This window comes from Paramacrobiotus metropolitanus, unplaced genomic scaffold, assembly GCF_019649055.1.
Source record: "Paramacrobiotus metropolitanus isolate TYO unplaced genomic scaffold, Prichtersi_v1.0 Parri_scaffold0000077, whole genome shotgun sequence".
Taxonomy (NCBI): Eukaryota; Metazoa; Tardigrada; class Eutardigrada; order Parachela; family Macrobiotidae; genus Paramacrobiotus; species Paramacrobiotus metropolitanus.
In genome coordinates, this window is record NW_026570297.1 from 407,611 (window position 1) to 528,218 (window position 120,608).

The 120,608-nt window shown below is 41.8% G+C and overlaps 16 protein-coding genes across 28 annotated transcripts; 8 read left to right on the forward strand and 8 right to left on the reverse strand.

The window, feature by feature from the left end:
* Positions 1-2,832: 2,832 nt before the first annotated feature.
* LOC129595391 (uncharacterized) lies at positions 2,833-3,946 on the reverse strand. Its single transcript, XM_055492386.1, has 3 exons — positions 3,410-3,946; positions 3,022-3,189; positions 2,833-2,943 (listed from the first exon to the last, which is right to left on the reverse strand). The coding sequence occupies exons 1-3, from the start codon at positions 3,944-3,946 to the stop codon at positions 2,833-2,835; spliced, it is 816 nt and encodes a 271-aa protein (XP_055348361.1).
* Positions 3,947-7,497: 3,551 nt separating this feature from the next.
* LOC129595392 (uncharacterized) lies at positions 7,498-11,565 on the reverse strand. Its single transcript, XM_055492387.1, has 2 exons — positions 10,963-11,565; positions 7,498-9,105 (listed from the first exon to the last, which is right to left on the reverse strand). The coding sequence occupies exons 1-2, from the start codon at positions 11,563-11,565 to the stop codon at positions 7,753-7,755; spliced, it is 1,956 nt and encodes a 651-aa protein (XP_055348362.1). The 3' UTR covers positions 7,498-7,752.
* A 51-nt stretch (positions 11,566-11,616) lies between these two features.
* On the reverse strand, positions 11,617-13,459 carry LOC129595410 (uncharacterized). Its single transcript, XM_055492412.1, has 3 exons — positions 12,232-13,459; positions 11,948-12,121; positions 11,617-11,744 (listed from the first exon to the last, which is right to left on the reverse strand). Exons 1-3 carry the CDS (start codon positions 13,348-13,350, stop codon positions 11,685-11,687), a joined length of 1,353 nt encoding a protein of 450 aa, XP_055348387.1. The 5' UTR covers positions 13,351-13,459; the 3' UTR covers positions 11,617-11,684.
* Positions 13,460-16,139: 2,680 nt separating this feature from the next.
* On the forward strand, positions 16,140-17,951 carry LOC129595393 (fibroblast growth factor receptor 4-like; the record flags this gene model as incomplete). The annotated part of the gene is made up of 4 exons (XM_055492388.1): positions 16,140-16,215; positions 16,434-16,819; positions 16,890-17,116; positions 17,753-17,951. Coding segments are annotated over 4 exons (888 nt in total), but the record flags the coding sequence as incomplete, so codon positions are not given.
* Positions 17,952-18,950: 999 nt separating this feature from the next.
* Positions 18,951-24,678, forward strand: LOC129595369 (low-density lipoprotein receptor-related protein-like). The gene is made up of 11 exons (XM_055492357.1): positions 18,951-19,160; positions 19,655-19,936; positions 20,195-20,396; positions 20,615-20,923; positions 21,268-21,853; positions 22,357-22,512; positions 22,945-23,180; positions 23,264-23,561; positions 23,644-23,833; positions 23,953-24,165; positions 24,556-24,678. The coding sequence occupies exons 1-10, from the start codon at positions 19,100-19,102 to the stop codon at positions 24,114-24,116; spliced, it is 2,484 nt and encodes an 827-aa protein (XP_055348332.1). The 5' UTR covers positions 18,951-19,099; the 3' UTR covers positions 24,117-24,165; positions 24,556-24,678.
* A 1,197-nt stretch (positions 24,679-25,875) lies between these two features.
* Positions 25,876-30,124, reverse strand: LOC129595394 (uncharacterized). The gene is made up of 6 exons (XM_055492390.1): positions 29,809-30,124; positions 28,057-29,745; positions 27,856-27,969; positions 27,657-27,764; positions 27,019-27,423; positions 25,876-26,252 (listed from the first exon to the last, which is right to left on the reverse strand). Exons 2-6 carry the CDS (start codon positions 28,142-28,144, stop codon positions 25,876-25,878), a joined length of 1,092 nt encoding a protein of 363 aa, XP_055348365.1. The 5' UTR covers positions 28,145-29,745; positions 29,809-30,124.
* Positions 28,678-29,730, reverse strand: LOC129595395 (uncharacterized). The gene has a single exon (XM_055492391.1). It carries the CDS (start codon positions 29,728-29,730, stop codon positions 28,678-28,680), a length of 1,053 nt encoding a protein of 350 aa, XP_055348366.1.
* Positions 30,125-31,957: 1,833 nt separating the features above from the next.
* On the reverse strand, positions 31,958-38,449 carry LOC129595326 (uncharacterized). Of its 3 annotated transcripts, XM_055492295.1 has the most exons (3): positions 35,062-35,530; positions 34,417-34,574; positions 31,958-33,623 (listed from the first exon to the last, which is right to left on the reverse strand). In XM_055492295.1, exons 2-3 carry the CDS (start codon positions 34,417-34,419, stop codon positions 32,196-32,198), a joined length of 1,431 nt encoding a protein of 476 aa, XP_055348270.1. In that variant the 5' UTR covers positions 34,420-34,574; positions 35,062-35,530; the 3' UTR covers positions 31,958-32,195. The 3 variants fall into 3 exon arrangements, with proteins under 3 accessions (XP_055348270.1, XP_055348272.1, XP_055348271.1); XM_055492297.1 differs by lacking the exons at positions 34,417-34,574; positions 35,062-35,530 and adding an exon at positions 38,226-38,449 and having other exon boundaries at positions 31,958-33,495; XM_055492296.1 differs by lacking the exons at positions 34,417-34,574; positions 35,062-35,530 and adding an exon at positions 33,713-33,871.
* LOC129595327 (peroxisomal biogenesis factor 19-like) lies at positions 35,614-37,336 on the forward strand. The gene is given in 2 exon segments (XM_055492298.1): positions 35,614-36,375; positions 36,377-37,336. Coding segments are annotated over 2 exon segments (870 nt in total). The 5' UTR covers positions 35,614-36,208; the 3' UTR covers positions 37,080-37,336.
* Positions 38,450-50,144: 11,695 nt separating the features above from the next.
* Positions 50,145-61,791, forward strand: LOC129595330 (phosphatase and actin regulator 1-like). The gene is made up of 13 exons (XM_055492301.1): positions 50,145-50,661; positions 51,014-51,382; positions 56,160-56,251; positions 57,109-57,346; positions 57,422-57,525; positions 57,990-58,164; positions 58,256-58,375; positions 59,268-59,430; positions 60,179-60,234; positions 60,457-60,512; positions 60,581-60,718; positions 61,114-61,190; positions 61,257-61,791. Exons 1-13 carry the CDS (start codon positions 50,592-50,594, stop codon positions 61,270-61,272), a joined length of 1,674 nt encoding a protein of 557 aa, XP_055348276.1. The 5' UTR covers positions 50,145-50,591; the 3' UTR covers positions 61,273-61,791.
* A 423-nt stretch (positions 61,792-62,214) lies between these two features.
* On the reverse strand, positions 62,215-69,315 carry LOC129595360 (nucleolar MIF4G domain-containing protein 1-like). Its single transcript, XM_055492347.1, has 10 exons — positions 68,846-69,315; positions 68,625-68,759; positions 68,398-68,536; positions 67,178-67,852; positions 66,471-66,599; positions 65,067-65,294; positions 64,877-64,970; positions 63,953-64,346; positions 63,298-63,462; positions 62,215-62,725 (listed from the first exon to the last, which is right to left on the reverse strand). Exons 1-10 carry the CDS (start codon positions 69,053-69,055, stop codon positions 62,306-62,308), a joined length of 2,589 nt encoding a protein of 862 aa, XP_055348322.1. The 5' UTR covers positions 69,056-69,315; the 3' UTR covers positions 62,215-62,305.
* A 305-nt stretch (positions 69,316-69,620) lies between these two features.
* Positions 69,621-72,506, forward strand: LOC129595381 (GTP-binding protein 10-like). Its single transcript, XM_055492375.1, is given in 8 exon segments — positions 69,621-70,007; positions 70,079-70,287; positions 70,712-70,842; positions 70,845-71,024; positions 71,204-71,256; positions 71,499-71,684; positions 71,914-72,037; positions 72,098-72,506. Coding segments are annotated over 8 exon segments (1,149 nt in total). The 5' UTR covers positions 69,621-69,968; the 3' UTR covers positions 72,325-72,506.
* A 605-nt stretch (positions 72,507-73,111) lies between these two features.
* Positions 73,112-85,882, forward strand: LOC129595325 (dnaJ homolog subfamily B member 6-like). 7 transcript variants are annotated; one of them, XM_055492287.1, is made up of 8 exons: positions 73,112-73,295; positions 73,862-73,933; positions 79,463-79,628; positions 82,418-82,527; positions 83,482-83,721; positions 84,284-84,539; positions 84,648-84,746; positions 85,074-85,882. In XM_055492287.1, exons 3-8 carry the CDS (start codon positions 79,564-79,566, stop codon positions 85,405-85,407), a joined length of 1,104 nt encoding a protein of 367 aa, XP_055348262.1. In that variant the 5' UTR covers positions 73,112-73,295; positions 73,862-73,933; positions 79,463-79,563; the 3' UTR covers positions 85,408-85,882. The 7 variants fall into 7 exon arrangements, with proteins under 7 accessions (XP_055348262.1, XP_055348263.1, XP_055348264.1 ...); XM_055492288.1 differs by lacking the exon at positions 73,112-73,295 and adding an exon at positions 73,544-73,678; XM_055492289.1 differs by lacking the exon at positions 73,112-73,295 and adding an exon at positions 73,549-73,629.
* Positions 85,883-86,650: 768 nt separating this feature from the next.
* Positions 86,651-90,825, forward strand: LOC129595323 (KH domain-containing, RNA-binding, signal transduction-associated protein 1-like). Its single transcript, XM_055492286.1, has 8 exons — positions 86,651-87,156; positions 87,946-88,061; positions 88,124-88,240; positions 88,569-88,724; positions 88,848-89,120; positions 89,334-89,535; positions 89,945-90,105; positions 90,322-90,825. Exons 1-7 carry the CDS (start codon positions 86,976-86,978, stop codon positions 90,061-90,063), a joined length of 1,164 nt encoding a protein of 387 aa, XP_055348261.1. The 5' UTR covers positions 86,651-86,975; the 3' UTR covers positions 90,064-90,105; positions 90,322-90,825.
* Positions 90,826-92,942: 2,117 nt separating this feature from the next.
* On the reverse strand, positions 92,943-99,687 carry LOC129595361 (N-alpha-acetyltransferase 35, NatC auxiliary subunit-like). Its single transcript, XM_055492348.1, has 9 exons — positions 99,181-99,687; positions 98,274-98,555; positions 97,017-97,570; positions 95,867-96,239; positions 95,201-95,443; positions 94,426-94,655; positions 94,032-94,251; positions 93,364-93,438; positions 92,943-93,302 (listed from the first exon to the last, which is right to left on the reverse strand). Exons 1-9 carry the CDS (start codon positions 99,472-99,474, stop codon positions 93,246-93,248), a joined length of 2,328 nt encoding a protein of 775 aa, XP_055348323.1. The 5' UTR covers positions 99,475-99,687; the 3' UTR covers positions 92,943-93,245.
* A 134-nt stretch (positions 99,688-99,821) lies between these two features.
* LOC129595370 (RNA polymerase II subunit A C-terminal domain phosphatase-like) lies at positions 99,822-104,670 on the forward strand. Of its 5 annotated transcripts, none has more exons than XM_055492361.1 (8): positions 99,822-99,935; positions 100,008-100,127; positions 100,318-100,577; positions 100,801-100,948; positions 101,553-101,714; positions 101,782-102,032; positions 102,728-103,339; positions 103,766-104,670. In XM_055492361.1, the coding sequence occupies exons 3-8, from the start codon at positions 100,327-100,329 to the stop codon at positions 104,403-104,405; spliced, it is 2,064 nt and encodes a 687-aa protein (XP_055348336.1). In that variant the 5' UTR covers positions 99,822-99,935; positions 100,008-100,127; positions 100,318-100,326; the 3' UTR covers positions 104,406-104,670. The 5 variants fall into 5 exon arrangements, with proteins under 5 accessions (XP_055348336.1, XP_055348334.1, XP_055348335.1 ...); XM_055492359.1 differs by having other exon boundaries at positions 99,826-100,127; positions 103,766-104,420; positions 104,536-104,645; XM_055492360.1 differs by having other exon boundaries at positions 99,826-100,135.
* The last annotated feature ends 15,938 nt before the right edge of the window (positions 104,671-120,608 follow it).

A 120,608-nucleotide genomic window follows, 5' to 3' on the forward strand; every position in this document is an offset into this window, starting at 1 on the left:
GTTAGCGTTTGTCCATTTCCCATAGAAGTGTTATGTATGTCAACATAACGCCAATAACCTGTACACAAATGCGACTGGGTACCGCGTTTATTATTCTAGAAAAAAATAGGAGTGTTTAATATGATTAATATTATAGAAAACATTGTCTCTGCAAGTATACCACGCTTCGTATCATGCAAGAAATGGATATTGAATTCAGTTCATCGTAAGTGAAGGTTAAAAAAATGCGCTGTAATATCCCGTAGGTGGCTTACCGTTGAAACAAAACCTTTGTCCAAATAGCACAGCTGGTAAAGGGTAAACGATCCTTTCATCCTCTCCAGGCGATGGCTGACTGTTTGCAGATAGCCGTTGTAAATGCCACCACAGCGATCGGCAATTTTATGACGCTCCATAAGGATCGCAAAAGCTTTGCCGAAAGCTGCGCTCTGATAAAGGAAATTCTTGTAATTTGTAACACAATGCAACAACATCAGTCATTGCAAAATATAGACTATAGATGTACTTCTACACCTAAGTCCAGAAGGCACAAAAAATAACAGCTCTCAGTGGTGACCCAGTTTACCGTTTTATTGGTAACGACATTCAGGTGATAAGCAACGATCATGATCACGGCATACCTTAAAGTGCTTCGCCTCAAATTCATGTTTTCTCAAAAACTAAATTGATTTTTGAAGCAGTTTTCCACACAAACATACCGAGCGCAAAAACACGAAGCTGTTCTTCAGCCTTATATCCTCATTATATAGAACAGTTTTTCCCGATAAACAAACAACTGAAAGAAGGTACATGTACTTTTTATTGTACAATTGCTCCAAGCTGGTAACCCATTAACCGGTTAGAATGATACAGTAGTATAACTTCACACTGAGAATTTGAACCTGGCCTGATTTTGCTTGGTTTTTGGACTTTACAACTTTCACAAGTTAAATTACTTACCATATCCTGAACTCGAATAGCGGAGCACATCCGCATAACCAGCAGTATTAAACCCAGACAGATACTCCCGACAAATTTATCCGGGGTGTATTCCTGGGAAAACAAAACGGCAGAATCCACTGCGGATCCTTTGATGATGCCCAGTCCCGTTACGATTACGTACACATCGGACACAAACAGCCACAACAACACTGGACCGAAAATGCTATCCAATTCGCCGATGCGCACGGTCAGTTCCAGGTGGTGCGCTGAAAGGTCACCCAGTTTGGTGAAGAAGGCGCTATCGTACGACTTGCCTGGATCTTGAAAAAGGCGTTCCAGCTGTTGTTTGAGAGAGGACAAGCCGCTGTGTAATGGGATTGTGATCAGCATGAAGAGAATCTGCACTCCCAGTAAAGCCATGGCACACAAAGGACCGGTGAAGGTACCAATATTTCCTCCAACAATCAGCAGATTAATTAAAAGGAGAGTATTTTCGTGACCTTCCGCTGTGCGATTGTATATGTTCTGACCGTATGTTACATAATCATCCTCTGTAGCATGTTCAGGCAGAGAAATATTCTGGCTTATTGAGCGTATAACAATGAGAATTCCTGCCGCTCTTACTTTGTATTCGATTGGGGGAACAATCATAATAATCCAGATGATCGATATACCAGCCGCTAATAGTGTTCCAACAATGACGGCTGTATGAAAAAATGTGTCAGCACTATTTCGAAAAACTGTAGAGCAGTCTGTCGATGCCAAATGCCGAATCTCGTTTAAATTTTTTTGGAGCCGATCCACGACCTTTAGCAACCTGGAACTCTTCGCTCCAAAAAACAGACTAATCAGTAATGCAATGATTGTCCACTGAGAAAGGAATGCTTTCAGCAAGATCTCACTCATTTTGTCAGTATTTTCGAACGAGTGCCAAAATATGTCTACTATAATGAAGATATACAGGAGTAACGACAGCAGGATCCCAGCTGACCATATATACAAAAGTAAAGAACATAATCGAAAGAAGTGGTAGCAGAACTTCCCAGACTGTTTACTGGAATTCTTTATCATAATGACATGTCGAATAAAATGTGGGTACAAACCAACAGACGCCAGCAAAAGGAGAAAAAGGGGTAAGAGCCGAAACGTCGATTCCATGATAACAAAAATATTAATTTTAATAGGTCACTTGTAATTTACGTTCCACTTAAGCTGATTATCGTTTTACATTAATAATTTAAAATGCACATCGGTTTGCCGAAGCAGCATTAAACTGATGCTATTTTGAAATTACTGATGGATTGACTGCGGTAGACATGGGCTGATCGGTATCCCTCACCGAATATCTTCTCCTTCTTTTATTTGTTCAGGCGGAGTGACTAGCAGAATTCAGTATAATAAAAATTACACTTGCTGATGCAGCTTTAACACATCAGCTGCTCAGCTGTCAGTAATTAGCTTCACAGCTATGCACAACTAAAAGGCGTGCGAATCTCATCTCAGTAGCTACAAGTACAATGTATTTCTATAGATACCGCTATGCTACGCATGCAGATCAAGCAGATGCAATACGAATTCTTCGGACTGGCTTCCCATTTTGTACGGATAGTTTCCTTGTAAAGGTACAACTTTTGCGTAACTCACAACCAAATCTGCTTGTTTGGCAGCAACAACTGAATAAATCGGCACAAAACTTACAAAAGGAACGCCCTACGCCAGTGTTGTTGACCTACTGTGAAGGTATGACGCTGTAAAACCAAATAAAAATAATACTTTTTCCAAAAGGAACGCCCAATTCAGGCGCATCAACTGAGAAACATCCTAAAATTAATGCCTGTTGCCAGCTGTCGCATGCTTGGTTGGTAATAGTAAACATTCATTCTTTCTAAGAAGTACACTACGAGAAAAATGTCATCCGGAAGTCGTGAAATTGCGAATGTAATCCAGTATGTCTCCAATTTCCGTTTGGGATTGACGATTCTGATACAAAATAACACAGTATGTCGCCAAAATTCCAGTGACCTACGAACCCAAAACCCTGCCATACATATATATATGCAGTATAAACTGTTATCAGCCGGAACCTTGGCAAAAATTTACCATTGTAATATACTGCTTCGTAAAGTCAAGATAACCAAACGCTGTAAATACTGGTATTTTGTGGTCGATTAATGCCCGTAGTGATTCAAGAAACTGTTCCAGTTCCTCTTTCGCGCTGTCCGCAATTTTTGGGCGAATGTACAGCAGCGTTGTCTTAACCGAGAGAGCCTGCGTTAATCGGAACAAATTCAAAAAACATTATAGTAGTGTTTACTGGCAAAATCGCTCGCAAATGCGTGAGTTGACAGCTATTTTTTAGATCATTTTTTTGCCAATCCAAAGACGTCTTATCATAATTTTTTCGACGGTTTATTAAGCCTTGTTTTCATTTACGAAAGCTTATATATAAATGTGCTGCAAAATAATCAATAAAATGAATGGTTCTTACTTGTTCATGGCAGAAAATGCAGGAAGTTAACCGGATCGTGAAAGTAAACACTGCCACGATCGCCATGGACAGCAGTGCAGTGGATAGCGCTGCCCATTGGACTTTCTCTGCCTCAGTGCGTCGGCAGTCCCAACGGGCGTCGCTTCGAAACGGTACCAACAAGGCTGCACCATAAGCTAACCATACGAGGATCTCCAGTAACGAAACCGCCAAATTGATCACCGAAAACACACCGTCTATACTAGCAACTGCACACCGCAACCGCCGGAACAACGCGTGACCTTTTTGTAGTTCGACGCAAAGCATATCGTTGTCTGGTTTGTTGGCCAGATACTCCAACCGATTACGAATATCGCTGAATGCAAATCCAAGTGGCATCGCCAAACTGACAAATAGTCCCAAAAGCATGAAACGGATGGTCGGCTTTAAAATTCGAGGCAAGACGTAATACGGTATTCCTAACCATAGCGGCGCCTTGTAATACCCGAAAAGAATGGATAGTGGTTGGGCAAATCCTTGACTAACACCTTTAACCATTCCAAAAATGTAATATAACGCCACTGTGATTCCGGTTAGGGAGCTCAGGAAAACAGTAAAACTGATAAAATTCAGTTTCCGCTTTTCTGTCACTATCAAGCTTTCAGTTAGCGACTGGACGTGAGTGCAGAGAGGGTATAATTGATTCTTTTTAAACAAGATAGCGAACATAACCACAAATGTTTGCAGGTTGTGCATGACCTGGGATGCAAAAAATAAAGTAGAAAATATTTCGAATTTCCATAAACCTGTCTGTTGTGAAAAGTAGTTGTTGTACATATCTTCCGTCGCCGTTGTCAAAATGACCAAAAACACCAGGCAAGACCATAATACGGAAAGGTGAGTAAAGTTTAAAGAGCGATTACGGAGAACAACAGCCTTTCGTAAATTTGGCGCTAAACCGAGAACTTGCAAGATAATAAGATACAAGTTTGGATCGAATCTTAATATCTGAGCTTTTAAGGGCATCTCTCGACAACGGTATTAATTTTACAATTTACGGGATTCTGCAGTTATTCACCGAAAAACGATTGGCATAATTAACCCAATTTGGAGATAACATACCCTGCAGTACATATTCAGTCATACTGAAAACTGAAATACTTCAGAAATATAAAAGAATTGATTTCGCCCGATCTGGATCGATGTCACACGCGGAAAGAAATCATCCAGCTGAAAATAGTATCGTATTCGGGTAAACATGTCAACGTCATCAAAGTCCAAAGCGGAGCGGGGCAGACCGGCTGCATTTACAGGAAATCTCCAGCGTTAAACTTCACAGCACAGAGCAGATCATAATCGTCACATCGCGTCCCGATACTAGTACATGTAATTGATCAGACGACAAAGGAATACGTACCTGGTGCTAGCAGCAATAAGTATAACATTGCTTTGCCTGTGCATCACTGTGCATCACTACAGTTTAATAGAATGAAGATCCATGTAATAATTACCAAACTATACAAGCGACCACATGCATAAACCACAAAATTCTTTTGCAATGACCTTTAGCAACGCATGCAGACTGTTTATTTGGTAATCCATTTGCAAGAAACTTTTCACAACAGCAGGAATCCATAGACCAGAAAGTACAAGCACTAGTTGAAGTGTATCCTCCAGGGTCTAAATACAGTACATACTCTGCTCGGTATACACAATCGTGTTACGAAAGGAAGTAAAGTCAACAGGAATGACAAATAAATTTGCTAATTGCCCTTATGACTAAACCCGGAAGCCTCAGAATATTGCTTTCACAGTAAGTATTGAACGGCTGCACTTTAGCAATTTTTTATGCAACGCATGATCTGATTATATGTGGATTCATCCGGCTCACAATAACCATAAGAAATTTCGCTATTCTCTTTTTTCTTCCGAATTACTTTGTTGCTAAAATGACAAAGACGACGAGCAGCTACAACTTGTTATCGGCACTGAAACCTCTTTTGAGTTTACTGGCTTTTGGCGGAATTTTTCCACATTGCACCAGCTTCTCCAGTCTCGATGTTTTAAACAACATAAGGAAACATTCCCCAATCAAGCGCTTCCTCTTAAAGTGTTTGTCTATGGCGGTCTGTGCATGGTCGGCATTGCAGTTTTTGTGTCTAGCGTTTGTTACCGGCATTTTAGCTTATCTTTTTATCCGCACTTTCAAAATCAACGACAAAATGAGCGAGCTGTTACTCAGGTGTTTTGTGGACCAATGGGCCATCGCTGCATTGCTGATTGGTTTATGTTTCGCTAAGAAAAGCCGTACATTGCCTCAGGTGTTATCCCACCTGGAAGCCAGCCTTCAAAATATTCAGCTGAATATATGGCTATTTAGGAACGGTGGAGGTGGGTACAAATTTGTTGCTTTCAGTGGGGCGGTGTTATTGGTGGGCGTGTCCGTTGTTTGGATAATGCTTGTCACGAACCCTATGGTAATGCGGTTGTTCTACGACAGTCTCCCGTTTCTCCTCCAGGCTGCGAGTAATTACAACGTTTCCTCGATTATCACTGGAGACACAGAAATCAACAATCTGACCTTTAGTACCGAACAGACACATCCCGAAAACGCAGATCTTATGATGACATTGTTGATTGTCACATTATTTTGTGCACCGGCTGTTATGGCGCTTTTATCAATGGCGCTGTTTGGTGTGCAGACACTCTTTATGCTGATAACATTACCAGTTCACGCAGCTCTGGTCACGGTCAATAAGAGACTGCTACAGCTTTTTGAGGAGTCGGGAAAAAACACGTTTGACCAGAGTGCTTTTTTAAGGTTACGACAGCTCTGCGCGCAGCACCTAGAACTGACCAAACGGATTCGAGAACTGGACGAAGTATTTGGACCGGTTTTGCTGTTGTTGTTTATATCGGATATCTATGTCATTGTAACCGGTGTAGCCATAATGAAAGGGAACACTGGAAACGAGGGACCGTTTGCACAGGAGTTCACAGCGGAAAAGTTTGTGCGGAGTGTCTGTCTGGGATTCCTGCTTTTGGCGCTACGCATGTACTGTGCTGTTCAGGTGCATGAAGAGGTAGGTACGAGTGGCGCCGAGTGACCCTTTGCATATAGGTAGGTATGAGCATCATTGTGTTCGCCCACCCTTTCTTCTTGCACTATTCGTCTACCGTAGAGAAGTTTGTTTAATGGCATTTGCATATGTACACCATGTGTATCTCTTAAGAACGGCTTACCCATTAAACAGGCCAACAAATTTAATACCCACGCAACGGCTCTGATGGAGGAGCACAATATTGCCGATTACTGCCAACCGGCTGATCTGCACCATCTGCAAATAGTCATCAGTCGATTGGGAACGATGAAGGGAACCTTTAGTCTCTATCAAATGTGCCAGCTCAACAGAGAGTTTGTCGCCACGGTAAGTTATCAAGGGAGCAAAATTTGAGCTGTATTCTCAATGCTCGCGGTTACGATTCGAAACCGTATTTTGGATTGTTTACTCTTGCAGGTCATTGGTGTGCTGCTGACGTATATTACGCTTTTGTGGGAAATGGATAAAAAATAAGGTACTTAATTAAAAGCGGATTCGAAAAGCACATTGCAGTATGATTGCAGTCCTTGCACCGTTCTGATTTGACCTGTTTTTGGTTGAAACGAATGCTGTTAGAATAGCATTACGCAGTTATGAATTTTGGGAAACCTGCGTGACGGTCATCTTCCTAAGTAATGAATGTGTAATTACCAATGTATTTTATTTGTCTCTTTTGCGCAATACAAGAGTTTTGCTGCCATGTTTAAACCATTTGCAAGAATCAGTTACCATTTATTTGTACGTTGAAAAAATCCATAAGTAAAGGTCGTTGGCGTATTTTAAGGTGTTAAATAGATTCTGTAGATGGCAACCCTCAAACCATCAGCATCAGAAATACAAAATAACAAGGTGTTCGAAGCGGGGCCGTACGTGTGCTACGATATTGCCGCAAAACAAAAATGTTGTCAGAGGTGGGAATCTATTTCTTATCCGTGCCTATTGAATGCCTATTTCTTATCCATCTCCCATAGCAAGGTAATGTATGTCAGGTTTAGGTTTAGGTTTAGGTTTTAATCGCTTAGTGTCTACAGATACAAGGAATCACTCCTTATCGAGATCTATAGACAGGTCAACATAATCTATTACAAAAAAAAACAAATAAAACTTATATAAGAAAACAGTAAAACATTTCATCAATTTCATCGATTTAACAAAAGTCAAGGTTATTCGACGGCAGATGGTCGTTAGCAGATGCGATCTCCTTCCAAGAGACGTCTTCCAATGCTCTTTGGAATGATTGCAGTGAGCAGTACGATGACGGATCTAAATTGAGGTCGTTCCAAAGTTTAGCAGTCCTCCATGAGAAAGAATTTTCGCTGGCTGGCACTTCCGTTCCACAAAACTTGTTCTGGCAGCTTGAATCGGGAATGGGTGGCGCGACATCCGATCGGCATTCCGAGTGTTACCTGCAACAGTATCGACGGCAGTAACTGACTCATAACAAATAAAAAAATGGCTGCCAAAAGGTATCATGCCGAATACGAGTTTATATGCAACACACAAAGACGTTTTAATGCGACGCAGTTCAACACAATCCCAATTTATCTCGCGAAGCCTGCCACTGTAATCTGTACGCGCATTGCCCATTCGCAATCTTTTCAGGAACTTTAAAGCACATTTATCTAAATCGTCTCTATGGGTTTTGAGAAATGGTTTTACCACGGGACTGCAATAATCAAAAAGTGGAAAAATTAACGCTTTATACAAACAAATAAGTGCCGCGGAGTCATAATGGTTAAACAGCGATAAGATGTAGCCTATACGTTTCCTAATCTTGATACACAAATTACTCGTATGCTCACCCCACCGCAGTTTTCGATCGACCACTAACCCCAAATATTTAACGACAGGGCGACTTTCAATCTCGACGTTGTTCAAAAAATATTTATTTACGTCACTTAAACTTCGTTTATTGGAAAAGCGCATGTGCACTGATTTTTTCGGGTTAAAGGTCAATCGTTTTTCAACCGCTGATTTAAATACGGCATCGATATCTTCTTGAAATTTCGTGCAGTCGTCGCTCGTTCTTATTGGCCTGCATAAGAACACATCGTCTGCGAAAATAAAAATCCTGCTACCATTTAGCAGAACAAACACTATCCCATTAATTTCGCAGATAAACAATATTGGACCTAATACTGAACCTTGTGGTACTCCGCTGGTTGTAACCCCGCTTTTTGAAAATACGCCATTCACGACCACAATCTGTTCTCTACCAGTTAAGTAGTCATCCAGCAAACTAATAACGTCGGGGTCAACACCAAGCAAGCCCAGTGTTGTCAACAAGGACTGGTGGTCTACACGATCAAAGGCTTTGGAGCAGTCTAACATCACCGCATCAACTTCAACTCCGTTTTCAATAAAGTCTTTAACAAATTTCGAGAAAACCAAACACTGCAGTTCCGTGTTACGCTTAGCACGGAATCCGAACTGGCTGTCACTTAACAAGCAATTGCTTTCCAAAAAACATCGTAAATAGTTGGCAATGCACTTTTCAAAGATTTTCGAAACTGGATGCAGAATTGCAATAGGGCGGTAATTGGTAATTAATGTTTGATCTACAGACGTTTTGGAAGAGGAGTCACGTATGACGTCTTCCAGTGCGACGGGAATGTACTGAATTTGACGCAAATATTAAATAAAGTTACAAGCGGTGCAACAATTGAGATTCCGCAAGCTTTTAACAGAGAATTTGAGACTTTGAACTGACCGGACGAAGCAGAAAATTTCATTTCGTTTAGAGCGGTTTGAACGTCGCTATCGCTTATTTTAAACGCAATTTCCCTGTCTTCAGGTTTGGGAGACACAACTACGCAATGGGAAGGGCAGCTGTTTTGAGACTCGAGAAAAGTTTCGTTAAATCTATTTGCCTTGTCGTGATCAGAAAAAAGGGTGGTACCTTCTTGCGTTTTGATGGGCGGCAGTGTCTTCTTATCAACACTTTGTTTGATAAACTGCCAAAACTTTTTCGGATTATTTCGGGTTGCTGTTGCGACGTCTAAAATCGCGTTTCTGCGATGCGCTTTGAGAACAGCGTCGACTTTCCGAGATTCGGCCTTCCACGATTCTTTCAAGCTGTCTTTATTCGCTATACTGTTTTCTTGCAGCATTTTGCGGAAAAGTCTATTTCTACGATTTATCGCTTTGCGAATACTTAAGGGATACTTTTTCAATTTTTTTTGCTGTACGTTCGCCGTAGGCAAAAATGTTGGGCTACGTTTAAAATCTCATTTTCAAACTGCATCGCCATAACGGATGGGTCACTACTTGTTAAAATAAATTGCCAGTCTGTCGCCATTAATGAATTTCGAAAAGGTTCGATTTTATCAGGAAGAATATTCCAGTGCTTACCGCTCGACTGAAATTCTGCTTTGCGACGTTTACAATAAAGACGGAACTGAAAGGCATAATGGTCATTTGACGCGGATGGAGGTGACACACATTCAACGTCAGTGACAAAACGGTTCGTAGAAATTAAACAAAGATCAAGGATGTTGTTTTCTCTAGTGGGGAAATGTATTAACTGGCGAAAGTTAAATTCTTTTAAAGAATCAAGCAACAATTGCGAAGCAGTGGTAGGGGCTTTCATACTAGTCCAACAGATATCCGGTAGATTAAAATCACCCATCAAAATAAGCTTGTTACGTAATTCGACAGACAGATTTTCTTGTAAATGTTCAACAAGTAGAGGTATTAGCAAGGCTTTTTTTGATGGTCTTATGTAGATAACACCGAATAAGCAGTCCAAAACAGGCGATTCCACGAACAAAATCTCGAGATCATCTCTATCGAGATCTGTGCGCCTAAAACCTTTTAATTTTTTCGATAAAATTAAAGCGACTCCACCGTGGCTGTCCGACGATTTACGCCATCGGCGAAAAACGTTAAATTTGCGAAGGTCGGCAAAAAAACTGTCGGAATAAATTTCTTGGTCCCACGTTTCCGTGAACGCACTAACATCAGATTCAGAACAAAACTGCCTAACTTCTTCTTTTTTTGAAAAAATACTGTTAATATTGCAACATCTAATTTTTATATTTTGAAAATTTTTCGGATTAACATTCATAATACGCATACGCATATTACCGCTTTTTATTCCTGCAAGTTTTTTGAACCGGCTATTTCGGGTTCTCTTACAACCGTGCGTTGATTCGGCATTTTACAGAATTTCGCCACATGTCCAGTTTCGCTACAGTTAAAACAACGCACTACGTAACGTTCGACTGGGCACACACAAAAATCAAACTTTATGTTACCAGTCCTTTCAAGGAATTGACAGCCTTCGTAGGATGTTTCAATTACCATAGCACATGTTTTAACCGCTTCTGTTTTACTAACAAGTTTTTTCGCTACTCTGATTTCACGTATAGGTGACATCTTTTCCGACACAATTCTTTCAAAATCTTCAGCCGATAAATCTTTCGGCACGCGTTTTACTATCATTCTTGTTACTCGTTTTTTTGTTTCACTCACCGTAAATCCGAGGGTATCTTTGTGCTTTTCCAATTCGGCTTTCGCGGCGTCGCGGTCCCTCTCTTCCCGGAAACGGATGACGATGTTGTCGTTCTGAGTGCGCCGTACTTGCTCCATATTAAATCTCGCGCTGGCGTCAGGTATACATTGTGGTAACTTCTTTTCGATCTCATCGACAGCAATATGGTGACTACCATTTCCGTCTGACTTCTCTTTGTCGGCTGATACAATCAGGGCATACGTCTTTGGAATCTGCTTGGGCGTCACATTTTGGGGGTTGCTGTGGGGAACATGGCGCTTCTGTAATCCATGTGGCTGAGAAGCGAGATTGACTGTGGCGGGCACGGTGCCCGGCCCTGCGGTGGCATTGACAGGTGCCTTCAATTTCTTCAGCTGATATATTTCCCGTTCAAGGTCCAGAATTCGGTTATGCTGCTCGATGTTGTGATCAACAAGGCGGCTAAGAAAAGGGACAAGTTCGTCGACGATTCCTTTGAGTTGGGCCGAGGTTGGCCGGGCGTGCTTGTTCACTTCATCCTTGAAACTTTCCAGTAACTGGGGAATGGTACGAGACGGTGCTTTGGTTGCTGATTTGTGTCCCATGATAGGTGGATACGTGGGAGAAGCTCCAAGAGATGGAGCCCTTAAAGGTCACCGCGTGACCTACACTAATTACTGTGCAAAAACACAACCCGGATGCGGAATATCGTAGTCAAAAATATTCAGAAAAATAGATCCGCATTCGAGCTGAGCGAACCGTTTGTGAGCATGGCTCCAATAACCTGTAGAGCAAGAACGTCGTCAAATTAAATGTCATGCAAAAAGAATACTGTGTACTGGTGGTTGCATGTTAATTCCCGCAAAATACGTAATAAATCTGTATATCTGCAGCAGATTTATTGTTATTGCTTTTCCGTGTGGAAATACACAATTATATGAAAAGAATGTGCTTGAGAGGAAACGTACTATTGCAGTAGATACATACCGTTGCAGCAAATTCTTTGTTCAGCTGGCATAACTGAAACAGGGTGAAAGTGCCCTTAACTGCGGCCAAACGATTGTGGACTGTTTGGAAGCATGCCGCATCGGTGTGACTGCATCGATCGAAAATTCTATGCCGCTCCATAAGAACTGCTGATTTCACCCCAAAAGCATCGGCCTGTAAACAAATGTAAATTGTTAACCTTACTCGCTATTGACCCTTGCTAGGCAGAACAGAAAAGAGTAAAATGCCTTTAAAGAGAGATTTAGATAAAATTACGACTTTACCTGTTCTCTAACGCGAATAGCACAAAACATCCGCAAAAACAATAAAGCGATCCCCAAGCATATACTACGACCGAACTTTTCCGCTGTGAATTCATCAGAAAACATGCCACTGGCATATTGATTGTTCCCCTTCAAAAGGCCGAGTCCCGTCACAATAACGTACATGTCCGAAACGAACAACCACAGCAGTGCCGGTCCGAATATATCGTCCAGTTCACAGATACGTAGCGTCAAATTAAGGTGTCGTGAAAACACGCTCTCCAAGCTTGAGAACATTTTTCCGTCATACACTTTTGTGTCATCGAAAATATTCTCTAACTGCTTATTCACAGCTTTTAAGCCGGCATGTAGTGGTAAAGTAATCAGCATGAAAAGTATTTGTACTCCCAATAAAGCCGCTGTGGTTGAGGGCTTGGTGATGTTGCCCAGAATATCTCCGTCTACCAGAACATTTTGCAGTGTTACAGTGTATGAAGTGTCCCCGATACTCTGATTGGCCAATTTTCTAACGTATTCGTCATAATCATTCGCTGTTGGGTTATTCGGAAGGGTAAGGTTAGTTGGTATGGATATTATAATAACGCGTATCCCTTCTAGTATTGTGTGTACTTCCATAGGTGACGCAATCAAACATACCCAGACGCCTGACAGTGCAACGAACAGAACCGTCGCTACAATTACCAGGATTGTATAATAATTTTCTCGCTTGAAGAAAACGAAATTCCTCATTTCCGATCGCACGCTGGTGAGATTGAGTTCCAGGTCTCCTATGACCTTTGGTAGTTTTCGGCTTTTAACAGCAAAGCTCACTGCAGTTAACCACGCAATGGCGGTCCATTGACCCATGAAGCCTTTTAGGAGGATTTCACTCATCTTGTCGTCGGCTTCGTATGATTTGGAAAAGAAGTATGTTAAAATGGAACTGTACACAAGCAGACAGCTGATCAGCGCTGCTGACCAAATGTACAGCAAAACAGAAAGTATACGGTACAGCCGCTGGCGGCCATGAGCTTCGAACTTTGCAGGCTGATCGATTGCCACACGAAAAAAATGCGGAAATATGCCGACAGCGGCAAACAAGATGTAGAAGATTTCGATACACTTGTACTGAGATCCCATACTGTACTTTTGCTGTTACCAGAAGCGGAATCTAGTGATCGGTATATTTGCCGTACTCGGCATCTGAATTGACGGACTCGAAGAAGAATTAATGGGTATAACATGGGCAGCTGGGTAAACGCGCAGCCGAGCACTTACATCCGGAGACTGAATGAGTGTACTCTGTAATTCTACATCATGTTTTTGACGGAATCTAGAACGAACACTATCGGCATACACCGTGCATTTGGTGCACTAGGTAAATAGTGAGTGCCTGAGTGTGAAAACAATGGAGAACCAGGACAATTATGCTGATGCGGACGTTTTGGATGACGCCAAGTCGCCAGCCATAGTGTTTGTGTCAGCTTGAACTTTAATGTAAAATCGATGCTTTTATTGATGGAAACAGTGTAATCGCAAGCACACGCTTTCACGCATGTTTTTCTTGCATTTTGTCATAATTTTATTACTTATCAGACAAGCTCGCTCACACGCCTTATGAGTTATGGCATTGACACTAGACAGGAAAAGGACTAACGCCCCCAACCGTATCATACTGGAGATTTTACAAATGTACATGCACTCTACAACAATGCTTGTTACGAGTATAATGAGCAGTCACCATAACGTCACAGTAGTGTATTTCAGCAAGAATGCAAGTACACGTACAAGCTGAGGCAACGGAACAATTACCACAGAATATGGTTGACATTCATTGAAGATGAAACTATACTTAATTTCCCTCCGGGATTATTTGATAATTACTATTGAGTGCTTGGTTTTTTCACAACGTTAGACAAAAATGCAATTACAGCATTACACGTAATAATATGCCACTGTATAGTCTTATTACAACATCAATGCCACAAAAAGCATTTGCTTAAACGCATATGCGTACTGCCCCGTAGCAGCGGCTTTTAATACCGGTATTCGATGCACTGTTCAAGACTAACACTTTAGATTTTATATTTTAGTATAAAAATAGATTTTCCAAATATGAATAACAGGTTTTTGTCGTTAAGCGCGTTAGCGCATGTTAGCCGTTGGCTAACTGCCGTCCTGATCTATGTTAGCGCCAACATAACGGAAGTTTTTCGTGATGACTTTAACGTCGGTAGTCTGGACGTTTCGAAGTGGACAGTTGATCAGCAGAAATATCCACCTGTCTTTGCAAACGAATCCATCCGGACGACCACCGACAATATCCGCGTCGATACCAACGCATTGCGCATTAGAACATCAAACAAACTTGAGCACTCCCGATTCGATTTCACATCCGGTAAAGTCTACACCCAGAATCGCTTTGATTTCCAACTTGGCGGGGAACTAAGTGTCCGGATGAAGTTCTCTCGTGCGGTGTATGAAGTAGCGCAGATCGCGCTCGCCGATTTATATTGTCGACAAACAAAATTGCTAAAGTGCAGTGGTGAAGACTCGCAATTCGGCATCGTGTTGTCGATTGTCCGAACCTATCCGAATCATTTATACTGCCGTTTGCGCTACACAAACAGTTCGGGCGGTAATTACAGCCTGACGCGCGTGTATTACAGGTAATCTGCAAGACAATGGATCGGATGTCAGTCAACTTTAAGTATTTGTACCATTAGCACTAACGACTTTAAAACTGAAAAGCTTGCATTGATGATGTAATCAAACTATCGTGCTTAATAGTGATACGGATTTGTCGCTTGACTTCCACATTCTCAGACTGGTTTGGACAGCCCGAAAGCTGGGTTGGCTGTTGGATGGGAAATTAGTGCTGGATATGACCGTGCCGGGATTAGAAAGGTTACTCGGTGTGCAGATTGTTCTTGCACTGATGCCGAACGCCATAGCGTACAATATCGTCCCAAATCGAAGCTATGTTGACGATATCCGAGCTCTACCGACAGATGAATTTTGGATTGATTATCTTGTACTAAGCCAATCGCCTTTGCCCACAAATATATCATCCGTTCTCTTTAAAATTACTGCTGTCGCACCAGAGAATTCAAACAATGCACTACCGATTTCGCTCGGAGTGGTTACGCCAGCTGCTTTTATTGTTATTGCCACCGTTGTATTTTGGCTAATATTCCAGCACAGAAAGAGAAGGCTCGGAGAAGCCAGCATGCGTCGAGTGACCCGCCAACACCGGCGTCAAAGCCCTTTTATGTCCTGGATACAAATGTCGGACACCCTGTCACCGTTCCACCCGGGTCACATTGCCCTGGACGCTGCGTTGTTGGAGTACTTCAAAATGCTGGAAATACCTTTGATTAAACTCCGTATCTGTGAGTGTTTGCATTTGCGCGCGTAAGGTCAAAGATGGTGTACTTCGCTGCTTCTCGCATTCCGTTCAATAAAGACCGGAAATTCCGCCCATCGATTCACATGAAAATGTTTTCAAAAATTGATTAAATCAGACTTATGGGCATTCTATTCCTTTACACTACAAAACACAGACGTGATTTCATAAAGAAATTGTCAGTAGTTAGTTGGAACGTCTCTTACTGCAGCAGGGTGGCCGGTAAAGAAAAAAGTATGTGCAAGTGCCCGAAATGCAAAAAAACATAATTATTGAATTGTGCTCCGGAATGCAGTTCACCGTATCGTTGTGTTTCGACTTTCAAATAGCGTATTCTTTAAAGCCATAGGTCACGATTGAAAGGTGCTCTGTGTGTCTTGCAGCAAACATTGTTTTGGGAAGAGGAGCAACAGGCCTGGTACGGAAAGCCGTCGCCGAAGAACTTTGTGGGCATATCGGTCCAGTAGACGTCGCCGTGAAGGGTGCCAAAAACAAACATGATGGCCATCAAATTCGCCAGCTGTCACAGGAGCTTACTATCATGGCAAAAGCTGGTCGGCATCTAAATATCATCAATTTACTCGGAGTCATCTTGAAAGGTCCTTAATTTTATTATCCGCATCGAAGGTCTGGTTGTAAGGACAAATCTGAAAGCTGGGGATCAATATATGAATGACCTGACGAATCGGTCGAAACGAAATTTTAGCATATGTACCTCTTTCCATTATGTTCTACGCAGTACTACTGTAGCAAAAAAAAAACAATATTGACCAATACAAAAACTATTCAGTGTGTAAAGATTTGCAACTTTTTTTAGGGGATTTGTTGTTACTGCTGGAATATGCGAGATTCGGGTCGTTGCTTAAAAATTTGAAATCACACCGTGGGCAGCGATTTTATAACCATACCCTGAATGGTGATATTCAGCCGTACGATGAAAATGAAGCCGAACGAATTCAGCGCGAAGCCGACCAAGTACATCCGCAGACGGCAGATGATTCGGATATGCATATTCTTTCCACACGAACGCTGCTGAGTTTTGCGTACCAAATCAGTCGCGGTATGGAATACCTCGCCACACGGTCTATAATCCATAGAGATCTGGCTGCCCGGAATGTTTTGATTTGCGATGAACGAGTGGCGAAAATTTCCGATTTCGGGATGGCCCGGCAAGAGGGACACGTTGTGGCACCTGATCCGAAGGTAGGAGCACTAATTTATTCTGAAGGCTGATTGGACTTACAAACAATGGCATATCATCCGGTAATTTCAGGAAGCTTTGCCCATACGTTGGATGGCACCTGAAGCAACCGCATACAAAAATTTCTCTCAGCCATCCGATGTCTGGTCTTTTGGTGTGGTGTTGTGGGAAATCTTCAGTCTAGGCGAAGTTCCGTACAGCGACAACAACTTAGTGCGAGGCGATACTGTTTTTGAATTTGTCGAAACTTTGAGAAATGGATTACGGTTGGAGCAAACGGAAACTTGTCCCAGTGTTATGTGAGTTTCTCTAATTTAGGGCCTCTACACGTACATGATCGACACGAGGTGAAGCGAAAGTCCTCTATGTTCAAGAAACGCGCCTTTTTTGCCGGTCACGTTGCTCACGCATCTGCAGTTTTTAGGATCTGGAAATAATAGTTACAAATATAAACATGTATTAACAATAAAACAGGATGATAAGTAAAAGCTAGAGTGGGGAAAATTTTTTAAAAAGAAATATACTAAATGCAGACGAAATAATATAATAAATAAGACTGTTTTAATACCGTAAAACCCGATATTAATAACAGTAATTATACTTGTATAATTTACTTTTTATTCCCATTCGGCAGCAGACATTAGGATAAGACCGATAAGTGTTATGTTTTCGAAAGCATATCTGTCGTGTTGGGTCAACGTTTGTATTTTGTAAACTCAGTAAACACTAACAGTTCCTGCAACTCAGGTTCCTGCTTCGCTTCGGTCTTTTAGTGTATGGATAATGGCACTATGGCTGTCAGCCAACAGCACTGCACTTCCTTAGTACATACTCTGTAACTATTAATATTATATCGATTACACCAGTAATGTATAGCATCTACATGCACGCTATAACGTGTACTCATACAAAACTTAAACGAAATTTCTTTTTAGTTACTGCCTAATGTGCGACTGTTGGAAGCTGTCGCCGGATGATCGGCCAACTTTCCCCCGTCTCACCCAACGACTACGGACAATTGTAGATCCTGAAGCAGAGGTCTCCTATCTCAGTCTGGATTACACGTACACGCAATTTAACGAAGAGCACCACGATCTCCTGGAGAGAGTTGGCGAAGCCCAAACACCAACTTGAGGTTTCTGCCGGATACCATAATTTTATTAATCTTTTTTAATTGTGCATAGGCATACGATACACACTACACAGTTAAAATCGGAGGGTAACGATATCCTTGCGCAGCCAGTTTGATTCCCGGCACACTGGCATAGAACAGTTTTGTGAAACAAAACTAGCAGGTGGTTTTTAACCACATACAGCACCACTAAAATAACAGGATCAAGAGAACTGGAAAAGTGACCCGCTCCGCTCTTGACTTCATAAGAAAATGTCCCTCTCGACAACCACTCGCACTTTGCGCATGGAGAAAATCAAGCATAAAGAACTTTTTACTTGTAATGTTTTTGTACTTTCAGAAATTTTAAATACGTGTATGTTCAGGGATTCAGGGTATACGGTATTGGTATACGGTATCGGTATATGTCTGTCGCATCGGTTGTTGAGAAATGTTGAAGTGTGCTAGATGGGAGCAGTCAATTATTGTACTTACTACAAGTAACTATTGCAGTATGCTCTCCAGCGTGGGACACTGTTTATAAAATATTAGAAATATACATGATATCTATTTGTTGAGTAATATAATGGATTTCAGTAAAAGAGTCTGTTTTTAAGCACGATGAAGTAGAGCAAAACTAACTACGGACTACAATAAGAGCTGACTACTGACGTACTGACACACAGACAATGATGGTGACAGGTGCAATAATTAATGGATCACGAATTAGCAACAACAACAATACAGTAATTCATGGTAGTTAATGTAGTAATTATCTGTCGAAACCGGGGAGCTTATTCAATGAAGACAAAAACCAGTTAGCGCATTTTACATCACGCTGCCACTGTAATGGAAACAAAAACAGATATTACTGAAAAGTTGATTAATCGAAGAAAAGTAGATTTGGGCATGCTGTCAATCTCGGCTTTGAGTATACGATACAGATAACGGCGTGCTTGACGGAATTCTCCATAGAAGTGTACATAAAGCTACCAGTACTTCCTTCATCGTTTGCAAAAAAAATTTTTACAGCTTGTGGTGCAGCTCGTAATACTGGATATTAACTCAGTTTTCCGCATCGCCTTACAGACCTTTCTGTTCCGTATCATCTATATCAGAGATCTCGATGCGTTCCTCCCGTTAGGAATTCGGGTGACTAATTTGCACCAATATGAAGCTTATTACGACAGCTGTGTTTGCAGTACTTACAGGCGTGCAGTGGACTGTTTCGGGTATGTACAGTGACAGTGACCACAGACTAAATGCGAGTATCGATAAGGGTAAACGCGAAGCATTTAAAATAAATGGGAGAAGTAGTGCGCGTTGCATAAATGGTAGAAGTAATGCACAACCGGTTCTTTGGTGCATGTATCGTTTACGCTTTTTGAACCTTTTAACAAAATGGGCCCTTACGCCCTATGCCTTAAAAGAAACTACATTCTCCTAATAACCTGTACAGATACATTTTAGCGGCACGTGGAAAAAATGAAACCGTGAGCCGTCTGTAGCCCATACCGTTTTAGGTACAACGTCAAAGGTCTTACTGAACGACTCATTAATTTTATTTCGCAAAGCTTACGGTCATAGTTACAGTGTACCTGGCGGACCATGCACAATTTAATTTGCATGGCATGTGTTTTAATAGTGTGAATTATAAAATCTGAGAGACTTCGACTTAATCTTGTGGATTGTGTATTTGTGAGAAAACTAGAAATGTGGTTTGCAGTAAATGTGGCTATCAATTGTTCCGCCAACGAATTCCAGTGTAACCTTCAACAAGAACTGAATTCATGTATCAACCGCAAGTGGGTGTGCGATGGGAATCCAGACTGCGTGGATGGGCAAGATGAAAAACAACCAGGATGTCCACCAATAGCCCCGTGTGGCCCTGGTCAGTATCAATGTGCAAACGGGCTATGCATTTCATCTCTTCAGGAATGTGACCACGAAAACGACTGTGGCGATCGGTCCGATGAGCACAAAGGGTGCATCTACAGTCCGTGTGAAGGTACTTAATTAAAAATTAATCGTCACTAAACCCCAAATGCTGCTAGAGGACTGGTGAGTTTGTACTGCGTAGAAGTACATACATAATATTTCGACAAAAATGCAGCTGATGGCCTGTTTTCTCTAAGTTTAGATAATAATTAAGTTACATACAGACTGTACAGTAGCACACAGCAGAAACCAAAGGTCATCCTAGCAAGAGCAGGCTGAACCTGTTGTACCGGAGACTGATCATAAAGTTTGCTTGATTTGTTTTCAGTAAATGAAGGCAGGTGTTCTTCTGGAAGCTGTATACCGTCCCGATGGTTGTGTGACGGTGATAACGACTGCCGCGATGGAAGTGACGAGAGAAATTGTACCACTTCGAAATGCAACGACAGTAGTTCGTTTCAGTGCAGTACTGGCGAATGTATGCCATTATCTGCTGTATGCAACAAGTTGAAAGACTGCAAAGATGCCAGGTACTGTATGTATCCCGATGATTGCTTAATTTTCCATTATACGCCAAGTAATCCATTTTTCGACTAACTGAGAATAAATCACAAAGTCAAAACAGCAGTTTGAAGTTTTTTAGCTTTCTTCTTTGTCCATATTTAGGTTGTCATTGCTATTAGTGGAAAAATAAACTCACCGTTTAAAAACTGGAAAAATGAAAAGTAAACAGTTTGTAACTTTGCAGTGACGAGATTGCATGTGAGAACCAATGTCTGAATTCAACGAATCATCAATGCAGCCATATTTGTGTTAACATGCCCGCCAGGGTTTTAGCAGCATATAGATGCGCTTGCAATTCAGGTTATGCGCTCTTGCCTGACGGCAAAGGATGCCGGGATATAAACGAGTGTTTTGAACTTCCGGGTGCCTGTGATCAGTATTGCTATAACACACCAGGGTCCTACAAATGCTCATGTAACACCACCTTCTATACACAAACCGGGCCGACGTCTTGCAAACGTTTGGGCAACGAGGAAACGTGGCTGTTGTTCAGGTATCCTAAAATGACAGTAACATATTTATATGCGTTTTTAGTTTCCGAAACTATGAGTAGTGCGATGTCAGTAATCACTTAGTAGTCTCAGTTCATCAGTGGGGTTGGCCGACGTAGCAAAAGATCATAATTATAGGAGATATCTAAATTTTGTGGCAAGCGTAGAAGCTCCCCGCGGAATGCAACTTCTGTTTTGGGAGCTGTGGGTTATTCTAAAAGCTAGAAGAGTTATTTTTCCTGCTCTACTTATTGGCTATTTGATTTCCAAACTTTCAAAGTAATTGGCAATTTGGCATTGCCTGTACAAGTTAACACATCGATCACACCTAGGAACTTTGTTGCAGTGATGACATGTTCCTGAGTAAAATCAGCACCAATGAGAATCGGTCGCTTTTAACTATCAAAAATAATATTATACGGGAGCCAAGCGGATTCGATGTAGCCATTGCAAAGGGCACGGTGTACTTTATGGTCAGAAAGGAAGGACGGATTTCAAAGGTGAATATTACAAAACTTGATGGAGTTGACAGACGAGAGGATATCCTGTTCCACAAACCGAACAGCGTGGATTATGTGGCTGTTGACTGGGTCACGGAAAAGATTTACTGGACGAATAACAACGAGAAAACCCTGGAAGTAGCACAGACGGACGGGACCTTAAGAAACATTTTGCTGCGGTATGGGTTGGATAAACCTCGAGCGATTGCCGTGCATCCGGGTATTGGGTATGTTTATCTGACGGACTGGGGGAACATCCCGTTTATTGCAAGAATCGGCATGGATGGCACAATGTTCGAGCGCATCATCGCCTCAAAGCTGGTTTGGCCAAATGCTTTAACTATTGACTACATTGGAGAAAGGATCATATGGGGCGACTCACAACTGCATGCCATCGAAATGGCTCAGCTCGATGGAAAAAATCGAATCAAGGTAAGGGTCACCGGACTGGAGCCGGTGGCACAATGTTGTTGAACTAATAAAGGGCGGCAGCGCGTGGCATTAGTTTATGAAAGTTATGCTGCAATTTCTGCATCATGACACGGACGCCTGTTTTTTGGTATGGAAAAAGATTTGCACATAATATAATACGAGTAGAATGACGGATTCAAAGTACCAGTTTAGTATCGTATAAAAACTTGATTATAAATTCATTAAAAATGATTTTAAATATGTTAGCGTACTGCAGTGTTCCGTTTATTCTTCCCTGGCAGTTCAGCATAATCATCATAATTGGAAATGTGGCATAAGTTTCCACCGACCTAAGGAGAACAAAACCGGGCTGCACACAAATAAAGTCATTTTGAATGCCTTCGTAGCATAAAAGCATTGTTAAAGTACTATTACTACAGTTTTAGTGAATTTTATTCGCAATATGGTACAAAAAGAGAGCTTCGCTCAGCAAATTCAATCAATATTACGCTTTTGTTGTGCAGATATTACCTGTATCGGATGTCGTATCACTGGCGGTTTTTGAAGGATGGGTGTACTGGAGCGATCGAGATTTAAAAGCTATAATGAAAGCTCAAATGTTTGTGGACACCAAAGGGACAATGATCCAGCAAAGTGCCCGTTTTAAACCAGAAATAAAGGTACGAGACGAAAGAGAGTTGCTGCGACAGCCGGCATATCTCAAGGCCAATCTATGTACAATAATCATGTATAAAGTACTGATCGCCTTGCCCGTTTTCAACTTCGCATTGAGTGGTCAGTAGTCACTAGTCACAGTATTCAGTCATGACCACCAGGGATCGGTTCTTGCGAAGCGTAACACGCGTCACGCGGATATCAGATTCAAAATGTACCATACCGTAATATTGTCGCGTTGCTCCGCATGTACTGTGAACACAAAAACTTCAGGAAAATTATCCCCCTTACAGTTAGACACTGTACGAATACATATACCTGGTATTGCGTGGTATGGTGTCTACTGAGTAGCACATTTAAACCCGTTGACCCTCCGGATTTATGATGCGTAATATGGCAATTTATGAACATACAGTAATTATGTACTGTACCTACAGATCTGGAACACAATCCATCAACCAAATTATACCAACCCCTGTGTGAAAAACGGTGGATGTTCGCACCTTTGCCTGATATCCCCCAAATTCACCGCTTACGCCCCACCCACTTATAGATGCTTATGCCCAAAAGGCTTCAAGTTGCAGCCTGACAATCATACATGCACCGCCAATTGTTACGCCAATCAGTTCCAGTGCGGCAAGCCAGATGAAAAATGCATCGATAAGCTTTGGGAGTCAGTTGTGTCTTTTCTAAGTCGTTCGGTGTTAGTGATGGCTTCAAGAAACATTTCGCAGCCTATTAATGAACCTTTTATAGATGTGATGGAGAAAAAGACTGTAAAGACGGCTCTGATGAGGGTGCGCGCTGTCCAGCACGGTTTTGTGAAGCTGGAAGATTGCAGTGCAATCAGCGTTTTTGTGTCAATGCGTCGGACATCTGTGATGGTACAGACGATTGTGGAGATGGCTCGGACGAGATGCTATGCGATTTACCGTGTGAGGAAGGACAATTTAAGTGCAAAACTGGGAACTGCATTTCCGACAGAGTAGTATGTAACGGTAAAAACAACTGTGGAGACAACAGTGACGAAATCCTAAGCCTATGCAAAGCAAAAGTATGGTACTGTAACATTTGCATCACTTGGATCATAAAACAGCAACCATACATGAAGTTTGCCTGCATTAAGTACTTAGTAGATTTGCGATGCCGTGACGGAGTTTAAGTGCCGAGCGAATGGTCGCTGTATTCCGGCGACATGGTACTGTGATGGAGATTATGATTGTTCCGATGGATCGGACGAACCACGCATCGTCTGTGGTCAACGAGGCTGCTCGCCGGGCTGGAGCCGTTGTCTTGGAACGCCCTCAAGTTACAAATGCGTGTCGAGTAAGAACTGTGCACGTTATACACCTGAGCGTGTAACTTTATTACACTGCGTTACAACTCAGACCTCAGTCAAAGAGCTTATTGTGAAACGTACACCCGGTTGTGTCAACATGTTTCAGAAAGTGTCTTCTGCGACGGAAGAAGAGATTGCCCGAGTGGTTGGGATGAACTACCTGAACGGTGTCCGGATTGCACGGAATCAGTAATCAATGTCTCGATGTCTGTGCGATTTCGGTGTGCCAATAAAAGTGTATCGTTCGACGTTTCGTCTGCAACTCAATAAATGATTGTGGCGACGGCTCTGACGAAACTCCAGAGTTATGCAATAAACGGTAGGTAAGTGGTAATTAACCGTAATTTATGTGCTGAGGCAAAAATTCGAGCGCGCAAACCGTCCTCAAAAATCACAATATGCTACTGGGCTTTAATACTCGTAATTTAGAAACTCCGTACCGTTACTCCAACCGGGTGACGGCAGCCAGCCTCCCTCGTATAAGTATGTACTTATTAAACTTATCAGTCTTACTGTATCTAAAGTTTAAACACAGTTTAGTTACTTACAGAGTACTTATGAGGCGTTTCTAGGTCACAAGTTTGGCGGAGCATCTGTTGGGTTACATTTAGCATTTGTACTAACGGTCCCGAACTGGTTGCACTCGTACTACCTGCCCTCACTTTAGTACGAGTACTTGCATATTTTAAACGGCCGTCTTGTATTTTAGCGTCATCGGACAAGCCAATTCCACCGTTTTGCGTTGTGGCAACACCAATCAATTCAGATGCAATAGTACTAAAGCTTGTGTTCCAATGGAATCCATTTGCGACGGTGTTACTGATTGTCTGGATGCTTCTGATGAGATGAACTGCGCCCTTTCTCCATGTAGCAACGCAACAGATTTCAAGTGCAACAACACCGCCTGCATACCGGAGGCGTTAGTGTGCGATGGAGATCCGGACTGTACGGACGGTTCGGACGAAAACGGTTGCACACCCACCGATTTACTTAAAAACTGGAATATTACGAGTGCCAGCGCTGCCATGGACGACCAAAATGATGGATATATTTGCTTTTGCGCAATTTGTTTTTATTTCATAATGAACGGTAAATTTCATCGTTGACCTCATAGTTTCTCTCTTAGAATGGCCAAAACGCTTCGAAGCCGAGATTATCCTCAGAACCGCTAGTGTAAACGTTCATTTGGGCAAAGGGAGAAATTTTACGAGTGTCTTAGTTATAACGAACGGACTGGAAAGTTTGTAACATCTCCAATAAACCTCGGCAAATCACTTAAATACAGTAAGTACTCTGTACTTGGCCATTGCCATTCTAATGGCAGTTGGTCAGTTGGCCATGTGCTTGGCCATTTGCTCAGTTTTTACCAATCTTGCACTTTCACGCACCCATCGTTTTTTTGCATTAAAATTCTAAATTAAAAAAAATAAACCTACGTAAAAGGAACTTAAGGATAAAGATCCCACTAATCGGTAGATACCAGTCACATAAAATTTATTGGTCCAGAACAACGATCCGAGGCAGCCGATGCCAATTAGCAAAAAACAACGTTACCTTTTGCAACACTGAAATATTGTCGTATGTCGCGAAGACGTTACACAAGGCCGGTGCCGCATTTCAGTGATGCCTTAGAAATTTAACTAAAGGTAAACCTGCGGCTATCTACTGGTGTGCGAGTATTGTATTTTTTCTCATTTTGCTGTTGCGATAACAGGCGTCTGTGAAAAAGAAGCGAAGTGTTATAGTGGCATCATTCGTAACTGTGGTAACAGTTTGCTTCAGCGCATGAGCATGAGAAACAGTTCACTCAATCTGTAACCACGAATAAGGAATAAGTGCAGGTAGCTTGGACGCGGAAATGCACCGCGAAGTTCCTGAGACGCTCTGTCTCCATAGATCATTGAACAGGTGTACTCGTACAGATATTACGCATTTTATTAAATGCGTTTGAAATTTGCAGTAAATACGTAAATCGGAGAGCAACCTAATAAAATTCAGCTCAATTAATCATATCATTCTGCGTTAGCGTTCAGCACTGTCGTGCGTTCTTTGGGTTACATGCATCAATAAATCCACTGGACTGCCAGTAGCATCCCCTTTGATCACAAAGATACAAAAAACCGTTATCGTACAACCGCAACTCGGGGTCGACGTGATTCCCACTGGTAATCGACCACCACACGGGGCTGCCATTGCTATCATACGCCACTAAGTTGCCGTTCGCATACAGATGTAGGCTACTGATTCTTTTAAGTGAAGCTGTTCTGAAACCTTGTCGACAATCACACTTCCGCACTACCGTTAGGTAATTGTTACTGGCCACGTCATACATGATAAATGAATAATCTCCATTCTTAGAGTAATAAGTCGAGCCCAGGTCCATCTCCTCCTCTGCCTTAAGAATAACTGAAAGTAAGCGAAGAAACAATAACAAGATTGGAACAATAACGTCTACAGAAGACCTACGATTCGCAGTTTTTGACATTCTGACAGGACTAGTACAGATATTAGAAGCACTTCTGTTATAAACCATTTGTACCTACATTGTCCAACTGCGTGGACGGTATCCTAATGGAAGTTATGGTTAACTATCCTCTGCGTGTACATATTTATTTGTATCAGATGTAAGTGTGTCCGTACTGTATATAGGGGAAGAAGTAGACGTGTTCCACCGTTCCCCTGTACTGCTGCCGTCACCCAGCTGGAGCGTGACATTACGGCAATACATATGGCTAAATCTGGCGCGGTACATAAGCGCCATGTTCAGCCATAAGGTCCATATTTAAACGTCACATTCCAAGCGGGTGACGGCAGCAGTACAGGGGAACGGTGGAACACGTCTACTTCTTCCCCTATAAACAGTACGGACATACGTACATCTGTTACAAATAAATAAGTACACGCAGAGGATAGTTAACCATAACTTCCATTAGGATACCGTCCACGCAGTTGGACAATGTAGGTACAAATGGTTTATAACAGAAGTGCTTCTAATATCTGTAATTAGTATAGAATTTTTGTAAAATTATGTAAACTTTCCAGTAGATTTTCCAGTAGCCTGTTGAAGTCTCCGTTAGTGGAATTTGGCTACCACAGGTGCCATAGTAATAATAATAATAGCAATAACAATGAGTGCAAACGCTTCAGGATTTAATTACATATGTAAAATTACCCCCATAATGGTAAAACGTAGCCGGTGCATAGTTTGATATTCCATTGCAACCTTGATTACGTTGACCCGCGGAGCGCCAGTAGCATGACTCTGAATTGCATAGATAGAAGAATCCGAGATCGGATACAAGTAAGCGTGATTCTCCATAGCCCCATGTCGCCGTATCCCAGTACAGAGTTTCCATCCTGTCATTTATATTATAAGTTCCCAGCATAAAGTTCCCATCATTAGAGAGGAAGGCTTTAGCCGGTGGTAAGGCCTCGGTTCTACTTGCGAAGACAGGAGCACTATCGCACTCTCGGTAAAGTACCAAATTCTGGTCCGTTTGCAAAGTCAGTCGGAAGGTTTTTGAGGGAGAATAGTAGTTCTTGCCGGGGACCATAAACTCTGAGGCCTTTAGTGCCACTGGAATCGAAAATAATGTCAGTCGCACTCGGACAGTCTAAGGCCGGGCTGTACTGCGGGAGTCTGCGGCATCTTGTTCCACTGTAACCGACCTCAAACGTTTGGACAATAAAAATTACCTGCCATTCACCGCATCCGAACGTTCTGGTCGGTTACAGACGGGCCAGCCAGCAATACGTACTACTACATAGGGCGAGGGCGGTTACAAAAAGAACGTGGTAATGTATACTTACCGCTACCGTTTGCAAACTGTTCTGCCGACGTGAGGTTTAGCGTACTGGTTGACGGCGACGGGGATCGTTCCGGGTTCCTGCACTTTTCCGTTGAATGCTGGATAGAAACTGCAGAATCATTCTGTCACTATTGCTCCAACTTCCAAGCGCTAAGTACATACAATAAATGTAGTTACGATCTGCAATCAGCAGTACCTACACGGACTGAAACAAGGCATGTAGATGTGTTTGTCCAGCAGATCAGGGTCATAGCGAAGAAGCTGTTCTTCCGTATTTTTTATCACCATTTCCGAAACAGTACAGTTTTGCTTATCTGTACGACAATATGAGGTGCAACTCATACAGCCAGCTGCAATTTCATTGATGTTAAGAAATAGTAGCACAGATAGCGGTCACTTACTTGCTGTCATGGCACTTGTCCTCAAGAAAGAGTATACGACAATGTTCATGCACGCGTACAAATATTTGCGCAACAAGCAAGGAAACATGATAATTATTAGGAAATATCGAGACAGCCCTTCGACAAAGGAGTTTCTGCGATTCTGCACTTCAGACAATTCTGCAATTTTTTTCTCGATATTTGCGGACAACCTTTTATGCCCTTGGACAGCAGATGCAGATAAAATGGGCGAACCAGATATATGATCGAGTGAGTAGAAAACCCAGGAATTTAAAAGATATGACAGTAATGGTTCACCAGAAATTGACGGGTATTAGCTGCTTTTGTTGCTCCGCCAACAACTTGACATCAGTTGTGCAGCAACTAAAAAAGTCTGTCAGACATTTCTATTCACCGGCAAGACATTAAGTACATTACATCACCGTTTTAGCGAAATCGCTTCGATCTTGACAGTTAATGGCACCCTGATTGATAGCAGAAATTAAATTTGGGCATGTTAATGATCAACATTGTTTTACCTCGCAATTGCAGCTAAAGCATTCTTAAGTCAGAATATGACATGTTGACGTCGAAAACACAGATATGATTATAGTAAAAAATAAGCAGCTTGGTGCTTAATGTCTACCACGTGCTTTTGCAGCAGTGGACGAGGTAACTACAGTAATACGACCGAGAACGTAGATATGGGGCCGGCGCTAAACGGCAAACACCCGGCAGAATGGGCTGCTGATGCTGGCGGATGGAGAAAATAAACGGCTTTTTCAACGCCTGCAAAGCCTTAGCAATCTCCACGATACGGCTCTCGTTGGGAACGACCACAGAGCCAAACGACACATACACCACGGAATTATCAGCTTGACGGTCCAACCAACGTGTGACCTTTTGTCCGAGTTCGGCGTGGCTGGGATTTTTATCGTCCTTCTCTTCCGGCATAAACGGTCCAACGCAGTAATAGTCCATGTTGCTCATACGCAAATCCTGTTTGATTTCGTCGATAAAATGCTGTTCAATTTCCCGGAACGAATTGGTAAGCATCCCGTTACCGGTGGACAAGAACGGGTTAATGCCTAAACACATCCCCTTCATAATCTGACCGATGGCTGGTTGTGGGCGTTCCGACTCGGGACGGATAAAATCAAAACTTTCCAAGTCGTTCTTTTCGATTACCGGTGTGCGCTCGGTGATATACAGAATAGTGCGGAACGGTCCAATGGATGAGCAGTTTAGAAAATAGTAGGGCAGTTTACGTTTCAGACACCCGACTACACTGGCAGCAATAAAAATATCCGCTACCAACGCATTAACTGGCACGGTAATACCGTAGCGTTCTACACCATCTGCGGGCGGCTGTCCAGCGACAGGAAGACCTTTAATCAGTTTTTGCATTGCCGGGACGCCGTGGTCTTTGAACCCTACAAAAGACATGTAGCAGACGATATCCTCTGATTCATTTTCCGCGATGCCGTCTTCCAGTCCGACAACGTGGATGGATTTTTCATCTTCCGGTGTAATCTCTTGTTTCTTGCGAATGTGCTCCACGGCAGCTTTGCAGATGACGAAGGTGACTTTGTGTTGGCGAGATGCCAGCTTCCTCGCCAATCCTACCATGGGGATGGTGTGTCCGTAACCCGGGACAGAGACAAGGAGAAAATGTTTTATCTCCTTTTGGGCCATTGTAAATTGGTGATACTACTAAAAACAAGTTATTGCTCTGGCTTCGTTGAGAATTCTTAAGTTTAATAAATTTATAACCGTCAGCAGGAATCAAACCGGCAAAGCGTGGATAAATAAATGTACCATCGAAAGAAAACGTAAACGTGATCAGCAATCAACCAGAGAAGTCGCTACAAATCCCACGATAAAGGCGCCTGTGTAATGATAAAACACGGTATCCAGTTCGTAACTGATGGTGTGTCCAAAGATATGTAAAACTACATAGAGTACTCTAGGTATCCAACACGCAAAATCCACATCAAAATGTAATACAATCCACTGCAAATACGCGAGCCACGACGAGCGTGTACTCATACTTTGTACCGCGCGAATACTGGAACAAGATTTGAATTCGTTTCACAAAAGCGGCCAAACCAGGTAACATTTTGGTTTCTTGTTTGCTTTACATATATACGAGGACGATGGGATTAATTTGCAATACCCAGCAGTTTGAAAAAAATGCATTCAACGCATTGCTGTCAACTATTCTACAGAACAGGTTTTAAACCACTGCTCGTAGCAATAGTTCAGTTGTCAGGTCACAAAACGGCATAGACAGCATGGCACTTATCAGACTGATCGTGAGTTGTCAGAATTAGCGTAGAAATGTAGAAACATTTCGCTCAGATTAAAATATAACGTACCATGACAGTTAATATTATTACCTTGCATTATAGTGTACAGATGGACACAATAAAAAGAATGATATTACAGTAATGTTTATAATTATGTAATTGTTATTTGGCTACCGCCAAAATTACGGATTCATTTGACACGAGTTAGAGCCATACATTATAATTTCTGACGCAACCAGGTCCGAAAAGGTGTACGAATAAACTGTTGATTGCTTAATACATGAAGCCAGAAGCCGTAATAAAATAGTTATCGATTGCGAAAATTGTGAAATTTTGCAATACTGGTGAAATATAATAAAATTACAATTAAATAAAGTATAGTTTTTGTTAAAGGCCTTTGTCTGGACACTGGTTTCTTAGACAAACCAGATACTGGATACTGGATACTGGATACTGGTGTGCCAAAATCAGCTTTTGTGGCGCCCAGTGCAAAAATAATCCCGGTGCTGCGGGGTCATCGAGATGGGTGTCAATACCGACGCGCACATCACCCGGCAGAATAGATTGTTAATTCTGCCGGATGGAGAAAATGAACGGCTTTTTCAGCGTTTGCAGCGCCTTGGCCACCTCGATGATGCGATTTTCGTTAGGGACGACCACAGAACCAAACGACACATACACTACCGATTTATCGGCTTGACGATCCAACCAGCGTGTGACCTTCTGACCCAGTTCCGCGTGGCTGGGGTTTGTGTCGGCTTTCTCTTCCGGTACAAACGGCCCAACGCAGTATAAATCCAAATTCTTCATTCGCGGATCCCGCTTAACCTCATCAATAAACTTCTGCTCAATCCCTCGGAAAGAATTAACCAGCATTCCGTTAGCAGTGGCGAGAAATTGGTTGATGGACAAACAGAGACCTTTCATGATGTGACTGATCGCCGGTTGCGGGCCTTCCGATTCCGGTCGTACAACATCAAAGCTCTGCATGTCGACTTCTTCGGACTGCTTCACCGGTGTCCGCTTGGTAATATTGAGCATCGTGCGGAAAGGTGCAATATAGGTGAGCAGTTTAGGGCCAAAGGTCACGGAATTTGAAGGGCATCGTGCGGAAAGGTCCAATAGCTATTAATAGCTGAGCAATTTAGGGCCAGGCCAGCTCACGCTCACAGACTGTATACGAGGTTTGCGGTTTGGATGACTTCAAAGACAATCTGGGCTTGACTGTTGAAACTGTTCAGCTGCTTAACTCCGTCGGATATACAACTATCGCAAAGCTTCTGAGACATACTTTCATACGAACTAATTAAAGAAATCTAACTAGACCTTTTCGCACGATGCTCAGTATTGCCGAGCGGACACCGGTGAAGGAGCTCGAAGAAGCCGACATGGAGAGCTTCATAATATGTTCTCTGTTTAAGGTGTGCTGTTCTGTGTATATTCTGTGTTGCTTCTTGAATTATGTATAATACAGACATTTTACTATCGGTACCGTAAAGTTTGTAGAACCGTACAAATTGCATAAACGTTAAAGCCCACTGAGCAAACGTATACGGCAATGACATGCGATGACTATTAATATTAGTACTCCTATATAAACTAAAGTAGTTTGAAAATTTTTTTTAAATTAATCGAACCTAATGCATTTCACGCAACGTACTTTTGTATCAACTATGTAGTGACAGCTCGATAACATCGAGAATAAAGCAACAGAGAAGCTACGCAAAACATAGAATTAAAGGAGGAAACGTTACAAATGCACTTATTAATTGTCAGCAAAATAGCCAATATAAGCCACAACCCACAATGTCATATCGCTTCGATAATTTAGCCCGAGTTGACACAGACTTATTACACCACGGCATCAATAAAGTCTTGCAGTTCACGGTTAGAACTTCCACCCGGTGCGACGGCCTCTCGAATCTTGTCCTTCCATTTCAGCGCCGACTTCCGTGCCACATCACTCTCATATCCAACGCGCCGGACAGCTGCGGCAATTTTTTCGCTGGTGATGTTCTTTTTCTCTTCATCATTATCAGCGTGCTCGCGACGAAGCAATGACTCTCCCAAACCCATCTCTTCAATCCACAAGGAATTCTCCAGTTGATCCCCAAAAATCGGCCAACCCACAATCGGCTTGCCGTTGAACAAACTCTCAATAGTACTATTCCATCCGCAATGGCTGACAAAAACCGCTGTGGCTCGGTGGGCCAGAATCAGTTTCTGAGGCGCCCAGTGCAGAAACAGTCCTGGCGCTTCCGGATTATCCAAGTGTGTATCGATGCCGACGCGTACATCACCCGGCAGAATGGATTGCTGATGCTGGCGGATCGAGCAGATGAATGGTTTTTTCAGCGCCTGCAGAGCCTTAGCAATCTCCACGATACGGCTCTCGTTGGGAACGACCACAGAGCCAAACGACACATACACCACGGAATTATCAGCTTGACGGTCCAACCAACGTGTGACCTTTTGTCCGAGTTCGGCGTGGCTGGGATTTTTATCGTCCTTCTCTTCCGGCATAAACGGTCCAACGCAGTAATAGTCCATGTTGCTCATACGGGAATCCTGCTTGATCTCGTCGATAAAACGCTGTTCAATTTCCCGGAAAGAATTGATGAGGATTCCGTTGCCGGTAGACAAGAATTGGTTCATGGCTAAACACATCCCCTTCATCATTTGACCAATGGCCGGTTGCGGGCCTTCCGACTCAGGGCGGATAGTCTCGAAACTTTCCAAGTCGTTCTTCTCGGTTACCGGTGTGCGCTCGGTGACGTACAGCATACTGCGGAACGGTCCGATGGCCGAACAGTTTAGAAAATAGTAGGGCAGTTTGCGCTCCACACATCCGACTAAACTGGCTGCAATGAAAATATCCGCTATCAATGCATTAACCGGCACTTTGATACCATAGCGTTCTTCAGCATCCGTGGGGGGCTGTCCAGCGACAGGGAGGCCTTTGATGAGTTTTTGCATTGCCGGGACGCCGTGGTCTTTAAACCCTAAAAAGGATGTGTAGCAGACGATATCCTCCGATTCATTCTCCGCGATGCCGTCTTCCAGTCCGACAACGTGGATGGATTTCTCATCTTCCGGTGTAATCTCTTGTTTCTTGCGAATGTGCTCCACGGCAGCTTTGCAGATGACGAAGGTGACTTTGTGTTGGCGAGTTGCCAGCTTCCTCGCCAATCCTACCATGGGGATGGTGTGTCCGTAACCCGGGACAGAGACGAGGAGAAAATGTTTTTGCTCCTTTTGTGCCATGGTGAATTGGTAACACTAGTAAGGAACAAGAAAACAGTGGAAGCTTGCTCGGTAATGTATTCGCTGACGTTCTTACGAATTCTTCAACGTAATAAATTTTTTACCGTCTGGAGGAATCAAACCGGCAAAACGTGGAAGAATAAATATACCGTCGAAAGAACACTTAAACGTGCTCACCAATAATCAGAGAAACTGTTACAAACTGTGAGATAAAGCGCCTGTGTAATGATAAGATACCTACCCTAGTGCAACTGCAATATGCACTCTAGATCTCCAAATACCGTAATTATCGAATTTGTGGCCCTGGGGTACAAATAGTTCGAAGGCTATGGCGGAGGGGGGCGTATTTCGGGGAGGGGGCGCAATTTCGGGGGGTGGCACTATTTTTCGAACGGTATTTTTTGGGAGGGGGCATCATATTTCAAACAACTTCGCATCCAGTTCTAGTGGACCTGAACGCAGTAGTTACCTGTATACGCAACAGCGCAACCTTCCCTGCAACATTTTCGAGCGTATACTGAGATCCCTGTACACCTTTTTTTGCCAACGAATACCGCATTATATTGATGTGCGTTTAATGTTTGCTCATAAGCACAACAATTTTTAAAAAGCATTTGCGGTACACCAATAATTTTGCAGCGCTTGACATTTAATAACGGCCCCCTGGGGCGTAATTTCGGGGGGTGGCCTTATTTTTCAGAGAGGGTCGGGGAGGGGGCTTATTACAGGGGGGCTCTTATTGCGGGGGGAGCCACAAATTCGATAATTACGGTATATCGTACGTATTTGACACTGGTTTAGCGCTTACCATTAATTAACTGCGTGCAGATTGTGGCATGCCGCATGACGGTTATCTTTCCGTGTTTCTTGGAATGATTAAATTAGCGAAGTCATGATTGTCTGATACTTTTACCGAATTACAGATATCAGAGAATTCCACGTAACTGGATCCAAAGATATGTAGAGCTATAATATAGATACCCAACATGCAAAATCCACATCATGATGCAATGCGATGCACGGTGTACTCGTACTTTGTACCGTGCAAATACTGGAACAGGTTTTGAATCGCTACTACAAAAGCGGCTAAGCCAAACTGCATTTTAGTTTTTTGTTCTCTTTATAGGAGGACGATGGGAAACTGCAATTCGGAGCAGCTGCTCCGAATTGCAGTTTCCGAATTCCGAATTCAGTTTCCGAATTCCGAATTCCGAATTTTAGTTTTTTTCAGACTGCAGTCTGAAAAAAACAAATATTAATTCACATTCAACAGAATTCTAACAACTATGCAGAACAGGTTGTAAACTTTACCGGCTTGCAGCTGCTGCAGTCATAAAACAACTGCATGGAATCGGACTATTTAGTGTAAAAATGTTCAGATTCAAATATAGATATCTTACTAGCTATACACCGTATAATTATACATGTTCAGATTCCAATATAGATATCTTACTAGCTATACACCGTAGATACGCCACTGTGACAGGCAAGCACAGAGAGCTCACAGATGACTTTATTGTACAAATAAAGTGGAGCAAATGCCGCGTGAATGCGGGGAAAAACACAACAAAGGCCAGTGTCTGGCAGAAATCAGCAAGTCAAGTTGCTGCGAGCTAGTTCTAGAGCGTAATGAAATGTAGAGAAAGAAATGTGCTGGCGGCAACGGCGTCACGCTGTCCAGACACATGGAATGTGAGTGCGCAGACTGGACTCGTATCCAACGCGAGCGAATATACGCTGAGTCATACAGCGAGAGAGAGGAGCGAGAGAGCAAGTATGCTCAGTGAGTGCGCCCGCGGTGTATCCGCATAGGCGGAGAGTGCAGTGCAGCCACTCACGTACGTACAAGAGAGGGCGAATCAGCATGTGTGCAGTGATACGCATACGCAAAGTGGCGTATCTATCACGCAGGCTGTCGTGCCTCTAACACCACACTATATGTACACCAGATATCCGTTATTAAGTGTACATATTATGCTGACAAGTGACGATAATATTTCTTAAAAGAACACCATTGACTTTTGTATGATAATGATTAGTTTGGTTACCGGCGTACCGCCATAATTTTATTACGTACGGCCGGGTTGATTTATTAATACAAATCCAGACCATTATGGCGTATTGTACGCTGGTTGGAAGAAATGTGTGAGTAAACTGTCGCTTGTTTACATGAAGCCGCAATAATTAGTACAGTAAAATAATTATCGGTTGACGATTTTGAAAATTGTGAAATTTGCATTACTGGAAAGGAGACGCTTTTCAAGACACTGGACAGTGGACGGCACTGATGAATACACAGCCAGCCACTTATGAGTAAATTGTATGAGTGCTTATGAGTAAATTGTTAAAGCAGACATGCCACCACCGGGCAGCATCTACAACGACCGTTTAACTACTCCAGGGTTGTTCTCACCCATATCGCACGTTTGGATTAATATCGATAGCGATAACGGATTAAAAATTTTAATATGACAATTTTATTCGCTAATAACTACCGAGTAGTTAGTGTGTTACTGACTTACTGTAGTTTCTTCCTTGAAAGCTAAATTTTGCCCAAAAACACCATCAGCGCACCATAAATTTTCCCATTGTTTGAAAGTATGGCAAGTGCAGATCAGACTGCACCACCTCTTGATCTGGACGATCTGCTGCAGCAGACCTTGGCTGACTTCGACAAACCCGATCTCCTTCCCAGTGAAAAATCTCTCCACAATCCGTCCGCTCCTGGTGCCTCCCATCCCACGCCATCTGCAAAATCTCCCCACCCCCCCTACTGCGCATCCACCCCCACTAGCCGATGACGAGGAGAAGTTTTTCCGTGAAACCTCCCAGGAGATCAACGAGATCCTCACCTCCATCGACCAGGAAGATCCCGCGCTAGCTCAACAACTCCGCACCCTCACCGAGTTCGCCAACAGCGTCCACAAGCCCGACGAGCAGACCGCCATGCACAATTTTACCCAGTTCGCCTCGCTCTTTAAGGAAACCCTGCAGACCATCAGCACCCACACGGGACTGCAGTCGGACGAACTGGTGGATGATGATCTGACGGATATCATGGAGAATTTGGATAAATTAGCCATGGGTAAGGAGAGCGGGGCGGGTGCGACCGAGGGGATTCCCGATGTGGTGCAGTCGATGCTATCGAAATCTGTGATGCTCAGTTCGTTGAAAAAGTGCCATGAGGAGTATGCGCCGTGGATTGCGGACAAGCGCGGGACACTGGCGCCGAAGGAGCTGGAACGGTGTGAAGCGCAGTTAACGCAAGTGGGCGCCTTGATTGCCGAGTATGAAAAAGCCGAGGAGCCGTGTTATGCGCGCATTGTGGAGATGATGGCGCGGTTGCAGGAGTTGGGGGAATTTCCGGAGGAACTGATGGCGAAAGTTAATACTAAAGCGTTTGTCGGGGGAACGGAGGGGAAACGGGATGAGCGGCCGGAACTGGATGTTCCGGACTGCAGGACCTCGTAATCTGTTTTTTTTTATCTTTTTGGTCGTTCATATTGCCAGTTCATAATTACAATTCCAGTTCATTTTTTTGAATTTTTTGTAGTGGTTGCTTTCGCCGTATTACGCTTTGGCATTGTGGTGCACGTTGGCTGCTTTATTGTATATCTGCTAGTCAGAATCTCTACGAGTATTGTTGTGTGTATTAACATTATTTACAGTTTACAAGTGCTCGCTGCATTTACAGTAACTTACATGAGTTACAGACTTACAGTCATAAAATAAACGAATAATATATGTTTTAGCTATTGTATTAAAGGTTTTCCATATTACAGTATAACTGTTGTCCATACTTCTATTACATATTAGTGATATGACTGATATTACAATTTGTGGATTATTCCGGATAAACAGTTTCAGCAGAAATCTCTTCGCGCTGACGATGAGAGTTCAGCAGTAACGAGTTTTTTCAAAAGAGATCTTTTGTCGTTCAGCGAGACATCAGTTACCCGGTCACGCGATGTATATACAGTATATACGTCGAGCATGATTGCAATCGTCTGGACTTGGCTCAATTCCACTGTTTACACAATTTATCTGTAGGTACTGACCGTACTGTACATGAAGTGTGATGCAATGCAATAACTTCCCATTTGCTTTTTGTGTTTGCTTTTCCAGGTATGTACATTATACATATACCTAACTTTTAATACAAGTCTATTGTCGTGTAGGTATTCCTATACAAATCATTACTGGTTTTTACGCTACAGACAGATAGAGACTTTGAGCGCCAAAAATGAATACGATCATTATGCGGGTAAGACAGAAGTACCGGTTTGCTGCCGGGGACGGGTGCTTAGTCTGCTGACAGTGCGGTATTGTCCCATGTCGTGTCGTGAATTTGCGTTGCTTGCAAAATCATTGGAGCTTTGCTTTTATAATCGCCTAGCGTTCGCACATAAGTGCCCGTAAGCGGCATCGTGCACGTGCCAATCAATGTATCGTTCCTTCATAGATGCACGCTTTTTTTTAAATTCACTCATATAATTCATATTTCATTTATTAACCATAGCTTAGTACTGTCCGATAAGATCGATTGATTTTTCATCTTCCGGTGTGATTTCACTCTTTTTTCGAATATGTTCCACAGCAGCTTTGCAGATGACAAAGGTGACTTTGTGATTACGCGCTGCCAGTTTTCGGGCCAATCCCACCATCGGGATGGTGTGCCCGAATCCCGGGATGGAAATCAACAGAAAATGTTTTGTGGTGTTTTGGGCCATGGTATATTTGCACTCTAGCGCTTATATGAAATTCAGAAAATGATACCTAGCGCTTATATGAAGTTCGGAAAATAGTACCGGTGCTGCTAGCGGTCTGACTGCTAACTCTTGAGAAATCACACTGGCAAGATCTGGAGCAACGTTACTGCTGATATACAAATATAAAGGAGAATTAAAGTCAGAGTTCGGCATCGCCGACACGTGCACTGATAAGATAAGCACTGTAATTGTTTGGAAATGCTAATTAATCAAAATAATACGATCGCATGCTGTAATAGATATGGATTACTAACTGGTCGGCGTTAAAACCGCTGCCATATCTTTCTCGCATTCATTATACTCGCAGTTACAGTAGATCGAATCATGAGCCAATAATCTGTCTAGTGCATTTCTCGATTAGAATTGTTTGAAGTAGGCCCTGGTTCTGCAGAGTGGGTATCAAATTAATTAATTGGAAAGGGTTTCTACTAATCTGCTATGTGTACAAGCACAGTACGAGTACTGTAGCCGGGCAATTATTTTAATAGTTTTGTACACAGGAAAGTATTATACTCGTACGTGTAACACGTATTCTGTATCAGGTGTTTCTGTTCTGTATTCTGTTGTTCCAGAATCGTTTACAGTAGAAAGTATAGTTACACAATTCATAAAAGTTGAAGTTCAGTCTTACGTATACGACATTGATGATGGGCGATGAATGTTAATTAGCAATCCTCTGTAAAGTAGTTTCACAACCTTTTTTTAACTAATCGTACTTCATGAACTTCGCGCAACGTACGGTTATATTAATTATGTACTGACAGATCGTTAACATCGAGAATTAAGTAACAGCAACGCGATGCAAACATAGAAAGAAGGAAAATTAGTATTGTAAATGCACTTGTCGGCATAACTAGCCCCTATAAGCCACAACACAAAACTAACATCGCCGAAATTAAGTTCAGCAAGAGTTGACACAGACTTATTACACCACGGCATCAATAAAGTCTTGCAGTTCACGGTTAGAACTTCCACCCGGTGCGACGGCCTCTCGAATCTTGTCCTTCCATTTCAGCGCCGACTTCCGTGCCGCATCACTCTCATATCCAACGCGCCGGACAGCTGCGGCAATTTTATCGCTGGTGATGTTCTTTTTCTCTTCATCATTAATTATCAGCGTGCTCGCGGCGAAGCAATGACTCTCCCAAACCTATCTCTTCAATCCACAATGCATTCTCCAGTTGATCCCCGAAAATCGGCCAAGCGACAATAGGCTTGCCGTAGAACATGCTCTCAATAACGCCGTTCCATCCGCAGTGGCTGACGAAAACCGCTGTCGCTCGATGGGCCAAAATTAGCTTTTGCGGGGCCCAATGCAAAAACAGTCCTGGTGCTTCCGGATTATCCAAGTGTGTATCAATGCCGACGCGTACATAGCACTGTGCAGTACATTGTATGTAGTAGACTACAAGACGATCCGCAGTTAACGTATCGTTTACTATCTTTAATTCAAATTTTCAAACTAGCGTTAATGGAAACATCTTAACGTAATCCGTTTGTGAACATAAAACTGAGATGACTCCCGGCAGAATTTCAGTTTACATTCTTAATTTTTGTCCATTTCCCAGATGAGCGTGATGTACGTCAAAGTGACCCCACATACCTGAATAACACCCAGCCTTGTCAACTTGCTGTCTTGACTGTATGCTCACATCAAGTAACGGAAAAACAAGAAACTTCAATAGTGCTACATTTTAAATTAATGACACTCACCGTGGCGACAAATTCTTTGTTTAATGGACAGAGCCCATAAAGTGTAAATGTGCCCTTTACCGTGATCAAGCGACTGTTGACTGCCTGTAAATAGCCAAGGTAGATGTTGCAACAACGGTCAGAGGATTTCCTAGTGTACAGCTCCGTTAAAATCGTTGTTTGAGCGCTCAGTACATCGGCCTAAAACAATATAAATTATAAATTAAATACCAACACATAGCATTTTTAACTTAAGTGAAGCCTACAGGTTTGTGGATCGGCCAAGCAAAAGGTCTTCAAATACTTGCTACGAAACTGGGAATTATGGCAAAATTTAAACCTGGCAAAATTTAGCATCGTTATGTACAAATATTGTGTCCACTGTATACAGCAACTACATTTAAAGAATTCGGCTGTTCGCAAGACGAATACGTGGCACGTTGATAAATTACTATCGTGCGACTAGATTATATAACTTTGACGTTTTTTGCATTCCGGCCGTTTTTGCAGATATGGAGTAGGCTGAGTAGCATACCGGACAGAGATACGGAATTCTCCTCGTTGTTCCACATGGTAAAACCTTTTCAAACAGTGATTGCCTGATGATATTTACTTTTATGCATTTTTGTACATGGATCATTAATATTATCAAGTATTCTGATGTGGAACAACGTATCGAATACCGTATGTATCTCTGGCGTCCGCTACGCTAATCCATATTGCGAAAAAGTCTGGAATGCGAAACACGTCGAAGTATTGGTGTTTTAGGAAGGTCATCATTTGACAGTGTTTTCGGGACTCGGCGAACAATAACCCTAAAATGTCAAGGGTTATTGTTCGCCGAGTCCCGAAAACACTGTCAAATGATGACCTTCTAAATGAAATAAAGGCCAAAAACATCCTTCCACCCAACTCAGAAATTAAAATTGTCATCCGTTTAACCAGTCGGCGCGAAGAAGTTTCCACATGTGCAGTTGTTTTGGAAGTCAGTCAGGCTGTTCGCAATATGTTGACTGACCACCGCTTTTTAATGATTCAGTGGTCACGTTGTCCCGTAGAGGATCATGTATACATCCCACAGTGTTCCACGTGTTGCGTTTATGGCCACACTTCGACGAAGTGTGACAAATCACCCCGCTGTGCTTACTGCGCTAAAGGCCATTTGTCTACAGACTGTACGGAAAATGATGATTTTGTATTTGTGTGCCCGCTTTGCAGTGACAGCAATGTTTACATGCCGGCCAACTACCATTCAGCATACGATCGCCCATACTGTACTGTTTTCAAAAATTCGCGGTATTTTTACAACCAAAACGTTCCAAAAAACCGGTAGACGACGTTGAAATTTTGGAAACTAACTTAACTGAGAAAACCGCTGTTTTTAATAATAAGATTTTGTCAGATCCGGTTAACCAACAGACTGTGTCTCTTCGACAGCCGAAACATCCGGCTCCTGTTGAAAATATCCGTGTGCGATGCTGTAATGTTAGAAGCGTAAAAAGCAAACGCGAAGAAGTTAAATTGTTCTCTTCAGTCAGTGATGTGACCGTTCTTACGGAGACATACGACAGGCCTTTCATGACAGATTCCGATTTCGCTGACCTAGATAATTTCAACGTATTTCGAAAAGCCAGGTCTGATGGTCGTGGCGGTGTGGCTATTGTCATTCGTAACACATTACGCGCGATTTCCAGGCCTGAGCTGGAAACTCCCTTACTTGAGATTCTTTGTGTACAGTCTCTGTCTCTTGATCGAATTTTTATTGCATTTTACGCACCACCCGATAAAAGTATTCATGCAATCCCTACGCTAATTGAACATCTGCGTTCTCGTTTCTCCCCTCATTTGTTAACAAAATGCATAATCATGGGAGATTTCAATCGGCCTGACATAAACTGGTCAGATAAAACTGCAATTAAGCCAGCAAGCCGTGAGTTGCTACACGCCGTTGAAGAATTTGGGTTAAGACAGATAATTGATTTTCCTACGAGAGAAATGAACTGCCTCGATCTGTGTTTGTTAAGCGCAAATTCACTTTTTGAACCGGCAGTTCCAATCTGTCCGCCTTCTACTAAAAATGATCACATCGTTTTGAATTTTCTTTAAAATTAAAGAAATATCGCAGAAAATTTCGGATAAAAAAGCGGTGGAAAATTGAAAAAAGTAAAGTTGACCAGTTCCTAGCTGCGCTGAACGCTGTAGATTGGGTTAATCTGCTTGGCTGCCTAAACGCTAACAAACGTGCGGATAAATTTGAAGATGTTTTTCTCGAAACAGCGAAAACTTTTTTCGTTTATGAAAATGTTAAATTGCGTAAAGGATCGGTACAATATCCCAAAAATATCAAGAAGATAATCAATTCTCGAGATCGTGCTTTCCGTTTGTACCGGCAATTTAGATCAAGTTATTTTAAATTTAAATGGAAAAATATTTCAAAAAAATGTGACACCCTTGTGCGGAAGTTTGGAAAACAAAAGCTTTCAAATATATCCACAGCTTTTCGAAATAATCCATCGAAGTTCTGGCGGTATATGAAATCAACCAATGATCGAATCGGCATGCCACCCTTCAAGGTGGCCGATGGCACATCCGTAACTACCGATCGTGAGAAAGCAGCCGTACTTAACACAGTGTATCGTAACTCTCAGTCTATGTGTAATGGCCACTGTGCTGGCAGCAGCCTTGATCTGACCTGTGACAACAATGATAATTGGGAAATTTCTGAATTATTAATTTTTGAACAGCTTGCAAAAATATCCGTTACAACATCGAGCGGTAAATTTGAAATAACTAATAAACTTTTAAAAATTGCTGCTTTGTCTATCACTAAGCCGCTTAAATTAATTTTTAATGCCGCTATCAATGAAGGGGTATTTCCATCGAGATGGAAGCATTCTTTTATAACTCCGATACCAAAAATCTCAGCAGATCACAGATTGCCCGACAGTTATCGACCAGTTTCAATGCTAAATCCTGTATCCAAAATTTTTGAACGTTGTCTTGATCAGTTGATTCGTGAACACTTGAGCAGAAACCATATGCTTTTCGATCACCAATTCGCTTACCGGCACAAAAGGTCAACCGAACTACAGCTTTTTCTTTTCGTAAAATTTGTGAATGATTTTATCAGTAACGGCACTGCTGTAGACGCCGTGTTTTTGGACTGCTCAAAGGCTTTTGTTAAGCTGTCTCATGAATCCATTATCGATGCGTTAATTCAGATGTATCTTCCCAGTCAAATCGTGCATTTGATTTCTGATTATTTAAAAAATCGAACGCAACGTGTGACAGTCGAAAATGAAATTTCGGATCCGCTACCGGTAAACAGTGGTGTACCTCAAGGTTCTGTACTGGGCCCTTTGTTGTTTATTTGCGTATTGAATTTCATCCTTTTTGCACTAAAAAACGGAAGCGCCGCTTTCGTTTTTGCTGATGATATTGTTGTGTTTCGTCCGGTTACAACCACAGCGGACACCCAGTTACTGCAGGAAGACCTAGCGCATCTTGGTGAATGGCTTATTAACAAACAGCTCATCCTTAACGCGGCAAAGTCCGTCCACGTTCGTTTCTCAAAAAAGAAATCTCCTGATTCTTCATGTCAGTACAGTATTAACAATGTTCCTGTACCAAAGTCTGATTACGTAAAGCACTTGGGAATATTTGTTGATCGAAAACTGAACTTCAAAATCAACAGCGAAAATGTAGCAAAAAAATGCAACAAAAGAGTCAACTACATTAACCACGTTTTTCGCTACACTGACTACGGTGCCCGCATACGGCTCTTTGAAGCACTTGTCCTTTCAGTTATCGATTACTGCTGCGTCATCATGAAGCCGTCACTAAAACAGTCGAAAAATGCCATCGAAAGTTGTCAGAGAAGGTTTTCTAAAACTTTGCGACTCGGAAACGATGTCTTGAATTACGAAAAACGTCTAAAAGAACTTGAATGGGACGATCTGATTACGCGCAGTCTGAAAAAAGCACTGCTGTTTATGTACAAATTAGTGTTTCGGGTTGTTCCGATGGGTGATCTAATTGTATCTCCCTGAAATTCTGTGCTGCTGTGCTTGAGTCTGTTGCAGGAAATACCAGAATATCAGAACGCCTCCTGAATCACCCGTGCCCGATTGAGCCGTCCCCAACAACCGTTTGTGGAATAACAGTGACCACTGCCCATGACTCGTACCTCAACAGCCTTGTGTCCGTCTGGAATGAACTTCCCCTGATGCCCAACGCCTACGTCACGTTGAATACCTTTTCCGAAGCTTTAAAGACAGTAAACTGGAACGATTTACCATCAGCTAAAGCTTTCAGAACAAGTGACTAGCATAATTACGTCTATTCTTTGGTGTTCAATGATAAAGAAGTAAATTTTAATTAGTGAAGTATCACGGTTGCGACTCAGTTGAAACTGTACAAAAGGCGATTACGTGCGTAAGAGTCCTTGCTTTCCCTTTTTCCCACGATTTCTTTTTGAAAACATTTTGAAAATTCGTAATTGTCAATGTGGGTTTTGGTTTTATGCATCGACCCCAGCGCGATCGTCTCCCTTCCTTTTTCCACGATAACACCAACTGATCGCAACCTTTGAGACTCTCTGTACTGCCTTTTCAAGTGTTTTGCTGTTTATTATAAAACAGTGTGTGTTGTTGTCATCGTAATCACTTCATGTTTTCGTGTTTCACTTCATGATGCTGTTGTAATGTTTGGTGTGTTTTTCCTTCCGCTGTCTCGCTGTCTGAAGCTTAGAGGGGGCACTCGCTCCGTGCAAGGACAATAAACTTCCATTATTATTTATTGATGTACCTGTTCTCGAACCCGAATAGCGCAGAACAAACGCATGACCAACAGTACCGAGCCTAAGCAGACGCTGCGAATAAATTTATCCGGAGTAAACTCTTCAGAAAATAATCCCTGATTGGTGGCTCCTTTAATAATTCCAACACCCGTAATAACAACATACATGTCCGACACAAACAACCACAACAGCATCGGCCCAAAGATATCGTCCAAATCGTGTATACGCAGGGTGAGATTTAGATGATGAGAAAACATGCAAACCAGTTGCTCACGAACACTGCGATCGAGCGAGCCTGTAAACCTCTCCACCACGTGATGCATATGCTGGTTAATAATGCGGAAGCCAACACAGATGGGGATTGTCATCAGCAAGAAAAGTATCTGAATGCCGAACAAGGTCAGGGCCGTCGGTGCAGACGATAAATCATCCAAGCATCCCGAAAAATACATAACGTTATATAATGTCACAGCATGAGTGTACCGATCGTCCATAGGTCCATAGGCGATGTCCTCCGCCCATTCTCCAATGTCATCCAGGGTCACATTCTTTGGTAGTGTGATATTAAGAGACACGGACTGTACAGCGGCGAGTATGGCGGCCGAGGTGACCTTAACCGCCATAGGCGAAGCGATTAAGGCGATCCAACTTCCGGACATAAACAAAACGACGAGAAATGACGTAACGGTTAGTATTTTATAGAAAACATCCCCGCGCTGAATTAGCCATCCAGTTTCTAAAGGTGACGGCATCAAGTCCGATATTATGCCGTTCACGTCACCTTCGAGGTCGAGCATGACCTTTGGTAATTTATAACTTTTAGCGAGAAAAAAGATGGCAATTAAGAGTGCTATACCGTTCCACTGTAGCATAAAAGCTTTTAGCAGTAACTCAGTCATTTTGTCATTACGATCGTACGACTGGTAAAACAAATAAGCAAAAAGGCCTGCATTCCCAATAAGGCACAGCATAATCCCTGTTGACCATACGCGCAGCAATATTGATACCCCGCGACGAACGTAATAAAAAGTCCTTGCATTGCGTTTGTCAGTTGGGGATCGATTAAGTAGAAGTTTAACATAACTAGGGAATATGCCCATTAGAGCAAAGACAAACAAAAACACCTTTAACAACGACAAAGTGATTGTAGGTGTAGTCTTGGCATGCATGGTGAAATGGTGCGAGACTGCGAGTAGTCATCGCATTTCTGCCTAAAGGTCTCTGCTGAGCCGGTGAAAGTATACGGCTGCGAATCGATTCACGAATTTTTACACTGAGCGCATGTTCTCGTTTTCTATATGAGCGCAAGCTAATCCACAAGGTATGCTATTTAAGACACATCTTAATATATCAACTTCGTCGTATCCATGCAGCAAATAGTATTCGGTTATCTGGAGACCACGAAAATGTAAACAAAATTTCTGACATCAAACTAAGGATACGAGTGCAATAAAAGCAACAATAAAAGGCTACGGCTACGAGTACCAACAATTTACGGAAAGCACATGTGTACGGTCATTGCATCGATTTGCGAAGTTTTACAGTGCATCATAGATCTGGGAATTCAGGCAAACGGATTCATGGAATATCCTTCGGGAATAGTGGTTCTCGATAGTCACATAGTGGTATCGTAAGGTTGGGTACTATTTGTTATCCATTTCCCAGACCAGTGTTACGTAAGTCAGCATGATGCCGATGACCTACGGCAAAGCAATAAATTTGTAATGTAGGCGGTGAACGGTATGTTCGATCGATGGACTTGGTAGAATACTATCGTTATATTGGGTATATAGACTATATAATAGTATTATGTACCTCCATCGGCACAGTACTTACAACGTTCTTCCCATTAATGGTAAACAGAGTAACAGCCAGCGCGAACACTAATAAGTATTATGGGCATCCCTTACGGCTTACCGTTACGACGAATTCTTTGTTCAATGCACACAGCTGATAAAGCGTGAACGTTCCTTTGACCGCTCCCAAGCGATGGATTACTGTTTGTTGATAATTTGTGTAAGTATCACCGCAACGGTTAGGCAGGTCATGCCATTCCGTAAGGATCGCCAACTGTACGCCAAACTCTGCTGCCTACATATAAAGGAAAGGGTTGACAAAAGTGTGAAATAGAAATATATGCTCTCGCCTCTCGGTACTTCAGTACCCAAAGCAAAAACAAAACCCAAAACAAGCAAAGGCATGAACTTCTACCGCACAAAGCTACATAATAGTCATCAAAGTAACGGCCTACCAGTAATCTCTTGTTTCAGAATGTTTTGTTCGAAGCTACGCTTTTTGGTTAATGTAAAACTTGCGTTGAAAAAACTCTGTAGCTGCACTCGCGATTCCGCGTAAAGCAGTGAACACTAATATAAATACCTCTTCCTGAACACGAATCGCACAGAAAATTCGCAACGCCAGCAAAATCGTCTCCAAACAGATACTGCGCACGAACTTATCGGAAGTAAATTCTTCGGCAAACGGACCCGTGGAGATAGTTTCACCTTTGACAATACCGATACTGGTGACAATAACGTACACATCTGAAATAAACAGGAACAGCAGAGTAGGTCCAAATACGTCGTCGAGGTCACGTAAGCGCAGTGTCAGGTTGAGGTGGTTGAAAACGATACCTCGCAGTCGTTGAATAAAATCCTCATCCACACATTTGGAGTTCTCGAATAGCTGTTTTAGTTGCCGGGTTAAAACCCGAAAAGCGGCATGCATCGGAATCGTGATCAACATAAAGAGAACCTGGATGCCTAGTAATGCAGCGACGCGCGGTGCACGGGAAAGATAACTGCATAACTGACCAAATAGTAAAATATAACCGAGCGGAGTTAGGCCATTATCATCGGATGTCTGTGTCTGATTCAGTAACGACATCTTCAGTTTCCACTCTTCGACATCTTCGTATGTGGCATGGATTGGAAGAGAGATATTGCCACCGGCCGATTTCACTAGAATTAATGTGGTCGTTGACAGAACTTTGTACTCCATCGGTTGGACAATAACCATGACCCAAATGATGGAGATCACGCAAAGAGTAACAAAGGCCACCGCTGTCATCACCTTGTACCATTTTCCGTCGCGTCTAAATGGCCAGTGGTCACTAGTTACGTAATTCGCCGACACCATGCTGTTGATATTGTTCTCCAGTTCCAGTATGACCTTTGGAAGTTTTCCGCTCTTGATTACGAAAAAGAAGGCGTTAAGGAGACCAGAGCCCATCCACTGCAGCAAGAAACCTTTCATGAGTAATTCCGTCATTTTGTCGTCTTTTTCGTAGGACTGCGAGAAAATATAAGCGAGAATGCAAACATAACAGAACAGCCAGAGCATCGACCCCGCCGACCAAATGTATGACAACACCGAAACGATGGTGAGCAGAAATTTCGAAATCCTGCGCTTTGGTGAATGTTTTGGAGGGCTGAATGACCGGATATAATGCGGAAAAATGCCTACGATGGCGAATATTAAGAAGAAAAACTTGAGTATCGGTAAAGCTCGAAAAACCATGGTGCTTTGAGTCATCCTTATCCCGTTGTGTAATCAAGCCGGAATCCACGAGTAACAGCTGTAGTAAAAGTGATGCGCTTACAAACTACTGAAACTGGTGATTACCGAAATGGTATAACTCTCCGTTTCTGATACTTAAAACATTTTCGGCATGAATAGTAGCCATTCTGATTTGCACGGAACGGTATGTCGATTCGGTGACATCCCGCTGAGTTTCCACACCGGGTATATGCTATAGAAGTATAGATGAACCTCCAGAAAACCATGCACCAAAGAGAACGGTACAGAAACTGATCACATTTGCGTATTTGGACACTGCGCTGATGCGGCATTCATTTTGTGCTTCTCTGTGTACCCGCCTTCGAAACTGCGAACAAACAGGTCTCTAAAAGGTGTAATGGTAGAATAAATTATTAATTTCATGTACAGAAATAACGAAGTAATCTACTGCATACGACTACTGGTAACGCCCAGTCACATTATGTTACATTCTGTTGCAGCAAAAATTTCGTTATAACGGAAATACTAGATTTCTGGGAGAATTCTTAAAACGGCTACCTAGACCATACTTACGTTTATCAGTATTCTTTTTATACAATAGTATATAATCATCGCCATACATTAAGGAAGATTCTATTGCAAAAGCATTCTGTCGGCGTTTTAACCACACAAAAATTAGGGAGGCGTTTTGACATTAATGTCCAAACGCCCGCCGAATTTGTTTTTTGTAACAGAATCTTTTTTTATGTTTGGTAAGGATTTAAGTACTCGTAGTACTGTAATATATAGAGGGTGAAGGTACTGCTTTCTATAGAACTATACTTGAAGTACGTAAATACGCGTACGTTTTCCCCCAGAAATCGAATAATTTCCTACAAGAAACTGGTTAACTGGTTACAATTAAAAAACTTGGCTTAAATCTGATTAATATTCAAATACACTATTCGTTTTTATGATAATTAGATTTAGGTGCAGGAACTTCTTGCATACTGTGTGTACCGTATAATCTTTAACAAAGGCGATGCCCTATTGTGTACACCATACAAATTAATTATTCGTAGTTCCGTACAATTTAATTCAGTATAAACCTAATTATGTTAAAATAGCGTGTATCTATTTTCATCGTTTACATTTTAGCTTTATAGTTTATGAAGAGAGTGTCTTGTCTGTAGTTTATTTAAGTACGAGTACTTATTATAAGTAATACGAAGTAATGCCACCGCGCTTGCACTTTGTTACCAACATTATGCCGACAGTTGCCTATTTAAGTACTGTACATATATTTCTGTTTAAAAATGTCCATGCCAGTTGCATAAAACGAAAGGTGACCACTGACCAGTTGTGGGTAAATATTGTAGAGAATTCTATAATGTAATATACCTAGGTACATAAGGCTACAATCAAGCTTAATTATCATATTGGTTGCCGGTTGGTACTTGGTACTACAACAGATCTTCGATTCACAGTTGTTCAAAACAAAATTAATAAAATATTTCAGTTTCGCAGTTTTTTAAACCGCTTTGGAGAAGCAGCTCCGTGTAAATTTTGCGGTCGCGGCTAGTTTAGACTTCAGCCGTTAGGACCGGTTGGGAGAGTGACTTCGACTCGAGTCACAAGGATATCACAGTGAGCGCGAAGCCGATGGGAACTGGCTGCATGACTCGAAATCGATTCCAGTCACAGCGCGTCGGCTGGTGTTGGCGCCGATTAGCTGACGCAGTCCCTTGGCAGAGTCAGCGCCTTGATCGGTTCATTCAGACTTTTTTCTTCCCAGCCTGCAGTGTGTTTCCGTTGTGAGTGTGTACAGCCGAGCAACAGCTCAATTGCCGATCAAGAGAAGAAGGCCTGTGTGTTTTTTTATACTTCCCTTTAACTTATGCGGTGCGGTTGGATTGAGCGCCACAGTTGATTTGCCAGTTTTCCAGCCACTGCCGAAAAAAAACCGCCACGCCACGACATAATTGCGTTGCTTTTTTAATTTTTGCCCACTGCAGACCGCCCCGATCTTGGGCTGCACAAGCGTCGGTATAATGCTGCTAATCATGTTTCAGCGCCGTGTCTTTCCATCCCAGTTATTTTTTGCCTCATACTGTGCTGGCATATGACACACACCAGCAGCAACATTCGGTTGGCTTTCTGGGCTGAATTATACGACGAGAACGCTGCTGGCGGACCTATTGCTAACTCTCTCCCCCGCGTGTATGCATGTTGATGTGGATCGACGACATGACCAAACGGCTTAAGCTCTCCGTCAATGGAGCACCCACTTCCAAAGGCAAGATAACTGAACGGCGCGCAGTCGTTTTTACTTTTCCCCAGCGTACCCTACTGTCCTCAAATTTTTTTCCTAAATACACATTTTTCTCCACATTTCTAACAGTTTTGCTTTTCCAGTCCATACAGTATCTGATGAAGTTTGGATTTTTAAAAAAAAACATCAGAATATCATAGTCATATTTGGGACTCTCGATTCGTTCTACGGAGTGATTTTTAAAAATTTAATTTTTTTATTTATGGTGCATAATATGGTGAAATCATTGGAAATTTTATCGATTATAATCGGACAGTGATTTTTCGTCCTGGGAAAGTGGAGAATATCGGGTGTTATTGATTGCATGGATGTGTAGGCTCGCGTACGCTGCCGATAAGTTTCGGTCGCAAACTGGAACCCCTGGAGACGGGCAGCGGCACGACCAGTGTGCAGATCCGCTCGGCGGAGGTGGTGGTGGTCAGTAACAGTGCCGCCTCCCCCTCGGACCCGCAGTCGCCCCCGGCCGTCTCCTCCCCCCAGTCGGACAGTGCGGTGCCCACGGCCAAGACCTCCTCGTCCCGCCTGACGGGCTTCCGTCGCTGGCTGCGCCCCTGGAAATGGCTCAAGTCTAGACGGGATGGCCATCAGCGGAAGAGCGCCGAAATGGAGGATGTCGATGTGGTGCACTCCCTGCAGAGTCCCCGCGAGATGCCCAACCCGGGTGCTGCGGGCGATGGCGTGATAGGTAAGAAAAGGACAGAATTTACGAAGGTTCTTTATGGTTTATTTATTGTGCTGGCACTGGCGAAATCTGGGTTGATTTTCGAATTTAATTGGAATATTTGCTGTTATTATTGGCGACGCGTTGGCTGCCTTGTAAGTTGTTTACTCGAAATATTTTTGGTAGATAGTAGAAATTCCAAACGCCACCGTTTTAGGGTTTGAATTTATCACTATTTTTATGGGGATTTTTGTCAGGAATATTGTAATGCGAAACGTTATGCGTTGCATTACCGCTGCCGGATTTTTTTGTGATCAATTCTAATGGCGATATTTTCGAAATTGTTTTGCTCGAAATGTTTTCGGTAAACTCGTGAACCGTAAACGTTTCCAGGATCCTTAATTGAGCGCAAGTTTTGCATGAATTTTTGTCTGGAATATTTTATGCGAAAAGCTCTGTGCTCCGCATTATCGTGACGGATTTGTGTGTGATTAAAAAAGCCGTTTTTAATGACGGCGCTTCCAAATTTTTGGAACGTGGAATATTTGTGTTCTATCTTATCGCGGATTTTTATTGTGGCTTTCGCGTGACTTCATCTCGTATAGTTGTTGTTTGCACTGGAATCACTTGGGTCAACGTGGATGTAATTTTGTCAGGCCCTCTGTGAATTCAGTTATCGCTAAATAGATAAATTAATTTATACGGAATTTTTACAAAATTTCTTAGTTTCCGTAGATTTTATGAACGCATTTTGTTTTAGCTTTGTCGTGTGAATTAGATCCTTGAATGGAAAATGTTTTGTGACGCAGAAAAAAAGTAATTAATCTCAACTTGCATTGATCCGGCGTGTGTAATTGATTTGCGTTTGTGTGTCTTGTTTGTTGAAGAGCTCTGTCTGTTGTGTGCACGCGTCGTTATCGGCTGCTGTCGGTGGGGGCTTGTTTAATTTAACATTGACTCGCCAATCGTGCCGCTCAAACTGTATTTCTATACGCTCTGCTTCTTGTCCGGTTTTTCCTCGTCGAGCCGATCCCAGTGATTCCATCGATCTTGCCTCATTCTCTCCTCTCCCGCCATTTCCGCTGCTGATTCTAAGGGTAAACGGAAATGACAGTTCATACCAAATATGACATGTCTCTTCATGTATTTACTCACTTTTCATCAGTCCCTACCATCTTCCACTTGATTGTCCTTTTTTCCTACTTATTTCTCCTTCTTCATTGTGCATCATTACCCTGGCTGCAAAAGTTTCGCATTCGAAGAATCTTTGTTGCTTTTTAAAATAATTTCAAAAAATGTTTTAGTGATAATTTATTTGTATATTTTATTCGTCTGGCTTGTTGGAAAGTTATTCGACGCAGAGAATTTTCAGAATTTTCGGCACTCACTAATTAATAAGGGTCTGAAATTGTTTTGATAATATTCGTCACAAAAAGTTAATGGAGATCCGAAAATTACATCGATAATTTTCGTAACGGTTCGCAACATTGTTGTCGTTTTCGTGGTGGTCTTTTTGCGTAAATTGACATTTGTCTGCATTATGCCGTGGGCATTTTGCATTTCTGTGAAGTTTTGGTGTCACCGCATTTGTAACGAAGTGTACTACGATTTTTGCTGCTGCATGTCTTGTTTACGTAAGCCAGTGAATAGCGGGGTTATTAATAAACTGTTTCATATCTTCCATGCGCATCATTTACAAGGCGCAAACTATCACGCACGCGACGGTTGTCGACCTTTTAACGAGTATATTTATTTGTATAATGCTTATTACGGACAAATCAGAGCTAACACAAAAACCTAACGATGACATTATTGATCGTACAGGCGCAAGTGCGTGACCGTAAAGAAAACAATGGAATATTTTGTAAAGTTTGGATTAGAAACCCTGTGGTAAAAATATTTTCTTTTTACGCATGAAATAAAAACGAAAATAGCAGCTAATATGGGAATTAGACATTGATGCGGCTTTTTGTCGTGATAATAAAATGGAGATTAAACCCGAGATCCGGGAAACCGTAGCAAAAATTTAATCCCAATGTTATTCGATTTTTGTGGAAAACAACAGTTTTCCTCGGGTTGTGTGGAGCCGTGAAATGGAGTTTGACACTGTGTAGATCAAAACGCCGGCACTGAACGGCAACACGAAGAGTCGATCCGATGCGGACGTTTGCCGAGGGAAAAATGGGACAATTGATTGGCCATGAAGCGCGCGAGCCGGTCGCGGAGTGCATTTGAATAGCGTCTCGCGGCCTGGCATAAATGAACGTGCTGGTATGCGGGATTCACGGCCATGAAGAGCCAATCAGCCAGAATGTGCACTGGCAGGTCCCAGCGGACAGAGCGCGCTGCATGGCAGTTATCGGGGCACATTTTTAAAGAGGTTTCACTTTTAATGTGTATTTCGCGGGAAGGCACTCTAGGCAAAAGAGCTAATCGAGATGTGGCGTCTGTATCGCCGTACTAAAGATTTTAATTGGAGTGTAATCGCAAAAACTATCGGTGAAAAATGATTAACATTGAAAAAAATGTTTAAAATGGTTTTGTTGAACTGCTGTATTAATGCGAGATATTAACAACATGTTGTTGATATATTGATTAAAATTTCTAACACGTATTTTAATTTTTTTTATGAAGTTCGGTTATAGAGTTTAAATAAATTAGCTTTGCACTACGACCGGTGCCCATAAATTTGAAAAAGGGTCGAAAATAGCGCGGGAAATGCAAAGGTTTTTGGAATTAAGGCTAGTTAAAAACAGATTGCTTATTGCTGGAGCTTGCATTTCACTGATTTCAATTAATTAATTTATTTTGCATTTAAATTCCTCCTTTTTGCATTGCTTGTAAAATCACGTGCCGATAAATTATATGTGGAGTTTGCCAGTTTAGCATTGTTCTGCTATTTTCTTTGAAGGCCCTTTGAAATGTACTTACTGTCACGTTTGTAATGCACCGTTTAAAATAGTGAAATTGTTTCTTTGAATAAACTCAGTCTAGCGTTGATTTCTGAAAATGAATGTAGTATGACTAATTGGTAATTATTGTGGTAATGTCGCAGTAAAGTATTGTCAGGAATTGTGCAAGGTTTTTGCCTTTTATGGCATGTCTTAATGGAAACGGGAAGGATGCCGGTTTGATCCGAGCAGCAGTGGCCGTTTATTTCATCATCCCAACTAGCACTTCCGCTGGGGTGTATGGCCACTGGGATGGTAGATTTACAAGGCAATTAAAGTGCGCAGTGCAGGCGCGGATGCCAACAAGGAGTGCCTGTGTATCTTGTGGCGCTTCTTCCGTCGCCTGACGAATCTCCATCGCTGCTCGCGTGACCGATAATGTCCTCCGTATTGCATTTCGCGCGGCTTTTCAGTTCATCTGCCGGGTCTTGCAGTTTGATGTCCTTGAAGGTCTCACCATGCATATGTATTTATTTTAAGAAACGTACAGGAATTAGAAATTATAAACGATTTTTTTTGCAAAAGTTGCAAAAGGAAAAGATGTTAGTTTGAGAGTTTTGGTGAAAATATCAGCTATTTACCAAAGCGTAGTTTTGGTAATCACATACTGGAAAAGTTGAAGCAGCTGGAACAGGAGTGAAGTTATGTTTTGTTTTTCATATTTAAAAAATCCGTGCGAATAGTGCAATGATAATATGAAATTATCTGATGTGGTTTGCGGCATAAATGGCAAACGTAATTAAGTCATTTCTTGGTAGTGCGAAAAAATCAGTGGTAAACGTTGTTGATAAGTACGAACTGACAAATTTTTATCCTGATATTACTGATTGATTTAAGAGCCGGATATAAATTATTGTTAAGACAACTGCTAACAAATTTTCCTGCGAAAGTGCTAAGTTTTTTCTGTTTTGGCTGGATAAATGACGGACCGGCTTTTCGGTAATATTATTTGTGGCGCTTCCGGTTTTATTTGAGGGAAAAAGCTTTCACGATGCGTTGTCCGTTGTTTTTATGCGTCAGAACGAAGTAAATTACCCTGCTGGAAAGTTTTTATGATGTCTTGTCAAAATTGATTCGTGTCGCGAACGCGCCGGGAGCACTGCAGCATGTGTAGTCAGCGTAGATATTTCGACTTGACATTCAGCATGGTCCCAGTGTCAATGGGACCATAATGTCCTTTTATACTTCCGACTTCTTTATAATTCAATTTATATTTTGTAATAATTGTTTGTTTATGGCTCTGTGTATCGAAAAGTTAAACTTGACGACAAGCGGCAAATGAATTGGTGTATACTTGTATAGTTAATGGAAGTATTTGTTGCAATGTATTGTACAATGATTATTTCAGTTTGTTACTGTATCGTAAAGCCAAATTTGAAAAATTTTTTTTATTAGCGGCGTTATCTTGATGCGAAGTGTTTAAATTATTTGCCGCATTGATACGCTTGCGTACACGTACGAATTAAAATGGTTGATTTATTTGGTATGAAGTTTTTAACACGGCTTCTTTATCGATTTGCGCAAAATTTATGTTTACTTTGCGGCTTGTTATAGAGTTTTCTTTAAACGCAGTCACGTGATGAGAAGTAGCCAAATCTGAATAAATGAAAAATACCTGACGAGCTGTTTTTGGCGAGAAGCGAAATTCTCTGAGACTGCCGTAGCGTATCGAATAACCCTCTAGTCACATGATATGAAATTGCTTTTAAAGGCGGTGCGTGTTAAATGTAAACGCCAGTGCCAGTACGATGTACGGTGAAATGTAGAGTAGCACATCAACAACGTAATTGAATTGTTAACGGCGTGTTTTTGTTGTCCTTTGTTGTTGCCTTGGCCATTCCCGGGAACAGAAGGTGTGCCTGATAATAGTCATGCGCTTCCCAATGCTCAAAATTCCTCTTCAACGAGACTGACCTCCCCTGATTCTCTCCTCCGCTCACAGGTACAGTAGAATACCAGAATATGAAACTCCTTTACGGCCGTTCACCACGCCGTTCAAATGGCTCTCTTTTGTATTGTCTGGCCCGGAAATATGGCGTGGTTTTTGCTCCAACAGGAAATACATTTTAGCACATATCCGGCCGGGTTTATCAATGGAATTTTGACGGGAATTTAATAACGTCTCCTTGAGACGAGTACACTGACGTCAAATAAAACTGAGACACGTCCGTCCGTGCCTTGCAGAATTCGAATGATCCCTGAAAGCTGCTCTAAATATTGGAGAGTTTTGTTCTTTCTTTTTTATTCATTTATTACGTGGTTTATTTTTATTTTTCCTTTTATTCTGCAATAGCCAGTTGGCATTCTTATAAGCCAGCGCAGGTAGACACTAAATAAAATAATAGACACCACATTGATGGTAATTTTTTTGTATTTGTTTTTATTCTACGTAAATGAAACAGAAAAATCAAGGAAAAACGGAAAATACATCTGTTTGAAAAATTAAAATTTTATCAGTGCAATTAGAAACTGTTCGAGTTTAAAAGAAATACAAGAACATAGTTATAATTTTGAGAAGATCGAAGGGATTGGAAAAAGCGTAGATAAAAAGAAAAAAAGAAAAAGCGTAGATTTGTTTCTTTAGGACTTTCTAATTTTATGCATATGGTGATCGGAACCTTAATGCCACTGCTGATAAAAAGTCGTAGTACATACAGAAGTACATACTCTGTATATAACACTTCCAGAGAAAGTAGATAAATTAGATAGTGAATAAAACGAAAGGGCCTAGGAAATCTTATAATAAGGATGCACAATCTTGTTGAATTTTTTATATGATTGTGGTTGTTTTTTCTGCAGCCCCTATCGATTCCCCGTTCCGGCCTGACTGGCACCGGCGCCAGCACGACCTCCTGTCCCTCTCCCTCCACATCCGCTTCCGCCACGGCTTCCGGTCATCTTGTACAGATTCATCCCGACGAGTCGCCCAAGGGCACGACGTTGAAGAGCAAGACGGTGACGCTGGTGCAGCAGAGTATCACCAGCCATATCCCGGACCGCAACGGATCGCCCAGTATTGGATCTCTTAAGCAGCCCGGTGCGTTCTCTTCCTCGCTCTCTGCGTTGTGTGATGTAATGTTTGATGTGTGTTGTTATTGTTGTTGGGGATTAGGCCATGCCCTCTTCACCAATACCACGCATGTCGTTACGACAGTCGCCGCCAGTCCGCCTGTGATCCATGAGCAGCAACTTGTACATGCACAACCAACTGCACAAGTCAGTAACGTTTGTGGAATGCTCCAATATTTATTCAGTAAACTATGGAGTAGAAAACTGTTAATCAGATCTCTTGAAGTGAAAAAAGTTTAGTCTTCATCTTGAGCATTTGAATTAGTTTTTGTTTCGTTTCTTTAGCTCATAACCGTTTTTAACCATTTCGCACGCATAAGGATATGCATTCAATTTTTCATTGGTTGGATAACCTGCTACAGCAGCGGTCGCATAAATTACAGTACATGCACATTTTTTCCAATTTTAGTTCTAGAATATTTTGGCGTTACGAAACTTTTATTGCTGATTATTTCCTGATTTAAATGGTTGTGAAACCATGAAACTTTTAAAATTTAAATTTTAAATCATTGCGGCTATTTCTAATTAAAGATTTTTTTCAGCGCTGACTCGTGTAAAGTCGTAAACATCTAGGACATAATTTATTCATGTTGACTGGTTCGGAATTCTAGGAGACGCACGGTGACAGCCCGGCCTCCAAGCCCACCGCCACGCGGCGCCGCGTAGGCGTCAGCGGTGAGGCGCCGGTGAACACATCCCCGCTGACCTTCACTCCGCCACGCTCCCTTCCGCTGTCGACTGCCGGTGGGAGCGAGGGAACCGGCAGTGGCCGGAACAATTCGTCCGGTACGCAGAGCAATCAGATTGGCATTGACTGCTCCTCCCGGGGGGCTTTCGATGACTGTTTCTTGACTGCGTGTGTGTGTCTGCGTTGTAGAACACTTCCTCCATCACACCACGGTCCCGCTGGTGGTGGAGACGCCGGCCGGCGATGAGGAAATGGAGAGTGATGAGTCGCATGACAGTTTTGATGAATCGGATAGTGAGTCGGAGACCGGTGAGTGCGTGGGGATGTGTAGTCTGTAGAGCACTGAAAGGGGGTTTATTATTGCTGCGCTCTGGGGAGTGCACTCTGCGTGTCGGGAATAGTTCGCCTTTTTTACAGCGAGATAATTGTGGCATTTATAATAAATGCCGCAGTTACGCACAGGTTTTTGCTGTTGAATTTCCTAAATTTCAAGATTTGTATTTAGCATCCCGGGTGTGTAACTGTCTTTGTAGTGGTGTGGCTGCGTACTGGCGAACGTTTTCGAGCAATTTGGGAGGCAGCATCAGTAAAGTCTCGATAATGATTAATAAAGAAAAGCGATCATAATATTTTTTTGCCTTTTTTATTAACCATATTCGTTAAGTTGTTGTACACCAAAGCAGAGCTCTCATAATATTTTTTGCATTTTAGATGAACAGTATTTTCATATTTTGAAAATTAAATTCTTCGTTGCTCCGGTTGTACACTTGGCTTGTCAGGAATATTTTGTCCTCGTTGCAGAGAGATTAAGAACTGAGATTGTTACGCACAGGTTTTTACTGTTGATTTTCAAAGTCAAAAATTTCCCGGTTTAAATGCTTGTACTTCATTCATGCTAGTACATTCGTGGTGTTGTGGCTGTTTGCGGTTTAATTTCGTGTACATCTTTCACGGCGCCCTAAATGTGATTTTGAATTGGATTAAGCTACGTTTTTTAATTGATACTGCTGTCATTATTTTGTTACATATTTTTTTAGCTGAAATCTTCTTTTTAAATGTGGATATTTGGGCTGGGATAAAATCTTGCAGTATGCTGCGGGCAGGGCTCAGTTGCGTGATGGAAAGTCAGTATTTAGTGACGCTTATGGGTGGACGGGGATAATCCCGGGATTGGCTGTATACCGTTGTGTGTGTGTTTTAGGCAGCGGATTAAGTCGGCGTGTGATACGGAAGGATTCCCTGGCCATCCATCTGGAAGCCAAACGCACCGGTCGCCGACTCAGCGAAGTCCGAGTGGGCCGGGAAGTGGTGCCGGATGAGGATCGCAAACACGAGATTAGCGAAATTGGCAATCGATTGCAACGGTAATTTAGCTGCGCATTGATTTCTGCTTCGCGCACAGCTGTGTATCCCTCCTTTTCCGGTCTCATTTGCAACGCGCTTTAGTAACGGGATTAGAAATATTGGATAAACGCTTAAAACGAATATATCGTTGAGGTCAATGATAAGGTCATCGATTTCTACCTCGTCTATAGTGATAGAAAAATAAAGGGCTTCTCCAAATCATAGCTTTTCGAGTTGGAAAATTCTCATGCTGAGTTATGAAACATTTCGTGTTAATTATTATGGGAACGCTTTGGTGCTTTAGTGACCTTTGTTTTGCCTTATTTATCTACTCCGTTAGTTGTCTGACTTTTTGTAAATTAAATAAAATTGTTGTTTTTAAAAACCAAACTAAAAAATCTCAGAATTAAAAAATAAGTGACTCTGAAAATTATCGTTGTTGAAATACGAAAAATTGCTGAAAATAATTACTGAAATTGCTGAAAATTCTGTGTCAAATTATCAAATAATGACGATGTTTTTTTTGTAATTGTAATTATGGACGTTTATGGTCTTCTTATTGGGTGTTTTGTTATTGGTTGTCTGTTTTTTGAAAATTTAAAAGCATTTTTGTTAAAAAACTGAAGGAAGGTTTTGTTTGTTAGTGAAGATCACTTCGCTTGGACTTTTAATGATCGTATTGCTGTGAAGCGTTTTTTATTAGGCACTGACAATCAGACTAAATCGCAATGTGATCGTTAAACGCAATGTATTATGTCATCTTTGTAGCCGGCTGAGTCTCCGACCGACCCTGGAAGAGCTAACACAGCGCAACATTATCAAAGGTTCGTTACATTTATCATCATTAACGCGAGCCACTGCACGCCAGATTCGCTTGTAACTCATTCAAAAACGATAAATCAACAACATTTTGTACTGTGATTTTTTAAGTGTTCCTGTAAACGGTTGAAAATGTCCGCTTTTAGGAATTTTGTGGTAGAATGTGGATTTCTTTTTTCGGCGAAAATGCAAATAAATTTAAGGGTGCGTTGGTGTGTGTATTGCAGATGAAGCCGAGCAGCCGATAGATATGAAGGAGCGCCAGAACCAGTTGATGCGTAAAGTGCGTGGCTGTGTAGTGGGGCCAAAGGGGAGCTGTGTGTGTGATATTGTTTTATTGATTGTTGGCAGTTGAGCTTCCGTCCGACGATTGAGGAACTCAAGGAGCTCAAGATCATTCGTTTTAATGACTACGTGGAAGTCAATCAGGTCGATGAGTGGGATCGGCGCGCTGATAAGCCCTGGACCCGATTGACGCCCAAAGATAAGGTATCCACATGATCCGGCATTTTCCTGCAACGTTAATTCATGTCAACGTGTCAGCGATTTGTTGGTCTTTTTTCGAAATGTTTTTTTCAGCGATTTCGGCTACAGCTTCTTCCAGCAATTTTGTATGACTAATTTATTATTGTCGAAGTTCCAACAATTTTAGGGTCTGTTTTCTAGCATTGTTTCTAACGATTTGTGATCGATTCGGCATTTTTATTCGTTATCGTCGAAATTTCGACAATTACCTTTCCATCATTTTCTTCGGTAAACAAGGAATTCTAATTTTATATGGGCAATAGCCGCCAAGATAACGGAATTCTAATGGTTGCGTCTTTTTTTAAAATTTACATCATAGAAATTTTTGTTACAGTATTTTTTATTATGGTATTTTTTAGGCTGCCATTCGGAAAGAGCTAAACGATTACAAGAAAGCCGAAATGGAAGTCCACGAATCAAGCCGGCAGTATACGAGGTAACACGCGCAAACGAAGACTTCGGTAATGTTGAATTTAATAAAACGAATTTAATCCTTTTATAGATTTCATCGTCCGTAATATTGTCGGCACTGAACGGACCGATGTGTCCATCCGTTCGGAGCATCCAACGACCGACTGTGTGAATCGAGCCGAACAGCGACACGTTTTTTCGCTGTATTTTTTGTTTTTCTTCAGTTTTTTTGAAGAGTGTCAATGCAGAGTTTTTTTTTTATTATTCCAGAGTTTTTATCTTTCGGTCTCTGTGTCCTGTAGTTTCGACGAATTAGACACTTGGCCTTCTTTTCAAAGACGCGCCATTGCCCCGACAACGATGCACTGTGAGGAACGTTGTGGTTTTTTTCTGAAGCTTGGCAAATGCTGTTTTCGATTCTTCGGAGTATTTTTTGGCCATACTGCGATGGGGAAGGTATAATGTGTGTTGACAGTGGGACAGAGCGGTTTTTACGCTGTATTTTTAGTGAGTTTTAAGTTATTCTCTGTCTCATGGCTTTGTGCTTGGGCTCGGCGCTTTATAAGCGGCGCTGTGGTTAGTTTTCCGGGTTGGTGTGCAAACTGAAATAAAAAGATTATACAGTTTCCGGAGTGTTTTTCCCTTTCTGAACTGAGAAGTTCTCCCTAAGTTCGTAATTTAATTTCTGCTTGAATACAATTCATGTAGTCACGGTCGTTCTCTGAAAATGCCACTCGTCTACGATGTTTCTCATTACTGACGGTTTGGAAAGCAACAATAAGTTGACAACACACATGAGTATGTGGTTGACTGTTCTAGTAAGTATTCATTCTTAAAAAAAACCGAATACTGGAACAGATATATTCCCTGCATAAGAATAAACCGTGTGCATATACTACAAAAGTCACGAATTTACGCACTTCTGCTGGGGTCGGTTTTTACGTTTTTTATAAAGTTGAAACGGTTTAGGATTTTCTGTTATGACGCATAATACTCGTAAGTACTCGTGCCGACAATTTGGTCGACGGCGAAAACGCGATAAATTTACACGGTGTCGCAAAGTAATTAACAAGCTCTCCAATTTTATCCAGATAAATTCCGAACTAGCCAGTACATTTTTCACAACACAAACAACAATTATCACAACTTATTGGTACCCAGTAAAGCTTTCTCAGCCAAATCAATCCGCTTCATCAAGTCCTCTTTGGAAAACTTGGCCAGCTTATCGACCAAGATTTTCCTCGCGTTTCTAACCATAAAATGCCGCATAAACAAGCGCAAGCTTTCCCGCATCACTTTGTACTTTTTCTCTGCCAATGTGGAGAAAATGTCCGTCATATCTTTTTCGGATGGCGATAAAAGCAGCGTCGCCAAGACAGTACGCAATAACTCCACCAGGGCGGCATTCATATCGGCAAAATTGGTCTTCTTCAGCACCGTGATGGGCAGTGTCCGTTGGGTCAGTCCGTGCGCCAAAAGTTGGGCCAAATTTTTCTGTTGGGATGGGTTCAGTGTAGCCAGATCACGGATTTTGTCCCACAGAGCAAATAACAGCTGACGCTGAAAAATAAACGTCGTCAGTGGGGCCAAATTCCAGCTCTTTTTTTCGTTTATTTTAAAATTTAAAAAATAAAATGAAATAAATCACTTCATATTTATTTAAACTTTCATCCATCGTCTGTTAATGTAGATTAAATTTAAGCTTATAAAAAAACACAAGTATTGCTACAAAAGTTTTCTGAGACCGCGTTGTACAGTTTTCCATTCTCATGATAATTATGAGATCACCCAATTGTAACTTTAACAATTCAAATGCCATTCATCTACGAAACACATCACAGCCGCTGAGATGGTTCAAACCCTTGCAAACAGCAAGGCAATAGTCTATAAATGCGAGTGTTTGGTTCGACTTCGCGCACGTAAGTGCCGTAAACATTTTTTAAAACAAAATATGATTAGACACAAATTCGCAAAACGTTGTAAATTAAATCTTCAGCTCCCTCAATTCACGATTAAGCAGCCTTTTAACACATTTACGTGCGCTTGTTTTCGAAATTTTTGTTTAACTAACAGCAGTAAAAAGACAACCGTCCAGTCAGAATAATAAAGACACTTTTGCCGACGACACTCACCTGGAAGGTACGATGTGATCCACAGAATTTGTCCATCACAAAGGCATAGTACGGATTAAAGTGTTTTTCATTGAGAATGCAGTGGATTAAAACGTGAATAACTTCGGCTTCCTGGGCGCTTTTTAAATTCAGTTTCACGATGCGCTCAAATGCGTCGCTAAAGTCCTGCAGAGAAATGAAATTTTACCAGTGTTTCTGCTACGCAACACAAATGAATATCAAAAACTATGAACAAAAATATAGACAGAATAACACAAATTATTAAAAATTTTCTACAATCCCACAATGTTTTACGGAATTACTGCACTAATCCTGACACCTTTACTTTAATACTGATGATAACAGCCGGAAACTGAAGTGCCACTCAACTACGACACAATATAAACACCCGGTTTGGTCGACTGCTGTTATTAAAAAAGTACACTGTATCAGAAATGAATATATTCATTCTCAGAAATAAAATGGAGACACTCATGCATTCAAAATCATAAATTATTAAGAAAAATGTTTTAAATAAAAATGCCAGCAGGGAAAACAGAACCTCAACCAACTAATAGCGATTTCTTAACAAAACAGATCATGAAATAAAACGCGTTCCCCTGTCGTTCCGGTTTGATAAATAACCTGTGCAGAAAACCGTTTTTCAAAAGCTCACCTCAGCACCCATGATCGCGCAGAATATCGCCTTCCGCACATCCGTATTCATGCGCTGCTTGCTGGCCAATTCCAGCAGCCGCGCACTGGCCGTTCCCACGGCCAGCGACACCGGATCACTGCCCACGGTCCGCTTCTCCATGGGCGCCAGCTCCGGCTGCTGCCAGGCCGCCCCCACCACCCACCATTTGCCGCGATCCTTGGCGGAACGCAGATCATTCAAGGAGATCTTCAGTTCGGCTTCCACCGCTTGTCCTTTCCGCAGTAATGCCCGGTACACCTTGGACAGGTGCTCCAGTTCCGAGGGGTCGTAATTGGGGATTTTGCGCATGTTGTTGTTGCGGATGGCCGTCAGGATGTCCAACATGAACGTCAAACGGGAACCGGCAGTTCGTCTGCAAGGCACCACGAATGCGTGAATCACCGATTTCAGCACTTATTCTGAAAATTACGTATGGAAGGGTTTAGTATTAACGGATAGTTTAAAACTGCAATTCATACGAAAGTCAAACATGAGCTTCGGAAATGTACATTGACCTTTACGGCCGAAACTCCAAGAAGTGAATCGCTAAATAAATCGTTAAAGTAACGAAACAGGAAATGTTGTGCCACTTAAATCAACCTTCCTGCATGACGGAAATGAGAATAATAAGAAAAACCAAGCCTACAGCTATTTGAAACAATGAATATATCTGTAAATTAGCCAAAAAAAATTTATCCACTTAATATCCGTGGAAGACGGAATTGATTAAGTGCAGCTTGCATAATCACCGTGATGCGTATACCCAAAGCCACTATACTACAATATATTGATGTTTAAACTCTGTACGTAGCTTCTGCTCTGCAGTGTTATATCGGTACGTAAATGTTGACTGCCGTAAAATTCTGTTATTAAAAGTCGCCATTATTCTAAAACTTTCCTCACTTTTGGTTTAACATTTCGTTGGCTTTTAATTGAATTGTAGCCAAAGAATCCTTCAACGCAGCCGGATCCGCTTTCCGCAGAGAAAATCCAACTTCTGCAGAAGAATCCAGAACAAGAAATCATAGTCAAATATTCGTATCAATTCATTCCCAACGGCATTGTTCACGAAAGAGAAACGAAAAAAACTTACCACGCAGTATAATCAGAATCATGTCGATATCTTTCTCCTCGAAACGAGCGGTGAACTCCTCCAGTAAATCGAATATCATAGCTGAATGGACAATTTTGAAATTGAACAAATGGCACCATAACACAACCACATTGTCCAGTCGCTTATCAAATTCATCCACCGACTGATGTGCGTTGGCAGCCACGAGTTCGTCGTAAGCGCACAACAACTGCTCAACGAAGAAAGCACCTAAGGAAAGAATATCCCGTCGTAATGGAAATTTCCGATTTAAATTTCACATCGTATAATTATTAAAATTTACTGCTCATGTGCGCCCCACAAAGTTTCGAATCCCATGGTGTTTATTATAAGGAAACCGTTATAGGCACCCCCTAAAACCCCCGTTTATTATAGGCACCCCTTTTCGCACCCCGTTTATTGTAGGCACCCATTTTTGATTAATATCGTGCATAGTGCAGACTACTAGATGTTAAAGCTCTGGAGCCAACCCTTAAGTTTAAAAAAGTTTTACAAAGTTGCGTGCACTATAGAGAAAACGAAAATAACGGCTCTGGGGCTCGTATGGTACACTTTATAATCCGACGAAACCAATGCCCAGCTCGCATCAAGCTTGCAGCCAGCATTTGCGGCCACGTCCGATGAAAATAATGTAGAACGAGAAATGGAAATGGAAGAAGTGAATCGTGGTGAAGGTCCGTTTGAGGGAATCGTTAATCACCTTTTAAACGAATATACATGTGAAAGTTCCCAGCGCTTTCGTGATTGTGGTGCTGTCTAACACCGGAAGACTGAAGTGCTCCGGTGTCGCCGCATGTCCAACTGCACCTATCCATGCTATACGGTGGCGAACACAAGCGGGTCGCTGTAGTATTTCCAATTGTCGAGTTTCTGTTGCCGGGGTCCAATCAGTGCGGCCTGATTGTTTTTTCCTACATTGCTGAAATGATCTGTGTTCGGTGTAGTATCGCCCGCGAACATCGTATTCACAAAAGTCGCGGCTCAATAGTATTACAAGCTGAGAAAATCACAAGGTGATAACGGCTTGGAAGGAAGCCAATAAATGATCTGACCAACGAGAAAGATGACCTTATGGTCACCAAAAAGGGGCAATACAAATTCGCTCTAGGCCAGCTGATTTGCCGAATCATCCTATTATCGACTGGAAAGCCTGATGTACATACTTAACTCGTGCTAGAGAAGTTACGTATTGCAAAAAATTACTGGAAAAAATTAATTTATTATCTGAATAAAGCTGCATTATTACCTAACAACACTGAATCTATTATATATCGTTTTAGCTAAAAAGGGTGCCTACAATAAACGGGGTGCGAAAAGGGGTGCCTATAATATACGGGGGTTTTAGGGGGTGCCTATAAGGGTACCCTTATTATAAAATTAACTTACCGGTTTCTTGGCCTACATTCTGATACAGCAATCCGAGAAACATCCCGTACTCCAGTCCCAACCGCTTTGGCATCAGGCTGGACTGCACGCAACTGCTGAGAACGAGTTTGACCAATGTGGAATTCATTTCTGTAACATAAAATTTAAAACAGATCTCTCAAACCCAGAAATCGCACTGATGTTATAATATCGCAAGAAGACAGCGCCATTTTAAAACCTAAATTTCTTAGAAAAAAATTAATTCTTTCTAATAGTGGCGCACAAAATTCTCTGGCACAAACTTGAGAATCTAATGCGCGCAACTCTGCATAGGCACCTATACCAATAGGACGAGATTGCTAAGTTGCCGTTCTTCTACGTTTCTTCACGATGCATAAACCCTTAATGCAACAAATTCTCCCCATGCAATACAGGTCAGTGAAAAAAAATCGAATTTAAATCGGTTGTGAAGCACTCGTGTGAAATATTATTTCTCGGGAAGGGTCTATTTTTGACCGGAACGCAAAAAGCACCATTCATCTTAAACTTTAGAAAACTGGTGAAAATATAAACGACGATTAAACCAAACAAAATCTAGAAGCAATATCGACTGTTTCTCAAATTCTATCTGAGAAAAATTTCGGGCGTTTAAGCAATCGAAAGCATTACGCAGAAGTGAAACAGCTGAACCTTTCCACAAAAAGCGTCAACAACGCAAGATTTCTTACCATGCCGGCTGTACGTCGTGAAGAGCGTTTCCACCTGCGCCACTATATTAGCCATATTCGCTTCGGTTAAACGGTTGAGCAGGCCCTTCAACTGTTTGGTCAGCCGCTCCATCTTCCCGTCATCACCGCTAGCCGCCGCTTTCAATCCCGGCGGGATGTACTTCCCCACGGCCTTCTCCGTTATAACATTGCCTTGTTTATCCCGAAAGCGCCCGTAAATATCCTCCCATGTTCCATCTCCATCCTTTTCATCGCTATTTTCCACTGCACCTTCCGCAGTTTTGTCGTTGTCACTGGAATATTCCCCACCATCCTCATCAAATTCTTCGTCTGCACCGTCAAGATCACCGTCGCCGTCGTCATCGAATTCTTCGTCTTCATCATCATCGTGCTTGTCACCTTCGTCGGCATTGCTGAATATGTCAGCAGAATCACTGTCTTCAAAATTTTCCAAGATAGTCTCCGCGACGGGATGGAGAGATTTCGGTTTTTTCAAGATTCCTTTGGGATTCTGGGTGGAGGCCTTGTTCGAAGGGATTTCTAATGGAGCCTCATCCTCATCATCGTCGTCGTTGCCCAACAGCTGGTCATGTGGAAATTCTGCCTCGGAGTCATCGCCTTCCGGTGCTTCCAGTTCCATCTCGCTTTTCGGATTCTCCAACACTTCCAGCAAGTCTACAAAACGCGTAAAATTATCAATTACTTATAGCGAATAATAGCAAACCAATCAAACCACCTACTGGGTACTCTAGAATTGCGGCCTCAAAATTAAAATGGGGAAAAAATTTAATATGATTGCGGCAGGGATGATTTGACATATGTTAATATCGCATTTTTAGGATACTACCAAAACGCCATCGTACTACAACATCACCATATTCCGACTTATCAGTTTCCTTCACACATGAATGGCAAAATGGCACAGTAAAAATTCAAAAAGCAACCACTATTTAATGGTGCACCAGCGTTTATATTGAAAATTTATACTATTTAAATTTCAGAAATTTATTTTTACAGAAATTTGATTTCTCAGAAATATAAATTAACCTAATGTTAAGAATTTAATTAAATAATGAAATTTGCCTATTAATTTTTTAAACATTTTAATTTAATTTATTAATTACATTTAAAAATTTTTAAATTATATCCTGGAAGTATATCTTAAAATAATACATGTTAAAAACAGCTGCAAAATTGTTCTATTTTACAGTTTGGCTTACAATCAAGTCCCTCATCAGCGAACGAAGTCGGCAACGCTTTCGACTTGCGTTTTTTCAAGCCCAGCTTCTTCTCCAACTGCTTCAGCAGTTTATCCTCCTTCTCGTTGTCTTCTTTCAGCTTCTCCACCATCTGTTCATGCTAAATTTAGAAACATATTGTGAATAACACACAACCAAAAAAATATCACACTAATCCGAGAAAAAAATCAGATTGTTGTTTTCCGCACCTTTCGTTGTTTGGCTTGCGCTTTTCGTTTCTCCACAACGTCATCAGCATCATCGGGAGCTTTACGCTTGACGGCCTTCCGTTCCGGTTGTTTATCGGGGTTTCGCTGCTGTTTCTTTGGTACGGGCTCATCCGCCTGTCGAAAACAAAAACAATTTTTCGATGCAGGAACGCAATGTAAGGAACCCAGTCGTCCATCAACAGCGATTTTCAAAATTTTACCGTTTGGTGCGTATACCACGCATTCTTCTTGGCCTTCTTCATTTTACGATCGACTTTACGCTGCTGTTTCCTGGACATTTGTCGAGGCGCTGCGATGCGTGGGGCATCCTGTTCGGTCTCGCGATCGCTATCGTCCGCAGTGTGCATCGCATCTTCGACATGGGATATCTTCGGATTACGGCCCGCGAAACGGCGGAGATTTTTCGGCATGGCGAAGGAAACGGAATTTTAAGAAATGCTTCTCATTCAGAACGCATCGCAATTCGCACACAGCTAAACAACTGGCAATTAGACGGATTGTCTGTTCCGATCCACGGTAATTCACGATAAACAGTTTTTTTACAGTTTTTAGTTCTACGGTTTAAGAAATTTACCATGGTTAGTTCAAAATCAAAATCAGAAGTAGCCGTGCTGTAAAGTTTGATCACCTGGATGTGTGATCACTGTGATGTCGCAAGAGAAGAACGAAGGCGGGGCGTGTCGAAGATTTACCGGTCGTGAAATACAAAACATTATATATTTGCTGCCCACAATTCTAAAATTGTTGTAAATGTAATAATTGGGTTAAAAAACCCAGGCTTATTAAATATTAATTTTAATTATTAGATTCGTGAATAAAGTTTATTCGTACAAAAAATCAAAGGCTAGACCAAAGGAAATGACGAACGCAATAGGTCTGGCTTATATTTCTTACCTTGCGCAGTAACCTCTGCTCGCTACGCATTCTTTTTGACATGAAAAGTGCGAACGGTACTTACTTACTAGCAGACTTCTTGAGATATTTTCGAAGCTGTTAAAATAGTGTTAAATCTGAATGTTAAACGATGTTACAAATTACAGTGTATCATTTTATTGAGATTTCACACTACAGTTTCTATCCAAATTGTAGTCTGGTTGGCGGCTTAAGTTTCATCGAGTTTCCTGCGTGGCAGTGTAACTGAAGTGTCGACCATCGTTTTGTAACTTTTGTTTCATGCTTTCATTCGTTTCCTTGGTGGAATATCATAACGCATTTGAGTCTTGACACTAGCAACGACAATATCTACAATCCACTGTTATCCTGGAGTAATCTGCTATCGATCCTGGATGATTGTTGATCGTCTGCCTTGATGCTGCCAACAGAATGCGGACGACAAGAGTTCTGTTTGATCAGCGTACCACTGTGAGTTCTCCGTATATTTTCCTCGTTCAACACCATGCAGGTGCAAAGTGTCCGTCTGTTTGTCGCTGTAGTTCCGCGGCAAGAAGTTCATCGATTCCTTGCGCGTCTTCTGTAAGGGCGGTACGGGGGGTGTGGGGATGGCGCGGTACGGAGGCGTCGGCGGCAAAGGAGGCGATGTGGTGGCCGAAGCGGAGAAGGTCCGAGTATCGCAGAGTCTCAAGCAGCTGTATAAAGCCAATCCCAGTCAGCGCTGGGAAGGACAGCCCGGTGGACCCAGTGCGTGAGTTCCGTCAGATGTGGTGTTTCATAATTATAACTTCTTCTGCGGTTGGGCATTTCTGCTGAAAATTTGGGAAACTTTTGTACCCTTTTGCAGATTTGGAAGTTTCACTAAAAAATAAATAAATATGAGAGAATTATTTACGTGTATTCATCGTTTACGGAGTTTAAGGTTTCGTTAAAAAACTAAATCCGGGAGAATATTTTATTCGTTTTGAAGTTTCACTACAAAATAAATTTTGGATAGTTTTGTTTTGGATGATTTTCTTTGCAGATTTTGCATACGATACGAGTACGAGTATGTGTTAAATTGTACGAGTGCGACTTTTAAAATTTTATTAAGTGAGAAATACTTTCCTGTTGTTCGGGTTTTTCTAACAAATTCTGGGTTATTTTCTGGTAGAACACGTTGAAACATTTTGCAGCAAACTGGCGATCCAGGGAAAAACCGGTGCGGATGTAACGCTCCAAGTTCCGCTGGGCGTGACGATAGTGGATGATGCAACAAAAGAAGTTTTGGGAGAAATCAATACGGTTAACGATAGGGTTGTGCTGGCCAGGGGGGCGCGGGAGGCAACCCGGAGAATCAGTTTCTACCGCAGAAAGGCCAGGCACGCTTTATACGGATGGATCTGAAGATTCTGGCCGATATCGGCCTGGTGGGATTCCCCAACGCCGGCAAATCCACACTGCTGGCCTCCATATCCAGAGCCAAACCGCGAATAGCCGCCTTCCCCTGTAAGTTCCATGATTCTTCAGTTTCGGATAACTTAAAACAGTTTCAACGGCAGATTAAATAATAATTATGGGGTTTACGCATACATATTTAGCTTTTGCTCGTGCTTATACGAATCTAATATCTGTATGCTGCATCTCATGTTGTTAAAGTTTTTGATGAATTTGCCTTTACTTTCTAGTTACGACAATTCGTCCCGAACTGGGAATATTAGAATATGACGATCGGAGACAGGTATGGTGCACACTTTAATTTATAATCCTTTAATGCACTTGTTTTCGGCAATTACTTTATCGTTACTTACTTTTAACTACTGTTAATGACTTTATTGTTACTTACTTTTATTGTCAGCTCGGATTTAACTGATTGTCGACAGCTTGCGTGATAGCTGAAATTGAGAGGATTTTTTAATGTGCAGAATCTGCCATCTCCGCGTTTGCAGTGCGTCAGAACTCTGAAGCATTTGCTGTTTTCAGATCACGATGGCCGATCTACCTGGGCTCATAGAAGGCGCTCACAAGAATGTCGGTCTGGGTTTCCGGTTTCTGCGGCACGTGGAGCGCACGAGGTTGTTGTTGTTTGTGATCGATGTGGAAGGCTTCCAGCTGGGGCCAGAATATCCTTATCGCACGGCATTTGAAACTTTGGTCCTTTTAAACAAAGTAAGTACAAAAATTACAGTGCTGTTTGGAAATGTTAATCATCTCGAAAAAAATTCTGTGGAAGTTGGAGTGTGGAACATCATGTAATTGTTGCGACATTATTGTTAATAAGTACGACGAAAAACCCAAGTGCGGATATTTTTTTCGAAAAATTAAATTGTTTTGGAAAGATATTTTAAAAGATATTTTGAAAGATATCTACATTTAAGCAAGTGTTTTGAACTTGAAGGAGTTGGAATTGTATAAAGAATCGTTAACGGATAAACCAGCTTTACTAGCCATCAACAAAATGGACAAGGAAGGAGCTCAGAAAAAGTGTGATGAATTTACTGATATGGTCAAGAACTATGCAGGTAAGATACCGTTTTACAGACATTCGATCGAATCTGTTATGCTGTTGCTTTCTTGGGCAGAGATCTGCTCCGGTATGCCGGAATCAATTCGGCCCAGCCATCTGATCACTTTCGAAGATGTCATTCCCATGTCCGGACTGAAGCACACCAATGTGGATGTGGTGAAGGAGAGGGTGCGGGACTTAATTGATTATCATGCGGATTTGGAGTTGGATGCTAAGCAGAGCTACAAAGATTTGATGCGGGATATTAGACCGCAGCTGGAACGCGAGACGGCACTGGCATAACGATTTCTGCGCTTGTCAGCCGGTTTTTGTTCTGGTTTTGTTTGTTGATGCCGGTTTTTCAAACAATTGGAGTTTTTAATGTTTTGTCATTGATAGATAAGACTCCATTGAATTTCTGAGTGTTTCAGGCAGTTTTCATGCAAATCATAACCAGACGAATTTCTCGGGAAAATGAAGTGATCAAAAGGATCAAAAGTCTGTTATGGGAATTTAATCAGTAACGCCGACACGAATCCACGATCAGTTTACAACCGTCTGCGAAAATTGATGTAGAAGCTTTTATGTTTATTAGTAGCCGTTTTAAGGTAATTTTATTAGTCAAGTGTGCAATAGAAACATCTTCAGCACTTTGTATTGTTTTATACCGTTCATTTGTTTGCGTTTACGTTTGCGACGTTTACGTTTCCAATATGCAGAAAAACTACAAGCCAGCGAAATTCTTATGATCAGACTGATTCGGTACTTCTTGTCGTACAAAATACTGGTTTCTTTCGGTTTTTCTAGCAAATTTTTAAGTACAAGTTCTTGAAATCACAGCACAACTGGTCCTGCCTGATCTTCGGCGATTCCGATGCATGTGCAGCAAACCGGAAATGATTTGTTGCTACTGAAAAAGCAATGATTACCGGACACTTCCGATTCCAATCCCATTAAAGTGGTGGAGGAAATTTCCATAAGGTTAGTCAGTACGGGGCGTTACTGCTGCGGTCAGCCGCACTCACCTTTGCACACACATTGGCTAAACCGAGCTGGCCCGCATACTCGTACTACAGATTGCTGGCCGAATGAGCGTAGTATGACAGGCCTGCACAGTTGCAATTTTGCCTTTTGGATTTTTCTGTTTCCGAAACACCGCAGTTTCAGATTTGGAGCTTTCGCTCACGCCGCCAACGATGGCATTGCCCTTCCTGTAAATACCGGGAAATTTTGGAGCTGCATTCTTTCAGTGTTTCATAATCCATATTTCCAAGGTACGTGCAATATTTGGTACAGTAAACTAAAGGCTGGAAGAGCAACCTGTACTCATGACGAACGTGCGTACAGTGCAGTAAATATAGCGTTGCGAGGCTATCACGATAGCACTTTTGTTGTTTTTGACTACATTGAGTTAATGGAGGGCGACAGCCTTCGCTGCGCTACGCCACATGCGCGGGTTCGACGGCACTTTGCCCCGAGAATTTTGTGTAAATATCCGATAAACCAAACAAATAATTTCTTGATTTGACTCAGATTATTAGCTGCCAAACTGGGTGATAAAAGATGAAGGGAAGGTTGTGTAGATTTATTATTACTCATGTGTAAACGGTATGTATGGCCAGATGACAACTGTTTTCTCTACGGTCTGATGAAGCAGGTGAAGTGCTAATCACGGAAACTTACAGCTGCTCGATAAAAAGACCTTGTTGTGCTTTTCGGCGATTGTTCAGTGTGCAGAAATAGCCGAATCAGGTCGCAAATCAGTGATCACTATCATCTGCTTATTGTACAGGGCTAATTTATCCGTATGAACGAGTTGCATTGGTTTTTATTATGACAGGGTGAAAATTGCGGATCTCTCTCTTTGTCGACTGTCTTCAACGTCGCCATCGTTGCGGAAAGCAGAATCACGGTAAGTGAAACTCTGTGAAGCGTACTCAATGTATTTGTGACTATATGTTTGTCCTTTTTTTCAAAGTAATTTTAAAATATTTTTTAAATTTTTTAGAATAATTTAAATGCTGTAAGATTTTTTATGGATTAAGATTTCGTGATTTTTGGTACGAAGTACTCGAAAAATGATTGCGTGAAGGCTGCGGCAATTTTCTGGAGTGTTTCGGTTTTGGACGTTTTCCAAAACGCTCATTCAAGTGGATGGTTCGATACGTGAGGCAGTTTTTACAGAAGTGCTGAAACTGTGCTTTTTCGCTAATTTTTCGCAGAAATTGTGAGCAGTTGTCGGGCACGTATCACATTTTTTGCGTCATAATGAATAATGGTGACCAGTGAAAATTCATACATTTTTTTATTTTATGCAGCCAATTATAATTATGGCTGTGGTCCGTGGGCCCGGTGTCTTTGATAAAATATATAAGAAAAGTATACGAGTTATTTTTTAATTTTCAAACACAATTTGTTTAACAGATTTTTCCATGTTAATGCATTTTCCATTTCTCATAATATTATAATTAGTCTGATTAGATAGCAGATTCTTTTATTCTGTAGGGATCTGTCGGTAAGAAATTGTAGCCAATCCCATAACGATTAGAGAATAAAACTCCCCTGACATTCGATCGCTCAGTGTTCCTTTCTTGTGAAATGGGATTAGCCATTTCTCCATAATTATTTTGTTGATTTTCCATTCAGCGCAGCAGTCAGCATACACTGCTGGCATTGCGTAGCAGGTGACATTTACCGCACTTTTCTCCCGTTGTGCTATTTTCAGTCGGTGGGGGTTGGGGATGATGAGAAAACATTGATTTCCCCTCGTCCTCCGCTGATCGATTGTCCACGTCGTGGTCGGCCGGCAGTAAACGACTTGCCGGCGCAATCAAGCCGAAACATATATGTATATTCCTGCGCTGTAATTTGTTTTCTGGGGGAACACTGCGCGGGACAATCTGGGTGCGGTGGTCATGTCGCGTGGGCTAAATGGATTTTTTATAGCGCTTATCCATTAGATTGTCGCTTTTATGGACGCTGACAAGGATCGGCTGTGATTTCGTGAGAGATGGGTTCTCTCTTCAGAACCGGAACCAGCCGGAAGACATTATGCCAAGGAATTAAAACGTAATTAGGGTTACGATTTTACCAGCTTCTTGTTATACATTTTTTTCTTAAATTCATTTTAATACAAAGTAAATTTTTTTTGGGAAACAATTTTGATTGGACTGAAATTGCTTGTCTAAAAAATCCTAAATAAAATATTCGTAAATCGTACATAATTCACACCGGCATCGGTTATTTTTATTTCCACTTCGCAGTTGCAGATTAAATATTTTCGTTCCGCAAGCCTAACTAAAAAGTCGGACTTTGTCAGCGAATTCTTTTGAAAATAGTTTTAAAAATGTAACTGGTTGAAAACAAAATATTAGATAAAGGAAATAATTCGCAGTGAATTAATGAACCGTTTTGGGGTGTTTCTGTTTGCTTGAGTAGTTCCCGATTTCGTTGAAATTGTAATTACAGAATATTTGATGAGGTTCGCGTATGGTTTGCGTGTGTGACGAATCAGTAGCCGTTTTGCTTGTCTGTTCTTCCGCAAGAGTGCCTTCACCAGGTAGACATGGAGGAAAAGTCAGAAAACACTAGCCGAAGTTGCAAGACGTGGGCATTTTTACTGCCAATGCAGCAGGTTGACGACTTGAGACACAGAGATGATCGGTGAGGAAAAAATGCCATTTCCGCCGAGTGGTGCAGCGCCTGAGCGCATGTTGTAGCAAGGTGGTCGAAAAAACGTCAGCTGCGGGTTTTTCGATCAGCCTCGTAAAAGTCATGAGGATGAATGTTGAGAAATTGTTCGTTCAATTATGAGAGAGAGGAAATGTTTGTGATGCGAAAGGACAGACGGCGAAGCTGGCGGTTAAGACGCGCATTGGCCTAAAAAACTGTTTACTTATCGGACAGGTTGAGAGCGATACAAATGTGTCCATTATGGTTCGATGTTGGGCTTGATAACCGACGTCTCCGCACGTGAAAGAATTTGCATTTTAAATTCCGCCGGCAGCCGGAAAATTACAGACATGCATAAAAAATTACAGGCCGCTGCTGGAAAAAATTAGCATCGATTTTGGCTGGTTTTTGTCAGTTTTCAAGTGTTGCTCCATTGCGAATTTTGATATTTTCGTTGGTATTGTTAATTTATCTGTTGATGAAGCTTTTTTGGAGTGCTTCAGTTATTTTCCCAAATTTTTGTAGTTTTGTTTGTATTTTTATTTACGCGATTTTTTTACGACGATGGAGGAATAAATAATATGAGTCACTAAAGATATTCTGGCATCTTATCAAAACACTGTTCAAGCCTGCTACAGAATACAGCTCTTTGTAAAATTCTCAATTGATTTCCCCTGAATTACATAAGTGCTGCAGTAGACATGATAATCTGTTTTGCCTCTTGGATAAAGATATCTTCGAACCGGTTACCATGTTAATCTGTTGTGGAAATGGTAAATTAAATGAGATGAAATTTGATGATTCAGAGCTAAAATCCACATATATTGATCGCAGAAAACAGTGATTACAAGTGCTGGCGGACGTCAGGCAGCAAGGTTAAGCTGTAGGCTGGTGTAGTGTACGGGCAAACCGGAATTCTGCACTTGAATTGATTATTACAAAATGCAAAAAGAAAAATGGCTCAGAGTAATTAGAATTATTATAAAATTTCGTACGAGTACAGAGTACGCTTTCTTTCTTTACTATGTCATGGTGTGTTTTACGTATGGTTAACCGTTGGTTTGGGCGCTTATTTTGTATTTCGTTGAATATATATTTTGTTGTTGTTTTATCTTTTCTCCTCTCGTTCTGGTAGATAATTTTGTGGTAAATTAATTATAGCCATAATAATTTCAGGATTTATGTTGAACCTTTCTTAAAAATATTTCAGAACCGGAAATTATAGTTTGTTTACAATTTTATTTTGTTTCTTTTGCGGTAACTGGTCTTTCGCGATGTTGTATAAGCTCTGTCGGCACATGTTTGCCTTACTACGCAATGTGTAAGTATGCATTGATTACAATAGGAAACGAGTGTGTCGAGAGCTTTTGTGCATTAATTTGTATGTTTTTTCTTCTGTGGAGCCCTGTCTGGTTGTCTGGTCTTGGGTTGATTATGAGAAGCTGACGGATGATGATAGTGGCCGGCTTTGAGCAGCAGCAGCAACATTTATTCATGCATAAGACGTCAAATAAGTGCTGCTACTTAGCGTTCACGCACAGCCGGGAATGGGTGGTTTGCATGGTGTTGCGTCAGGGAAAACTGTGATGGCGTTCTCGTGACTCGGGCGGTGTTGTGTGTTGGCTGCGGCGCTATTTGTTTGAAGAGTTTTTATCGTTGTCTCCACGGACAGCGTCCCATCGATCAATAATCCTGTCTAAGATTATCCCTTGCGTGCTGAAGGAGTGTCGGGCGGGTGGTTGTGTGTTGGGAGAGCGGCTTTTCTCTCCCGTTTTTACTGGTTGTGTGCGGGATGGTAGCCGCGTGTGAAGAGAATACGGGGGATTTTTTCTCAACTTTTTTCCGGGTTTAATCCGCCGTGGGCGATAATCTGAAGAATATCTTTCTGGGAGGTTGTTTCGGGGTGGTGTGTTTGGTTGAGAATTAATCGGATTGGATGGTCCCCTTGGTGTTCCCTCGCGGGAGGAATTATTTCCGATATTTCGGTGAGTGCCGGGTTGTATGGCGAATTTCCATGCCGGTGCTACGTATGTTGAAGCGCGTTGCGACCACGTTATAGATCTGTAGCAATGTGGCGATGGTGAAAACTTACGGCGAAATGTTGTGGTCTGATTGTTTTCAGAACATAAACTTGATAATTGCGCGTGTTTGACGATGTGTCATATCATGTTCAATAATAGATACTGTCACAATATTTTGTTTTGTAATACAGTATCTTCGCTCCGAATTTTGATACTCATTTCTGAATTGTGTTTAACGGTTTTTCTTTCATTGAGGTTTAGGTTTTCTTATTTCTTTTCCTTATGCAAGTCTGATTAAAATAAATTTTAGACGTTTAAAATGCTGCCTTAGTGTTCGTTTTCGTTATTAACAATGATCAGCTGATTAGATTCAGAATTAATATAAATTAAGTGGTATCACCAGCAAAATAAGTGTTGCATTAATCAGATTATGGCCAACTAAATGATAACGTTATGTGCTAAGTAAAAGTTGCAGGCTTCCAGCTTTTCGAAGTAAAATTTGTGAATAATTTTATTTGGCTGCCACGGTAACACTGTTACGGCTTAGAAGAGGTTTTTTGTACTAGTTACTACATATTTTCCGTGTTTGATATCCTCGGACATCATCGTTGTGGCTGCTGGTTAAGTGCGTACTACTCTATTTACGTTTTTGCTGGGAACTAATTTTAGGGATTTCCTGAACGTATTTCTCTGTGCGCGGGTGGGTTGTTTTATTAACGAAGTCTGTTTGATTGCGCCGGAGTTCCGTTAATATTAATTTCCAGTGAATGCCGCCGTCTGCGCGTACGAAGACAGCACGTGCTGCTGGATTATTTATTAATTGGACTGCAAATTGGTGCGGCTTATCAAGGTTGCAGTGCGAATGATAGCGTCATTTAGCACGGAGATATATCATAGTTGTATGACGGGTTGCCCCCGACGAATCGCAGCTGGGTAAATAATCGTTAAGAATTATTAACATTGCTATTCGGTATTCCATAACATCAGCAAACGCGCGGTGATGGAACGTTTGGTAAAATTTTGACTGCGTTAATTGTACACCTGTGCAATGCGCACTCGAATAATCGAATTGCACATGGCTTTTCCATTTTGTTATAACAGGTTTTTTTATGTTTTAGTCAGTTAGATCATTTTTAATCTCAGCCATCATTATTTTACCGTTATGAATAAAATTAAAATCCTTATTATTTTTGTAAATTTAAAGTGGGGCATTTAAACTGTACTTAGGTAGCTAAAAATTGCAAATTTTGCGTGATGTGTTTAATGTGAATCGTTTAGCAGTGCGCCATATTTTTCGTGCATTTATTATTTTTTGTATAAAAAATGTTTTAAGAAAATTTGTTTTGATTTAGTTTGCTTGGTGTTCTTTAAAATTTTGGCGTATCTTTTTTCTTTTTGTTCTGCGAAGATAGAAAACCTCGCGAATTGGCCACCTGCCCATAGTCTACGATTTTGTAGTCAGGTTTACTTATTACGCCAAATTTGTATCTGTACGATACACGAGCTGGATTAGTACTGATGCCAATGTGAATCAGGTTTGCCGCAGCCGAACCGGTTGAGTCTGTAAATAGCTTTCTTTTCTCTCTGGGCTGTTGTGTTGTATGCACGTATGTCTCCCCATTGACTGCAGTAATATTTATCTGTCGGTCGTGTTGGCCAGTTATAGGCATGCAGTGTGTATGAGTGATTTTGACGAGAGGCTAATGCAGCAGCATCGCGCTTTACTCTCTCTTTCTCCTCTTGTGTAGACTGACGGGGAATAAATAAAGGGGACCCACTGTTTGGTGCGTTTGTTTCTCTCCACGGATTTCTTAACTGGACTGTCCTGACCTGTTGGGTACAAACTACAATGCACGATTTCTACGAGATTCTGGAGATTACACGGACGGCGTCGGATTCGGAGATCAAAAAAGCGTAAGTGATGTCTCATTCACTATGTTGTATGGTATTCGTTTCCTAAGAACTTGCTTCTGGTGTAAAGAAAATAATATTTAGAATATTTTCAAAAAAATTTTCTGGACCTTTTTGATTAAAATTAGTTTTTCCAGTGTGCTGTAAATTTTTTGAATTGCGTTACGGCGCGGTTGTGAAATAAGGTTGGCATGGAGTGAGAGTTATTAATCGGAATTTATGGCTTGTGATCGCCTCGTGCTGTTATGGGTTAATGTATCCATTCGCCATCGGAGTCGCGCAATTTTATCGGGAAATATACAGCAGATGGCTGACATGTTTTCAGTTTTCACTGGACGAAATGGATGCTGTTTGGCGGGTTTTATAGGTTGTTTTGCTCGATAATTATCGTTTGAAAACTGCGGATTGTCGTTGCTTCCCAAGTCTATGATTTTCTAGCTTCACTTTCTATTTTGGACTACTTTTTTAAAAAATTGATTTTCTATTCGAGACTTTTTGACTTTGCTAAATTAGTATTATTGCCGAAATTTCTGTTCAAAAATAAGTTCACATTTCAGTGTTTTTACTCTGGAAATAAGAAACTTGTCATCATGCGAGACTTTGGAGTAGCTGACGATGTTTTGCTGCGCGATGTTTGTAGTGCTGGTTTCGTAATTGTCGCTTATGCAATTGTTTCTTGCATTGTTTTACCGCATATTTTTTGCCACTAGCTCATGGAATTTTTAATTTCCCACACATTCGATACAGGTGACACCAAGCGGTATCGAATCAGCGGCCTTCAAATAGGAAGTTCAATATTGTCGGGCAAATATTTGCCACTGATAAAGGCATTCTTTGCTCTGATTATTTGCCAGAGCACCGTATTGCATGTATTAGTATTGTATGGGGCAGCGTGAAAGATGATGCGCACAGCAGCGGACATTCTTTGTTGCATAGCCTTCGTATGAGTGGCCCGGAGATGACCGGCCTAGGTCGGAGCGGAAAAATGAAAAATGCACGGCGGCAGTGCGCAGTGCAGGTTGTGATTCAGACGCTCTAGTAACCTACAATCGTCCAGGTCAAGGAGAAGCTCTTGGTGTGCGGGTCCCCGGGACGAGAGTGAATCAGTCGGGCCCCTTTGTTTACCGTCCAGGGATCCAGGGCACACGGGGGTGCGCCGTGTTGTTAGGCTGCAAGGTGAATCAGTGGGATCATTGTTGTGGAATTAGCGTGAATCAGCGGGCGACTGTATTGCTCAGTTGACTTGTGAAGACGTTGATTTCTTTAAATTTTGATTAGCGATCGATTTTTAATCGTACTTAAAGCGCATGGTTCGCTATTACAGAAGAAATTTCGTTGTTCTACCGGCTCGCGTAACGCTCTGCAAGCGTCCTCGTTTTTCCGGTGTTAATTTGTAATTTTCATGGAATTAGTTTTACTCTCATCGGTTTTTATTTATTATTCGTTCTGGTTTCGGACGCTCTGATTAGGCGACTACGCAATTTGTCCCGGAACGCCGTAGTTGTTATTGAAGACGTAGTGTAGTGGATGCTGATTCCATGTCCAAATAATTAATTCTGTTGGTATTACATAGTTATTGATATTCGTACTTTTTTAACGGGAATTCATTTTTTTATTGCATCCAAATTAATGAAAAAATGTTTCATATTATTTAAGAGTTTTTCTTTGTTTGTACGACGGGCTTGGTTGAAAGCGTGTGATTTTCCTTGGAAGATATTCTGCACGCTCCTAACGTTTTACTGATAATGATTTTACATTTTTACGAGTATTTTCGGATCAACAAATTAATCGATAGATCATCGAGGTGAAGCATTTTCGTGGCAGAAAATAGCTGTTTGTGCGTTGTGTGAGCTTATTGATTATCCGCGAGATCGTCGAGGCAGAGTTTCTCTCTCGTTGAGCCCTATAATTTGGTCAGTCGAAAAGGCGCAGGTTGGGTGGTGTGTTTTGTATGCACGGAATATTATTGATCTTTATGTATTCCGGTTACGTAAAAGACAAAACTCGCTGATGAATAGAGCGAAAACCCGCCGGCTAACCGCATGCTTACACTCTATGTTCGCGTCCGATGCTAAGCATAGCAGTTTTCCTGGCGAAAGGAGACGCGCCGTCGTCGTCGGTTTTGTGTCGATGGCATGTAATGCGTAGCTCATATGTTGTGTGTGTGTGTGTTGTAAATGTTGACGTTGCGCTCGGGTTGCGTCACGTCCTGTAAAGAATGGAAATCAGTGGGAAATGTGGTTGCTGCATTTTTAACAGCGGAAATTCTAAATAAATAATACGTAATTTTCTTTGTTTTTGGAAATTACAGTTTAAAATTAAACGTACAGAAAATTCACCGACCAAAAATACCGAATTGTCACTTTCGGTTAACTTTATAGAATTGTATTTCGGGAAACTAGATTGTTAATTTGTATTTTTAGATAATATTTTGACTAGACATGATGCAGAAAAGGGGTAAAAGAATTCAGGTGACGGTAAATTGGTTTGACAAAAATAGACACATTATGTGCGAAATGGCCGTAATCATAAAGTCGTAATGAGAAAGTGTTAAATTCGCTCTCTCATCTCTCTTTCATCTTGCGGCGGTTATGATTGAATTTCTTTCTGGGTGTCGTCCTGGTTGTGCCCACACAGCAATGACCGTGTGTACTACATAGTTTGGGGTGGGCATCAGCCAGCGTATTTATAAATTTAGCCGCGATGGCTTATAATTATCCTAGCGTCAGAGTTATTTTCTGTATCGTGCTGTGTCAAGCGGTGACTTGATGTGTGTATGTTGTGTGTTGCAGATACCGGCGTTTAGCGCTGCGCTGGCATCCCGACAAGAATCCCGAGCAGAAGGATGAGGCCGAACGCAAGTTCAAGCAGATCTCACAGGCCTATGAAGTGCTGTCAGATGGTGAGTCTTGTTCGCTGACGATGTGATGCCGTGTGATGTCAACAGTACGTGATTTCTCGGCGAAATGTTGTCGTTACTGTTTTTTTTCCTGCATGTGATGGAATGAGTTTCCGGGGTGATTCTTTTCGACTTTGTCATATGCCAGCGTCTAGTGAAGAAAAAAATTTACTTGCCCGATTTTTTAAACAAAGTTTGTTGGTCTAAGCTTATCTCACTCTGATAATCGGATAAATGTTTTTACATCATCGTAATTTCTCATGATAATAATTTCTTATACTAGAGATATTTCTCTTGTAGTTTTGATTTTCGGTTTGTAAAGGTTACGTCTTTTTGAAAATTACTTTTTCGTTTTCGAAGATTCTGTAGAATGTGACATAAACTTTTTCCTTGGGTATTTCAAAATATTTTCCTACTTTTTGGCGTGGGTTGGATGTTAACGCCACGTTGAAATTAGAGTGCTCTTTGTATTAGAGGATACTAGAGCGGTTATATTCGTAGCGGCCACTTGATATGTCAAGTTTTCAATTAGGCGTAAAGTAGGCCAGTGGAAGATTGGGATCACTTGGGCTGGGTACGTGGTGCCCTCAGCCGGGATCATGATCCCACAGATCAGACCTTCCTGGGATTATCGATTTCTAATGGGCTTGTTTTTAACCCGAATTGTAAAAACCGAAAACCGCTGTCATGCAGCTGCTGCATCGTAAAAACTAGTTAGTGGAGATACTGTTTTGTGAACATGCGAATTTTTTTGCGAATTATAGTTATATCAGGTTCACAGCTGAAAGAGGTTTGACATTAACTGTCGTTGTTGCCATTGTACTACGATTCTTCACTGATTGGATTAAAGTTTACTGTGTTTGCTGCTACTCATGTACAGTACTGTTATGGGAACTTACTGCACAGTGCAGACCGTACAAAAATAGTGATAATTTATGGGAATTTGTGTGTTTGTAGCGAAAAAGCGCGGAATTTACGATACACATGGCCACGAGGGTCTAGCCGGGCATGCTGCGGGACAGTCGCGTCGTGGCGGCTCCACCCGACATCGCCATCACCGGCCGACCGATCCCTTCGGGTTCGGATTTACCGCCTTCGACGATGATAAGTTCGATGATCCCTTCGCTTCCTTTGGCTTCACTTTCCGGGATCCGTTTGATCTGTTCCGCGAGTTCTTTGGTGGCGACCCATTTTCAGGTAATAATGACGTTACACGGCCGAGGCCAACGCACGGCAAATCGGGATTGTGTCCTATAACGAGCCTATTGTGCAGCCGTATTGAGCTCGTTATTATTGAGTGCCCGGGTGTTTATGGCGCTCTCTTCTGTCATCTGGAAAAGGTTTTATGGAGATTGTCATAATTTGTTTGAGTGCATCTTGTCTACAAAGTGTTGGGTAGATTTATTGTTACAACCGTTTTTATTGTTTATTTTTGTTTCATAGTTGTGTTTGCTTTGATTTCTTTCGTAACCTTGCTTTCAAGTTTTGCGGTTTAATAATTTCGATATTTACGTTCACACTTTGGTACTTAGTCAATAGTCTTTGATCGCAACAAAAGGTTTTTCTGTAATTATACCGTTTTTGCCCTTTAGTTTTTGGAAATATTTCCTTTTATCAGTTTTATCTTATGTATTTTTTACCGTTTTTAACGTTGATTTGATTTTCAAGATTCGCGAATTTCTTTTTGTTCTCATTGAGTTGAATGTTTATCTTTGACTATTATTGTCGAATGAAAATGAGGAGGCTGTATATTTGGCAGATCTGCGTCAGGATCGCTATCGTAACGCATTTTTCGGCTTCCCACCACCGGTGTTCTCCTTCGGCTTCGGCATCAGTCCCATGCTGCGCCATGCATTCAGTACCGATCATATGCTAGACCATCATCATAATCACGGCTTCTCAGCCTTTACGGCCTCCACCACCAACTTCGAGACGTTCGCCCATGATACACCGGCCATCCGTCGCATCACCACCACCACCAAGGTGGTCAACGGCAAGAAAATCTCCACGAAAAAGTACGTTGCATACGGTGGACGGATGTTATTGTGAATGCGGCCAGAAGAAATTCCTTATGCAGATTTTGTAGTACTTTGAGTGTGTAAGACATATGTGCGTTTTCTTAGGGTTTTGGAGAATGGAGTAGAGACGGTGCACGTGTATGAAGATGGGAATTTGAAGTCCAAATCGGTTAACGGTATCCAGCAAGCGCTGCCACATCAGCCGTAAGTTTAACATCAGCTTAGGAAATTTTTATTGAAATACAGCAGCATAAAGTAGAAAGTTTATTATAAAATTACTCGAGTTTTATGATAACGTATTGGTTAACGTTTCCAATCAATCAATCCGAAATAACAACGCCGTGATCTGAAATCATTTTTGAAATACCTCCGAGCACAGGATAAAAAATCTATGGAAAGTTAATTGAGTACAGCATGATGTTCGTTGTTGTGAAAGCATTGAATTGGATTGAGGCGCATCGAGCAGAAGCCGGTGTTCTACAGTTTTCTCTGTAGAAGTGTATACGATACGGTTTTGTGTTGTTCGACTAGGACGGCATCGGTAGCCACTGCGCCGCCCGTGGCCCACACGAAAGATTCATCATCCTCGTCCAACCGGCACGTCAGCCGCACGGCATCCTCAGCCGGCGCGTCATCCCACAGCAACGGCGCCGCTCACACCGACCCCCACCGCCCGGCCACCACCAGCAGCAATCCCTACCACCACGGCCACCATCATCACCACCACCACCACACCGCCGTACATATCCCCGCCGCCCACCGCACCCCGGCCACCAGCGGGGTGTCCAGTACGAAGAAGATGCGCGGAGATGATCATACCAAGCGCAACTGGTATGCCGGACAGACCACGACCCAGCACGCCTGATCTACTGGCGAACGGGTCTGGCATCCACACTCACTCTTTGGATAATTGTGGTGTTGTACTTCAGTTTGGGGGGCGCATAGTGAACCATTTGGGGAGCTCGTTGGTTTTTTTTTCTTTTCTGTGGTTTCTTTTTTTACACTGATAACCGTTGTGGTGGGACGCGCGGCGGCGTGGCGAGTAGTAATATAAATTTGGCGCTTGTTTTTCTTCCTCTCGCTTTATAATTAATGCCTAATGTTGCTAATAATGTGTTGTTTACAAACGGTATCAAATGTTTTTTTCGGGGGTTTGCAAGTTTTTTCTCTCGGATGCTGGAGATGCGGGATAATGATGGTCGATATTTGTTTTTGCGGAGAGAACGATGGGTTTTGAATTCTGTTGCACAGGAAAATGAGGACTGATGTTACTGAATGGACTGTGGCTATTTTGGCTTGTACGTTGTAACATGCGATTATGAATAAAATTTGGAGGCCGATACGTTTCGCTTCCGTTATAGAATTTGCTCGAAAACGTTTTATAAAATCATCTAAAAAATTTCTGTAGTTGGTAGATACATGTGAATCCAAGAAACTTTCAAAACGTAAGAGTAGGTGTTCCAAACAAAGAAAATTGATTGATTAACATTATTTAACGACTGACACAATGACACAGCTCACTTTTCTGGAAGTGGACCATTGTAAGAATATTTTTGTGTTATGAGATCCATTCGAATAGCTTCCCTGTTCGGTTGATTTTAGTATTTCTTATTGACATTGATGTGGAGTGTGGACAAATATTAATTTAGAAACCCTTATTTACCATTGAGAATAATTTTTTAAAATTATGAACCCTTTATTTCGGTTTTATTTTGCTTTTTTTGTGTTATTGAAACCGCAGTACCAATCAACAGGCAATAACCAACATATCACTAAAAAATCATCCAGCACAAAACAAAATAAACCGTCTAAATTAAAAAATTTAAAACATGCTGTAGTTTTATTCGGCCGCACTGCTGTTCCCGGAAATAATTCTTGCAAGTTCAGAAGAGGTTAGCAATTCGGCAAGAATAGGATAAATAGGTCAACCGGCCAACAGATTTACATCCTCGCCATGCCGCTTGTGATTTGCCTGAGATAAAAAAATGCACGAATAGAAGTGCCTCGAATACCCTTGCTTAATTGCTATTGGCCAATGGGCTGTGACTCGTTCGATTCACTCCAGCCCAAGGCGAATCATGACCGCCATGGTTGCTGGCTTGTGCACGGTGACTTCTTTGATTTTTCATTTTCCAAGTTCGGCATTTTCTGGCTTGTTAGTTAGCAGTTATTTTTTATCGTAGGTCCATGACTGAAAAACCCTTTGGAGTTCTAAAAATCTTATAACACATGAAATTCTAAACTACTAAAGCCAGGCTATTTATCAGCAGTGTGACAGTTAGACGCGGAAATAGCGATTATCAGCCAGCACTTTTCTGGGCATCGTTCGATTGTTGACGGTCTCGGTTGATCCTTGTTGTGAGTGGATGGTGTTCGGTCTCCCGTTTTCCCGTTGATGCTTGACTGTTAGTTAGTAATCACCCCTTAACCCAAATGGAGATGGAGATCAAGCAGGAGGACGCGATGAACGGAGCGGGTGACGGTGGGTCGCCCGTCAAATACACGGCCGCTGTGGCGCTGCCACCCGAAACCGAGGACTATCTGCGTCAGGTGGAGCAGGAAATCAAGGGCCTCGGCGACGGCTTCCATTTGGTGCGGGCGCTGGCCGATCGAGGTATGCAAAATGCGACTATTAACCGTAGTTCACCATCTAGAACTTCATTTTTGGCCTTGACAAATCGCGAGTAGAGCCGATTTTGTAAGTTGGTGAATTTTGAACAGAGAAATGGCCGGAAACGCCGTATTACAATCGATCGGCTGTCCTTTTGCTGTCGTTAGTTTTTTGATACGGAGTACTGCTGCATTTGATAATTTTGGAATAATTAGCATAGTTCGGTCTTATTGTTTAGACTTATAAGTCTTATTTATGGTCGGCATAGTGTGGTAGAATTATTTTACCCAACATCCGGAAGTGAGTGCGCGCAGCTTTATGCTGCATGTTAGAAAAATATGGCGTTAAAATTGTTAAATTGCGGCATATCAACCCGCTAAAATTTGATCAAAATCGTAAAAAAAATGCTATAACAGTTTAAAAATGTGGTGTAATGTAGCATAAAACAATACAAAAAATTCTGAGTTAAAACATACTTGTCTAATTAGCTTCTGCCACTTGGCAAATTGTCTCCGAATGGCTGTGGTGGACAAATATGATATCGAGGAAAAAAACTTCGAAAAGCGGCATCAGTCTGCCGACTCGGCACTTTGCATAAACAGTTATATTTTTGGATGAAAAACAAAAGATTTTACAGTGATGATGTTGTACACAGTTTTTGTATTTGTACTTTGAAGCCATTTGTTTACTTGGGTTAGCTGGTTTTTAAGGTTTCCGCATTTGTCACTAAACGTTCTTTGGTTCAGTTCTATAGAAATAATACAACAGTTAACCATTTTCATGATGTTGTAGAATTGGCTCGTGTGAGGGCTGGAGAAATCACGGAGCAGGGCTACATCATCGTGCACCGTGATGTGCCGGTGAAGATTGTCAAGAAAGTGCTGATCCCCCTCAAAGAACATCCTAAGGTACCGTGGTCTCTCAATGATATCCGGCCATCTTCTCGTGACTGAATTTTTCACTTGTGTAGATCAACTTTGTTGGCCGCCTTCTGGGACCGAAGGGCGCCACTCTGAAAGCCCTGCAGGCCAACACGCGCACCCGCATCATGATCTTCGGACGCGGATCCATGTGGGACAAAGCCAAGGTAAGAAGCTGTTGCTGGCTGTTCAGTAACCATCGGATTTTGCCAGTACAGCTACTTACTGTATCAAAACAATTTACGGATTTCTTCTCTTAATTCGGTCTATGGAAATTACTGCTGTAACATGTTGACAACGATGATATCTAAGTTGTTAATAAGTAAATATGTCGCATGTTGTGCGTATTCAGGAAAGCAGAAAATAAAACAGTACGAGTTGTTAAATTTGAGACATGAATTTGCTGGTCAGAAAGTTGCAACATGGGTTTAAAGTCGACCGTTTTTGTGAATGTGACTGTTCAGCTGATGGGTGCGTTTGTCTGGTAATTGATAGGAGGAAGAAATGCGCAACAGCGGCGATCCGAAGTATGCGCATCTCAACGAGGATCTGCACATCTTCATCGAGATCCACGCTTATCCCGTGGAAGCCCAAGCGCGTTTCGCCCACGTTCTCAATGAACTGAAGAAGTTCTTGGATCCCAACCATCCGGTAAGTCACCGTCGCCCGTACTGCCACGATCACCACTGCTTTTGCTTAAAACTCAATAAATATTATTTAGAAATAATTCTGTTTATATACACAGCGCTACAGCAGAGCTTTTCTTCTGTTCAGGGTTATATCCCATCGGAGTACGAAGGCGTGCCCGGCGCCGCGCCGCCCGGAGTGCGTCCCGGCATGCGACCACCCCCTCCCGGAGTGCGGCCACCACCTCCGCCCCACATGCGTCCTCGCGCACCACCTCCCGGCGGACCACGTCCCTACGGAGCACCCGCGATGCCACGCCCGGCACCGCCCGCTCCGGTGGCGCCTCCCGCCCCACAGGCGGAATCCAGCTATTACTACGGACAGTCTGCAGCTGCGTCTTCCCCCGGATCGTCGTACCCGGTAATTACGCAGCGTGATGTTGTGGTGCGATTAATGATGATAACCGGTCGGTTGCTGAGTCGGGATGAGTGCCCTGCCTAGAAATAGGGGACCACGGGGCCGCTCGCCTAGTACTCTGATATTCAGTGACCATTATCTGAAATACCGTTATGATGTGCTCGGTGAAGGAGGCAATTGGGATAGATTGTTGACGGTTTGTGTTTGGTTTGGTAGGGATCCAGTGACTATGGAGAGTCCAACGTGTATGCTAGTTATCCCGCGCAGGCCAATGATTACGGACAGTCGACCGGGTATGAGACCCACGCCACGGACAGCAGCTCGCAGGCCGCTGCTTACGGACAAGCGGCGGCCCAGTGGGCGGGAGCGCGGCAGGCTGGATATGGGGCTCCGCAACAGGCTAGCACGGCTTATCCAGGTACGCTTTTGATGTTCGACATTCTTTAACGATTTTATAAGAACTTGTCTGTTGTTTTGGTCTACTCAGTTGATGTTTATTTGAAAATATTAATAAAATTTTAACTTATATAATTATCGTTCTGAAACAAAGCTCCGGGGAAGAAATAAAAAGAGCTATTCAGAGGACAGTAATGAATAATATTCGGAAAAAATTTTTGACCAGTCCAATCAGATTTAAATTTTGGTCCGGAAGTTTTACTTACTTTGGTTAAAATTTTGCTTGTTCGCGGCTGCTCTATTCTGGGTGATTCTGTGCTCGGGATCATCCTTGGGGCGGCCGGAGAGTATTCCTGCAATTCTCATAGTTCTGAGAACGGAATGTAGTTTTCAGTCTCCTGAAATCAGACAAACGTTGGTGCCTTTTGTAGGGTACGACAACAGTTGGGGCGATATGAGTAACGGAGGCGGCAAAGCGCCCCCGGCCACTCGATTTGCAGCGCCTAAGCAGCCGCGCCCCTCTCCCTATGCACAACAGGGAGGATACTGAGTTATACGGGAAGTTCAGCGGAAAATATTATTTTGCCAGAAGGTAATAAATACTTCTTTTTTTCTATGTTTGTATCTATGTGTATTTATTTTATGACTGTTTAAACGCGAATGTTAAGTATATGTTGCCAGTTGTTAACGATGAATACTTTTATTGATTATTTGTTCGCTTGAATATTAATTTTGTAGAAAAACGTTGTAGGATGCAGGAATAATAATATTTGAAAAATGGTTAATATTTGTTTACTGGTTTGTGAAGGTTCGTATGCAATCGCTCGTTCCGACACGGGATACTACTGTTACTCTTGGGCAAAAATAAGCGCTGGAAAATTAATCTGCAAAAATCGCTTTGTCATATTTCTTTCTGATTTAGTTGGGATATCATGAGTGTTCTTCTGTCAAATTTTTGCGTTGGTAGCTTGAAATTGTTTTTACAATAATATCATCATGACTTTGGATATGGTACTGTGTAACCGCTCATACTAATAATTCTTCAGTTTTCCCTGGACACTGTAAAATTTTGTCTGATGATCGACCGAGCTAATTCTTTTGAATTTACTGCTGCGAGTTAGTGTCGTAAAGCTGATGAAGCTGGCTTTTATCTTTGAAATTGGAAATGTAATCTTTGTGCTGAAGACGCCGGACATTTGCTGAACCATAATACTTGACTTGTTTTGTCTTCGACTGCTTGAATATCTCTCTATTTGCTGCTATCGCTGATCTTTCTGCTAAGGAAAATAAACCAAAAATTTCCATAACCACTGACATTGTGTTGAAATAAAGAAAGCTAAACAACTAACAAATCGCAAGAATAAAGTCAAATTTATAAAGACGTAATAAAAATCTTCTGCTGATATATGAACACATAAACAAAAATGTTTTTACAAAAAAAATTAAACTACGGCGCAAAGTTGGGAAAAGAGAAAGCAACAAAATTCTGTCGCGCGTAAAAGTAGAATTTAGTTACAGGATTTACACAAAAGTAGATGTAAATACAGTATTTATACCAAATTGCGGATGATACTGATACAGAACGTTCACAGAATTGGAAATTACAGTAATAAAATAATTATATTTACATTGCTGTTGACGTTGTTATGTGTATCAACGGAATTACAAAATTCGATTTAATTCACGGCTACCATCGCCCCGTTATCAACTACTTGTACTTCCGGAAAAGGTGTGCCGTCAACGTATGGTCAAGTAATTGCTCAAAAAGATAATTTACATTAATGCAGTTTAATAATTTAAGTGTATTTAGTGTGGATAATCACATTCAGAAGCGCCTGATAATTTATTTCTATTTTTGTTGTAGATAATTATGTGAACAATTTGGAGGAGCTGATACTACAAAATAAAATACTGACAGTACCAATTTGTCATTTTTTAAATTCACAGTTAACTCCAATATGTTTTCGTTTATCGTTCTGATAAGGTGCTTTTAACTGGAAACTATTTTTAAACTGACCGGTGGACGAAATCATGAAACCATTTTTCACTGGTTTTGTAAACAAGCGAAATTTACATGCAGACTTTTTTGTAACTGTCTTGATGACCGATCGGTATCAGCAAGCACGGCTGCGACATAGTCTGATTGTAGGTTCTCGTAATATAAACACGCAATTAAGTGATGCAAATATATTAGAAACAAAGTTAAAAAATTTCTGGTGTACGTGTGGTGCGTCACATGGACATATTTTTCAAGATATCAACTTTTCATTAATGTGTACTCTGTCAAATGTCGACATGACTTGCCTTCCAGGCCACTGTACTACGCTCCTGCTGCATGTTGTGTTAATACAGTGCGTATATTTATATATGGTACGCAGAGTTCCTTCCTTCCTCCTTTCACCCCCGCCTTTGCTAGATTTTTACATCCGTTTACAGAGAATCCGGCGTTTGAATAAGCACTAAAGAAATTGTGGTGTGTATCACTCGGTATGATGGTGAGGATTCTATTTTGCACGCATATTTTCTGGTGTAGGCTGTGCAGCGTGTCGAAAAGCGACTGGAAGTGGACTGGACGCCATGCCGGCGACCGACCCTACGGAGTGCAGTCGCATCGGTTGTGAGTGATGGCGGTTTATTTGTTTATTTGGAGGCCCGGTAAATCATTGTGTCCTCGGACCTGGGTAAATCTGCGTATGATTTGCGATCCCAATTGGGCGATCTACGTTATCCCAGTATGAAGCTGAATGGTCGTTTCCTTCCCTCTTCCCGGCTGAACATTTGACCATAGGACCGTATTCGAAATTTTGCGATGGCCTTGCTTTTACTGCTCAACTGATCCACCTTGTGAATATCGTCTTGAGAAAAAGTATGGCGTTTTCTCAGGACGTTACTTATTAGGTGGTTTCAGTGGGGATTGGATCAGCACGGAAGTTCGCCGGGTTTTTATGTCGGCTTGTGCTTGACTTACTAACGGTGTGACAGTTGACTGCATTGCTGCACAGCAGGGAAAGTGACCCGAGTTTCGGTGTATTACCACTGTTTTCCTTTTGACAATGTTAATAATATGTGATACGGACTATTTCTACCGTATCCACGACCGGTCCACGTTGTATATTTAGATCATCTGGAGATTGTGGAGCTATGATCTCTTTTATTGCGCTGTTGCCGCGATTCGTATCTGCGCCGACAATGCGACGAATGAGATTTGGCCCTCATCAAAACAGGATGAATAATTTCCGTCAAGGTTTTATAGGATTTTTTTGCAGTGGTTTGTAAGGCGATTTTCCTTTTTTTTCCGATGTATCCGCGCATTCTGAGTGAATTTTAATTCCAGTAGATGAATTCAACGGAAATTCGAACCGAACGAGAAAGTAATAACGGAAGTACAGATATACTCCTTATATCCTGATATGTTACGGTAGTCCAGGTTTTATTATTTTTTTTGCAGAGGTTAGGAAATATTCTCTCGGATTCAGACTGAATTTTTTATGTAAATTCCAGTAGATGAACTAAACAGACAGGAAATTCAAACTGAACGAGAAAGAATAACCGAAGTACACTGGAAGGAAGAGACGAAGTTGAAAAAAGGGGAAAGCCCTGCATTGTCCACGCACAGACCACAACCGGGAAGCAAACCAATCAGCACCACCCCTCCGTTTTGACAAGCCACCCCATCAACAACGGAAAATACTCGCAAAAATTGCATACAATCTATCCACTGTGTTCACTGCGTCACACCAGTTTCAGACTAGGAAACCACGGATGCTCATCGTGCACCAGCTCCACGCTCTACAAACAGAAACAAACAGTTAATACAGAATCCATAGAGCGAAAGCGAGCAAAGAAATACCTTGCAATTTCGTCCAGTGGCAAGAATTTTCAAAATCACATCATTCCGTCGACAAACTTTTGTCAAACGCACTTTCTGCAAACGAAATTCATCCATTAGAATTGCTTCGAATAAATCGTTCAAATCATGAGAATCTGATTATCATGGTGGTCGTAACAACGTCCAATAATGCGATATAAAATAAATGAACTTCAATAAAAATAAACCTTTTTCTTAATAATCTATAAAAGAACCATTAGCTCCACTTGGAGTTCGAATTTGAACAAATCTCTGTGTTTACTGAGGAGCAACGATTCCACTGTTCTACGATAACTTTCTGAAATCACGAAGTAATGTCACCGCGCTTGCTGTTTTGTTATTTTAATGGCCACTGTCTGGTTAACTAATTTTCCGTGAACCATACATGTTAGCTCAGTTTCAGAGCAAATTTTGGTTTGATTATGATCTGCACTGTCATTTACGGCACATGTAAGTTTAAACAATATTTAAATTTAATTTACTTATATATATTTAGAATATAAACTGATATATACCGTAAACTGTAATTTGTGGTGCAAATCATAATCAAACCAAGCTGTAACTCTGAAAATTGTTGCCCGGTTAGAGCATCATCCTAATCACAGATGTAAAATTTTTTCGTTGTGTTTTTAACCGCTGATACCCCTTACTTGGTCCTCATCAGCCCAGTAGGGAAACAACTTCTCAGCATTCTGAATATTCTGCGATGCCCTCCGGAAAATATCCATCACAACCGCATTGCTCTCATTGTTCTTATCGAAGTCCAGCCGACCAGGGAAGAGCTGATGCTCACACAGAACGGAGCGCACTGCGCAGTAGTGCTCATAATCGACAAAGGCCGGTGCGTTGCGCTCCATAAACGGCATCAACCTACAACGTACAATTTATACAAATTAAAAAGCCTAATCTTCACACAATGTACAGATATATTTATGCTACAAAGGCAGTGCAGTAGCAAGATACCGTACAGCCTACAGAGTTACAGTAAAAATACGTACGGTTCCTGTCTGACGGGCAATATATCTGTCATTTCTTTTATTTTACCGATTATAATAGCGGAATTCTTCGTTGTCCAGAGAGTCATCACTGGGACGGATTTTACCCTGCATCTGCAGACCGAGCACGGTCAGCTGGTAGGCGCCACACAGGTAATGGAGGGATTGCGCCCGCGCCAGCACCCCGCGGTGCGGTCGGGAGTTCAGACTGGAATCGGAGGTTTTGCTCTTCAGCGGCGGCTTCTTCTTGCCGTTCTTGCGAACCATGCGTGCTTCATTCTACAAGTACAAATTAATGAAACGTACAAATTATCATACAATTTCCGTAAACAGTCATCACGGAGGAAAATGTAATTTGTGCTTCAGGTAGGCACTAAACATTCACTCGTAAGTCATAACAGCAGGCACAACGAAGTTCTAGCCCACAAAATGTCAAACGGAATGCTGTAAAAGATTGGAAATACCGCAAGATACAGTAAAACTGTACACGCACGTTACGCGAAAAATTCAAAAAATCGTTACACTACAACGTGTTAGGAGTTTGAACTTCATTTTAAATAATATAATCAAACGGATCGCAAACGACGTAGGTGCAGCATTATTTCACAGTGTACAATCCATTGTTCTACGATAAGTTACCGAACTGGTTTCCACTCTAACCGTCCATTCGTAAATTTATCCAGGATCACAAGCATAAATTTCTAAGCACCTCTTTTTCGAAAAAAATTTATTCTACCCACGCGATCAATTCAGGAATCCTTTTAACCACACCCAATCTGTACGGCACAAGCCCTCACATTCAAGTAACGAGCAATTTTTAATACCTCCAAGAACGCTCCCAACGCGGTTTCATTCTCCCGCACCGCATTATCGGCGCGCGCCACCGTCTGGATTTCGCAGTGGTACAGCACATCGTACAGATACCAGTACACAAAGTGCAGCTCCGTCGGCGCGTACAAATCCAGCTCGAATCCCGATAACAGGTACTCGCTCATGCAGTGCAGCATCGTCATCAGTGTCCACGATGCCAGGCAAAAGTGGTGTGTAAATCCCGGCAGACGTTGTTCCTATAAACCATTCATATACAGATACATACAAATTATTCGTAAAAATGCAAAAACACAATGACATAATTTCGCCCAGGTGCGTTATAACACCATATTCGAAATAAATCTCCCTTTACAAACACACTGCTCAGTGCTTACTAAAACCTGAAATTACTTTTAGAAACTAAAATTTACTAGTACTTACTACTGCTAGAGTATATATTCCAAATTTCTAGATACTAATCTGACTATTCTCTTTATGTTTTCTATATTTTGAATTGTAAATAAGTCAAATACAACATCTGTACAACATCAGCCTGTTTACCCCTTTAGCTGCTTAACGCTATAATTTCTTTCACGATTTGCACGTTTTTTTCTAATTTGGGACTTTTTTCCCCGGCAAAGTACTGTACAGATACACGCTAATTGAAATTTAGTCCTTACCAATAACTGCTGATTGAAATAATCATCCAGCTTCTCGGCGTCCTCCTGCAGCGTGAACACATCCACCAGCGCCACGCCCAGCGCATCCCGCTGTCGTGCCTTATTCAGCCCGTACACCCGCAGTAAATTGGAGAAGACCGTCACACAACTGCGGACGAACGTTCCCGCGTATTCCGTCGTTTCGGCAGACTGGGGTAGATGCGAATTCAGGAAGACGGGCGCGGAGGTGAAGACGCGGATGGACTCCATGATGCCGTCACTCAACGGCAATAGGAACCACGGAGGCGGTTGGGAAATCGGGGCGGAGGGATAGGAATGAGGGGAGTGGAGATTGATGCCCAGGGAGTGGCTGATCACAATCTGCATCATCGACCTAAACAACACAACAGTCGAAGATAACTGGGCATTAACGTAAATGCTCATTTACTAATGCAATAGCTTTTCAGGTCTTCATTGGTCAAATCCAACTTAAGGCAAAATAAAGAAGGAAACACAAAAATTACAACAACAAAATTTCATAGCCGAACACAAAAATCCAACAAAAATGCTCCTAAAAAAACTGCTGGACGGAATGCGCATTTATACAGTTATACTCTTCTGGCACATATTATAAGATATGTACGCATATACACATATACAGTATTAAAATCGTAGAGTAAATAAAAAATCGTAGAGTTCTGGCTGAAGTTCTTCTGTACATCTGTCACAGCAGAGCGCAGTGCACTTACGAAAAGCTGACTGAAAACGACCGCTTTTGACGAACAACGCGTAAACGAAAAATTTCTTAAAAATAATTCGTTTATCTTTAGATAACTGCATCGCCAAATGAAAACAAACTATTGAATAAACAAAACCGCAGTAATTAACCTGCTAAAATTACAACGTAGAAACGCACGATAATATGGTTTCTCCTAGAATTCATGCAAGAAGTAATGATAGAGAAATCCGCACATTTCTTTACAGATAAAAACGCTGTACTGCCTGCATACAATTTTTGCTCATGCCTCTTTCGATTTTTCAACCAGCTTGGTATGCATAGTTTATTACATCATAAATATACCGTACACGAGTCATAATACGATGCATTTCATCTAGAATTCCTCAATTAACTTTTGCTTTAACGATATTTCCGCAAAACCGATTTTCATACCTGATCAGCGCCAACGACGAGAGCCCACACTCTTTCCGCAACATACCCAACAGCACATCCAACTTCCCCACATTCTCCCTCACGCTCATCACCACTTTCAACCCGTCCACCAGCCGCTTCATAAAGACGAACGTCTCTTCACCCAGCGTCAACGGGGTGTGCCGGGGAAAGGACGGCGGCAATAAATGCAGATTAATCAGCGGCTCAAAACCCGGCGCCTGCAGTACCCGCTCCCCGTCCAGAAAGTATCCTCCCACAATCTTCTCCAGGGTGGTCTGCAGCACCTCCAACTGCTGTGGCGCTTCGGTGAAGAAGGCGTCCGACCGCCAGCGGAACGCCGAGAGAAACTGCACCAGGGTGCGGAGGAACTTGAAGCGCAGGGCGATGGCGTTCCAGCGCGCTGCTTCGTCGACTTCCGCCGGGGAGGCCGCGGATTTCAGCCGGCGGGCATTGCGGGCGCAGGTCTCCTCGGCAATTTTGAGAGATTTCGAGAGGGCGGAGCGGGGTTTGCTGGGGTCGTTGAAGAGGTTGGGGATGCTGATCGGCGACATCACCTACAAAGTATGCACGAATCAGACTGGGAGTACAACAAAAAATTAAGTACATAAAAATTACAAAAAACAGTAACGCCAACCACGAAGAGAGGCTGCAAAAGCGAACCATGAAAATAAAACGGCACAAAATCCTTGTTCGGTGTGAAAATCCACTGCTTTGTGGATTTTCCTGGGGCTTTGTGGTTCGGTGTGAAAATCCACTGCTGCTTAATCCTTGTTACGTTCCTTGTTACGGTTTTAGCCAAATTCAGTACGGGTAAACAGAACAGTTAATTCAAATGTGCCACACCACTTCGCTTTCATGCAATGCAAACTGCAATTTGCAAATCCCGTCATTAGCGCCAGGCTGCCAGCTCAGATTCAGTACGCGCACATCGGAATTATTCAGGATAAGCATCTGAACCAGCGATACAAAAAATTCAAAAAATCCACCCAATGAAAATGAATTAATCTTTACTCTACCGAAAATGCTGGCACATACAGTGGTCACGCAATCAAATAACATAGTGTGCCACATTACTACGCTTCTATACAATGCCGAAAGGAACTTGTAAATGTGTAATTGTATTGCAACCTCTAACCGGAAAGAGATTATTGAGGATAAATGCTTAAAGGCATGAATTATAAAATCTACAATTGTAAGTCCAAAAACCCATATTCAAGCTAAACTTTTGCGGAGCGCAGCGCCACACGCTTTCCTAACCTGGAAGTCCTCTTCCTCGACGACGCCGCCATCCAGCATAATCTGCCGGACATGATCAATCAGCTCCAGCAGCGTCACACAGTAGGCGTGCATGAGTTCGTCCCGCAGTGCCTCCGGTTTGTGGAGGTAAAGCAGCGTGAAGACGGTTTGAGCAACACAGTGGCCCTGCATCCACATTATCACAAACGGCAGACTCCGGTCCATCACAGCCAGATAATCGCTTGAGCTGAAACCCTCCAGTTTCATCAGGCCTTTCACGACACCATCCTCGAAGGATTTGATCTGCATTTAAAAAATTAACCCGTTTATTATATCCAAAAATTTGCCACCAAAAACTGCTATAACCAGTATTTCGCGGTGAATTTACATTCACATTATGAATTCAGCAAAAAGCAATTCTACCAGCTGAAATTTAATAATTACGCGTGCACATTTGAAATCGCCACTTCGAATCCCTTTGAGGCTTGCGTGCCACAGTACTACGATCTAATGCCACTGCTTACGGGCTAATTCAATTTATACAGTGATAATTTTAATTGAAAGCCCACACATAAAAATTTATTAAGTAAACCGCAATTCAACAACCGCGTTACGGATTTTATGTTTGTTTTAAATCGAAAAAATAGTTAAAAATACTTTGGACTACTTCAAAAGTTCTTGGGGGGAAACCACAACACGGAAGGAAAAATTCAACATCACCATCAGAAAAGAACTCAGTACGATCCAGCAGTGTCAGGACAGAAATTGTAGATTATTTATCTAAAACTTTTCCGTGACTATGGGAATCATATTCAAATTAATACACGGAGAAAAACACAAGCGTCGGGAAGAGCCAGACGACAGTTCCTCGTCGACCCTGTCGTTGCCCATACACCGCGACAATTCGCTACCCCGCCGTTTCCCTTACCTTTCGGTCCTTGAGCGACAACCCGATATCCATCTTCACATCCATGAGCTCGATGGCCGACATGGCGTCGTAGAGAGTAAAGGCGGGCGTGGACAGCAGTTCCCCCGGATGGATCTCCCGCGACCACTCGGCGAACTGTGCCTGGATATCCCGCCACTGCTGCGGCTGGCTGGAGACGATCACGTGGGGGCCATTGGGGAGAGGGGGGTCGGGGTGGTGTGCAGCCGATGTAGCGGCCAGAAGGGCTAGTTCCCCGGGCTCCAAATGCCCGTTGGCCATGGGCACATCGGCCATTTCTCAGTTGTTGTCTAGTTTGCGCTGTTGTATACAACGTGCACTGAGTGCCATTCACTTATGAAACGATCCGACGATGTTCACGTTAAAGTGGCCATCTTCAGCGGGTTCAAAATCGAAGCATAATAATCAATCGTATACAAGCGAAAGTAAAATGGTAGATTTGTTCTGAGGACTTTTTTCAAATCTGAAGAGTGAAGAGCAGGAAACGGAATTTCGCTACTTGAGCCAGCACTTCTGTTGAGTGTCGATTGGCAGCCGCCCGCTGCGTTCGACATGAGCGCGAAGTCAGTCTTCAGTTCACTGACTGTCGTGCCTCGGAGTTCCATTCTGTCTTCGTTTGATCAGCTGTTCACATTTATGGTTTTCAGTTTTGCTACTTTGGTACTGAAACTACATTTGCATCTTCATTCGGAACCGTGGTCCCAGGACACTATGCGAACGAAACGCCGACAGATTATGTAATTTGTTGTCTCAAGTCTCTCAACGTACCGCAGCAGCGTTCGATAGAAGTCGTGATTCGTTGTCTGTAGTGGCGGACTGCGAGAGACCTGCCATTCCTAATCCGTGGCGCTCGCGTGTTATCCAGCTCTACAAGCAGCGAAGCAGATATTGCAACCACGCCGTAACAAGCCTAACCAGTGTTCGAAAAGGTAAAACGGTATGAGTAAGTGAGAAGATGGAAGGTGCTAAATTACTGAAGTCAGTAACGAAGTCTGGCAACTGCTGATATCGAAATTTGAAACCCACATACTCTATAAACGGTTCGGTGAGAACAAAGAACTCGGCAAGTACTGTGAAAGACGGCTGATTCGTTACGTTCTGACGATGTTTGATTTGTAGGAGTTGGAAATGGCGGAAGCAAAGCGAGTCGAGGATAATACGAAGGACTTGCTGTTCGACGGCCCAACCAGATCGACAATCACCAAGTTGAAAGTACGCGTTGGGGAGCAGGTTTCCCGTGGCCAAGTGTTGTTTACTTATCGCATTCCTAGCCAAGATGACGAAAAAACATCTAAACCCGATGATGGAAAATTCCGCTGCCCAGAAACTGCCTTGGTTACTCATATCCTAATCGGAAACGGGGATGTCCTTACGAGCAGGTACTTGTCGTAACAGGTAGGTATTAACTTTTTGGGTGTTTTTCACTTTTTCTGTGCATTTGGCACCAGAGTGCGTGGCTGTTAGTTATCATCATGTGCAGTAATATTGGATTAAAAATAATCGTTTTCCAATTATTGAATATGACGTAACGAGCCTGTGCTGGTTACTTGTATTTTTTTATGTACAGTCAGGAGTTTTGCGTTATATTTACTTATTTTGCAGGATGGTAATGGTGAGGATAAAGCCGGGCTGTTCCCATGAGATCCGCATGAAAGATTTGTGTGCTGCGTGCGGCGCCGACCTGCGCGGCGCCGCAAGTGGATCCGGTAACGGCAGTCGGCAGGCAGAATCAGCACCGGGTGTAACGATGGTAAGCTTCGTCCGCCATTTGCACAGCGCCGTTCTTTTTCATTTTGCAAACATAATTCCGTGGTACGTAGCATATTTCTAAATTATTAAAAATCACTGAGGCTTAAGGTTTGTTTTTGTCGTATCCCTAGCTCTGTCTAAATCACGCGGTGGAATGTAAAGTATTAAATTTTACTTACGATTAAAATACACGCTCATACAGTTTTAAGTCACTATCAACACTAAAATAACCCTCGGCGAGATACTGTTTACTTCTATGATTAGACCTACTTATGTACTATTGTACTTGGAGTAAACCGTAAGCCCGGTATCAGCGGTATGTGATGCAGAGTATTATTGCAGTGCGTTGGCTGCAAAGTATCCGTGGTATACGCCTATATATATGGTATATATATATTTGTTTGTACTCTGTACAAGTTTAGAAATAAATCAGACTTACGATCTCCTCCTGTTGAATCTCCTCCTCCGTTTAATTGAATACGTTGAATACGAACACGCCCATGCGTTTAATTTTTCCCATTTACATGGGTCGGTTTGATTTTAAATGGGCTTGCTTTATATGCATAAGGTGTACGTAACAGGTATTTTTACGATTAATTGTGTAGGTACATAATATATCGGAACTGAAAGTCAGCCAGGAGATCGCTGAACGCCTTGGCGAGGACGACGTGCAGCACCTGATCGCCAACCGGCGGTTGGTGTTGCTGGTCGACTTGGACCAGACCCTCATTCATACCACCATCGCTGCTGTCAACAGTAATATGAAAGTTAGTTTGTGGTTCTACGTTCATCGGGTTCATTAATAACTGCGTTGGTGCCGGCTGATGGTTGCAGGACGTCCACCACTTCCAGTTATCGAAGGGACCTGTAAATAATCCCTGGTACCACATGAAACTCCGCCCAGGCACACTCCAATTCCTCACCGACCTGCTCCAGTATTATCAATTGCACATCTGCACTTTTGGCAACCGGATGTACGCCCACAAGATTGCGGAGATTTTGGATCCCAACCAGACACTCTTCGCCCATCGCATTCTGTCCCGCGATGAGATCGCGGATCCACATCTCAAAACCGCCAACATAAAGTACGTTGACCTTTAGGAGTCCATTCGGAAATTTTACCGACTCGTGTAGGCGCGGCAGAATGATTATACGACACAGTAGGATACAGTAATGTTGAGTAGATATCGTAGTGCAGGGGTTCAGTCTAGGTAATAGATGGAGTTGTTCACCCGCTAAATAAATGAAGGTGGTTGATCGATTAATTAGTTTGAATATTTTTTTGTACTCGCTTGTGACACTTGTTAAAGGCAGTATAATTTTTAATTTTGCTCAATTTAATAAATAATTTTTAATTTAATATAATTTTTAATTTTGATTGATTTTGATTTAAGTAATCTTAATTCTTCACTATTCTGGATTACTGCTGTACCTAAACAATGGCATTCTGTGTACCGTTGTTCTTGTAAAAATCAATGACTGCGGAGAGTGATGCATCGTGATTCGGCATCGTAGTGCAAGGGTTTAAGCCGCGTGAAGCTGTACGTTTGAAGCGGCACACAGTAATTGTTAATCATGAATTGTTATGCTGCAGTACTTGAATTTTTTTTGTCCTGGCTGCACGGTTACTGTATGCACGGGAATGATGTATCGTGCCGTCATCTGTCAAATGGCTTGGACCCATGGGTTTAATACTTCCCGCTTTACGCAGCTCGATTTATTTTTTGAATTGTACTGCATGCATGGTGTTGCTAGTACTGGCTTAACTGTTGGCTGATAGGGATCTGTTTCCGGTGGGGGACGATATGGTATGCATCATCGACGACCGGGAGGACGTGTGGAATTACGCCGCCAATCTCGTACACGTGCGGCCGTACGCCTACTTCAAGAATACCGGCGACATCAACGCGCCCTTTCCCAAGAACGCCGTCACCATCGGTGCAGCACCCGAAAAAGCGGAAGCCACGAAGCACCTGTACGAGAACCGCTTTGCCGACGGCGCAGCGACTGAGACACAGGAAGACGTAGATGATTACCTGCTGTATCTGCGGACCATTCTCGTCAACATCCACGCCGAGTATTACCGCCGGTTTGACGAGCTAAATCCGGCTGGCGCCGGGACGGCCAGTAGCACAAAACGTCTACCCAAAACCAAAGAGGTGATACCGGCGCTGCGGGAGAAGGTCCTCCAGGGATGCCGGTTGGTGTTCTCCGGATTCTTCCCAAGCGACACGCCCTCACCGGACAGGGATAAAGCGGAAGATTTGGTGCGGTCATTTGGTGCAGTAATGCAGTCAGGCCTCTTGGATAGAGCTATGGAGCCAAAGAACTACACGACGCATCTCGTTGCGGCTAGGGATGGGACGGAAAAAGTCCACAAGGCCCGCGAATTGTATGTATTTGTTTTCTCTTCCGGCATTGGCCTAAAGATAAACGTTTTAAACAAAAGCTAATTTGAGTGGAAAAGATCAGCGTATTACTGGTCGATTCGACGTACATAATAAACTACTGCCAAATTAAACCGTATTGCAACGTTGTACATTTGTGTTCAGTATAAGAACGAAAATTGTGAAAACAGCTGTTTTTGAAAATTGTTACTTTTGCGTTTGAAATTCTTTTTCATTTTAAATCAAATTTCATTTGAAATGTTTTATCTAATTTTAAGTACCTATTTTCTTCGTTTCAAAGTTTCCGGTGCACAAGGCCGCGTTTGATTTTGAAATTTAATTTTTGATTTGAATAATGTGATGTGAAACGTTTGACAGCTTGACTGTTTTTAAGAACTCCTGAAGCTGATTTATAATTTGTTTACTTGCAGACACGTGCATGTGGTCAACGCGGACTGGCTGGCCGAGTGTGTGCGGCGCTGGGATCGTGTGGACGAGAAACTCTTTCCCCTTCACCAGGCCAGCAGTGCCGGTTTGCGTCTGCCTGTTGACCTGAACGCACCTCGCAGCGGATACCCACAACGCCGCGACACCGCAGTGAGCCAAAGCGAGTCGATGGGCAGTACAGGCGATACGAAGAAGGCGAGTAACACTGCGGACAACGCCGCTGACTCTTCCATAAAGGAGGACACAGTGGACCCGTCTCCCTCGACAATAGAGCGGTCAGCGAGCTATCTATCGAGACTTTCAGCCGACGATATCCTCTGGATGGATCACGAGGTGGAAGGCGCCTTCGATGAGGACGACGAAGAGGAATTTATCAGTGAACACGCGCCGGTGTTCGGTGCAGAGCGGGGCACGAAGCGGAAGCGGGACACGCTGGATCTAGAGTCCAGCGAGGACGAGGAAGCGGAAGAGCGAATGGCCAAACAGCTGAAACAGGAGGATCTCAGTCTGACCAGCTCGAGTGAGGCTGATGTGGAATTTCGTTTCAACGCGGACGAAGACGATAGCAATACGTTGGGCGAGATGGCCCGGGAGCTGGATGAGCGGCTGGAGGAAAAGGACTGAAGGGGAGCGGGACAGGTACTTATTTTACAGTCACTGAAAATCGGTGTTGCTGTTGATTATGGCAGTGCGATGTCACTTAAAGAACTACAAAGCACAGTGCAAATAAAATACTGGTTGGTTTCTTTTTTAGTTTTCCGATAATTGTTTTTGTTAAACTTCTCCTGCAACGCCGCTTTTATGCTCGGAAACAACATAAGGAGCGGGAGCGTTAAATGGAACTTTGTAGTTGTTCTGCACTGTGTTGTATGAGGTCAGATTACATCAAAATGCTCGGTTTTGTTGTAAATAAAACTAAATGTGGTTTAAATTTTAGAAATGAAGTAAAAGGTTTTCCGTATGATATTAAACAGCCCTCACAGTGAACTATAAAACAAGGCGTTTAATTTCCATGGGCTTTGTTTGTCACCGGCAAGAAAAAATTGGCAAAGATGCACCGATGATCTGACTTTCTTGGCACCGTGGTGGAATAATTCTGACACGTTTTTACGCAACGCTTCACGGTAGAAAAATTGTCGACTGTCATCGGCATATTCTAATTAATGTTGCAACCAAACCGCATGCAGATTGTATACACGGCGTTTACACAATCCAAAGTCAATTTGCGGCGAAAAATGTAGCATGACCGGAAGCAGTAAAATCGGTGTGTAGCGGCGCGTGGCGAACTGTTAACAATGAGGGTAATTGTGGCATCGTTCGATAATTTACGCTAAAAATATGTAAAATTTTTGCAATATTAAATCAATATCAAGATATTACTCAAATTTGAAATTGGAAAATGATTGGTGTGAGTGCAGATTTCAACGGAATTTTTAGCAATCATGTTTTATGTTAGCGCTTCGTCTCGTGCCGCTCCGATGCTTTGTTGACACCTCTCATTGCTCATTAGCGCCCGTGTTATTTCTGCGGTTTGTCAAACTGCATAATGCATTACGGAATATTCATGTTGCGCGATATAACACCTTTTCATAACATTTTCCCACGTATCTACGTCATAATGCATCCACAATCATTCAACGGTATATAAAGCGCTACATCCGCAATTTGGAGAGTTTTGTTATTGGGCCTGCACATCCACTGATAGGAATTCGATATCCGCTGCGGCGCTTATCAACAGGCGGACGGCTGACTCATCAATCGGCCAGCCGCACGTGAGTCTGTGCTCTGATCCGATCCTGCTGGAGGGTTGGGATGTGTGATATTCGTGTAATTCAGTTCATTTTATGGACTCTACGTATTGCTCGGTGGCAGCGTTTTGCACATCCATCCACTCTCTAACTCTCCCGAAATCCACTGGAAGTTGGAATTCGGAACTGTAATAGCGCTTCTGAGCGTACGAAGCACACTGCAATAAAATGAACATGCGGCACAAAAAAAATGCACATGCGGTTGATAACTGCATTGGTAAATAATGATGCCATGAGATTCAGTAATCAAATTTCTTACACTTTCTTATTGCAATCTTTGAAAGAATTACCCTAGTCTTAAATAGTGAGACATGCTCGAATCTTTCTAGAAATTCAAAATCATTTTGCAATGTTATCCATTGGGCCAGCGGTATTTTTTGGTTAAATATTGTCGGCTTATCTTAAATATGTCGTCTACAGATCTGCGCTGTGATCATTGTGTTGGAGACAAATCCTTTTCGACGAAGTCAAACTTAAACCGTCACGTAAAAAAGTACCATCCAGAATTTGCGGTTCCAACAATTGGTGGGTTAAAAATAAGACTGCGAGATAAACTTGTGAAAACTGAAATACTGTATTTGTGTCGTAGCGGGAAAATGTCAAGAGCCGGACTGCCAATTTGCCTTTTATTATCTTGAGTCTTTGATTTCACATTTATCTGTTTTTCATAATCGGATTGAATTCAGCGTGAAAGAGAAGGCATTTCAAACGTTTGACGAATTTCTGTCTTGGAAAGCTGATTTTGAAGATGTCACCGCTAGTCAATTCAATCATGCCAATGGAGAGAAAAAAGCAGGAGCCGAAAGTTCTTTCAGAATGTATTCTTGTTTTCGGAATTTTAAATGTGCCGGAGACGGGATTTTGAAAAAAGAACGAAAGCTCAAATGTACCGCTTTTATTAAAGTACGGTTTAGAGCATTGTTACTAAATCATACATCAAGTAACAGATTAAAATTTTCGAAACTAGTAACAAAGGTCATGTAGAGCATAGTGCAGAGTAGACCACATTTAGCAAGTGCTAACATTAGTGCACAACTGCCAGTATTTATCAAGTGGTAACATTAGTGCAGAGGTGCTTGTAAAGCGAAGTGTAAAACACTATGCTGTTATTGATTAAAACTTAGTTTATGCCGACTGTAGAAGTACAGAATATTGTGCGCACCAGACCCGTGCAGTTATGGAAAATTCACGAGTTACTCTATTCATGCAAGTAAACCGAGTTTCGTTATTCATGCAAATAAACCGACCTCGCCAGGGAATGTCTTTCTCACCGGTACTTAATAACGCGGAGAATTTGGGTAAACAAATTAAAATCTTGCGTGACCATAATCTTCATCGAAACGGCTTCGTCAGCGGATGTAACGTGTAAACGTGAACCGTTTTGTTCCCTGGTATGGAGATTATGGTAAAATTATCTGTACTGCCAAAGAAAATGGTTTCGAGGTGGAAAGAATCATGACCTATTTTTATACGAAATCTTTGTATTTGCGCTGTTGCAATATACTTATCATGTTTCGACTAAATACAGATGTTATACTAATAAATATAATGATAACAGCAACAAATCTATTTTTTAGGTGAAAATCGCAAGTGAGAGAGTGGTAGCGTCTTACTGTGAGCACCATTATGGTCACGATGTCAATGCTGACCTTCATACCCAAAAAATTTCCGAAAAATTACGACTCGATATCGGAAGCAGACTGGCTTTAGGCGCAGACCCGCGCATGATAGTGCGAGATGTGCGGAAAAGGGCATGGGAAAAACTCCAGAAAGGTTTGTAAGAATATTAAAGCGTTTTACATTGGTTGCGCCCAATTGCAATGTTATACTAACTTTGCAGAGGGTGTTCACTCGCGTGCTTTGTACATCACTTTGAAAGATGTATACAACATTCGTCACGAATTAAAGCTGGACTGGGAGCCATTACAGACCTGTCAATACCAGTCAATGGTAGTTGAAGCGGCTTACGAGTACGGTTCCATTACAGGAAAGAAATTTATTATACTTGAAGAACATCTCACAAAAAATGTGGCCAGTTCCCAGAATTACCCGAGTCGTATTTTATTGCTGTTGTTCAGACGCCTTTTCAAAGGGCACAGCTTGAAAGACTCAACTGCAAGAGTCTATGCATAGATGCAACACATGGTGTTTGTGGTCAGCGTGGATTCAAACTCATAACGCTCATGGGCATCGATGCTTCGGAACGTGGATTCCCAGTTTGTCACTGCATTTCGAACCACGAAGACGAGTTGACAGTCTCGGCTTTTTTCAAAATATTGAAACAACAGATTCTGGATTTCCGTACGCAGTGGTTTTATCTGATGATGCTCCTGCGTTTTTTAACGCTTACCAACAAGTGATTGGAGGCGAAGCCAAAAAAATACTTTGTACTTGGCATGTCCGAAAGAATGTAAATCAGTGGCTTGATAGAAACGCCCGCTCGATTACTGATGCAAAAAAACTGTTCGGCAACATTATGTATGCACGTGGAATATCTGAAGCGGAAGCCGAAAGCGCCAAACTTATCAGATTGGTCAGCACTGACAGGAAGGTGTATTCCTATTTATCTCAGTATCTGGAACGAATAAGCGAATGGTCACTGCCGTATCGCATCGGCGCTGCCTTTTCGACCAGTGCGTTCATTGAAAGCTTTCATAGGTTAGTCCATTTTGAGAGTGCGGTTAAATTTCGTTTTATTACAATGTAGAGTGTATACTGTACAAGTAGTATTTTTTAAGGGTGGCAGTATACATAGTTAAGATGTAGACGTACTAAACGCGCGCTAGACAAACACTGCATGGTCGAGCCGCTCCCGTCTGTGTATGGGCAGTTTTGGTAGTCACACTTTAAAATCACACACTTAGCGTGATTTTGAAATTTATGTAAGTAATCGTAGTTTATAATAATATTATAATACTCGTATACTATACGAGTATAGTACTACCGGCCGAGTACTGAGTATACTCGCAGATTCACAATTAGTTCATATACAGTACTTGTTCATGGAAGTAGTGACCTTAGTGTAGACATTAGTGCTGAAGAATACTGTAAGCTGAGTACAAATGAAAGTGTTAAACGTTGTACTCATACTGGTAGTTATTATTGATTGCTGAATGGTGGTATGGGTAGACTCGCACTGTTACCAAAGTTCAAACGTTTTAAAAGAATTAAAATCGCGTTCGCAGGTTGGTCTTGACTAGTTAGAAGTTATAAAGCAATGCGAGTAATGCGTCTTCTGACTCCCGTTTATTCAGCAAGCCTCAAGGCGGCCTCTTAGTTCACCGAAAACGGCATCGGCGTAAAACATGTCAATTAAAAGAACTTAGTCAACGTAAAAAATGAGAAAACTAAAACCTTGTGGCGGCCCGTGGTCAGGCGTTTTGCATATTCATTACCACTTAAAATGCCACAGAAAAATTAAAAGTGCAAGTTGCAAACTGCAACACACGATATCAGATAACAGGATATTTAACACGCCGCATGAAGGCCGGTAATCAATGTTGAATGTACTGACCCGTGCAGTAGGTTTGACCAATCTATCAGCAAAGTCGTGTTGTAGTGATAGCCAGGTCACTACGAGTACTGCACAGTAGAACTAGTATTATTAATTCCTTATTAAGTAAGTAATAATACTAAGTATTCCATATAACAGATTTTTATACTTGAGTACACCCGCTAGCGACTCGAAAGAATTGAAAGGAAATTCTTTCCAATGTCGCCTTAAATTTATCGTTCGACCGGTACCGGTACCGGCATCTGTGAGCACACTTAGGAGGTCATCTTTTTTAAATAAAAAACATGTGACACAGTTTCTAACCTAGCTGAATCGAATGTGGATCCTAATTTTATGTAGTCCTCTCTAGTTTTTCGGATGCCGAGATTACGAGTTGTTGTAATATAGATCTTATTCCTTGATTATTCTCTGATAGCACGAACGGAAGGCTGTACGGTACAACATTACGTAATCGCAAGGTCGGCCGGAAAATAATTTCAAATGAAAAGCTCCAGCCCTGAGTTCCGGGCGCTTACTGTTAGCACTGATCTCATTGTAATTAACTAAATCTAGTATCAGTATGTTCTGCAATCTACGAGTATGAACCAGTGATGAAGTTTGTGCTATTTGTATATTTTAGAGTTCTTAAGCGTGTACATCTGAATGCAAAACCGGCATGCGAATCGATGAGTTGTTTGGGGGCTTATTGGACTACATCGAGCAGTTGGAAATTAAACGTTTTACTGATACCGTGACTGCCAAACCATCGTATCGGCAGCAGGAAATCAAACGAAATCACCGGGAGGCCGCAAAATTAATTTCCAAGTATTCGTTCGAAAAGGAGGCAGAATTCCGCTTTGTTTGTAAGAACTTGAATTCTGAAATGAACACGTCATTATTATCGCTGATTGCGCAACCAAAACTGCGAAACCTTTTGCGCCGGATGCAATGTTGCGGTTTGTCTACACCGTTTTTCTTGCGACTGTCCCGCTGCGGTGGGAGGATTTCGGGCTTGTAATCATGTTCATTTGCTTTGCCTATCCGAAAACGCACATCTTCAGTTGTCTTTTTTTCTGAAGATTCACCACAATCAGTATGAAACACACTTTTTTGCTCGATTTGGTACTTTCAGTGACTTTCATTTTTTTGTAGGTTGACTCGGTCAGTTCTGAAAATTTCGCCCAGGTGTCTGACGTTCCGATGCCCACGCTGCCGCTTGCTTCGGCTGTCCCACAACAGCCTGGGTCAAAATATACACAGTGTTTGCAGACGCTCCGAGACTTTTAGATGACGCTGCAGACAATAGAAGCCCAGAGAACATTCAGCTGGCGGTAAAATGCGCTGCCTTAATTCAAAACACCGGACAAAATCTTTGTTGAGTCAGGTTTCTACAGCCGGAATTCGAGAAGCAAAGGCGAGAAATTCTAGACTAAAACGTCAGCCGCGTCGATTTAAGAAGTACAAGAAAAGACCAAGCAAGTATAATGTTTAAGATTTGGATGACGTTTAGTAGCGTTTGTACTAACTTGTTTACTTTGGTGTCTACTTTAATTTAGACTTTACGTTGTACGAAATTAATTACTCTGGTTTGGACTATGATGTAGATTTTGGGCTGTACTAACGTTACTACTCGGGTTTTGCTCTGTATTGTAGACATCTGTATTGTAGCCAATGAAACATTTTAGTTCATGGTGAATTGGGGAAACCTGGACGTGTACAGCTGAATGATTCCAACTAATAGTACTGCAATTGGCGTGCTGAAATACATATTAATCATAATGGTCGTAACCCGTTTTTATCCGCTTTAGAGAAAACTATGCTTAGGCAGTTCGGCCTACGCTTTAAAGAAACGTTTCTCCACTATACTGTAGCCTATGGGCAATGCACCGCATCGTACATTATAACGTTATTGTACAATTTTACACGGCCAGTTTAATTTAAACACTCCTCGTTCAACACGTTTATCCATGGACTTCAAATTTTGTTTTAAAAAGTTTATTCAAAACTTGTATCTGTGGACATCAAAATGATGCTGCGCCATATCTACACATAGCGCTGTGCGGCTTTGGGTGCAGCACTTCAATTTATGAACTGCACTGCATTTATTGTTCACCGTTTCTGGAGATGGTACAGTTTACACTCCATTTTTAGTAGAGAGGATTTGCACTGCTCTTTACGGATGATTTGATACGAGTACTTAAACTGGCCTCGTACATGTTGTTCAGTAAAGTGACAACGTATAATGCGGTACATTGCGCTCAGACTACAGCACAGCGTAAATTTATTGTTAAATCGTGTTTTGGCTACGCCCATTAACCATGGCAGATTAAACTAATTTTTTCGTAGCTCTAATGTTCCTCTGTCATCCAAACTGAGACGAAGTCTGAATCTAACAGACGAAATTAGCGGCATGAGAGCAAAGCCGTTTAGAGTGCTTACTGTAACTTGTCACCGGGTGCACAATCCACAATAATACAGTACATGTTATTTAGTGTGACCTCTGCCTTGCATATCTTTAATTTAGAATCAGCGACGAGTTCTTGCAAGTCTGCAAGTACGAAACTGCTCAAAGCTGTTTCACAAGGCGCTGTCGTTCGCAGTGGCTTGACCAGTTCAAAGCTGCAACGTTTTGGGCGGTTGCCGTTGTTACTGTTTTGCCAATGAAGGCAAAAATGGACTACATCTTGCGGGGCTACCGATCATTTCGGCGGTCATTCATTTCGGCCGCCATTCACTTTGTCCACAGTACATTTCGGCGGAAATATGGCTTACCTAAACTTTTAATCTGCGGGTGTAAGTAACTAAGTTTGCGTTATGCACGAACTTCTGTTCAGCTTCTGTTTATTGATTTTGCCCGCACTATTTTTTAACATCTTTTGAACTTTTACCGTCACCATCTTGTGTTCTCCCATTCCAGTTGCTCTGATTTACACCTGGTCGGCCGTTTTATTCATGCACAAGACATTCCTGAAAAAGCTTAATTTTTGCGCAGTTATTTGACATGATTTACAATGCATTTAATTAGACGGCGTATTAATAGCGAACTATAATTTTAGCCACATTAAGACCGGTCAAACGTTCGAACGCGGCACTGCCATCTTCGGACAACTGAATACCAGACCGCTTCTGTCCTTTAACACTCTTCTTCCCGCAGTTGTAACCCCCTGGGACATTGAACCGATTTGACAAACGCCGGCCAAGGCTTTTCTTGAAGTTTGGCATTGGGGCATAATTTTGCTCGCGCAGAACCTGGAATATTAAATATCTTAGCAATGCAACGAAACAAAAGTAGGTAATTACAGTCCCATACTTTCCATTTTTCTTTACAACCGATTTAGTTTCAGGACACACCTTTATGTATTTAATCCCCATGTTATTCAAAAGCACTTAATGTAATGGGCCCTTTAAGGCTACCAATTTCTAATATTTTGCGCTCTATACTCGCAAAGGTAATCATGTAACCTACCAACGGTCGTCACCTTTAATGAATTCTGAAAAACTTTATAGCCGTTATACCGTTCGAAGAACTGCCAAATCAGATCACTGTTGCGCTCGGCAAAAATTATGATCGGTTGTTTGCTAAAACTTTATAGCCGTTATACCGTTCGAAGAACTGCCAAATCAGATCGCTCTTTAGTTGTGCTGTTGCGCTCGGCAAAAATTATCGCTAATCCTGGAAAATAGCAATTTTGTTATACGTATGGAAACAACTTATAAGGATTAAGGATAAGGCTGTTGCCACTTGCCATATTAGGCACACAATACAGTAATATTGTAGTAGTTTTGCAGCTGCCTCAAATTTGTTTACCAGCCATCCACTTCTTCGAAGGAATGGTCTCCTTGCTTCGTCCTGTCGTGCTGCCCGACGCATCGGACATTACATCCTAAAATCAATGTAGCACATACAATGGTGTAAAGTTTACTTGGTTTTCTACGCTCTCAGCGACCGGTATATAGTGGACATATTACCACTAAGTTGTGTGTGACAAGCGCTGATTAATCGTACATAAATGTACTGTCACAAAATTTAAGTGTACACTGTATAGCAAACTGCACTTTGCAGAAATAAACAAATGTGTAGAAGGTTCCGAAACTTTCGCACACCATGTTTTACTAAAGTTTCCTCCCAATACCTTTCACCACCATCAGGCCCCGCACACCACGGTCACACCATGCTTGTCCAGGGCCACCGTTCTTGCGGCGCCACCATGTACATAAAATACCTGCCGTCTCCGAACGCCACCTTATACTCGTAGTACCGAAAATATATAGTAGACGATGGTACATGTGCCACTAATCTTTATGAGCTATGTTGGTATTTTTGTGTTTTTTTTCTACTGGCATGAACAATTATTTGGCTCAAGACTTGACCTCAGCTGTTGCCTTCCAAATCGGTTTTAAAATCAAGACAAGAAGATATTTTAAAGTTGATGATTTTTATTTTGCTAAGTCTCTAGTTTTTACCTGTTCTGACAATGGCGGAAGTTCATCTTCGCGGAGTGGACTGTGCGACGAATCCAGAGTGTTCACTTCCGCGCCAGACGATGCTGTAACAAAGAAATCCGATAATTTCAAACCAGCAGCATTAGGCCTGCCAGTAACAAAGCATTCTTAACGTATTTCTTTCGTAAATTCTGTCCTTCAGAGCAGCGCAGTGGACTGGACAATTCAGCTAAAATTCGGCTATCGTACAAGTGCACTACGCCATATTATTATATGCCGAATTAAATGTATAACATGCTTACTGTACTTCGACGGTACAAATAGAACATTAGGTAAGTAGTTTGCATATACGTAAACAAATAAAAGAAACGTCATCGGCTTCGCCTCCGCGTTTCTTGTGGTCCACGGCCTTGTGGTATTTGATTTCGAATGAATATTTATATCTTGCTGTATTAGTTTAAATTTATGTTTCGTCGAAACATGATCGGAACATCGCAGCAGCAGAAAACACAGATTTTATATAAAAATTGATTGATAAAATCATGACTGTTTTAACCTCGGAAGCATTCCCTTTGGCTGTACACAGATGTTTGTAATATATAGTATTCTCTTACCCAAATACAAACCCGAATTTCACTGTCTACGGTATAGGTAATAATTGAAACTCACAATGCGAATGCACTGGACACTACCACTAGTTCGGTGACTATATCAGTCACTGGCTCGTTTCATTGGAGCAGATGTGTCTGGTGTGTTTCAGGTCAGAAGTGGCAGCTTGGTCATCCGCTCACTTAACGGGCTTGCTATCAGGCACCGTGCACGGACAGTACTCGTAACGGTAGCTCGGTCTCTACTTCACCTAATGGGCTCTGGACAGAGTGGTAGTACTGGCCAGAGTGGTAGTTCGGTTTTTCGTTCACCTAGCAGACAATATTCGACAGTAGTGGTAGTTGGGTTGCTCGTCAACCAAGCTGACATTGTGCACCGGACAGTAGTGGCAGCTCAGTCACTCATTTACCTTGCGGAATCTGTGTACAGGACAGTAACGGTAGTTCGGTTATTTGTTTACCTAGCGGACTCTGTGTGCTAGACGGTAGTGGTTGTTCGGTCACTAGAACAGAAAAGATTGGTCAGAACCGACGGAAATGTTCTAATAAGAACTTTTCGTTATTTTTTGTGTTGCTTGGATTACGTGGCAAGAGAGCTGGCCCAGGTTAAGTAGTAAGTCACGTTAATTTAATGTTTTAGTCGCAGTTACGTTAATGTTTTATTCGCAGTTAACTTAATTTTTTTAAAGTTTTACTGTATTGCGAACGTTACCGTTAATTTACCGTTATCGATAAGCACAATGCTTTTATGGCTAACGCAAGATCGTTCTCCGTCGACCGGCATGATAAATTTCAAAAAGGTAGTTTTAAGAAATGTTAATAATGTATTCGGTAGTGTATTTTGTAAAGTTTGAAAGGTCCTTAATTTTTAATTGAATTTTTTAATTACCAACATAGCTACTTAAATTCTATATTTCAGTTAAGTACTGATGCACTTTAATAAAGTATGGAGATACTTCGGTGGTTGAGGTTTGCCGAAAGAATTTGTTTGTTTGAAAGGATCTGTTTGATGGAGTTTTTAGAAAAACTGAGACCGTCTAGCCGGGTACTAGAATATGGGCTTTCAGATTATGCTAACGGTTTTTGCTGAATCTGTAGAGGAATGCCGGGTTGGTGTAACCTTTTTTATTTTTTGTGGTAATAAAGATCTAGAATCTGGATAGCTACAGTCCCACAACAAACACTTCGACGTTACGTGGATATATCCCGAAAATGGTAGTGTTTGACGGTTGTGTGTCATGCACGCAACGGCGATAATCGACGGCAAAAGTGATTTAATTTAAAACGGCGTTGGGGAAGGTTAACCCACCAAAGTCAGCCACTAAGGAGTGCGAATATCAACTTGAAAATTGGCACTTGTGAATGAAATAATTCAGTCAAAAAAAACTGATTTTTTGAGAATTTTTTTGAGCAACCAAGACCTGTGCGAACCCAAAATTCCGGATTTTGGTCACCTTTGGTCACTGGGTGCATGCCCAGGCCACATTGTATTTGACAGTCCGATTTTTTAAACTGACGCTCAACATCTCTACTGTGAAATAAAACTAAAGAATATGAGCTATCTGGGTTTCGGGCTCTTAAAGAAAAAATGTTCCCCACCCTGCCATTTGACAGGGATGGACGGGAACGGGTTAAATGGGACGGTGAGGTTTAGAGTGGTATGCTCGGAAACTGGTTCCTTAACGGGCTCTGTGCATTGGTTAGCAGAAAGCTTGGTCACCTGCTCACCTAGCATGTTTTATGGTGATGGTCCAATACAAAATGATTTTATCCTAGCGTCGTCTGCTTGGCCGGTACTTCTGTAGGAAAAGCGCAATGCTCTTGTTTTGCACAATGCTCTTGTTAGAAGCGCAATGCTCTTGTTTTGCGATGGTAGGCTTAACTATTTCAATGTAATGAAAGCCACTTGGAGTCTTGGACTCTTATATTTTTTTAATTCTTTTTTTACGTTGGTTTACGTGGCAACATCGCTTGGTTTAAGATAACTAATAATAATCACAATTGCAATTTCGCTTCATTTGCTGCTAACAATTCGAAACAGTTTACTTTTTGGCTTTCGAAGCAGGAGCTGTTTTGAAAGAAATGAATACTATCTGGCCGGGTTTTCGACTACGGGCTTTCAGAATATAATATTAGTTTTGGTCGGTCTTCTCTGGTTTGGTGGCTGTGGTGTATCCCATTCGGGGCAATATAATCTGAAAATCTGGATAATGTAAGGCATGTGATATAGTAGCATTAGCACTAAGCAAATGGTCAACTGATTACTTGAAGTGTCATTAGGATTGTGTGGTTTCACAATAAGGGTCAAATTATTCTTTTGTAGTGGCATTAGTCAAATTATGATGTGGACTGTAGTGACAATAGCTCTCGCCGAAAAAATTTACTTGCTGTAGTACGTGTTATAAAAAGTGACTAACGTAGTGTATACGTACGTGGTGACCTTAATGCAAACCTTAGTGCAGACGGGAGTGTATATTGTAAGCCAGAGTACAAATCAATCAAAGTTTTGGCCGTTGCTCTCGTATCATTCCAGTGGCGTATTCCTATAGTAAAATTTTTCAGAGAAATCTCAGAGGATTTCCGACTGACAAAATACTTGAAATTTTTGATGAAAATGTGTTTTATCTTGCATATTCTCTCTTAATGTAGGGATACTTTGCAAATACTACCTAACAAACTAACTTTGCAAATACTACCTATTACTCCCTAACAAAATTGCCTTTTTTTCGAATATTTATTTTACCTCGAATTTGGGAGACCTCCGATGCGACAACGGTTGCATCACGGGTCTATACGGGGTTTCCCAAACGAGCTTCGTGTTCGTTTGCAGAGGCCGGATCCTGTTCTGCTTGCACAGTTTCAGCCACTACATAAAACTTTGAGTTATCATATTTCACTGATGCAGATAAATGAATAACTATCATGACATGCAGTGTTATAGAAGTATATAGAATATTGCGGAAGAATCATGCAAAAATCGTTAAACAACAAAGGTACCCCGTTGTGAAATCGGAGCCGCAGCTGTAGGAACGGCAGCATTCCCGTTGATCTTTAATGCTGCGAACTTTACGCACTTCTGCAGTTGCTCGTTGGACAGTTCCTTCTGGGACTGATTGTTCAACGTAAAAGGCTTTACCCTATCAAGCAGTTCACAGATTGTTTTTTGCATCACAGTGAACGCTACGCCGCTGCATCATTTTACTGCTTTTCAATTTACCGGATTTAGGAGCCCAACCAAATTGTCCTGGTTTATCAGTTTCAAAGAACTGCACGTAGACACCACGATTTCTGGCGATCTCCGGTGGCGTTTCCACGCACGCCGGCCAGCGGTTGTAACCTGCGTTATCTTTCGTAGTCATTGCATTGTCAATTGGAAAGCATGGCGAACCTTCTTAAGGAGACTTATGTAGCCATACCTTTTAGCTTTGCCCAGACGACTTGCCCAGTTGCAAAGGACACTGCTGACATTTTTGCAGTTACGCCGATATTACGCAGCTCAAAATTTAAAAAACAGAGCGATGTAAAGATCACGCCAAATAAAATTTTCCCGTGACAGAAATTGTTAATCTAACCGTGGAGATGTTAATCTTTAAGATAGCCATCAAACGTAATTTGGTAAATAAAACAACAGGAACAACACTGGAAAGCCGTAGCTCTGTCTTGTTTAATTGAGTGATTATGCCAGCCACTCCACGGTCGCTAGCAGCCTGTTATACGTTTGCATGGTGACTTAGGCCTTGTCCCGAATTCGAAGCGAATCTTGTTGCGATACAGCAACTCCACCTCGCGAGGTGGCTTCGCGTACCGTATCGGTAGAGCGTAGCCACTACGTACAACCACCTCGATGCGGTTGAGCAACCGTACCAAAACCACATTCGCTTCGAATGCGAGACGAGGCCTTACTTAGAAGTTAGAACGAGCAGAGCCCGCGAAAATTGAGCAGCACAGACAAAGCCATGGACAAATTATAACTCAGTGCAAAAATAAAAACTTAAAACAGTAGCCATGGGAAAATAAACAATATTTTTGGTACCACCAGGCTACACCTTCAGGCAAGTATAGGGTAATTAGGGTTTATAAGCGAAGCATAGAATTCTACAACATATGAAAGTCCACAGTTAACATTAACTTTTAAATGATTTCAGTACATTTTTATCAGAAAAAAGTAAGGTAAAATTAATGGCACTACCTTTGTCGATCACTGTCTCTTAAAAAGTCCCCATATCAATATACGAAAGTTTAACGTTTATTTTAGTTTCCGGTTACATGTATTAAAAAAATGAGGTTGTTGGAGAACTAACTGCTCATTGAAAAACGATATAATTTACAGTCTACATAGTTTCCCGTAAATCTTGATAGTCGTTAAATTAAGGATTCTGTTGTGGCCGTATGCAATTATATTCCGCTCAATTTGCGGGGTCTACTAGTACTATTATATTTTTGCTATTGTTTTGACCCCAGAACACATTCAAACCACTTTCGTGACGAAGTATTAAATTTAATGGAATTGCAAATTTTTATTTGTATTACTTAGTCGTTTTTTGCCAAACCTAAGAAATACTAAAAAATAAAAATGGCGTAATCGTAAAAAAAGTACGACATTATTAAATTTAAGTACTTTAAACCTGAGGGGTTTTTTTATTGTTTGCACATCTGATTTTTTTCTGACATTTATCACAGCAGTTTTTTTAACCTTGTACGTTTGCTAAAACCTACTGTCTTGAAACGTTGGATTTGCGTAGATCTAAATGATAAATTTTGGTTGATAAGGATTACTGAAAAGCAAAAAGCTGAGATTAAAAAGTTATCTTAGCATCATACCACACTTCTTAGTAAATTAGATGCATATAAATATGTTTTAGCTGTTTTTGGAAATGAGAAAGAGGTTTGCGATACGCTACTTCCACTGCCGAGTACCAACGCTTTCTAAATGTGATGAAACTTGTGTCAAAATAGTTTTGGAACGCATTATAAGCAATTATTCCGCTGGCTCAAAACTTTTGTGAACACTACTATGAGCACTAGGGTTAAGACTATGCTTCGAACTAGCATGACCACTTGGGTTCATACGTAGATCAAAACTAACATTAGTGCTCGCGTTAAGACTCTCGTTAAAGCTTACACTAACATTTTTATCTTTACGACCAAATATCATTTGATAAATAATTTTTTGTCTTCACGAATCGTTAATATTGCGCTACACATAATTATTTTTTGCAAAATGCTTTATGAAAAAACTTTTAAGCGGACGCTTTAGCATGAGATAAATTTGGCACAAAGACATTTCGCCGATTCGCCACACAGATATTTCGGCATGTAACTGTCATTTTTTGTGCACGCCTAATCTAAATATTCTCATTAGAATGTTTTCTTATGTTAACTTGTGTTTCCTTGTTTTTGTGCACATTTCTTGCGCTTTTCTAATATTTTTTTGTGGTTATTATAAAATTAGCCTTTTTGCTTTGCTTTAGTTTAATGTATTTTTTAATCGCTTACGTTTTCCAACTTCCCAAGTTTTCTAAAATTTAGAATTGAAGCTAAATTTCACTATGCCAAAATCACTATATACCAAAGTGTCCTTTGCCGATTTATCCTTATGCGGGTTTACCCTTATGCGGAACGGTACGTATATCAAGCGGCTACCCCTGCGCAGATATTACTAAAAAGATTTTCACCCAAATCTTTAAGTTCAGTGTTTTTAAAAAAAAATAACAAAAATATAAATGAATTGAAAACATTTACGTTGCGAACGTTTATTTGAGTGATAGTTTTGCATAAGATTTGCAGAAAAAGATTGGAGTCAGTTCGTACGGGGATTTGCTAAAGCCAAGCAAAACGGTTGTTTAAATTTGAGCGTCTGCTGCCCGTATTTTTAACAAGAGCCTTTAACCAGAGTGCTGTTCTTAGTTAATAACTGAGTATAAACCTTAGTAATCATGTTAGTCAAAATCGAAGTCTTAACCCGAGTGCACGCATTAGTATCGTCAAAAGTTTTAATTGACTGGAGGTTGCAAGTTATATTTGCGTTTTCAAGCCCATTTTGTAATTTCTGGCGTTCTTATTTGTTATTATTATTATTTTTAATTATTCATCGTGGAGCTAGGGTGACATTCTAGCTGGGATTTTAAACCTGGCCAAACAGTGAAAACTAAAACTTCGAGCGCAGATAGACAGACTCCTCAAACAAACTTGACACGGTTCAAAGCTTGCTTAAAAGCACCAATAGTACGAATATCGAACAGATCAGAAAAATTAGAATCAACAAAAAACGTCCACAATTTATTAAGTTTTCAAGCAAAGGTCGTCTCGCCAACTTTCTTCTTCTCTTCCGCCATGATCAGTGTGCAGGCGCGATCTGCAATGTCCGTTTAATTGGTTTGGAAAAAACCCACAGTGATAAAATTTAATTGCGTGGCCTAACTTTATAAATACTGTGCGCTGATGCATCGTCCGCCTGATTGCCTTGTATAGATTT

What these genes read in the sequence shown, in the direction of transcription:
- LOC129595391 (XM_055492386.1), bottom strand. Translation starts at nt 3,946, where the DNA reads ATGGTTAAAGGTGTTAGTCAAGGATTTGCCCAACCACTATCCATTCTT. An exon ending in GCATTTTCTGCCATGAACAA is followed by an intron (nt 3,190 to 3,409) that starts GTAAGAACCATT and finishes CGATTAACGCAG; the next exon opens with GCTCTCTCGGTTAAGACAAC. An exon ending in CGAAGCAGTATATTACAATG is followed by an intron (nt 2,944 to 3,021) that starts GTAAATTTTTGC and finishes TTGGGTTCGTAG; the next exon opens with GTCACTGGAATTTTGGCGAC.
- LOC129595392 (XM_055492387.1), bottom strand. Translation starts at nt 11,565, where the DNA reads ATGGGACACAAATCAGCAACCAAAGCACCGTCTCGTACCATTCCCCAG. An exon ending in AAGATACCCTCGGATTTACG is followed by an intron (nt 9,106 to 10,962) that starts GTGAGTGAAACA and finishes CGTCAAATTCAG; the next exon opens with TACATTCCCGTCGCACTGGA.
- LOC129595410 (XM_055492412.1), bottom strand. Translation starts at nt 13,350, where the DNA reads ATGGGATCTCAGTACAAGTGTATCGAAATCTTCTACATCTTGTTTGCC. An exon ending in CTATTCGCGTTAGAGAACAG is followed by an intron (nt 12,122 to 12,231) that starts GTAAAGTCGTAA and finishes ATTTGTTTACAG; the next exon opens with GCCGATGCTTTTGGGGTGAA. An exon ending in ACAAAGAATTTGCTGCAACG is followed by an intron (nt 11,745 to 11,947) that starts GTATGTATCTAC and finishes CTTGCTCTACAG; the next exon opens with GTTATTGGAGCCATGCTCAC.
- LOC129595369 (XM_055492357.1), top strand. Translation starts at nt 19,100, where the DNA reads ATGAAGCTTATTACGACAGCTGTGTTTGCAGTACTTACAGGCGTGCAG. An exon ending in GTTTTAAACCAGAAATAAAG is followed by an intron (nt 22,513 to 22,944) that starts GTACGAGACGAA and finishes CTGTACCTACAG; the next exon opens with ATCTGGAACACAATCCATCA. An exon ending in AAGTTACAAATGCGTGTCGA is followed by an intron (nt 23,834 to 23,952) that starts GTAAGAACTGTG and finishes AACATGTTTCAG; the next exon opens with AAAGTGTCTTCTGCGACGGA.
- LOC129595394 (XM_055492390.1), bottom strand. Translation starts at nt 28,144, where the DNA reads ATGTTTCCTTGCTTGTTGCGCAAATATTTGTACGCGTGCATGAACATT. An exon ending in GACAAGTGCCATGACAGCAA is followed by an intron (nt 27,970 to 28,056) that starts GTAAGTGACCGC and finishes ATTGTCGTACAG; the next exon opens with ATAAGCAAAACTGTACTGTT. An exon ending in CATGCCTTGTTTCAGTCCGT is followed by an intron (nt 27,765 to 27,855) that starts GTAGGTACTGCT and finishes ATGATTCTGCAG; the next exon opens with TTTCTATCCAGCATTCAACG.
- LOC129595395 (XM_055492391.1), bottom strand. Translation starts at nt 29,730, where the DNA reads ATGGCCCAAAAGGAGATAAAACATTTTCTCCTTGTCTCTGTCCCGGGT.
- LOC129595330 (XM_055492301.1), top strand. Translation starts at nt 50,592, where the DNA reads ATGTTGATGTGGATCGACGACATGACCAAACGGCTTAAGCTCTCCGTC. An exon ending in ATTCTCTCCTCCGCTCACAG is followed by an intron (nt 56,252 to 57,108) that starts GTACAGTAGAAT and finishes TTTTTTCTGCAG; the next exon opens with CCCCTATCGATTCCCCGTTC. An exon ending in TGGATCTCTTAAGCAGCCCG is followed by an intron (nt 57,347 to 57,421) that starts GTGCGTTCTCTT and finishes GTTGGGGATTAG; the next exon opens with GCCATGCCCTCTTCACCAAT.
- LOC129595360 (XM_055492347.1), bottom strand. Translation starts at nt 69,055, where the DNA reads ATGCCGAAAAATCTCCGCCGTTTCGCGGGCCGTAATCCGAAGATATCC. An exon ending in CGCTGATGAGGGACTTGATT is followed by an intron (nt 67,853 to 68,397) that starts GTAAGCCAAACT and finishes CGCGTTTTGTAG; the next exon opens with ACTTGCTGGAAGTGTTGGAG. An exon ending in GATCACATCGTACCTTCCAG is followed by an intron (nt 62,726 to 63,297) that starts GTGAGTGTCGTC and finishes TTTATTTTTCAG; the next exon opens with CGTCAGCTGTTATTTGCTCT.
- LOC129595325 (XM_055492287.1), top strand. Translation starts at nt 79,564, where the DNA reads ATGCACGATTTCTACGAGATTCTGGAGATTACACGGACGGCGTCGGAT. An exon ending in GATTCGGAGATCAAAAAAGC is followed by an intron (nt 79,629 to 82,417) that starts GTAAGTGATGTC and finishes TGTGTGTTGCAG; the next exon opens with ATACCGGCGTTTAGCGCTGC. An exon ending in TGGTGGCGACCCATTTTCAG is followed by an intron (nt 83,722 to 84,283) that starts GTAATAATGACG and finishes TATATTTGGCAG; the next exon opens with ATCTGCGTCAGGATCGCTAT.
- LOC129595323 (XM_055492286.1), top strand. Translation starts at nt 86,976, where the DNA reads ATGGAGATGGAGATCAAGCAGGAGGACGCGATGAACGGAGCGGGTGAC. An exon ending in CCCTCAAAGAACATCCTAAG is followed by an intron (nt 88,062 to 88,123) that starts GTACCGTGGTCT and finishes TCACTTGTGTAG; the next exon opens with ATCAACTTTGTTGGCCGCCT. An exon ending in GGCTAGCACGGCTTATCCAG is followed by an intron (nt 89,536 to 89,944) that starts GTACGCTTTTGA and finishes TGCCTTTTGTAG; the next exon opens with GGTACGACAACAGTTGGGGC.
- LOC129595361 (XM_055492348.1), bottom strand. Translation starts at nt 99,474, where the DNA reads ATGGCCGATGTGCCCATGGCCAACGGGCATTTGGAGCCCGGGGAACTA. An exon ending in ATTTCAATCAGCAGTTATTG is followed by an intron (nt 95,444 to 95,866) that starts GTAAGGACTAAA and finishes AATGGTTTATAG; the next exon opens with GAACAACGTCTGCCGGGATT. An exon ending in ACTGGGCTGATGAGGACCAA is followed by an intron (nt 93,439 to 94,031) that starts GTAAGGGGTATC and finishes TTTCGTTTGCAG; the next exon opens with AAAGTGCGTTTGACAAAAGT.
- LOC129595370 (XM_055492361.1), top strand. Translation starts at nt 100,327, where the DNA reads ATGGCGGAAGCAAAGCGAGTCGAGGATAATACGAAGGACTTGCTGTTC. An exon ending in CTCAAAACCGCCAACATAAA is followed by an intron (nt 102,033 to 102,727) that starts GTACGTTGACCT and finishes GTTGGCTGATAG; the next exon opens with GGATCTGTTTCCGGTGGGGG. An exon ending in GTCCACAAGGCCCGCGAATT is followed by an intron (nt 103,340 to 103,765) that starts GTATGTATTTGT and finishes GTTTACTTGCAG; the next exon opens with ACACGTGCATGTGGTCAACG.